The sequence below is a fragment of the Phyllostomus discolor genome, chromosome 4 (genome assembly GCF_004126475.2).
Source record: "Phyllostomus discolor isolate MPI-MPIP mPhyDis1 chromosome 4, mPhyDis1.pri.v3, whole genome shotgun sequence".
Lineage (NCBI taxonomy): Eukaryota > Metazoa > Chordata > Mammalia > Chiroptera > Phyllostomidae > Phyllostomus > Phyllostomus discolor.
Genome location: NC_040906.2, coordinates 28,031,025 through 28,147,549, shown reverse-complemented (window position 1 = coordinate 28,147,549; position 116,525 = coordinate 28,031,025). Strand labels below are relative to the sequence as shown.

General features: G+C 40.4%; 1 protein-coding gene and 1 non-coding gene across 3 annotated transcripts; one reads left to right on the top strand and one right to left on the bottom strand.

Moving 5' to 3' along the window:
• Positions 1-15,050: 15,050 nt before the first annotated feature.
• Positions 15,051-96,807, top strand: CDK15 (cyclin dependent kinase 15). 2 transcript variants are annotated; one of them, XM_028510631.2, is made up of 14 exons: positions 15,051-15,472; positions 16,188-16,337; positions 16,515-16,609; positions 23,172-23,251; positions 32,814-32,908; positions 33,643-33,705; positions 41,266-41,389; positions 42,973-43,093; positions 54,811-54,904; positions 61,654-61,717; positions 75,197-75,245; positions 81,584-81,723; positions 92,340-92,481; positions 94,903-96,807. In XM_028510631.2, exons 1-13 carry the CDS (start codon positions 15,350-15,352, stop codon positions 92,447-92,449), a joined length of 1,308 nt encoding a protein of 435 aa, XP_028366432.1. In that variant the 5' UTR covers positions 15,051-15,349; the 3' UTR covers positions 92,450-92,481; positions 94,903-96,807. The 2 variants fall into 2 exon arrangements, with proteins under 2 accessions (XP_028366432.1, XP_035878952.1); XM_036023059.1 differs by having other exon boundaries at positions 15,052-15,472; positions 16,512-16,609.
• LOC114495893 lies at positions 73,596-73,721 on the bottom strand. Its single transcript, XR_003684553.1, has one exon. It is a non-coding gene; the product is annotated as a U6atac minor spliceosomal RNA (small nuclear RNA).
• Positions 96,808-116,525: the final 19,718 nt, after the last annotated feature.

Genomic DNA, 116,525 nt, shown 5'->3' with positions numbered 1-116,525 from the left:
ATTACTTTCTAAGCAACTGATTAATGAGAATTCCATTTCCTGAACTTGAGAAGACTAAGGAAAAGTATCTTGGCATGATTCAAGAGGTCTGTTTTTGACATTGATTTTGTAATATGTCTTTGGCATCCAAGTTGAAGTATGCTAGGAAGAAGTCAGAGCTGGAGGTAGAGATTTGAGAGGCATTTGCACATAGGTGCCACTGAAAGGTAAAGAGAAGTAGATTAAATTATCTGGGAGGAAAGTGTAGATAGGTCTAGGACTGAGCACTGGGTTGCCCAAACTTAGAAGTTGAGCAGAGGAGGAGGAGCCAGGAAAGATGATTGCAGAGAATTCCCCACAGAGGTAGGAGGACAACTAAGAAAGTGTTCCCTTCACAGAAATCAAAGAGGCTTTCAAGAAGGGCGATGTGATAAATGGTGTTGAACGCAAATAAACAGTAAAGTAAGTTAAGGTCTGAGAAGTAGCATGTGGGTTTGATAAGATGGAATCTCTGGTGACTTGGCAGGGGCAGATTCAGTGGAGCAGTAAACACAGAGGCTTAATTGGGGTGAGTAAAGAGAGAATAATAGGTGAGGAAATAGAGACATCTTCAAAAAGTTTTGTTGCGAAGTGAAATGAAAAACAGGCAGTAGCTGGAAGGGGTGTGGTGTCAAGGTATAGAATAGATACCCCAAACCAAAGCCTTAAAAAAGCCAAATAGTTGACATGACAGCAAACTTAGATTTCCTATTTCCAAAGAATCCAACTGTACAGGGGGAAAAATAGTAATCCAACATGTCTTTCTACATATCATCATAGACCCAGTACTCTCAGGGCACAATCTGAGTTGAACCCACTTAAAAACACAAGCTCTTTTAGAATGGTGTGTATGACACTAATATGCAAACCTATATGTCTCTGTCTCTCTTGTTAGATTCTAAGCTCCCAAACGGCCTGTTTTTCATTTTCAGTTCTTTAAAGATTACTGCAGTGCTTTGTCCTTTAGCAATTGTTCAATAAAATTGTTTATTGAGAGCTAGCGGTTTAACGATTTGTTGAAATACAGCTACCCTGGCTGATGTTGGTTCTAGTTTGAGGCTTTCGATTGATTCTCCCACTTTCTTATTTTTTAAAATTTTTTAAACCCTCACCTGAAGATTTTTTAAAATTGATTTTAGAGGGAGAGAAACATCAATGTGAGAGAGAAACAGTGATCAGTTGCCTCCCATATGTGCCTCCATTGGGGATTGGACCTGCAGCATTTTGGTGTATGGGACAATGCTTCAACCACCAAACCACCAGGGCCCACTTTTTAGGATTTTATTTTATTTATTTGTAGAGAGAAAGAAAGGGGAGGAGAAAGAAAGGGAAACATAATTGAAGGAGAAAGAGAGGGAAACATCAATGTGCGGTCACCTCTGGTGTGCCCCCTGCTGGGGACCTGGCCACAACCCTGGCATGTGCCCTGACTGGGAATTGAACTGGTGACCCTTTGGTCTGCAATCCGGCACTCAATCCACTGAGTTACACCACTCAGGTCACTTTCCCATTCTTAAAAGTCAGGAGACAAGGATCCTCTGGTGCTCAAAGGCCAAAAGACTTGAAGCCAATGGTTTACCTGCCCTGGGACAATCCGTGAGTGAGTGTGTGAATGTGTATCTGTGTGCATGTGTGTGGAGGTGGGTTGTGCAGCCTCTGGAAGGTAATGATATTTGGGCTAATGCTAATAATATGGCAATATAACAGATTTTATATTATTTGCAAAATACTTCATACGTGTATTTTATTCTTAAAACAACACCATGAAAGGTATAATTATTCCTAAAATACCCACAAAGAAACTGAGACCCACTGACTTGTCCAAGTTATACCAACTACTCTTAGTGGCAGAGGGACTCATACCCAGGTCACCAAACCTAGATCTCCAAACTTTAAACTCTCACTCTCTCTCTCCCTGCCCGCACCCCACCTCCAACACACTTCAACTCCCATTGGACCAAGGTGGTGAATAGAGAGCTCACGACTAAGACAGAAAGTAGGTTCAAAACAGACATGATAGATGATAACAGAAAAGAAGTAAAAGAGTCAGTGAAGGCCAGTATTAGAAACTCAGAATAAGACTCACAGAGGGCAGTGTACAGGGATGTGCTCAAAGTGGGGTCACAATGAATAGGAAATACACACCGGTTGTAAGCTTTCATCCTCTAAATGTATGTGTATATGTGTGGGGAATGGGGGTGCCTTCACACACACGTGTAAATGCTATTATTTCCTTTAACAGCTATTTATTAAGAATCTGAAAGGAGTGTAAGATATAATTCATACTCTCAAAGAACGTACTTACTAACTTGTTAGGAAAACAGAGAAAATAGTAATTAGAATACACAGTCCAGACAACCAGGAGCTCAGCCTTTAAAGAGAAGGGGGTAGGAGTGGGGAGAATCAAAGAAGCAGGGAAAAGTTCGGAGCAAAGATGGAACCTCAGCCAGGACTTGTAGGAGGAATAGGTACAGCCAAGAGTAGAAGGTATCGGATGAGGAACACCTGGAGGTTGAGTCAGAATGTCAAGGAAGCTTTGTCACGCAGTGAGGCTACTGGGGTGGTTACAGACACATGTGGGCGGATGATTGGGGAATTGTGGTGGGCGGGGCAGAACGGAGTCAGGCTGTCAGAAGCCAGGCTCAGGAATTTGAAAAGTGTACCGCAGAATCATCTTCTGGCACTTCAAAGTAGATTTGTAGTCTGTGTGTCTCATTCTACCTAACCATTGAAATAGAGGCTGCGTCTGTGTCACACTTGTTATTGTTACTGAATTAGCTGGCATTGCTATCCTAAGTTAAAAAGGGTAGTTAAAAACAACTTAGACCTTTGTTTTAAAAAATGGATGCTGCGATTCTGAGCAGTTCATATTTTAGAAAGGGGGCACCCAACTCTTATTGACATCTGGGAGCACTTTTCTGTGTGGCTGGACTTCATGCAGGAGAAGATAATGGCCAAAAATGAGGAGCAAAGACCTGCTGATGATGTTCTGTGATTTGGGGGAATGATTTATATAGAAATGCTTCTACTCATCTCATACCAAAATAATCAGTGGGTTGAATGACTAGTCAACAGATGCAGATAAGCAAATGCTAACTTATTTTTAGAATGGAAGCACCAAGCTCTATGAGAGGTGTTGAGACATATGTTCATAAATCCTACATTATTAAGTAACCATCAGAGCAAGCATGTTTTAATAAAATGTAAATATCTATATTTAAATAATATGGTCATCTATATTGAGTTTTATATGATTTACACTACTAATGTTACAGTTCTCACTCTTGTTCTTCACTTGTCTCAGTTTTGTTGACAAAACTGTTCTGACATATCTCAGCATGCTGGTCTCAAGCCGGGCATTACAAGCATAAAGAGCCATAGGGCTAAAGAGTTTGGGCTACAGGACCTCTTTTTTTGTGTGTGTATTACAATGTTTAACATGTAAATTGTTGTAAAAATTTAAAGAAAGCATTTAGGCCCAACATATAAAAAATAGTGTCCCCAATATTCATTTGCAAGTGAGTTGTTTAAAACTTAGAACATGTTTTCCCATAGAAACAGTGAGGTAAATAACGTATTAGTTCCTGGATTAAACTACAAATGTTATGTGACCTACGATGTTCAAATAACGTGCATTTGAAATGAAAAATATAGGGGGAAATGAAAGCAATACTTTTGCAATACTTTATAATTTTAAAAAAAGACAAGGAAAAACCCTTGGCATTAAGTACTTTTTCACGGGTTCAGGTACTTGAAGGAAAGCAGGTTTAAGGGCCAAGGACGAGGAATTCTGATGAAAGCTGGGGAGCTCTGGAGCGCAGAGGGGAAGGCGCAGGTGAGTGGGACGCTGCAGGGGACGCAGCCACACTGGAGCCTGAGGCAACGAGAAACACGTGCGCCCTTGTTATGCGTACACGGATGGAGGTAGCCGCTCATATTTGGAATCAATCGGGAAAAGTTCATAAAAGCCTTACAATTTGGAAAACCCTCTCCGTATAAACCCGCGTTGCCAGTCTGTTCCTGATCATACACCACGGTCAACGCTCATAAACGCGCCCATGCGACCGAAGTGGGGTTGGAGGGGGGAGGAGGGAGGGGGGCCCGGGACCCCCCGCCCCCAGCCCTCCGCGGAACCTCTGGCTGTTTAGAAGCGACTGTTTCCTTGGCGCAGGGTCGATGCTGTATGTTGTTCATTGTGGGGTTTTGACATTAATTTGTATTTTAATTTTTAAAATTTTGATTTAAAATTACTGCAGTGACATTATTTATTATTTTGATTTGTCTTGGTTATCGAGGAGGGTGTGTGTGTGTCCCCCCTTCTGCCTTACCCCATTTCGGGCACTGGCGGGCAGTGGGGAAGGAAGCCGCACCGGAGGCCCCCAGGTTAAACTTTTTTTCTCATTTTTCTTTCTGTCCCTTCTTCCCTCTCTCTGTCTCTCCCTCTCGCTCCTCCTCTCCTTCCCCTTCCTGTCTTATTTATTTATTTATTTATTTAAGTTTACTTTTCTTATTTTGGGTCTCCAGCTCCATCAGTTTTCCTCGGCTATTACTGAAGTCTCTGCCTCGGCTAGGAGCCAGTTGGCTCGGAGCTGGGGAGGGCAAGGCAGTTCCGAGAGGAAGAGGCCTGAAGGATTTGCACGGATTTTGAAATACTTATTTTTTTTTTTAATGTGGGTAAACACTGTCAGTTTTAGAGACGTCTGGTTTGCCCAGCCCCAGTAACTGCTAGGCTTACGTATGTGATAAAGGCAGTTGGAAGGATAAGAAAAACTTGTGAAGTCACTGGGTGGGGCTAAGAAAAAAGATTTTTGTAAAAGGACGTGTGTCCACTTGAGTGATTGCCTGAGGCGTAATCACCTCGGCTAAGAGTGGCAAAGCCCAAAGAAAACGGAGGTGAATGGGTTGTGGGAGGAGTCTTCTCTTAAGGAAAAAGTTTGGAAGGAAGAAAAATTGGTTTGGCCAGTTCTCCGTTCCGGCCACCAAGCGGTGCTGTCGGCCCAAGGCTGGCTGAGTCTCCGGAACTGGGACGGGAGGGACTCCGGTGTCCTGGGACGGAGATGGGGAGAGGAAGTCTCAGAGGCCTGCCTCACAGTTTGTGGGTCTCAGAAATTTACAAGTCGGGTTTTGTAAGTTGTGATTATTTGTATTGGTATATCCACAGCATATGCATATTTTAAAGTAATAGTAACTTACAGGAGACGTTTTCAAACAGTACTAAAACTCGACTGCTTCTAGTACTGTGGAATGTGCTACATTTCAACATCAGGAAGGATGGGTTTCCAAGCTCTCACTTGATTGACAGAGCAAGAAACTTCAGGGCAATGTTAAGGAAGGTTATGGAGCATTCAGTGTATTTCACAGAAATTAACAATGACAAGTTGTACAAAGGTGTCATTATTGTTTAGTCAGCAGCCTGAGCATTTCTCTAGTGAACCAACCAATTGTTCTGATTGTACACTGACTGTGAGGGGCTGCTAGAAAGAGAGGCAAGGAGTTGGAAATGGCAGAAGAAAGGCATTCACCTCAGCTTCTACTTTCAGGGATGCATGTTTCCTGTCAGAGAGAAAGTTCTTTCATATGTGTTAAGATACCATTCTGAGTACCAAGAAATGAAATTCCCTTCCATGTGTAAGGGAACAGCATGCTGAGTTGAGGGACCCACTATGTGACAAGGAAAAGGGTGCTCAAAGCACCTGAGTGCTCACTGTGTGGAGACATGGTTAAGAGCATATATCCTAAAATTAATGCCAGGGGATTCAAATTCTGATACTTACTCTTAAGAAGCTTGGAACAATCCCCAGTTTTCTCATCTAAAATTGGGGTAATAAATAACCATGTCACAGAATTTAAATGAGAAAATACATGTGAAGTGCTTGTTTAGAACAGATCAAAAAAAATGGTAGCCATATTAGGTTGAACTGCTTAATAAAGAAAGGGAGGGCCAACAACAGGCATGGAAACTCTGATATAACTGATTATCTCCCAGATTTTTTTAAAGATTTTATTTATTTATTTTTAGAGAGAATAAACATAAAAAGAAGGGAAGGAGAGAGAGAGAGAGAGGGAGAGAAACATCAATGTGCAAGAGAAACATTGATCGGTTGCCTCCGGCATGCCCCTAACTGGGGACCTGGCTTACAACCCAGGCATGTGCCCTGACTGGGACTCAAACCGGCAACCATTCAGTCACAGGCCAGTGCTTAACCCACTGAGCCACACCAGCCAGGTCAGTCCTCAATTGTTAATTTGTACTAAGAAGGAAAGGAGTCAAGTAGATTTAAAGTATGGACTTTAATGCTGATCTGCCTTGGTTTGAAACGGCTTCTTTCTTGTGTGGCCTTGGGCAAATTATTTAATACTTCTGACTACAGAACTGTTATGAGTAAATGCAAGTAAATCATGTGTTCCCCTTATTATTGTCACTTTTTTTCCTACCTATAGCCAGAAGACTGCCACTAAATATGTAACAAGTTGTCTCACCATGGAACCTGATTATATTATATTTACAAATTAATTCTTTATTAAAAAGTTTAAACCAATCTTTAAAATATCATGCTGTTATGTTGAAAATGAAATATAAAACTGGTTCCTTCCATTTCAGTGGGCAAGAAATCCATCAGTTCAAGTCATATCTGAAATTTTCCCTGAATGCTTTCAGACTCAAATTAAACAAACAAGCAGTCATACGGATGAAAATAACAGAGAAAACATCTGGTCTGTAGAAGCATAACTTTATTTTTTTGCGTATACTGGCAATAGGGGGTCTTCTGTTTTCCCGGCACCTACAGATTCCCAAAGATTCCTATACTGTTTTACACAAAGGGCCATTTTTAGGTGTAGTGTTCAGTATAATTGCATTGTTTTACAAGCTAAGCTATTCTGTGACAGGAACACCTTGCAATTAGATTTCTTTACCTGCCTGTGAAATGTCTCTTTTAACCTGCCATTGCTTCCCAGTAGTTTTAGAATGTGGACACGCACATATGGAATCGCTCAGCATACTCGAGCGTTCCATCTGTAGTTCACAGTTTTGATCCACAACGGATTAAACTACTCTTTCTAAGTGAAGGCCAGGATGTGGGGAGAGCCTGAATGTGAGACAGAATCTAATATTACAGCCAGGAACACAGAATTTAAGGCTAGAAAACTAGGAACCGGGGCAGTTGGCATTTCTGAGCAGATATTCCCAAGGGCTCTAGAAATTGTCTCTTAAATCAATAGAACTTGTGAAATTTGGAAACATGACCATCTTGCTCCACATATTTTTTCAGTAACATTAGTTTGAATCTTAGTCTTTCTTGAAGGCAGTGGAAATGGAAGATAACATGAACTTACACTATTAACTTCATTGTGAATACTAAGTACAAGTAAACAAATACTATACTAATATGCAATAATAATATGATGTAAAGAAAGACCACAAATGTATCTAAAGTTGCAAAGGAGACCCAGACACCATGTGCTTGCAGTTCTGAGTACTGTCAGCAGACAGCACTCTCAGCATGTAAAGTTTTTAATAAAACAAAGTATTCCTAGAAGAAAGAGGGCATGTGATTTAAGAACTGTATTCTGTAGTTTTTATTTGGACCAACGGTGATGCCATAGGACTTCTGATTGATGAACCAGAATCATTTAACTATTACTGGTTCACCTGAAATATAGTAACTAATTTAAATCTAGTCCTAATAATTAATGAGAAATGAGACCAAACAGAGATTTTGAGCATTTTGTGCATATACAATTATCACTGTCCCCTCATTCAATAAAATTAGAAAACTGTAGTAGTCTTTGGAAGGCTTTATACTATTTTCTACTATTTGCTAGTTTAGTAATCTTGGGAAAGTTACATAAATTCTCTAAGACTCAGTACCCTCATAAGTGGAGATAAGTAAAGGTGCCTAGTCACTGTCATGGAGTTGGAGGATCAGCACGAAGTCTGACGCAGAGCAAGCTGTTACTGTTATTGCTACTACTGCTGAGACAGGCTGAGCCTCTGTTAAATGGATGGGAATGTTCTTCAGTTATTTTTATAAGCCTCTCCTAGATACGTTTAAATTTTCTCTTCAGGTACTCCCCAAAAAGCTCTGTCCTGTGCCTCCTCCAGTAGATACCAGCCAACTGTGGGAACCTGGAAAGTAAGAGCTGCCTCTGCACCTGCATGAAGAACCCAGCTCTGGATAAGCCAGATGCCAGCGACAGTTCAGGGGAGCCATGCTGTCGTTAGTCTGTGCTCCCTTGGTGCATCAAGCTCCCTCCCTTTCTCCTGTCTCTCCATCCTGTTTTCAGTAAACTTCTCCTTTTGAGTTTGTTTTGCCTCTTCTCCTGATTTCTACCTTGGGGAAGGGAGCTAAGAAACCCTTTGATAGTGATGCTACTATTGTACTTTTATCTAAAGCCTCATACACACACACCCCATTGGGAGCAGGCAGGAATGAATATGAGGAAATAAATAAATGATCAAAATGTATGGATTTCATATGAATGTGTTTTTAAGAATATTGTTTTATTCTACTTTCTCATTTAGAAAATTCTTTTTTTAAAATATATTTTATTGATTATGCTATTACAGTTGTCCCGTTTTACCATTTTCCCCCCTTCACTCCCCTCCACCTTGTACACCCTCTCCCACCCACATTCCCTTTAGTTCATGTCCATGTGTCGTAAGTTCTTTAGCTTCTACATTTCCCATACTATTCTTGCCCTGCCCCTGTCTATTTTCAACCTATAATCTATGCTACTTATTCTCTGTACCTTTTCCCCCTCTCTCCTCCTCCTACTCCCCTGTTGCTAACCCTCCATGTGATCTCCATTTCTGTGGTTCTGTTCCTGTTCTAGTTGTTTGCTTTGTTTCTTTTGGTTTTGCTTTAGGTGTGGTTGTTAATAGTTGTGAGTTTGCTGTCATTTTACTATACATGTTTTTTCTTTATCTTCTTTTCTTAGATAAGTCCCTTTAGCATTTCATAAAATTAGGGCTTGGTGATGATGAACTCCTTTAACTTGACCTTATCTGAGAAGCACTTTATCTGCCCTTCCATTCTAAATGAAAGCTTTGCTGGATAGAGTAATCTAGGATATAGGTCCTTGTCTTTCAGGACTTGGAATACTTCTTTCCAGCCCCTTCTTGCCTTCAAGGTCCCTTTTGAGAAATCAGCTGACAGTCTGATGGGAACTCCTTTGTAGGTTACTGTCCCCTTATCTCTTGCTGCTTCTAGGATTCTCTCCTTCACTTTTACCTTGGCTAATGTAATTATGATGTGCCTTGGTGTGTTTCTTCTTGGGTCCAACTTCTTTGGGGCTCTCTGAGCTTCCTGGATTTCCTGGAAGTCTATTTCCTTTGCCAGAATGGGGAAGTTCTCCTTATTATTTGTTCAAATACATTTTCAATCTGTTGCTCTACCTCTTCCCCTTCTGGTACCCCTATAATTCGGATGTTGGAACGTTTAAAGATGTCCTGGAGGTTCCTAAGCTTCTCCTCGTTTTTTTGAATTCTTATTTCTTCATTATTTCCTGTTTGGTTTCTTTTTTCTTCCTCCTGGTCCACTCTGTTGTTTTGAGTCCCAGTTTCCTTCTCATCACTGTTGGTTCTCCGTGCATCTTCCTTCATCTCTTTTATGGTAACTTGCATTTTTTCATCTAATTTGCACACAAAATCAACCAATTCTGTGAGCTCCCAGATCACCAGTGTTTTGAATGGTGCATCTGATAGGTTAGCTATTTCTTGGTGGCTCAAAAGGATGAGTTCTGGGGCACTGATTTGTTCTTCTATTTGAGCCATCGCTCTCTCTTTTTTTTCCGGTCTGGTCGCTCTTGTTACAGTGAGGGGCGGAGCCTTAGGTGTTCACTGGGGCTGGGCACCCCAGTCACTAGGTCGTGACGTTGTATGTGGGGGCGGGGGCAGGAGGGAACAATGGCGGCAGCCCCACTCTCCTGGGATCTCAGTCCCTTCCCTGGGATCCTGGGCTTTGCGCTCTGCCCTGGTCCACAATCACAACCTCACTGGGTCCGCCAGTTGCCGCTTGCGTACTCAGGGTCCACCCGCTGTGCACCCCAGATGGCTTACTCGCTCCTGGTTGCTTTAGGCGCCCATCTCTCCCTGAACTCCACACGCTGCAACCCATGCACTTGTCTCCACCCCTCTTATTGGTCTGGATGAACAGGTCTACTTCAACTTCTTGGCTGTCTGACTTCATTCAGATAAATTCTCTGTCAGTGCTGGTGTTATTCTGCTTCTAAATTGTTGTTCTAATCTTGGTTGTGCATGGAGGTACGGTGCATCCACCTATGCCTCCATCTTGCTGGAACTCCCCTCATTTAGAAGATTCTTATACACAAAAGTGAATCCGCATTAAGCCATCACTTAAACAATCATCATTTTACCAATTTTGATTATTTCCCCCAACATTATTTTTTCTGGAATATTTTTAAGTAAAGAAGTTATGTCATTCTACCTATAAATACTTTAGCATGCATCTTTAACTGTAGGATTGTTTTCAAACAATCACCATGTAAAATTAAAAATAAATTCTTTTTTATTTTAATAACACATTTTATTTAAGCCAGCACATCTAAAATATTATTGTTTCCAAAAATAAATTATTAAGATCATCTAATACCATAAGTAAGTTTTCATACTGGTCTCAGAAATGTTGTTCTGCAGTGGTTCCCAGAAGCTGGTGAGTTGGGGAAGTGGGGAAGTGCTGGCAAAGGTGTGCATATATGAGTTCAGATGTGCCCGGTGAGTACCTGCTAGAGATCTGATGCACAGGCTGGGTGACCATAGTTAGCAATGCTGTGATGCACACATGGTAGGGAAATGCTGTGATGCACACATGGTAGATCCTAATTGTTCTCTCACACACACACACAAAGTTAACTGTGTGAAGGGATAATTATGTTAATTAGCTTGATTGTGGTAAACATTTTGCAATGAACACATATATCAAAATGTCATCTTGTATACTTTAAGTATATACAATTTTTATTTTCTATAATACCTCAGTAAAGCTAGGGGGAAGATGTTGTTTTACAGTTGATTTGTTCAAATCAGGATTCAAACAAGGTCTACATGTTGTATTTGTCGCGTCTCTTAAGGCTTCTGAATTATCTTCTTTTTTTATGCCATTTATTTGTGAGAGAAATCAGGTTATTCATCCTTTCTGATTTGGCTCTTTGTTTCCTTGTAGCATTATACACACAAAAGTGAATAACCCTCTGTCCTCTGTGTTTCTTGTAATTTGGTTTAAGACCTAGATACTTGATTAGATTCAGATTAAATATTTTTTCTTCAGTCAGAAATACATCACAGGTGGTGCTGTGTTCTTTCTGTTGTACCACATCAGGAGGCACATCACTTCTCGATGTCCAAGATTTAGTGGAGCTAAGATTGATCAGTGGCACAGATGGTATCCACTTGACCCTTCATTGCAAAGTTCCTTATCAATCTTTCACCTAATGATTTCATTGTAGCATCCACTGATGATTGTTCCTTAGATTTATTATTGCACTAGGGATTGCATAGTAGTGAATTTCTACTTCTATCATTTCTTCTGCCTTTACTAGCTGAAAATCTTCTGTGAGGAAGAATTTTCTCCTCATTAACTATTTAATAACTCCAGAAAAATAATCTATATTAAAAAAGACTAAATAAATACATGATTCCCCCCTTTGTCAATATTCACAGTCATTGAGTTGCTGCACTAGAAACCTCCAAGTGACCATTTTTATTTATAACCACCATAAAGGTATGGATTTTACATATTTTGTGTGTTCAATACTTTACAGTCATTATTTTAAATATTCAAATTGTCCCATCTTAAGCAAAATGGGAGTCCCTTCAAGTTGGCTCCTGTGTTATTTTAACAGGACTCCCACATACTTAAGATGAGCCGAAGATGTCTTTCCTGATAACTTCTGAAATTTCATGCTCCGTATGTTCAGCCACTATTTCTCCACAGGCTTCTTGGTTGTTTTTAATAAAACATAGTATTTAGAGACCACAAATGGGCACTGGCATTGCTCACTGCTATTGGGTTGTCACTGTTTCTAGGTCTTTTAGGTTGATAGATTTTTTTAAAGGAAAACAGTTATAAGTTTATCCAATATTTCCTAATCAAATTTAAGACCATGTACTTTTTACTTGATTTCTTTGATTTAATATTTATGTCTATTTTCTCTTATGCTGAAAAGTTTAGTTTTAATGACATTAGCATAATTACTTGTTTAATCCTAAAATATACCAGTAAGAGTTTCAAAATAATAACAGTAATATTGCTACTATTAGTAAAACTACTGATTACACTTTATTTTTCCCTCATTTGCCACAAAATGTAACGTACAAAAGCATTTTGCTTTTTTCACTTAACAGTACATTTTGATTATCACTGCAAGTCATTTTTTTACATCTTCCTTTTATGGCTATACACTGGTGATGTACATGGATTATTTTTAATGTTTCTGACAAAAGCTTCAAATTACCTCTCATGTTATTACCTGTTGAGTGCTTGTGAAAAACTACATATTTTAGAAAGGTTAGACCATAATTCCTAATAATCGGCCTACCTTAAATAAAGGCAGGAATGCAAAGACTGGAAAAGTGCAAACTTTCAACTAAATATTGTATTTTGAATACACACCAATTAAGAAAGGAAAAAAGACTCCAAAAATGTAGGATGGGAGAAGCTAGCCTGAAATTATCAATAACTTATTAATGTTACTACTAATTTAAAAAAGCTGTTTGTCTTAACACAGATTTTCTGGAAACAGAGCCTCAAACAAAAGCTTATGAGACATCATCAAAATAAAAAGCTTCTGCATGGCTAAAGAAAACAGCATTAAAATAAAAAGAGAACCAACCATATGGAAAAACATATTTGCCAATGATACCTCAAACAAGGGTTTGATCTCCAAAATATATAAAGAACTTACACTACTCCACTCTAAGAAGATAAGCAACTCAGTTAAAAAATGGGCAAAGGACTTGAACAGGCACTTCTCCAAGGAGGACATACAGAGGATCCAGAGACACATGAAACAATGTTCAATATCGCTAGCTATCAGAGAGTTGGAAATTAAAACCACAATGAGATACCACTTTACACTGGTCAGAATGGCCATCATAAACAAAACAACAAACAAGTGTTGGAGAGGTTGTGGACAAAAGGAGTCCCTAGTGCACTGTTGGTAGGATTGTAGATTAGTGCAGCCACTATAGAAAACAGTATGGAATTTCCTCAGAAAACTAAAAATGGAACTGCCTTTTGACCCAACAATTCCACTGCTAGGATTATATCCTAAGAACTCTGAAACACCAATCCAAAAGAACCTATGCACCCCAATGTTCATAGCAGCACCATTTACAATGCCCAAGTGCTGGAAACAATGTAGGTGCCCATCAGTAAATGAATGGATCAGAAAAGTATCGTACATTTACATGATGGAATTCTATGCAGCAGAAAGAAAGAAGGAGCTCCTACCCTTTGCAACAGCATGGATGGAACTGGAGAGCATTATGCTAAGTGAAATAAGCCAGGCAGTGAAAGACAGATAACATGTGATCTCACCTTTAACAGGAACCTAATCAACAAAATGAACAAGCAAGCAAAATATGAGAAAAGACATTTAAACTGAGAACAGGCTGACAGTGACCAGAGGAGTGAGGGGAGGGGATTATAGGGGAAAATGGTGATAGGTTTGCAGGAACAATTATAAAGGACACATGGACAATAACAAATGGGAGTGGAAACAGGGGAGGGAGGTAGGGAGTGCTGGGGTGGTGGGAAGGGACAGGGGAAAGGCAGAAAACTGTACTTGAACAACAATAAAAAATGTTTTAAAAAAATTCACAGTATCCTTTTAGGAAAAAATCAGCACTTTTTATAAAATATAATCTAATTATAATAAATTCTAATGGAATTATTAAATATTTTGAGAAACTAGCTTTTCTCACTCTCTGTTGATTGTCAATCAAAAGTTTAATAGTCTAGCCCTGGCTGGCATAGCTCAGTGGATTGAGCGCAGGCTGCGAACCAAAGCATTGCAGGTTCGATTCCCAGTCAGGGCACATGCCTGGGTTGCAGGCCACTGGCCCCCAGCAACCACACATTGGTGTTTCTCTCTCTCTCTCCTTCTCCCTCCCTTCCCTCTCTAAAAATGAATAAATAAAAATCTTTAAAAAGAATGTTTAATAGTCTTTAACCAAATATTCTTTTTTGTATTAATGTAACTTACTTAAAAAAAAAACTACATGTCTCTAATTTGAGTGACTCTTTGAACTGTCCTCTTCTAGATCTTTTCTCTTGTGGCAATTTTGAAATAAGACTTTAATACATGCTTATAATTAAATTATCTGAAAGGCTTTTTAAACCATTGTGAAGTTCCTATAGGAAATATACACAAATATTATTGTAGTAATAGACATGACTCACTTTTTCCTTTTATGATAATGGTTGTGCTTGTGTATCCTGCATTGTCTCACTCAGATTGGTACATTATAGTGACAATATCCAACCTTAGGAGTCTATGAGAGTAAAAAGTTTTGTTTAAAGACTACAAAGTAGCTTAAGCTAGATCCTCAACACTGCATTCTATTAACATAGTAAACATTAATTACAGCTATGTGAAAGGAAGGAAGGGAGAGAGGAAAACAGAGAGGAAAGATGGATATATTTCATGCAAACTCCTCTTTCTCCACCACTGGGTAACTATCTACGTAGTAAGAACAACACAGGTGCTCACTAGCTAGTTTTTTAAAGTGATGAATGAATGTGCAAGCTCCTCTGGGAGTATTAGTTACACAACTGCTCGAAGGTGAAGCGATGGGGTAGGTATCTTTAGCTTTCTTCCTATTCTGTGGTTTCTCTGACTATTAAGAGTTGGCTAGGTTGCAGATATATTTTAAAGCAAAATTCTCTCACATGAAAGGCAGGGAGAAAATGCTTCTCAATGTGTCCACTTTAGCACTGGGGAAGCCTAATAAACGTCATTATTATTTATATGAATAAGCCATGTAAATTCATAAAAACTATGTATACCAATAAAACTAACTTGTGGCTGGAATATGAACCTAAACTGTGCCAAGTTTCATTCTACCCAGTACTAGCGTCCTGTTTTCAGTTACACGTACGAGTGCAGGCAGCCATCCTCCCAACGTATGCTTTCTTGTACCGATAAGGAAAAACTGCTGAAGTCATGAGGCTGACCCAGCAGAGCCCTCATGTGAGTCATACGAAAGCTCCAGCCTTACTGACCTCTGGCTAAAAGGGAGTGAACGAGGACAGGAGAGACAGAGAGGGAGAGGTTCAAGTGCGAGCTCTCTCCTTGAGCCTAGAAGATTATGGGTCAAGAGCTGTGTGCAAAGACTCTCCAGCCGGGATGCAGCTGCCATCGCTGTGGGGAGGGAGGCGATGCGCACAGCTGTCAGAGGAGCGCGCCTGTGACGATGGAGGCTGCGATCGAGGTATTTGTATCCCAGGAGCAGCATCTTTCTCTAGTGATAAGCGGAGGAGTTCAGAGGCTCCCTTTCTGTTGCAGGGTCTGATTTTTCTGTGGTAGGTCTAAACCAGTAAAAAGAAAATGCTATTAAAGTCACAGAGAATTTATGGCTATTGTTATCAAATTTGGGATTGTTATCTTTTTTTGTAGACCAAAAGGGAAAAATAATCCTATGCTTTGGGCTGCCTGAAACTCAACTGAAGTCACAAAAGTAGTTTTTCTATTGAAATCTCTCCAGTACTAAACTACAAAGCTGAACCTTAAAAAACAAGCTGCAGTATTGTATGCCATGGATTCAACATTTCAATAATTAGCTCATGGTTATTAGCAATGCCATACTAGAAAGTTATTCCCCTAAATGACAGATTAAGGGGACATGAAGAAAAAGTGTAAGTTAAACAGAGAAAAATTGGAAGCTATCCATCAAAGAAATTTAGGTTAACCTAAGTTTTAAAGACATATTTTTAGGTGAAGAAAGAATGTAGTGTTTCAACAATTGCTATCATTAAGATTTTTTTTTAAATGATCTACTTTCAGGAAAGGTGACTTTGGGGAGTGCAAAGCTTAGAAAACATTTGAAGATTAAAAAAAAGACAACAAAAGGAAAAATGGTTTATGGCAGCCACTAAGTCTTGACTTTGCATAAATTTTATTTCTGCACTTTCCTTTTTTTTCTCTAGCTAACAGACCTAAAAGAAGCATCTTGTTCCATGACTTCATTTCACCCCAGGGGACTTCAGGCAGTCCGTGCCCGGAAGTTCAAGAGTAAAAGGCCACGAAGTAACAGTGATTCTTTTCAGGAAGAGGATCTGAGGCAGGGCTTGCAGTGGGTGAGTGAGCAGCTGATGCTGATCAACAAGGATTTAATGTGTGCTTGTCTGGGGAGGCTGGCCCTGTTTCCAGGGCAATTACTAAGCAGAGTGTCCCAAGTACACTCTGGCAAATAATAAAACAGTCCTCTTTCTTCTTTTTCCAACCTCTCACCCCTACCTGTTCCCCTTAAGCAGAGGAAGAGCCTCCCTTTTGGGGCAGCCTCATCTTACTTGAACCTGGAGAAGCTGGGTGAAGGCTCTTATGCTACAGTTTACAAGGGGATTAGCAGGTAAGTGATGCATAGCTGGGAGAGCCTTTGGAGATGAGGATCCCATCCCCCCATTTGACATTGTAAAGCCAGGTGACACATAGCAGAAGTTCAGGACCTGTGCAGGACACCATGGTCAATAGGGAGAGATACGGTAATTTAAATAGCCTTGAAAGAAAAATAAACTTTTCCTGACCCAATTAAAATCAGCCCACTGAGATATCAGCTTTTCTTCTTTTTTATTCAATTCAAAATAGACTTCCTCAACTACTGCACCAAAGAACAATTACTGCTCTTTGCCTGATGGGAAGTGCAGTTGGTAAGATGTCTCTAAATAAGGTGTCGTTCATATCCTCCCCCTAAAACATGAGAAAGGTTTGCAATGGCAACCTTGAGTTTTCTCCCTCATTCTGCCTCTTTGCCTTCATAGAAGAAACTGAAGCTGATTTCTACAAAATAGGGTATGTGCAAAAAATGGTTAATTCTCAGTTTTCTACACTTATAAAATAGACAAAGTGGCTGAAGAATAAAAATACTGCTAATCCAAAAGCCAAGTGCCCATTTTGGCTAAAATAAACTTTGTTAAACATATGAAAGATCCATGAACTCCACTGCTTTTTAGTAAAAAAAAAAAAAAAAAAAAAGAGTTGGAGATCTGATTTCTTTATGTTACTTCAGGGTTGAAAATAATGGCTCAATAGTGGTTAAGGGTTAATTAAAAATTTTTAATATTCATACTACCAGGCAAAATATTTATCATTTATCTTAGTACTTGTGTTATAATTTCTACTTGTTAAAACAGGGTTTTAGGGGAAATGTTTTAAACACATTATGCAGAAACAGAATTTAATGTGTTTCCATGGACTATTGTAGGAACCGAGAATGTAAGATTTCCTTCAAAGGACTAAGCCTAGTAATAGGACAAAAAATACATTAGAAATACTTGTCCAAGTGCACAAACATATATGTAAATTATATTCACTGAAGTGAGGTTTATTTTAAAAAAAAGTAAAAATGTGACCACAAATATCCATTAATGAAGGACTGGCTAAATAATCAACATACAATGAAATAATATGCAGCCACCTAAAGTATAAGAGAGATCTCTACTAATATAAAAAGATGTCCAATATTTTAAGAAACAAAAACAAATTACAGAACAATATGTACTCTATGATCTCATTTAGAAAAAGACACCCAAATGTACTTACTATACATGTATAAATTGGTAGACTCATAGAGGAGTCTGGAAAAATCTCCAAGATATTGTTAAAAGTAGATACTTCTAGTGGTTGATACTGAGGTGAGGAAAGAAAGATCACTAAAACTTTTCACTTTATTCACAAAGCCACCCATTATATTTATTATTTAAAAACAAGTTTAAAAATATCATAGAGATAGATGCCAAGAAGACATTTGATAAATTCAGCATCAATTACTAGTTTTTACAACTCTGAGCAAAACAGGAATGGGATGATACTTTACCACTATGATATAGAAATTTTCAAATCAACAGCCCATACTTTTTTTGTTGTTTAATACCAGAGATATTGCCATTAAGTTTGAGACAGGGCAAGAATGCCCATACCTTTTATAGTAAAATATTATTGTTAATATTTTAGCTGACACAATGAGGGAAAAAGAATGTATATCGCTTTGTGGATTATAGAACTGTCTACCTAAAAACCCAAGATAATCATCTAAGAAACTATTAAAAGTAGTATGACAAACAGTAAGATCAACTACAAAATAAAAACACACTTCTCAAAAGTTGTCTTTATGTATTAACAATAACCATTCAAGAGAAAATATAGTAGGAGAAATTACTCTCACAATAGCAAAGACAAAAATCATTAGCATCAACACATGGGAAGGATTTATCCAAAGATTTATTATGGGACATAGAACACATGAAGAAAAAGCCAGAAGGGCATTTGTTTTTTTTATACAGGCACTCATTCAGTCTACTAATATTTTTAAGCTCCTACTGTGTGCCAGACACTATTTTAGCCAATAAGGATTCACCTGAAAATAAGACAAAAATATTTTCTATTATGGAGTATACATTCTGGTGGGATTGTGATAGGCAACAAATAAAGTAGTAAAATACTGAGTTTGTCAAAGAGTGAAAAGTGCTTTGAAAAAGTATAAAACAGGGAAGAGGGTAAGGGGGTGCCAGCATGGGGTGGTGGATGGGCATTTTAAATAGAGTGATGGGAAGGGAACACTTGAACAGAGACTCTGCCATGGGAGGTGTGAGCTGTACACATGTGTGGTGGAAGAGAGCTTCTGGCAGAGGGAACAGCATGTAAGAAATCCCTAAGGCAGGAGCAGGCCTGGCTCTGGAAGCAGATGAGGACAGGAAAGAGATGCACTTGTAGTGGGGGGATATATAGGGTCTTATAGATCATTCCAGAAACCCTTGTAAGAATAATTGGATTAGAACAAACATCTAATAGTGCAAAGATGTCAATGATTCTCTAATTTACAGTCTTAATGTATTGTAAATGTGTCCAAAATCTACAATAATTAAAATAGTGTAGCACAAGTATATAAGAAAAGACAGATTGGTCCTGGCCCAGTAGCTCAGTTGGTTAGAGCATCATCCCAAAACACTAAGGTTTCAGGTTCCATCCCTGGTCAGGCCACATACAAGAATCAAACCAATGAATGCATAAATAAGTGGAACAACAAATCTCTCTCTCTCTCAAGTCAATAAAATTTTAAAAATAAAAAAATAAAAGACAGATCAAAGAAATATGATTTTAACACATCCAGAACAGTCACAAATCCAAATATTAGCAAGATGTAATATATAATCATGGTGGCATGTCAGATCAGCAAGGAAAAGAGGACAGTCCAGTACATGGAGCTGGGACAATTGTTAACAACTTAGAAAAGGTAAAAATATGCAATATAAATTTTCTTTAATCCCAGGATTAAAGAATTAAATGGGGAAAAAAACAGGAACCAGAAGAATAGATAAGAGACCTTTGTGTGTGACCTTTGGGTTGGAAAAGGTCTGTCTCCACAGAACACTTAAGTCAAACCCTTAAGGGAAGATTGAAAGGGTCCGTGGTGCCCCATCTATCCAAGTATGTTCTAGGGAGCCTCAGTTTTGAGACACCTTAATAGAGGTTTCATTGAAACAATCACTGTTGTCAAATTAACAAAGGAACCCTAGAACAAAATTAAATGTGATCCTTCATTGTAGGTGCTCTTAGCATCAGAATTTCAAAACATGCTAAGGCACAAAAAAATTGGTGAAAAGGATATATAAAATATTTTAATTAAAAGGTGGGTGAATAGGCAAATCACAAAAGAAGAGGAAAGACCAATATATTTATGAAAATTCAGTTCCAAAAGTAAAGAAATAGAAATTAAAATGTGATGATCCTTTTTACTTATAAACAGGCCCCCAAAATGAAGGTAAAAGCATGCTTCAAAAACCAAATCCCACATTTACGGGGTGTGTCAAAGGGACACAGGAGCCAACTGAAAAAGTTCCCAAAGGACAAAGGTGGAAAAATTTGAGCCACAAGATAAACTACTTTGTGCTGCAGTGTTGGGTTATAACTCAAAGTATAAAAGAAATATTTATGAGTCCACATGGATATAAATAAATGGTTCAATAAATTAATAATTGGGAGAGAAGAGATACATCTCTCATGCAGAATTCCAAATAATTGTGTAGATAACCCACTCTCAAGGAGATGGAGCAGAACTCCCCACTCCTTAAGTGTGAGCTACCCATCGTGATGTTCTTCCGTAAGTGCAGTGTGGAGGGCGGATAACCACAGGGAGGACACCTGACAAACACACCCTCAGCCAGGTGATTAAGGCCAACATCAAAAGTCATAAATTATGATGATATGTACCCTTACCATGGTGTAATGGAAATGGTACTCTACTTCCTCAAAACCTGTAACCCCAGTGTAGTCATAAGGAAAATTCCAACAGAGAGGTATCTTATAATATTCTTGACCAGTACTCCTCAAAGGTCATCGGAACCAAGGAACGTCTGGAAAACTGTCATAGCCCAGAGGAGCCGAAAGAGATGTGACAACTAAATGTAATGTATCCTGGACAGGGAAAGGACATTAGGTAAAAACTAAAGAAATCCTGGCAATCATATTGCAATACATAAATGTATCAAATCAATACATTGCACACCTTTAACTTATACAACATTATATGCCAATGATATCTCAATTTAAGAAAAGACTAAGATAAATTGATTTCATAAGTTTACACATCTATTTTAAAAGAGATAAAAAGAAAAATAGTCATTGTAAGAAAACATTTTAAAATAAAACTGATAATTCATAAGTGCCATAAAAGTAAAAAGAAAAGGTAATAAATAATAGTAAATGGATTTTTAAAACTTAAAAACATCTATGACCTATCACTTTCATACAGAAATTGCACATGTGCATTCTGTCTTCCACATGCACCCAGTTTACAGTTGATCTGAGCAACACGGGTCCAATTATACAGGGATATTTTTCCTTGGATACTGTAAATGTATTTTCTCTTCCTTATGATTTTCTTAGTAACATTTGCTTTTCCCTAGCTTACTCTACTGTACAAATACATTACATAAGACATAAAACATACAAAATATGCGTTAATTGACTGTTTTATGTTATTGGTAAGTCTTCCATCAACAACAGGCTACTAGCAGTTAAGTTTTAGGGGAGTCAAAAGTTATATAAGGATTTTTGACTGTTTGGGGGAGACAGGGCAGGCATTGCTAATGCCTGCATTGTTCAAGGGTCAATTGTATTTAAAGTTACAAACATGGTATGCTTGCTGTTTTGTATTCTATTGTCTATTGTATTGTGAAATTTTTGTTTTTTTCTACATGTTTCTAGACTTAAGCCTCCGTTATGAATGCAAAATGCTTCTTGTTTTGAATTTTTTATTTTATTTATTTATTTGGTTTTAGAGAGGGGAAAGGAGACATAAAGAGAGGGAGAGAAACATCGATCAGTGGCCTCTTGCAGGTGCCCAGCCAGGGCTCAGGCAGTACCCTGACTAGGAATTGCTCAGCCCACTGAGCCATACCAGGCAGGGCTGTATGACAAATTTTTTAACTTTCATCTACTGTTGGACATTTCTGATGTTTCTATTTTTTCTATTATAACTAACAGTAGAGGATATTTTTGTCAGGAATTTTTTTAACTTTTATGAAATAATTTTATTGGGAAAAATGCATAGTTATGATAGTTTTATGTCTTTTCCTATATATTATACTACATTCTCCTCAAATTTTACCAATTTACAATGCAACCCACAATAAACAATATAATTGCACTGCAAAAATTAAAGAATTTATAATAAATTATGGGCTTTAATTAATAATAATGTATCGACATTGATTCATTAATTTAAAAAAAAGTACCAAACTATGTATGATGTTAACAATAGAAGAAACTGGTTGTGAGGTATATGGAAATTCCTGTACTATCTTCTCAATTTTTCCGTAAACCAAAATCTGTTCTAAAACATGAAATCTTAAACAAGAAAAAACAACTCTGCCCAGTGTTGACAAGGGAGTGTTGGAACGGCCACTTTCACAACCAGTTCATGGTGTGATCGCTCTGTGGCATAATTTGGAAACATGCTATTAAAACAATAAAAACACATGCGCAGCATACCATTTGACTTAGCAATTATACCACTACCCTAAGAAAATAATAGGGGCTGTGTGAGAAGATAGATCTACAGATACGATCATCACTGTATTTTTGTAAGTCAAAAAAGTTAAAATAATTTAAAAGTATTTGGAGTTGTCTAAACATATTTTAGCATATGTGATGAAACATCATGCCATTATTAAATATCACATAATACAAGAATGAATAAGACAAAAAGTTAAATGGAGGAAAAACAGTTTATTGATAAGGTGATATGATATGATCTGAATGAACCCCACTGTATTAAAAATAATGTATTTATACTCTCATTAAAATCTTCTCAGTTCTCTGGTGCTTAGCTTACTTATATCAGCAAACAAAGCAATAAATAAGTAGAGAGTAGGAGGAGATGAAGAGAGAGAGAAATAATGGTGGGATTGGGCAGATCATGTAGCACCTAGGAGGCCACAGATTTTGGCTTTTATTCAGAGTGACAGTGGTTTGTTTTGAGCAGAGAAGTGACTTGTTTTGACTTTCACTTTAGAAGGAGGCCCCGGGCTACTCTGTTGAGAGTAGACAGTAGGGTACCAGTGTGCAAGCAGGGAGACTGTTAGGAGGTCACTACAATAATTCAGATGAAAAATAAGGATGGCTCAGACAAGTACACAAAGGGAAGGAAGAGGAACAAGATAGATCAAAATATTAAGAGGATGGATTCAGTTGGGGGAGTTCTCTGATTTTTGTATTCTTCAAATTTTTAAGTAATGAACATGGATCACTTAGATAAAGAGAAAAAATGTTTTGGTATATATATCTATGACTTTTAAAACTTCATTTTGAAAAAATTCTAGATTCATATACTAGAATATATTTTGAAGGAAAATTTCTTTTTGTTAAACTGCTATGTACCATCCTAATGTGTGACCTTTCACCCATTCTTCTAGAATAAACAGGCAACTAGTGGCTTTAAAAGTCATCAGTATGAATGAGGAGGAAGGAGTCCCATTTACTGCGATCCGGGAAGGTAAGATCAGTAAAATGGACCCAACAGACCTGTTTTAATTCCCTGTTTTGGGGGAAAAAATGCATTGAGTCTATCCATTCAGCATCTAGCTTTTGATGTTTTTAGAAGTAATATTCTAATTGCAATTTTATTCTTTATACTGGTTTTCATATTTACACTATCATTTTACTACTTATTCTTGAGGGAATTCAGACTCAAAAGTATTATATTAGTTGACCAAGCCCATGAACTCAATGAGTATTTACTAAGGTACCTCTGTGTATTTGGTCCCACACTAACTGCAAAGGTTATATCTATGTAACCCCAGAAAAATCCATATAAAAGATAAAATAAATACTATAATCCCATAAATTATGACTAAACAACTTGCTTGAAAATAATAAATTGTTTAGATAGCATTTGAAAAACTCTTTGGGAAGGCACATGTTTTTAATGTTGTTCCTGCATTTTCTTCATGCCCCAGGCAGCACCACAGGTGGGTGAGGGTGGACTTGGGTTTGGATCTTAGATCTACCAATTACTAGTGGTGTGACTGTGAGTAGATTACCTATTTGAGACTCAGTTTATTGCAGAAAGAGGATAATGCTGGTGCCTATTTGAGTTGTAATGAGGATTAAATGAGAATATGCTTTAAAGCACTAATCAACACTAACTGGTGTGACTCAATTGGTTGAGCGTTGTCCTGCAAAGCAAAAGGTCACTGGTTTGTCACTGGTTTGATTCCCAGTCAGGGCACATGACTGGGTTACGGGCCAGTCCCTGTTTGGGATGCATGAGAGACAACCAATAGATGTTTCTCTCCTTCTCTTTCTCCCTCCTTTCCCCTCTCTCTAAAAATAAATAAATAAATAAAATCTTTATTTTAAAAAAGCACTATCACAAAATCCATTTTCAGAATTCAACAAATGCTGGCCATTATTATTCCATTTTTGTTCCTTTCCCTTAGCGATGACTTGTTCACCATCAAGAAGCCGCTATAGTGAAAATAAATCATTAAAAATTCCATTTAATAACCTTTTTACATGAGCCATTTGAGACAACGTGATAATAGGATTGTTATCCATTTCATCAAAAACCCAGAGAAATGGCTCTTCCTTGGCCTTACTTTCTCCCTGTTTAACCACGTCATTTTTTTTCCCTTCTTTCTGTGCACATCCCATATGCAAAGCCTACTGCTGGGTGTTGTGATGGATGAGAAGAAAAAGCCTGATCTTTGCTCTATATCATTTTCAGATGTACCAGAGCAGATGGTTCCAGTTACAACCAGTGTTATAATGGAGGTAAAAGAGACATAAACTAAGATGAGAACCAGTTAGCGTCAGTGTGGCTAATGGAGTCAGTAGATTTTGGACAGAGCTTGGAAGGAAGGGTTATGCAAACAGGCATGGAAAAAGCAATTCAGAAAATGAGTTTATAACTGAATTTGATGCCATTTTCAACAGTCTTTCAGAGCCCCTGGGAAATGTATTATTTTGAATTTAAGGAGAAGGGCCAAATGGCTATCAGGTTAGCTGGGGATTCAGCCTGGTAGGATCAGGTGCATTCTGGAGAAAAGCATGGTTTTAAGTGTTTAATATAATGGAGGTTGCATTTACTAATGCACTTATTGGTGGTCGTCATTAAAGATCGGCCAGATTTAAACAGAGATGTATATAGGTTAAGGAGTATTTCTGAATGTAATAAAAAGTCCCCAGTCCACCTCGTTCTTATGGTGTTTCCTTCATGCACTTGTCTATTGCTTCAGGTTTGCCTCACTCAGATTTTGCCCACAGCCAAGTTTTTTGGGTTGATACTTGACAAAACCTTTTTACTGGTTTTGCTAATAGATGGTTCTCAGCGGGGTTCAGAAAAGCTGGATCAGTATTGTTCTGTATGGTAAATGTTTCTTTTATTGCATATTTACCAGGACTTGGCTCTCCATCACAGGTGTTTGCAATTACAGTTAGTATTCAACTGTGGACTTTGTTGGTTTCCTTTATGGACTTACCTTACTGAATGCTTTGCTTTATAATATTAAAAACCACAAAAGGATTTTTGACACATTAGAGGTTGTTAGGCATCTAATTTCCAACGATGAATGTTTCTTTTTCCACCAGTGTAAAAGTGGGGAGCCCTTGTTAGAGCAGTCCTCTTCCCTCCAGAAGATGTGAGAGCTCGTTTGAAAACTTTGGCACTGTCCCACTTTTCCTGAAAGAACTTTAAGGATGTGAGACCAGGGAGACAGGAGGTTAAATGAGAAGGGCTGGAAAGCAAAATAAGAACAGCTGGAATTCATTAGTTAGAATCCAGGGTCACTAGCTAAAAAGGCAACTGAAAGCCACGTGCAGAAAAACTGAACAAGTAATGCAGACTTCTTTAAAAAGCCTTGAAGAAGGAATTACTTTTCCTGGACATTTTGGCTGAGCTATGATATATCAGCCACAAAGATTTATTGAGTAGGATGTTACTATATGTACAGTTTCTATATATGTAGAAGACATGTGGCAGCTTATTAATCTATTCATTTGGAATACTATTTGATCTTAACGTGTAATGTTATGAAATTAGCAAAAGTATGAACAGCACTAAGGGAAACATATCTTAATACCCATGCCAGATAATTTTCATGTTACCCCTTTCAAAATTCCCTTAACAATCTTTGAAAATAGATCATCATCTTCTTCTTGTTCTAATATATAGCCATAATTCAAACCAAATCTCTGGTTCAAAAATTTATGCACTCTATGCAGTCATTGTACAAATATTTATTGAGCACCTACTGTGTCCAGGTACTCTGCTGGCTACTAGATACATAGTAGTGCACACCACAGGCATGCCCTCTACCCTCATTCCTGTGTTAATTAAAAAGGTTAGCTACCTTCATAGCAACTTAGAAAATCTTTCATAACTAGCTCTACAATTATATTTTAAATGTTTATTTTTACAACTAGGAGAAAACACTTTCATTTGAATAAACTAGTATTTTAAATTTTTACATAAGAACATGTTCCTTAGTTATATTAAACTGTGTCTCAACATCTTAACAATGCACATTATTTTAAATTTCTTCCTATAACATTAGAAACTTTTGGGTTAAACCCAGGACATTCAGCCTGTTCGCAGCATTTGTTTAGGAAACAGCCATATAACTAACCTTTTCTGAGGACTCGGCATATGATATAACCTCCCCTGCACATACATTATCTTGTTTTAAAACCCTTACACCAACCCGAGGAGGCAAAGTGTGTTGGTTCTGCAGTAGAAAGGAAGGTATCCAAACCTCAGAGAAGTTAGTTAACTCACCTGAGTTCTCAGAACTAGAGATCAGAGTTGTTAGGTAGCAGAATCTAATCTCTTCTATTCAAAGTCTTGTCTATTTTATTGTGATAAATTAAGAACTCCTTAACTCAAACATATCTTCTTAGCAACAGTAAACATGAAAATATATTTTTATGATACATTTTGTATAAATGTTAAGCAAAATGCAGAAGAAACATTTTTAAAGAAAATAATATATAATATTGCATATTTGTCAATTCTGATTCTGTCATGGATTGTACAATGCCAGTAATTGCAGAGTTTAAATTAGAAACAGTTTTAGTTAAGACTCTTTTAAGAGCATTCTCTTGTAGAAAACATTACAAAGTAATTATTCCCAGTCCATATATGCGAAAATGGCTAAAAATAGACTAAGAAATTCCCTAAGGTCATACAGTGAGGTACAGAATACCAATTAGAACCGCTGACTCATTGATTACCACAAATAGATTGCAGAAGGCCAGGCTGACAAGAAGTTCTCCATTGGACACAATCAAATCGCATCATAGACACAGCATATCTATATGTGCATAGTTATATTTTTATAAAACAAAGTGATGCCAGGGTGATGCTATGTGATAAAATTATAATTCCAGAGGAATCAGATAATAACTACTTATCTAACATTTGCCTTAACATTTATCTTGATTTCTTTTCTTGGAATTCATAACTGAACTCACTGACTTGACTTGTGACACCCAAACCAGAGAAAATGTCCCATCAGGAACTTCAGACTCTTAATTCAATGCCCAGTGGGGGCTGGGGTAGGAATTGGCTCCATTGCTGACTTCTACATAAACTCATTACAACTATCTGGTCTTCATTAATTCACAAGCACTTAGTGAGCACCACATGCCCAGCCTGTGCTAGGTACCGGAGATGCAAAGACAGGGACAGGGACAGTCCATGCCTTCAAGAAGCTCAGAACCTAGAAAGAGCTTTGACTACCAGGCACTCACTATATGTGACTGTGCCCTAGAACTTTCAGAGCCAGCCTTGTTCTTTCTGGTCATCATCATTTTTTACCTTTCCTTTTACTAGGGGTGACCAACCCACGGCCTGTAGGCCACATGCATCCCGGGATGACTATGGGTGCAGCCCAACATAGAATCGTAAATTTACTCGAAACCTGTTTTTTGCTCATCAGTTTTTGTTCGTGTTTGTGTATTTAGTGTGTGGCCCAAGGCAACTCTTCTTCTAGTGTGGCCCAGAGACGCCAAAATGTTGGACGCCCCCAAGAACCTTTAGAATCTAAACTAAAGCAGAACAGAGTAGAGGAGCATCAAATTTTTATGACCCACTGCTCTTGCAAAGTATCAATTTTCATAAAATTTTACTGAACTACAAATACCAATGAAATTAATGAAAACAAGAAATTAAAATATTCTCAAATAATTGCAAGATGAAAATGACATTTTTCTAAATTAGAAAATATCTTTCATATATGAGAATCAAATTAAATGCCATGTAATGTGAAATCAGTTAGTCATATTAAACACCTTTTTGGGTATTTGAAATAAAGAGATATTTTGCATTTTTAAAATGAGCTTAATAACTTTAAGTCATGGGTCATTTTTCTTGATCTTTGGGATTATGTTGTTTTCTTCAAGTTTTGTCTTTGGCTTTTCTGGGTGTTCTCATGATCATACCAAGTTAATATACACAGAATTCTTACAACAATGCCTGGCATCGGGTAAATGCTCAATGAGTGCTACCTATCATCATCATCATTATCATCATCATCATTATAGAAGTATTTGGGAAGCACTCAAAGAAATTCCATTGTGGTTCCATTTGTCTGGAGCTTTAAAGACTCCCCAATTTATCTTTGTGTCTTTTCCTCGAAGAGAAATGAAAATTAGTAGACATCAAATATGTGAACTATAAAAGCAATAATTTTACAGGAATCAAAATGTTCTGATTTTAAGATCTTTCCCTTCTCAGTTGGCTTTGCATCCCTCAGCTGATTAGCCTTCAAAACACATCACATCCTGCTGTGAAGTTTATGAGGCAGACTTGAAATTAGTAGAAATATCTTTCCTTTCTGGGTTTGAGACCCACACAACTGAAGCCATAGGCATTTTTGATCCCTCTGGTGGATGGACCAAACAACATACCAACACCATGAGATAAACGCTTTAAACATCATCCACTTTTTCATGTAAATTCTCTATTATTCATCATCAAAAACCACAGTTTTCATGTAAGTATTTCAGTAGTTCCAGGGTGTCAAACAACAGCAGTTGTAGACATGACCATAACAAACACAACATTTATAATCTAATGAGGACAACTAAAAGAAACAGGAGATAATAGCATCTTCAGCAGAAATACCCTATACCAACCAATTAGAGGTATAGAAATGATATTAGGCAAGTAGTGCCCACTAATTTGATAGTAAATGCTCATAATAGAGCAGACATTGTTCTGGACACTGATGATATAGCAATAAGCAAAAGACAAAAGTGCCTGCTCTTAATGGAATTTATATTCTTAAGGGTGGAGACAGACAATAAACATATATATAATATGCCAGGGGTGATGAGTTGTGTGAAGACTGAAGCCGGGCACAGGAATAGGGATCACTGGGGTGGGAGGTGTCAGGGAAGCCAAGACTTTAAGCAGAGACTTAAAGAAATGGGGGAGGAAGCACGCAGAGGGCTTAGACAAGAGGGTTGCATGCAGAGGCAAAGGTAAGTGCTAAGACCCAGGGAGGAAATGTGTTCAAACGTGCCCAGGAAACAGGTAGAAGGCCAATATGACTAGAGCCAGCAAACAGAAATTATCAAGAAAACTGTCTGAAATAAAGATTATCCCCACTAATGTTAGCAGTGAGCCTTACCCTAAGTGAGTATTATTCTTTGAGCTTTTTAGCAAATGATAGTATTAAACCATTATAATTAACAAATCATGCCCCCATGGTTTTAAAAATAAGCATCAGGAGTTTCAGTAATATATTTAACTGAGAATAATTTTTGTATTAAAAATAAATCTAAACATCTTTACAATATCCTTAGTAATTTCAGCTTTATCCTTTTTTAAAAAAGATTTTATTTATTTATTTTTAGAAAGAGGGGTAGGGAGGGAAAAAGAGGGAAACATTAATGTGTGGTTGCCTCTCATGCATTCTCCACTGGGAACCTGGCCCGCAACCCAGGCATGTGCCCTGACTGGGAATCGAACCAGCGGCCCTTTGGTTCACAGGCTGGCACTCAATCCACTGAGCCATACCAGCCAGGGCCATATCCTTTTAAAATCTAATTTTGGCACATATTTTGTAATTGTGTGTGGAGAGGGGGCATAGAAAGAGAAAGAGAAAATGAACATAATTTACAAATAAAAATACACATAAAACTCGAGAATGTTTAACTGAAGTCAGAAGTCATTGTAAGTGTGGAAGGTATCGAGAACTCTAGCAGAAAGTGACATAAATAAGCTTAAAAAATTTAAGTTGCAATTGAATACAATAAATACAATATTATATTAGTTTCAAGTGTACAACACAGTGATTAGACATTTATATAACTTACAAAATGATCATCTGGATACATTTAGTACCCATATCTAACACTATACTCTAGTTATTGCAGTATTATTGACTGAGTTCCATTTACTGTGCTTTTCCTCCCTGTAACTGTTTTTATAACTGGCAATTTGCACACCTTCATCCCTTCTCCTTTTCACTCCACCATCCATCAAAATGTTCTCTGTATTATGAACTGGTATAAATAAAATTTTAAGATAATAATCTGGGAGTGGGGATTTAGTGAGGTTCAAGGTGAAAGGGAAGGGCAATTATTCTTTTTTCTTTTTTGGTTTTAATTTTATTTTTATTTTTAATTTTTTTATTGTTGTTCAATTATAGTTGTCCCCATTTTCCCCGCATTGCTCTCCCCTGCCCTGCCCACTCCTCTTCTCTTACATTCAATTCTACCCCCTCCCCCATTGTCCTTGTCCACAGGTCCTTTACACATGTTCCTTAACTTGACCCTTCCCCGAGACATGGAAATAAAGAACGATCTGACAGTGGCAAGTATTAATTCTAATTTGCAACTGTGTGATGCTTGACATTTGCCAGGGATCCACGCATGGAATCTGGTTCCATCCTTGTGCCAACCCTGTGAAATCAAGTCAGGAAAGGCATTATCTCTGTTTCATGAGGAGTGAACTGAGACTTGGGTTGAGATACTGCCTGGCGCTCACTTGGATAGAAAGTGACAGGGCCAGGATTCACATTAGGGCTTCTGGCTCCACAGTCAGCTCTCTGTTAAGACACTCAATAAATATATTTGATAAATTAAGTGATTACTCTTGGCTGAGGGCTGTACTAGGTGGTGTGGCAGCATCTGAAAGAGAGAGAAAGTCACTCCCTGTATTTACGTATAGCCTTCAGTTTGGGACTAGGGACACTAAACAGATGCCTGCGAAACTGTTTATTTCATTTTCAAAGCAATGCACTTGTAAGAGTGAAATAATAAATTTAGTTCATAAGGATTCAGAGAGCAAAAACTAAAGTTAGAGTATTATTAGTAGAGATAAGCAGGGTTAACAGGTGAAATAGGGCTCCTTAGGTGGTAAAAAGTTGCCAGCTCAAACTAAGGTGAATAAAGATGGAAATTCGCTGGCTCAGAGATCTGGTAACTGCAAACTAGCAGGGAGCAAATGATGTCTCTAGAATCCACTCCTGACTTTCTCTGCCGAGTTTTATTCCCAGGTATTGGTAATCTGGCCAAAGCAGTTCCTGGCTAAATCCAACAAGCTCAGCCCTCACTGTAGCGAAGAAAGCATTTCTATCCTGATGGCACCAGCAAAATAGGGTTCACCCAGGAGTGAATTTTGTGCCTGTCTCTGAACCAATCACTGCGGTGCAAAAATACTGTGCTCTGATTGGACAGGCCTGGGTCACATGCCCAATCCTGGGTAGGGGTGGGGTCAGCCGCATCAGAAAGAGCATTGACTGAGTAGCGATTGCTTCTCCAGAGGAAAATAGAGGTTCCCTCCACCCCAGAAGGGAGAAGGGCTGTCAGGAGAACAAAACAACAGAAGGTCATTACAATGGATAAGATTACTGAAGGAAGTAGTTTTGTTCTAAAATTTGAGGGGAGCATCTGAGTTTGTTTTTAATTTTACAGAACATCGATTTGAGTTTTAATTTTTCCTTTCCTTTAAGTCTTAAGGACACTATTTCTTTATACAGGGATGTCCTGAGTTGAGATTCATCATCCTCTTTTTGTTCCTTTTCTGTTCTCTACCCTTCTGGTCTTGTCATCTCCGGAACCCCCAAAGACAGCATTTTAAACCCCCTGTCAGCCACTTGCTAGCCTTTTGGGGGGCTTCTCCCCTTTAGGGCTGTTCTTACTGACCTAATAATAACCTGCTTTTGAAGATGCAAGAGACGGTCCTCCACCCTCTCTACTCTTCCTCCTCTGGGCTCCCAAGTTTGGCCCTGTCCTTTTTTCAGGTTTGCATTTTCTCCTTTCCACAGAGGTTGGCAATACGCCCTTTAAGAAATTCCCTCCAGGCCCTGGCTGGGTAGCTCAGTTGGTTAGAGCATCATTGTGATACACCAAGGTTTTGGTTTTGGTCCCTGGTCAGGGCACACACAAGAATCAACCAAGAATGCATAAATAAGTGGAACAACAAATACATGTTTCTCTCTTTCCCCTCCTCTCTCTCTCAAAAATATCAATAAATAAAATATTTTTTAAAAAATCCCCTTCACTCTTCATTATGTTTTAACAGTTTTTCATCCCATGCTCTTATCCCTGCCTTCTACCAACCCCATCCACCAGCCTTGCTGAGCTCCTGTGGGATTTCGAATTTTAGAAAATGGTCACATGTAGCAAAGTCCTGCTCTAGAAGGCAGAGCACTCCATTTCCTGCCCCCACCCCCATCCCTTGGCCTTTATCTCTCCAGGCCTCCTCTCCTGTAACTCTGAAGCAGAGATGATAAGATTCCCAGAGGAAAGCATTTGCAAAGTGCTCTGAGTGCTTTGATGAAATTGATTGGGTAAATGGAAACATATTTTTTTTTGCAACTGCTCTAACCTATTAAAAAAAATAAGGTATGCAAATGCAATGACTCACCATTTAACAAATAATGAAGTTCTTTGTAATTTTAAATATTATTTCACAAGAGATTTTCCAGCAATAAAAAACCATAATGCTTTATTTGAAATGTTTAAAAAGTAAATACTGCTTGATATCTTTAAAGCAGTGCTTTCATTATCAATGACTGAATTAACATTTTGTTTCATTTGTCTAGCCTCTCTTTTGAAGGGTTTGAAACATGCCAATATTGTGCTCCTGCATGACATAATCCACACCAAAGAGACACTGACATTCGTTTTTGAATACATGGTGAGTTGCCCCAGCATTGTACAAAGCATGAGGGGAAAGCCTGGTGCTTGTATAATGAATCTGTTAATATTTTATGGCATGATAAAATTTTCATTACAACGTGGAACGTGTCATGGAAATTTTCATTATTATGATTAACAGAGGCTATTGTTCTTATGCCCATTCTTTAATCTTGCTTCTTCACCCACTGTATCTGCTCTTTTGCCCCTCACCAGCAATAGTAAATAAGGATTTTGAGTTTGCCTCCTAAATAAAACTTTTACACTTTTTTGAAATCTATTTTTAATCACTGTCTGATCAGAACTCAACATTTTTTGATTGACATAAATCACAAGGTTTCTAAAAATTGTATACAAGTTTACTAAAGAATAACTCATTTTAGCATTTTTGAGAGGAAAAACTATTCAAATATTAACAGAAAGACATCAGTAGGTATGTGTACTTGACTTGCCTCCAAGAAGAGTGAAAAATCCCTCTGTCACCGTGTTTGGTGGCAGTCACTTAAGATGAGCATCTCTTTGTGCTGAGAAACAAGCTTCCTTCTAAGAGCAACCAGTTAGAAAGCCACAGTGTTTGACCTTAACAGCAGGGTCTCACAAAACCAGATTAAGTAGCTTTTGCACCTTCTTCTCAAAAATTCTGAACTTTGTAATGCCTCTGACAGTCAAATCTGTGCTCTGCTTTGGGCGCTGTCCGAGCACCACTAACATCAGTCTCTCCGCTGTTTCGTCCAGCACACAGACCTGGCCCAGTACATGTCTCAGCACCCAGGAGGGCTTCATCCTCACAATGTCCGGGTGAGTACTCTTCGGGTCAGGACCTCTGGTTTGCCCACAACAGGAGAATTTGGAAACAGACTGCTGGTGCAAAGCGATGTCCCAAGGTATGAAATAAGATGGCCATCACTGATATTCTAGAGAAAAGTTAAAAACAAAAAGTTGCCCCTCAAGAAATGGAGCAATGTTTAGCTGTTTTCTGGGCAGCCCAACCTTGTCAGTCATTGCCCTCATGCAGGTGTGTCTCCAGAAGCATAAGCCACTTAAAAAGGAAGCAGTGAAGGTAGGCCATCATAAAATAAATACCTTTTTCAGGGCAAAGTACTGTGTTATCTGACAAAGTTTGCATTGTATTTATAGTTCTCCACTAGAATTAGCAAACAAACTACTTTTGTTAGATCTTAATCAGTTACCCTTCTGCCTGTTCTGTCAGATCCTATTACCTATGAGACTAGCTTCCATTTTTCCAGTCATTAGAATAGAAAAAATAATAAATTCTTACCTAGCTGTAATTCTACATGTTATAAATTTTAGAAACCATTTGTCTTTTATACTTTTCATTCCCTAAGGTTTTATTGTCACTAATTAATTGACTGGCACTTAACCTAACCACATGAGATTTGTATATTATGTACTCATTCATTTAACTAATAATTTATGTATTCATTTATTCATTCAAGAAATATTTATTGAGTACTTAGTAAGTCCTTAGGTTTTACTAATGAACAAGTTGTATTTCTTATTTTAAGTGTGCTTAAAGCTTCATAAGATTCGTGGACTTAAATAGGAAGTGAGAAGCAAAGTGATAAGGCTATGGCCATATTAATAGGAATATTATGAGAACTCTTAATAAGGAACTCAATCTACTCTTGAAGACAAAGGGGAAAAGGCTTGAGGACAGAGGGGTTGAGGAGAGTGAAGAAATTTTAATAGCTATTGGAGAATGGTATAGGAAACTAACTAGGGAAACCAAGAAAGTCTAGTAGTGTGTAAAGATTCTAATGAGAATTAAAGTCATTAAATTATCTGCATGATCATGGGACTTTTTTTAATGGCAGCACATAGCAATTCAAATATAGGAGCAGAGAAAGTAGACAATTTGATTGACTCAAAGTTGGGGTTTTGCCAGATAAGTGGGAGGAAAAGACAGTCTGGCTAGAGAATTGAGGGGAATGTCGAGTGGTCAGAGTGATGGTTGGTGGCGTCTAAACTGAGGGGAGGAAGTGAAGATAGGCAGGTTCCTGATAGGTAAAAAGCAGAAGAGGCAACAATTAAACTAGAGGTGTTGATTAAATAGAAGAATGGTTGGAGGAAAAAAATTACCATGAGAAAGATTTTCAGGTTTATGTAATTGATATACCACGTACTGCACTAAATGCCAAGGAGGGAAAAAGAGAAGACAGAGTCCTGCTCTCAAGGCACTTATAGCTGAAAACAAGATAAAATAAATAAATGCCAGTACAGGACATTGGTGAATAATTCCAAGTACGAAATAAGACCTGGTGTTGTAGGTGTATAAATAAGTAAAATGTATTTTCTCATTTTAAGTGATTTCATTAAGCCAGAACTTTAAAAAATGCATGGCACTTTAAGAAGCAGAAATAGACCCTGGCTGAAATGGGTGTGGCTCAGTGGACTGAGTGCCTGCCTGCAAACCAAAGAGTCACTGGTTCAATTCCCAGTCAGGAACATGCCTGGATTTCAGGCCAGGTCCTCAGTAGGGGGCACATGACAGGCAACCACACATTGATGTTTCTCTCCCTTTCTTCCTCTTTTCCTGTCTCTTTAAAACTAAATAAATTAAATCTTTTTTTTTAAGCTAAAATAGGGGAAGATGTTAGAGAGAGAAGAACTGTTTCCACCAAAGGTACAGAGCAGGGAAATAGAGGACAAGTTTGAGGAAGAGGATCCCAGAGTTATGGGTCGTTAGGGTTAGGGGGCCAACAGTGGTGTTCGGTCTTCAGGTATGAAATCAATTTGGTAACTAGCACCCAACATTTAAAAAAATGAAATGGAATGTGTGAGAAGAGAAAAGAAAATATTTTTGCAACTTTTGTTCCAGTTGAAACTGTACTCACGTGTATGGATATGAATACTGGGTGCATATGTATTTCTTACTGTGGCTGCTGGCTGTGGGGCAGGGTGGGGAGGCTTTAAAAAACAATGGGTTGATGTAACTTTCTTGTTTTGCAGAGTTGCAGTCTAAGGTTTGAGAGGATAAACATTTTGCCCAAGGTTATGAACCAGCTTTTGCTAAATATGACTCTTGGTTAGGGTACTTTCCCATTCCTACCACATTGCATCTCTGGTCCTGTTGGCCTGACATATATTAATAGACTGTATTAGTGAAATAGGGTGCATGAGTCTGAGGAAACAGATTGGGTAGGTGGCTGAGAGCCTTACTTTCTGAGATGTGGAGTTTATTCCTTAGACATAGATTCATTAAAGGGGTTTGAGTTGAGAGAGAATGAGACGATCAAAAGGAAATTCATGTAACTGTGGCTTGCGGATTAAAGAGGGGGAACCGGAGTCAGGGATTCCAGCTGGGAGTTCACTGATGTGGTCTGGCCCGGTGCTTCCGAAACTTCAGTGAGCGGATGAATGACCTGGGGATCTGACTCAGTAAGTCTAGGGTGAAGCCTGAGCTTCTGCTTCTAACATGATCCCAGGTGATGTAGATGCTGCTAGTAGAGGACCAAACTTTGAGTATCGAGGATCTAGGTAAGAAGTAATAAAGGCCTAAATTATAGTAACGAAGGTAAGAACAGAAAGGGATGTGAAAACAGTAACAGTGAAGAGTTCATCAAGGACATGGTGACTAACTGGACATGAGGAGGGAAAGGCTGGGGCCAAACATGACTGATTTTGGGTCTGATTGACCAGGAGAATTATAGCTCTCTTAATAGAAATAGAAGAAGCTAGTTAGGAGAAGAGGAGGAGTCCTGTTTTAGACAGAATGAGCTCCTAGGGAAATGAGCAGCGGGCAGCTGAAGAGGAGATTGGTGTGCAGGGGCGACATATGAGCTGGAGATGTAGATTTGAGGGTAATGGGCACAAGGAGTTTGTGGGTAAAGACAAGAGAGTGGGTAACCAAAAGGGCAAATCCACAAAGGGAAATGAACTAATGATAGAACTTTTGCCTTTAGAGGCTGAGAAGAGGAACAGGATGGCCAGGGACCAAGGGAAGCAGCTTTTAAGAATGCAGACGATCCAGAAACATACATTTTCATGGAAGTCAAGGGAAGAGACAATTCCAAGGAGGGTATGGCTGAGGGTGTCACAAACACCAAGAATACATTTGAAACTTATATTTGACTGCAGGGACGATGTAGATATGTGAGGGGCACACACCAATAAACAGAGGGTTGTGTTTTGGGCATAGGGAGACAGAAAGGAAGGAGTTATCCAATCAAAGCAGATGGGAGTAGGTACGAGTTTCCCATAGTAGAGGCAGCAGTGAAAAAGCTGGGATGACAGAGAAGACATGGTCTATTCCAAGAACTGATGATAATTCAGTAAAGCTGGAGGTTTGGAATTCGCAGAGTTGGGGATGATTAGAGATGGGACTTGAGAGGGAAGTAGGAGTCGGTGCATGAAGGGCCCAGTTGTATCATGTTATTCAATCTGAGGAGCCCCATTAAACAGATTTTAAACAAGGAAGTGGTAACTTCGGATTTTTTTTTTTTTTTTTTTTGGTAAAGCTTACTCCGATGACTCTGTAGTGAATAGTTTGGGGAAAGGGCAATACGTTTTTGGGAAATGTTATAGTCCCTTGACCTCACTCTCTCCTTGTTTTTTTCCTACTCCCACCCCATCCTCCCATTTCCTCCTATTCCCTCCCTTTCCCTCCCATTCCCTAAATGCTGGTGTCTGTTAGGGTTCCTGCCTTGACCCTGAGGCTAATCAGGACAACAGTGGTGCAGATGTGAGGTGATAGTGGAGGAGAGTGGAGGTATATGTGATCAGTTCCTTAGCTAGAATTCACAACAGACAAAAGAGTCAGCAATAGTGCTCCTCACTTTGCATGTTTAGATGGATAATGGTGCTATTCATTGAGAATGAAAAAGAGAGGAGAAAGTGGATTTCAGAGGTAAGTAGTGAGGTAAGTTTTAGCCATTCTGAGTTTGAGATGATTATGGAATGTCCAAGTTTGAGGTGATTATGGAATGTTCAGACTACATGGATCTACAAGAAAGAGTCTAAGTTGGAGATAAAGATTTTGAAATCTTCAGAATACAGTTGTTAAGTGAATAGATAAGATGGCTAAGAGAGAGTATGTGGAGTGATAAGAGAAGAATGTCAGAATGGCACCCTAAGGAATTTCAATATATTAGAGATCAGAAGAGGATGGAGGTTCAGAGTGGATGGAACCTATAAAAAGAGCAGTCAGAGAAGCAGGAGAAAAATTAGAAGATTGTAGTACCAAGGGAGAGAGCTTCAGGAAAGAAAGTATAGTCAACAATGCCAAATGCTGCAAAGAGAAGGCATGAGAGCTATCCATTGGATTTCCATAGCAAAAGGCATTGATGACCATGGTAAAAAAAAAAATTATACATATATGAATGATGTGATCAAAACAGTTGCATATGATGACAAGACCCACTGCAGTATCATGGCGTGAGAGGCTGAAGCTGATTGGAGAAGCAGATCACTGGAACTGAGGAGGTCAGCTTACCTTGTTCATGTGGCTGCTGATGTCAAGGAAGCAACAGCTGTGATCCAGGAGCCCAAGTCTTTAGTGAATGATGGAGAGTGGTGGGGACTGGTGTGGATGAGAGTGAAAAGAGGAGTAGAAGAAGAGGTAGCTGGGTGGCAAGAAACAGGGGTTTTTGTTTAAGGGTGGAGAAGTAATGGTTTTGAGGTGGTATTAAGGAGTTGGGAGACAGCTGACCCCACCTCCCCATTATCAAATGTATGATGAGTAAGCTGCAGAAAAAACTAACATCCACCTCCCTATAGCATTATAGGGAAGCAGGGAAATCAAGGTCCCATTTAAGGGAAGGAGCCAGAAGGAAATTCACCAGAGGTTGAGTTGTAGAGGGTTTTTAAACCAGGACTGAGGAGTGAAGAGAGCAGTGAAAAAGTTCGGATGAGGAAGGAACCACGGATACTGGATTAAATAAGAGGAAGCCCAGAGCAATATAGACATGAGCTTATGGGAAGAAAAAAGAATAGTCAGAGAGGCTTATTTTTTGAGGAGTGACCACAGGAGATACAGTGAGACATGGGAATCAGAGTGAGGTTCACCAGTGTTGGATTTAACAAGCCCCAGGGATCCCTGGTGAGTGGAAGGACTCAAGCTTCCCTGCAGGAGTTGGCTGACTGTTCTGATTGTGTTTTGAGGGATTCCAGTCCAGATGGCAGTCGCCCAAAGGAATTACATTTTGTTCCCAAGAGTCTCATTGTGCTGTAAAGAGAACTAACCCCTGGGGTATGGGATGCCTCTCTGGAAAGAGTCACCCACAGATCTGGCTTGATGTGGACTGAAAAAAACACCATCAAATTGGGTCATATTATCGGTGAAGCTTTGGCAGTGTTGAAGGAAGAATCCAGGTTGTAAAGGATTAAAGAGTGAGTGGGTGGTGAGCTTAGTCAGCACACACTGAAGTTTTGAGAAGTGTGGCTGTGAAATACCATACCTTAACACCACAGTGCTTCACCGCTTGCAAATGCTTGCAGACAGACATATGTGGAGCCCAGGAGGAAAGAGACTGAGAGCGAGAAGGTGGGAGGCAGGCGTGACTAATTAGTGAGAACAGGCCATCCTTGGGACATGAAAGGCATTTCAGCCTGGCCCACTGAGGAGCTCGGTTTCTGACTCAGCTGCCGACTCCCTCTCTGCCTGTCATGTTTTAATTTTCTGTCTTTTCTCCGGCTTCTCGGGATGGTGTAGTGGAGTCAGGCAGCCCTGATTTTGACACCTGGCCCTGCCTTTTTCTAGACATATTTTTAAAGTTTCCTATTTTTTTTAATCTGTAAATTGAGGACAAGCCTATCTTCCTTGCAGCGTTATTTTGAGAATTATAAAAAGTGATAGGCATTCAGTAAATATTTTCTCTCTCTTCCTTCTCTCTTCCTCACTGATCACCATCTTTCAGTCTCCTGTTTTACTCTGTCCTGAGTCCTTGCCCACTGAACAACATATACTATGGCATCTTATCTTTCACCCGGAATTTCAGTCGGTTCTTTATATTGTCTTTTCCATGAACATTATAACCAATTAGAAGGTTTAAATGATGACACAAGAATTTTGCACTTTGGTAGCGCAGTGGTTTGATGAATGGAAAGAGTAAACAGTGTGTGTGTTTGAAGCCCCAAGGAGATAAAGCTTTGGGAACATTCATAGAACCAGGGAACATGTGAAGTAGAAGCCTCAAGAAACTTTCAGCATTCTTAAATGGCTTGTATAACTGATGTGTGGCCTGCATCAAACCTACACAGCCACAGCTATTCTATGGTAGGTGGACTCCCCAGGCTCCTGCTTCAGTCAGACCATGCTGCGCATTACCCTGGCTATGATGTCTCCAAGTCATTGGTCGATCAGGACAGAGATTAGCATCTCTGAAGTTCCTGGTTTCCAAGATGTGATGGAAAAAGTGGATTTATCCGCATAGCTCTGTATCTGGTACTTTGCCTGTGTCCCCAGGAATGCTGGGGCTGGTCCTTTCTTTTCTAAACTGCCAGAACATGTTCTCAGTTGGCATAGGCTTTTGTAAACACTAAAGTTGGTGTTTAAATTCTCAATTGCCAGTGGCACTGGAAAATAGCAAAAGACACTTGGAAAACTAAGCATTCTTTTTTTTTTTAACCTTAAACTTCTATAATGATGGGAACCTAAAAATGGCTGGTTTCTGTGCCTTGTTATAACATGCAACATTTTAAAATTTGGGCCCAGAATGTATTTTTCCTGCTGTTTCCCCTACCTTCTTTCTTCTCTCTTCTATTTATTCCTTGTTCTCTTTTGAATTTTTATCTAATTTATTTTGGTCTCTCTTCCCTCTTAATTTATATTTATTTCCCTTATTTTCAACTTTGAACCTAAGACTTTAAAAATAGGTTTACAAAGATAATGGTTCCTTTATTTCCTTTTACCATCTAAGGGTATATTTTCCAGTTTGGTCTCCTCATGTTGTGTTTTTAAAAGGGTTTCATATCAGAGAGCCTGGAAAAATTAAGCAGTTGTAAACCTTCGTATATCATTTCCAGGTCAACTTTGATCTCATATGCCAAGTTCATCAGTGGGGGAAAAATTAAATCTCTTACATCTAAATCAATAACTAGTGTTCCAAAGGAAACTTGCTTTAGATTTTTAAGGAAGGACAATTCCTTCAGTATCAAAGAAATGAGATGTCAGGGAAAGCCAGAATCTCTTTGTTTGGGACATGGGCTACTTACCTGACTTTCCTTGTCCTTTTTCCTCCTCTAAACATAAAATGTTCTCTCTCTCTCTGCCCCCCTCCGCCCACCCCTGACTCTCAAGAGACACTTTCACAATATTCTTACAGATGAGTGTTTTTGATTTAGTGGAGAAATCCACATAGTGGCTCAAATCTGTTTAGATAAGGTGTTCATTCCTTCCAGCTTTTCATGTTTCAACTTTTGCGGGGCCTGGCGTACATCCACCACCAACACGTTCTTCACAGGGACCTGAAACCTCAGAACTTACTCATCAGTCACCTGGGAGAGCTCAAACTGGCTGATTTTGGTAAGCTGCCCCGAGAGTCTTTTTCTGGGCTGTGAACAATGCTGCTTTTGTGTACGCATGTTTAAAGCATTGACGAGGCCTGGCCTTTGAAAAGTCGAGGCCCACAGAGTGTGATGCTTTGTGATGATATTAAACTACCACAGAGGAAGTGTGAGGCAAGACACAAGGAGAAAATGGTAGCTTTAGGATTCTATCAAATTCCAGTCTAATCAGACCTAAAAACTTTTGCACCCCTATTAGCCACTGCCATTTTTTATACAGAGACATCTGCAAGAGTGAACTGTGCTTGGTAGGTTTCTGTAAATCTAGGGGGATATACAAACTCCATCAGAGTAGATTGAGGATATCCCAGGACAGCAGGGTGAAGCTCCAGACAGACTCCTGCAATGCAGGCCCCAGGACGCTTGTTCCTGCTCAACTATGTGTCTAGACAGGTGTGACCGTAAGGCTTTTATTTTCATTGAAGCGATACAGATTTCTCCTGAGTGTTATTCTAGCTTTCCATTTTAGTGCTTCCCACAGTTTATAATCACACACACACGTACACACACATACACACACACACATAACACACCTGTGGGACAATTTTGACTCCTCCACTAGACTAGAGGCATTATGATGGCAACCTAGGTCCATGTTTGCTTATTGTTGTATCCCTAGTGCCTGGTACCATAGCAAGTACTCAATAAATATTTGTTGAAAAGCTGGTTCCGTGTGAGCTGAGGAACCATACTTCTGTTTGGCAGATGTCAAATAGTTGTACTCTAGCTGCAGTACTTTATTCTGAGATAGTAGCTTCCATCTGGGTAGAGAGGCATTTAACAGACTTTCATTTATCAACTACCCACAGCAGTGACTCATCAATGAATATTTTTCCAGCTATAGATCATGTGATTCTGTGAGATCAGTAGCTGACTAAGGAAGTACTCTGATTGCACAGAGGAATGCTTGAAACAGACTGGTCTGAAGTCCTACCAAACTAACTAATTTAGGTTAGCAATCCCCACCCTTTCTCTATCTGGGGACTCTGCACTACTAAAGTGGAGGCTGGCCGTGTTAGTTATGGACCGAGTTCTATTACTGTTACAGAGACCCGAAATCACAGAGGTGCAAATAGGCTAGAAGCTGAACTTACTCTCACATACCATCTGACCTAAGCAGTCAGAACTTGTAAGGAGGCCCCACCATCCCTAGGATATCACCCCAACTACATATTTCAAGATGACTGCCACCACCTTCTCATGACATCCTGGTGGAGGGAGAGAAGGAAGGAACGCTTATCCTGTCCATTAAGTGCATGATCTGGAAGTTCACACATCACTTCTGTTCATGTCACAGGCAAGAATTTAGCCAGGAAGGCTACATCTAGATGCAAAGGAGGCCAAAATTTGAGAAATTCACTTGATAAAAAAGTACACAAGGATCAAGATAGCTGAGTAGCTTTATTAAAAGCACCCAGAGTTTGTGTATTAGTATTAAAATATTGTTTACTCAGCCAGTTACACCCTCCTTGGTAGAATGTGTCACTGGGTCCTCCAGGAAATCCCAGGACGATGAGTTCTGTGCTTCTCCCCTTTGGTCAGGTCTTGCTCGGGCCAAGTCCATTCCCAGCCAGACATACTCTTCAGAAGTTGTGACCCTCTGGTACCGCCCTCCTGATGCCTTGCTGGGAGCCACTGAATACTCCTCTGAACTGGACATATGGTAAGAGCTAGTGCCAAAAAAATGAAGAAATATGTCATCCTACCCTTGAGAGTTACTTTATCCTTTGTATTACATGTGTAATAATAACTCTAATGACAATAACATTTGTCTACAGAAACATTAAGTACTTTCAAATACATAGCTCATGTGATTTTTTTCAAATCATCCTACAAGTTTTTACAGTTGAAGAAACTGAGGCTCAGAAAGGTCTTGCCCAAGGCGTCTTCTGAATCCTGTACTCTTTCTACCATGCCGCACCTCCTGTTTTTTTCTTCAGTCTTTTGTCTTTTCTCCTGGTCCTTAGAGAAACACACATACACTCCCAAACCACAGATATGCACACACACACTCACTCATCTGTGCATGCATGATCACACATGCCCAAATACAGTTCTGAACCTGGTGAAAAAGCATAAAGAGCAAGAATCAGGAGACCTGATTTTTATGCCAGTTCTACTCCTAATCAGTTTCTCTGGATTATGTTATCTTGAAAAAGTCACGTATCCTCTTTGTGTCTATGCTTCTCCATTTTGAAAGATTTTATTTATTTACTTTTTTTTTTTCAAGAGGGAGTAATGGAGGGAGGAAGAGAGGGAGAGAAACAGTAATGGGCGAGAGATACATGGATCAGTTGCACACACCCCTAACTGGGGACCTGGTCTGCAACCTAGGCATGAGCCCTGATGGGAAATCAAGATGGGAAATCAAACTGGCAACCTTTCAGTTTGCAGGCTGATGCTCACTCAATCCATTGAGCCACACCAGCTAAAGACTGTTTCCCCATTTTTTAAAATGAGGGTAACAAACTGTCCTATGAGAGGTTAGATGGACCTGCAGTACAAGTATAAGAACCAGATGGATGCTGTGGAGTAGAACCACATTGTCAGGGAGGCTCTCGGAGTAATGGGATACAGTGATAGTGTGGGATCTCAGGCAGTCCACATTCCTAGAGCAGCAGTGCTGTGTTTTCTAGACCCTATTCCTGAAACTGTGGCCCCCAGTTATCAGGGGGCCACGGTTAGATGTGTGGTGGCTGCAGCCACAGCCACCTCCTCAAAGGTAACAAAATCCGTGGACTTCTTTCAAGATCTTAAAAGGTCATATGTAAACAGAGGGCCCTGGGGTGTTTTTTTTTTCCAACCAACAATGGATTAAAGAAATTAAACAGTATCTTAAAGGGCTAAACTAGGCTTTGGATTTCTTAAAGAATTGAGAACGGTTGCAGAAATTGTCCTCCAGTGTATCTGGAGTCATTGATTTTCCAATACCTGGTGCCATTCCTGCAAGTATCGTCTGCTAGTCAAAACCCTCCCGGAACCTCAGCGCTCATTGTCACTTCAAAGGCCTTTGATGGGCTCTGCTTTCTCAGCGCTTAATGATCGCTTTCTAGTTGTGCTTCGCAGAGAGAGTGAAACTTCTACTTTTCACTTTGAAACTTTGTTTTATTATGGAACATTATTTAAAACATCCAAAAATATATATAACATATATTTACATACGTGTTTCTCAACAGGGTCAATTTTGCCTCTCAAAAATGTTTGGCAATCTCTGGAGGCATTTTTTTACTGTCACAGCTGGGTGGGTGGTACTACTGGTACCTAGTGGGCAGAGGTCAGGGGTGCTGCTAAACATCCTACAATACACAGTATAGTCCCCCGCAGCATAGGTGTATCCAGTCCACAATGTCAGCAGTGTGAAGACTGAGAAACTGATGTAGATTGGGAAGTGTAATGCAGTCAGCTCCATAAACCCTCTTTCCAATGGAGCAACTAGAACATAATACTGTCACTCCTGCTTGGGTCCTTTTCCCATCAACCTAATGCCCACAAGAGGGGCCTCTACTCTGAATTTTTTCTCTCATGTCATTCCCTTGCCCCTTTTAAAAATAATATTTTTACATTTTAAATGGATTCTAAAAAAGATTATTTTGTTTCACCTGCTTTTGAGTTTTTATAAAAATGGTGTTATATTGGTTTTAGTTTTCTGAGACTTTTTTTTACTTGATATGTTTCTAAGGTTCACTCATGTTGATCTGTGTAGTTACACTTTATTTCCTGTTGATGAATATTTCATTTAGTTTGTTTATTGTCTTGCTTGTTTTTGCTATTATGAATATACTTGGCATTTACATTTAAGGATTTCTCAAGGGTACTTAGGAATATATCTGCTGTGTCACAGCATGTGATGTTTAACTTCACAAAGTAGTGCCAAGTTGTTTTCCAACAGTGGTTGTAATAATTTATACACCAACAGTGTATTGTTATAGTTCCTTATCCACATCTGCACCAACTTTATAATAGCAGACTTCTTAGTTTTTGCTAATCAAGTGGGTAGAATAGTATGATGTTATGATCTAAAATTTCTAATTATTACTAATGAGGTTGCACATCACCTGGGGATTATTTGCCGTTTGTGTTTTCTCTTCTATGAAATACCTGTTTGTCTTTATTTATTTTCTTTTGGTCTCTCTGTCTGTCTCTGACTGTCTATCTCTCCCTTTCTCTCATCCTTTCCTTCCCTTTCCTTCTTTATTGATTTATAGGAGTTCTTATATTCTGGAATCTTTTATCAGTTGTGTGTGTTGTCAGTGAGCCTCCCCCAGTTTGTGGCTTATGTTTTCACATCTTTACACTTTATTAACATAAGTTCTTAATTTTAATATTGCTGAGTATGCCAATCTTTTCTATTATGATTAGCCCTTTTGCTTTTTATTTATAAAATGTTTCCCTTCCTGAGGTCAGAATGATACTGTCCCATGCATTGTTTTAATAGTTGTAATGATTTTCCCTTTCGCTTTAACTCTTGAAACATTGGGAATTGACTTTTGCGTATGCTAACGAATTGTCTGATGCCAGTTTCTTCAGCTATCTGCTCTGCCAAATCTCTCGCATATCAAATTTCCATAAATGCATCGGTCTGTTTCTGTGCCCTCTATTCTTTCCCACTGGGGTCAGTTTATCTGTTCCTGTACCAATGTCACACTGTAGTTCCTATAGCTTTATAGTAATACTTCAGATTTGGTAAGACAAGTTTCCCCACTTCTTCTTCCAGAGTGTCTTGGCTATTTTTCCCCTCTGATTTTTCATATAAATTTTAGATTCAGTGTTTCAAGTTTCACGAAAAATCAAGTTTCATAAAAAATGAGATTTTCACTGGAGTTTCATTCCAATCATAGAATACTATGAAAATAACGAACATCTTTGTAATATTGTCTTCCAGTGTTTAAACATGGTATATCCCTTGCCCTGACTGATATGGCTGAATTGGTTGGGCGTCATCCCACTAAGTGAAAAGTTGATGGTGAGATTTCTGGGTCGCAGGTTCGGTCCCCGGTCAGGGTGTGAATGGGAGGCAGAAGCAACCAGCAGATGCTTCTCTCCCTCTTTCTCCCTCCCTTCCCCTCTCTCTAAAAATAAATAAATAAAATCTTTTTTTACAAAAAACATGGTATAGCTCTTCATCTGTTTAGTTCTTTAATGTCTTTTAGTAAAGTTTTATAATTTTCTCTCTAAGATCTTACATTACTGGAGCAAAGATCGTTGTTGTAAATCTATTTCTGTTGTTTATTGTTTCTTTTAGTTCTTGCATATGATATCTTTTTTCCATGCATGTTTAGTTGTTTTGAGAGTGATATGCTAGTTTTCCTTAAAATTTCATCTGTGGGATTTTTTTGAGACCTTGAATGACATGGGTTCTCTCAGGGAGATTTGTATTTGATTCTGCTAGGTGCATTTTTTTAATAAAGTACTTTATTTTTGTGTCCTACATACATGTCTGTCTGCCACCCAGATCTTAATTTCTTAATATTCCCTACTAAAGAGAACTAGAACTTTTTGTAGAAATGGTCAATTATAAGTTTAAGGCAGAAGAAAGTACAAGATAGGTCAAGGACATCTTATTGGGTGGGAAAATTTTTTAACAAACTGATTAAAAAATGATAGAAATATGTCAAAAGGACATGGGAAGCAGCTTGAAGAGATTTCCACTAGCCAGAGCTGGTAAAATTTAAGCATCAACATCAATGATTAGAGTAATGGATTATAACCCACTGGAAAAAATAGAATACATAAGTCTACATTAAAGATAGCCAGGTGGTAGACAGAAAGGAAGCTCCTCCTTTCCATAGAATGCCAACTAATAACTGGAGAAGAAATGATGGAGTTTGAAAATCACTATTTGTAATATTATAATAGTACTTGATTCAAATAAGCATCATCAATGCTAAACTAAAGGAGAAGTTTGATGGGGAATAAGATACTTACATAATCTCAAACTACCTCTCCACAAATTGCTTATTAACTACAAAGGAAAAAATAGTAACTCTGTAGTAGAGAAACATGGTAGGTGCCACCTTAACCAAGTAATTAGAGATTATATTATCAATATGAGACTAACTGATACTCTATACCTCATGATATGATGCACCGAGAAGGATATAATATCACCCAGATTTTCCTGAAAAAAAAAAAGGCAGCATAACCTGAGACCATAAGGAAACATCAGATAATCTCAATTGGAGAGACATTCTGCAACATAGCTGGCCTGTACTCTTTAAAAGGTGAAGGAGAGGAAAAAATTTTCTCTATCCCCATATGTTCTGTGGATGGGCCTGCAAAGCAAACTGATGGAAAATCAGATTAACAGGAGAAAGGCACACAGATTAGATTTGATGTTTAAAGTATTACATGGCATGGAGGAGGTGGCCTCCTAACAAGAAGAGAAAAACCCCAAAGAAGCAGTTAGGCTTGGAGGCTTTTATACCACTCTGACAAAGGACAGTACATTGTCAAGAAGTAACAAGGCAGAGGAAAAAGGTGTCTGAATTTTTCAGGGGCCATAGAATGTGGAAAGGTAAATCTGTGGGGACCCTACTAGTAGATAAGGGTTACTTAGCAGGTTTTTCAGTGTAGATTTTTCTTGGTGCCATCTCTCTCTCTGGTGATAAGGTGGTGCTCCCCTGCTGGTGTGGAAAGGGTGGGAGGATGAGGGGACATCTTCACAAGGGAATTTATGCCCTGCTTTCAGGCAAATAGAGGAAGGCAGAGAGCTCATCCTGTGTTTGCCTTTTCTCAATTGCCTTTAACATAAAATAATCCTTATACCAGAGTGGTATATTTCGGGGTGGTATTTTCTGTTCCTGCAAGGTCAAAGTTTTGAAAGGCAGTGAAACTGTTCCAGATGAAAGGAGACTAAAGAGACATACCAGCTAAACACAATGCACGGTCCTAGATTGGATCCTGCAGGAAATGGAGCTGAAGAATAACACTATTGGAACAAAAGGTGAAATTGCAATATGGATTGTAGAATAGGTAGGGGTATCGGATCAATGTTGAATTTTCTGATTTTGATCATTGCACCATTGTCATATAAGAGAGTGCTTTTGTTCTTAGAAAATAAACACAAAAGTCTTTAGGGATGAAGAGTCAGGTATCTGCAACTTACTCTCCACTGCTTCAGAAAAAATAGAGGTAAATGCATAGGTAGGTATGTAGGTAGGTAGATGAAAGAAAGAAAGAAAATGATATGCAATATCACTGATATGCAGTGATATGCAATGAAAGCAGTACAATGTTGACAATTGGTGAATCTATTTGAAGGGTACTATTCTTGTACTTTTAGGCTTGAAATTATTTAAACAATTAGAAGATAGCAAAAAATTGAGAAAAAACTGGTATTTCACCAAAGATGGTGTAAGAAGTGCTGGCCTAGTACAGGGTCAGTGTTTGTAGTTATTTAATGTGTGTTCAGGAAGAATGTTTATTCCCAAATTGTTGGGTTCAGGCTTTTACAATATGTTCAAAATTCAAGGTTATTAATTATGTTATTCAAATCTTTATATCATTTTTATCTGTTTAGCTTAGTGAAAGGTGTTGAAATTGTTGGTAGTTTTTGTCTGTCTTAAGATAAACTCTCATTGTTGAAAGGAAAGATAGTCTCACTGGGGATGTCATTCTGTATTGACAGTTATTTTCTCTCAGCGCTTTGAAGATAGCATTTCACTGTTTAGTCTTCTATTGTTGTTCTTGTAAATTTTCTTTTAGCCTAATTGTAGCAAAGTTTGCTTTTAGCCTTATTGTCTTTCTTTTGCAAGTGATCTCTCATTTTCTTCAGATGTTTTCCTTTGCCTTTGTTATTATGCAGTTGTCAATATAAGCTGTCTAATGTGGATTTCTTTTCTAGTTACCCTGCTTGGTATATATTTGTGCTTCTTCCAATTATGAATCCATGTGTTTCATCAGTTTTTTCTCTTTCTGAGTGTTGCCTCATTCCCTTCTCACTTTCTGGAGCACCAGTGCAAGACTGTTAGACTGCGTCTGTCTCTTATCCTCTCTTTCATAGTTTTCATCTACTCAACTTTGTGCACTGCATTCTGGGTATTTTTTCCTGAGACTCTGACTGGGTCACTTGGCCCAGTTCTGTAAGTCTTTCCTAAACTAGGTATCCCTTATCTTGTTACTGCAACTAGAAGGATCTATATTATTCCATTGATAAGTGTTTTATTAATTTAATCATGAATAATGATGACAAAACAAAATTCAACTTTAAAATTAGTGTCATTACTCTTATTCATTTCACTATTATTGTTGTTTGCCCAGTAAGACTTAAAAGTAATGTAGAAATACAGCAGTAGCCATCTTCCATTGAATTTACTGTATTTGTGCACTCTCTACATCATTGTTAGACATTGGGTGTTTACATTGGGATACCCCTTCATCCACTTTTTTCCCTTTTCACAGCAATAAGAGGAAAAGTGAGCAGGGAGATTTCCAATTGACAAAGGAAGAAAATTAAAAACTCCTATTCTGCTAGGCCATTCAACTCCATAAGGTTCAAACTGAATGCCTTTAAGGAGGCAGATGATGGTGGTGAGCACTAGACCTCTGTCTTAAAGAAACTAATTGTAACACAGTAGTGCAAAAGCTTCTTATTCACCATGAGCCCTGGTAGCAGCAGGGTCAGTGGGAGGCCCAGAGCAAATGGCTAGATTTTGGAAAATGAACAAGTAGGACATATTGGTTATTCCCCAGTATCTATTTTTTCCTGTCTCTGCTACCTTATCAAACTTTAAAAGATCCCATTAGCAATTTCAGTGAGAAAAACTCAAAGTTTTAGGATGATCATGTTGTTTTGTTTTTGTTTTTATTTTTTACATTGCGTTAAGATTTATATAACACAAAACTTACCATTTTAAATGTACAATTCAATGGCATTAACTACATTCACACTATTGTTCAACCATCTCCACTGCCCGTCTCCAGAACTTATCATTATCCCAAACTGGAGCTCTGTACCCATTAACCAGTACTGCCTATTACTCCCTCCCCTCAGTCCCTGGTACCCACCAATCTACTTTATGTCTCTACAAATTTGACTTTCTAGGTACCTCATGTAAATGGAATCAAGCAGTGTTTGTCATTCTATATTTAATTTATTTCATTTACTGTAATGTTTTTGAGGTTCATCCATGTTGTGGTAAACTGGGTTTTAAAGAAGGATTTATTTTGCTACACCAAGTGCTCTATTCAAAACTTACTTCAGGCAGCTGCTGGTTTTAGGATCACAGAAAGTTATGCCTGGGAGACTGCAGATTTCACCCTGCAAACTTCCAAATGTAAAGAGTGGCCTGGTGAAAAGCAAATGGAAATGCCACATCACTGCTATATACAGCATTATATTGTTCTGAATGAATTACAATAGTGAAAAATGAAATACTGATTTATTTCTCCTAACAACATTTTTATATATGCTCCTTGCACCTCCCAAGACCCAAAACTCCTGAGATGGTTTATTTCCCCAGAGACTGCCTACGAAATTTGAGGAATCTTTTTTTCTCTCTTATGGAAGAATTTGTTCATGCTCAGACTAGGGAAAAGGCTAGGAAGAGAGCCAGAAAAAGCAGAAAACACGTTAGCTGTTTTCTCTGACTTAACTGAAGAACCCCAGTTAGAGCAATAAAATGGCCCGTGCCTCCCTCCTTTCTGTAAGGATTCACTGTTTGAGGCCATTGGGTCCTTTTTTCCCTTGCGTGTGAAGTTCCCCTTCATCTACATGGGCTGCCTCAAGGGTATCTCCACAGAGCAGAAATCCTCTCAGAAGCTTAAAGATATGAAGGGTAAGAAGAGCCATAGGAATAAAGATTTAAGAACAAAACAGGAATAAAAGGAAATAGGAGCTGGTTCGCTATACGGACTTCAATGTTCAGAATATTTAAAATGTTTGCTTAAGGCTAGTCTGGGGTGGGCAAAATAGGTGATAGCCCCATAACTTGTTTAAGAAGCAAATAAAAAATATAAAAATGACATGACTTGTTTACAAAGCAAATAAAAAATAGAACAGTTCTGAAGAAAAAGTGAAAAAAATAGGAAGATGAATTGTGTCATTTTTAAAGAGCAATGCTTTTTCCTAGAAAATATCTTTTGCCTTTCAAACTTGAAGTACACAGACTGACTTTCTTACCAATGCATTGATCTTTATGGTGCTTAAGATATTCCAGGTACTAAAATATAATTGATTTATGAATTTTGTTTGTCTTGTAAGTGTTCTAAATGCATGCATGTATGCATAGACAGTGCACACGCACTATCTATATGTAAGCTTAGACTCTAGATTTGTTTGATGGGAAAGGTTTTGACCTGCTCTTAAGTGAAACTTAAAAAAAGACTCCAGAGAATGCCTATATGATACCAACCATGTAAATGAAAATGAAGAATTTTAAACAAATACTAGTATTTTATTCTGTAACACAAACATCTTGTATTACATTATAGTACCTGCATAATGGCCTTAATGTTCAGCCTTCTCCAGTATATTTTACATAATTTTTTACACTGTCCTGCTGGAGTAGAAGATAAAGGACACTAAGAAATTGGGTAACAAAAGGACTTCCTTCTTGTTTCCCTGCAGCCACTATTATGAAAAGACACAGAAGGCAACAAGTGTTTTATGCTTGTATAAGCAACGAAACATTTTTGAAGGGAGGGGAAAAAGTGGACTATGGTTTTGAACCTGGTTTAAAATGCCCAGGCCTCCTGGTGGTTTGTGGGACCCTGAGGTTTCTGGAAGGTGTCAGGGTACTGGGTAGAGAATTGGTTCAAGCTTTTAAACCTCAGGACATTTCTATCTTATGTCAGTTAAAAAACAAGTGCCTATGTGTTTAATGTATAAACATACATACATATGTGTATATATATTTTTTACTTCAAAATGAAATGGTTTGAGACCTTTGAAGTACATACAAAGAAAGCGTGCAGGGCGGTGGGCAGAGACGTGTTGATGATATTTGCCAGCTCAGGTTCCGAGTTGGTTTGTCTCACAGGCGACCATTGCCAGCAGCCAGGATGATTTCTAACCCTCTGACAGCTTTTCCTTGCTTTTATTCTTTTCTATATATTGTTTATTTTATACATTTTATGTTTGCTGCTTTAAAGACAAGAAGTAAAAAGAATATGGATATTTAAAGACAAGCTAATGAAAATGTTTAAAATAACAATAATTCTAAGAATTTACCTCAAGATACTACTCGCCAGATTTTTAAGTTACATTTGTCTGATCAAGATTCTTTTTTTTTTTTTTTAAGATTTTATTTATTTATTTTTAGAGAGGGGAGAGAGGGAGAAAGAGAGAGAGAGAGAGAAACATCAATGTGCAGTTGCTGGGGGCTGTGGCCTGCAACCCAGGCATGTGCCCTGGCTGGGAATCGAACCTGTGATGCTTTGGTTCACAGCCCGTGCTCAATCCACTGAGCTATGCCAGCCAGGGCGTGATCAAGATTCTTGTATCACATATTAAGATGTCTCCTGTAATGTTTTCAAGGTTCATCCATGTTGTGGTAAACTGGGTTTTAAAGGAGGATTTATTTTGCTACAGCAAATCAGTAAAAAGTAAATATGGTGACAATTATATACAAAGTGACTTTTCAAAAAATTGGAGATAAAAATAATCTGTTGTTAGAGAGGGGGAAATATGCTCACAAAACTCAATCTGGTAGTGTATGTGTGTGTGTACACACACACATATGTATATATGTGTGTATGTGTATATATACATATATATGGTGTGTATATATATAATTCATATATGTATAATTCTAAGAATAAGCCAGTTCATTATTTTAAATGCAAACCAAATATTAGCTCATGAAAACAGCTTTTGTCTCTTTAGATATAATGAAATACAATTAAATTTCAATTTTTTAAATATATGTATATATATTCTATCTCTATACCAGATGCAAGATAAAAATTAAACTTATTTATCAAGATATCTGCTTTCTCCTACACAATCAATTTAAAGTAATCTAAATAGCATGCCTTTAAAGTCATCTGGAAAAAGTAAAAGTTTATCATATGGGATAAATACATACGAATAATATTAAAGACCATATTTAACATGAATTTTTAATAATGTGATGATTTATAATAAAATTTTCTACTTATGTATTCTTCTATATCATGCCGCACAAAACATGTCAAGATGGTTACAGAAGTTTGCAAATTTATGTGTTAGTGAAAGGGACTTGGGCGAAAGTTTTGGAGCATGGGGATAATCAGTGTAGTCTGTTGCCTGAATCATTTTATCTCTCAGAAGATTTATAAGAATGAAAATGTGCATTATCGGCAAAATAAATCTTACTTCTTACTGTTTCTCAAGAATTACCCTCTTATTTGACTACATAGGAAGGAAAACATATGTCACCTTATTTAATATATTTTAAGATGCACATTCTTGGCACATCTTACACCAGGATACAATTCACAATCAGTAGCATCTTACAACACCCAACAGCCAAGCTGCAGTTACTGTTGCAAGTGTGTGAACATCGAACAGGCCCGCATGAAAACTTGCAGAATGAGTCTCAGTGACTTGGAAGAGTCTTGCAGACAGAAGAACTTTTTTTTCCCTTCTTTTTCTTTTCTTTTTTAACCTCAGGAACCAAACAGTTGTGGAAAGGGAGTGAATCAGACATGTTTAGCAACATTCTTTAATCAGGAGTCAAAAGCAGGCTAACTCTGGGTAACTGCAAGGTCAGCTTAGGAGCCCAGCACCCATGACTCTTTGGTCTTTAATGGATTATTTTAAGACAAGCTGTGTCATCAAGCTCCTGATCTAGAGGACGATATTGTGGATAAACACAGACATCAAAGAGTCTGAGTCAAATGCTGAATGTGAAAAAGTTTCAGGAGCACTTAAATCAATTTCTTTCACTTATTGTTCCAGTTTTTGCATGTGTAAATATGACATATGATAAAATAATCTGTCTAATTAAATGTATAACAGCCATTTCAATAAGAATTAAAGAAACATTCTGAGCATGTCATAGTTTTACCTGCAGGTTTTTTGTTTCTTAATAGCACAGACAATAGTGGTGCCTCTTACAATCATGGCATCTTAGATTCAGGGAGAGTATCCAGTTCATAGGTTTAGTACTTTCCCCTCCTCTCATAAAATGGATAGCTAATGAGCTTGAATGAGCTAAAATGTTTGCTATCTATATTGTGTTCCTAAATGCTGGTTGCATTCCATTGTAACAAAAAGGTGCAGGCTGTTCTTATTTTTGGTTGACAAAGGGACTTTTTTTTTTTGCCCAAGACTTTTAATAGCATGTGGCCTCTATTTAACTGTCCCCAAAATATTTTGGGGGAGGAGAAATGCTAGTAATTGTTTTCCAGGTATGGTTTCTTTGAAACTGTCAGGTTGACTCTTATTTCTTTTGCTAGGGGTGCAGGCTGCATCTTTATTGAAATGTTCCAGGGTCAACCTTTGTTTCCTGGGGTTTCCAATGTCTTTGAACAGCTGGAGAAGATCTGGGAGGTAAGAGAAGAATTTCTCTTAGGAAGAAGAAATACCTGCATTTCAAACTTTAAATCAAATTTGCCTTTGAGACAAACGAAGCAGTCCATCTGCTTTGAGGTATTAAGCTATGTATTAAGGTTGTGGAGACTATGGTATTTGCCACAGGTATAATGAGCACCTTGGGAATGAGTGGTCAGGAACCCCTCTGTCATCCTGTAGCATTCCATGAATCCACCTGTTCCCTGTTATTATTGTCTCAGTCTCCCGGCAGTTTCTGCCATTACTGCTTAAGCACATTTCTGTCTTGCTGCCCCCAGCTCTAATTCTACTATATTTTTGGCCCTGGATCTTTGTCAACTGATGACAAAAAAGTAAATTTTCATAGAATTTCAATAAGAACAAAGGCTTTACCATGTTAGTGTGAGAGAAATACAGTATTTATTATGTTCCTCCAAAACCAAATTCCTAAGATGTCAAGGTGCTTTGTGTGTGGTTCCATTTTTAAAATTTTATTTTTCAATTACAGTTAACATTCCATATTGTTTTGTATTAGTTTCAGGTGTATAGCATAGTGGTTAGACAATTGTATGCTTTAAAGACTTCATTTATTTATTTATTTTTAGAGAGAGGGGAGGTGGGGGAGAAGGAGAAGGAGAAAAATATCAGTGTATCGATTGGTTGTTCCTCAATGTTTCCTAAGGAGTTTTCCTTACCTTTATGTGTGTATTAATGGGGTGGAGAGGAGCAAGGAGGGAAAATTGGGACAATTATAATAGGATAATCAATAAAGTCTATTTAAAAAAAAGGAATAAGAAAACTGAATCAGCTGTGCTTTCCAGTGCTCATTCTAGGAGTAGAGTGAAGTATAAGTAAATATATGTGAAACAAATGTAAGTTGTGTGTGTGTGTGTGTGTGTGTGTGTATATATATATATATATATATATATATATATAATGAAAGGATATATATGTAGATAACTAGTATAAATTATAATATTGAAATAAGATATATTTGTTGGGGCATTTGAAAGTTGTGTATATTGACATCTGGCCAAGATGGAGGCGTAGGTAGAAACACTTCGCTTCCTTGCACAACCAAAAGAAGGATAACAACATATTTAAAAACAAAAAACAACCAAAAATGCTGGAAAATTAAACTGCATGGAAGTCTGATAACCAAGGAGTTAAAGAAGAAGAAACCTTCATCCAGACAGCGCCACAATCCAGCAAATTGGGTTGCCCCACCCTGACAAATACCTAAGGCTCTACCCCTTCCAACATAACAGGTGTGCCAAGACAAAGAAATATAGTCCAAATGAAAGAACAGATCAGAACTCCAGAAAAAGAGCTAAGCTACAAGGAAATTGACAACCTATCAGATGCAGAATTCAAAACACTGGTAAATCTCACGGAAACGATTGAGTTTAGTTGCAAAATGAAGGAAGAAATGAAGGCTATACAAAGTGAAATAAAAGAAAATATATAAGGAACCAACAGTGAAGGCAAGGATACCTGGACTCAAATCAATGATTTAGAACAAAAGGAAGAAATAAACATTGAACTGTAATAGAATGAAGAAACAAAAACTCAAAAAAAAAAAATAAGAGGAGAGGCTGAGGAACCTCTAGGACAACTTCAAATGTTCCAACACCCAAAGGGTGCCAGAAGGAAAAGTAGAAGAACAAGAAATTGAAAATTTATTTGAACAAATAATGAAGGAAAACTACCCCAATCTGGTGAAGGAACTATAAATGCAAGTCCAGGAAGCTCAGAGAGTCCCAAAGAACTTGGATTCAAGAAGAAACACACCAAGACACATCATCATTAAGTTACCCAAGATTAAAGATAAGGAGAGAATCTTAAAAGCAGCAAGAGAGAAGGAGACAGTTACCTACAAAGGAGGTCCCATAAAACTATCAGCTGATTTCCCAAAGGAAACCTTGCAGGCAAGAAGGGGCTGGAAAGAAGTATTCAAAGTCATGAAAGTCAAGGACCTACATCTGAGATGACTCTATCCAGCAAAACTATCATTTAGAATGGAAGGGCAGATAAAGTGCTTCCCAGATAAAGTCAAGTTAAAGGAGTTTGTCATCATCAAGCCCTTATTATGTGAAATGTTAAAGGGACTTATCTAAGAAAAAGATGATCAAAAATATGAACAGTGAAATGACAACAAACTTACAACTATCAACAACTGAACCTAAAAAATAAAACCAAAAACTAAGCAAACAACTAGAACAGGAATAGAATAACAGAAAAGGAGATCACATGGAGGGTTATCAGTGGAGAGAGGGGGCGGAGAATGGAGGAGGGAAGGTACATGGAATTAGAAGCATAACTGGTAGGCACAAAACAGACAGGGGGAGGGTAAGAATAGTATAGGAAATGGAGAAACCAAAGACCTTATATGTACAACCCATGGACATGAACTAAGGGGTGAGGGGGAATGGTGGAAGGTGGGGGCCTACAGGGCAGAGGGGAAGAAAGGGGAGAAAAATTGGGAAAACTGTAATAGCATAATCAATAAAATGTACTTTTAAAAACGTTATGTATAAACTGATTTTTATATTATATACTATTTTTAAATAATCATGTTCTTAAAAACATTTAGCACAGCACTTAGAAATCATAGAACAGAAAGAATGGGCTCAAGACCTGATGGCTCTCTAGTTAAGTGGTTCACATTTCCAGGACTAGCCTTGCTGATTGATGCTGGCCATCTGAAGATGTTTTAGGTAATTCATTAAGTGAAAGAATTTGAACTTGAATCTGGACATAAAGTACCAAAACATGAGTGATGCAGCAAAAACAAACATGTCTTAACAAATCAGTCTAATAGTTCTTGCCCAGAAAGCCATGTTCATTTCTACATTGTCTTTATCACACTGCAATCAATCAAAGGGACTTTATTTTGACATTTATGACAACTCATTACAAATTTAAAACAAGTAAACATATTAAAAATAACACTGGCCTGCAGTCAGAAGACATGAATTCTGAACCCAGCTCTAGCTTCATGTTATGAGGGAAAGCAATTCACATAACTGACCTACATGGGTCTCCAGTGTCTTAATTGTTACAGATGCTCCTCAGTTTATGATAGGTTACCTCCTGATAAACCCATTGTAAATTGAAAATATCAAAAGTCAAACCATACTAAGTCAGGGACTACCTGTATTTGGTTTTCTGACTCCATGACATTGTGACTTTTTGAAGAAAGTGTAAAGAAAAACACACAAAAAACAAAATGTAAAGAAAATATTATAGCTCCCAGCATTTAAGATCATAATATTCTATTAATGTGATTCCCCCTCTCCCCCAGGTAGTTTTTTTCTCAAGTTTGTCAATTGAGACGTCTCAAGTCTTGAGACTGCCTAGTTCATTGTTGACTTTTGATCTGTACTGGTCAAGGATATAGTTCCATATGGCTTAGCCATCCTTTTGCAGAAACCAGGAGGTCGGATTCATTACATCTCATTTCCCCCTTGGTCCTGTTGAAGGAAGACCATAGTTTTGTTATCGTACCTGTACTTTCACACTCTGAGGACAAAGTGGAAAGTCACCACACTCAGCAGTATGTTGTCCTTAATACCACTCCATCTGAAACGGGTTAGAAAATTAGACATTACATATAGTTCCTGAATTTGTGTTTTGCTAAACGTGGCCTACACAAATGAAAATAGGAAATCTACTTCCAGTCTATGATACTGGATATAGGGATGGCTTCTTTGAAAGCAATGTGTCCATTCTAAACCTCCCCACTTCTAAACACACCTTTCCTCTGCATTTATCCTGAGATCTCATTCTTAGGAATAAAGATATAACTAGAAGTCCTGAATTTTTCTTTTACTCTCTTTCTGAAATGTGTGTATGTGTGTGTTCACATCTGAGTAGCTGTCACAGCTTTCTGAAATCTAATTCATTCAATAAGTGTTTTTTAACAAATAATCCCAGCTGTGGTTCTAAAATCAGAGTAAAACAAACTATGCAGACCTTGAATCCATTAATCAAAATGCCTTCAGTTTCCATTCCAACACAGGCAGAACACAGCCCCTGCAGCCCACTGTGTTTTCAAATATAGCACTCACTGGCTGCCTTTTTAAGAGCCTTTAGGGAGGGCATAAATCAACAATTTTTGGTTTTCAGTTTCCCAGACAGTGAGGTAGAGATTTAGTAATTTTCTAAAGGGAAAACGAATTCAATAACTTTCAAATAGAAACTCAGCATCAGATTTCCAAATAAAGGATATTGAATTTTGTTTGAACTTTTTAAACCTCAAGTTTAAAGCCTTTAGCGTAATATTTAAAAATCATTGGTATCCATTCTGTTGATTTAATTAAACATAATGCAAAATAACCAACAAATTCTGGTAACTTGTGCCTTAGAAAAATATGGATGTGATCATTATTTATTTCTCTATTGCTTTCTTCTCCTTGTTATCTTTGCTTTCTTATCATTGTACTTTGCCACTCAACAGAAGACATATGGGTGCATGTAAGTCACACCCACTTGTTTACATGCACATCTGTGCAAATACATAAGATGGTAGGTTTAAAGAGTGGAATTAGCTACCCATCCTCTGGCCCATTTCTACAAAAGAAGAATTAGTCCATTTAGTTTTTCAAAATGGATTCTAGGGTTCTTAGTGTTCTTCAGGCTCAGGGTGGTTGATAGGAAAAGCCATCATTTAAAATCATACAAGCTTTTAACAAGACTTTCAGTTAGTTTGGGGAATAAATCAAAGAAAGAAGATTTTACTGTGTGGCATGATTTTTTAAAATCATTATTATATGAGGGAGAGTAGCACTTCAGTGTCTTTTGTTTGAGGACGAGCTTAAAAGGCACCACAAAATATACCTTTCAGCCAGAGTCCTAGTCAACACGCTGGTGGGTACTGAGATTCTGTGTTTCTCATGGATTCGCATAAGTCAGTTTTTGGCCAGTTGACTTCCTGCCATGACACTTGGACTGCTGTTTTACAAGTGGATTCTCTAGACTCTTTGTACATGAGATGCTTCTAAGAAGAATTCTATTGTAGTGGTATAATAAGAGGTACTAGTATTTTACTAATATTTTATAAAAACAATGTTATTCTAGCCCTGGCTAGGTTGTTCAATTGGTTGGAGCATTGTCCCATACACCAAGAGTCTGTGGGTTCAAGCCCAGTCAGAACACATACCTAGGTTTTAGGTTTATGGTTGGGGCCGCATATGGGACTCAACCAACTGATGTCTCTCACATCGATGTTTCTCTCTCTCTCCCCCTTCCTTTCTCTCTAAAATCAATAAACAAAACCAATGTTATTCTAGCTCCCAGATATAACCGACATTGGGCTTTTATAATTATCTTAAAAGAATGGAAAGATGATACCTACAAGGGAACACACAGAAACAGTACCATCCAAAATCTGAAATGTATTGACTTTGTACTCCAAAGACTTCTATTTTCCTATTAATTCAAAACCACAGCTTCAATTTGGCAATCCAGAGTATAAATAAGATCTTATTTAGTGATGTTGTTACTATTACTGTCCACCAGTTAAAAACCAAATACCACATTCCAAGCTGCTGGGCCACAGAAAAAACAAGTAGGTACGATGAATTTGGTAGAAAGGACTAGAGTTAGTTTTGGGATCATTTTTAGCCAACATTCCACTGCCTAAAAATCTGTAATCTGAACCCTTTTTAATTTCAGCACATTGCAGAACAGCTGAATGCCCATGCTAAGACATAATTTAAGCTGTCAAGTGCCTCCTGTTTCTTTTGTGTGTATATATATATATATATATATATATATACACACATGCACACACACACATACATGTACACACATACACACAAAGAACAAGATACGTACACACACACATAAGCAACAGGAGAGAGAGATATATATTATATATGGCCTTATCATCACTAGTAACTCTCAACATAGCATCCTAATGTATGTTAGTCATGCAATAGATATTAAATTATGAGAATATGACTTTAAGCAAGGTTGTATAATTTGCCTCACAACAACAAGTGAGTTAGTGAAGATACGGGCTGAGGAGCTATATTAGGATTCTCCAGAGAAACAAAACCAATAGGATATATAGATATATTTAAGAGGAAATTTATTGTGGAAATTGGATCATATGATTGTGGAGACTGGGATATGCCATTTGCAAACTGGAGAAGAAGAAAAGCCAGTGGTGTGATCCAGTCTGAGGCCAGAGGCCTGAGAGCTGAGGGAGCTGCTGGTGGTAAATCCCAGGATCTGAAGACCCGCAGACCAGAAGCACTGATGTCTGAGGGCAGGAGAAGATAGACATCCCAACTCAAGAAGAGAGAATTAGCCCTTCCTCTGCCATTTTGTTTTATTTAGGCCCTCGGTGGATTGGATGATGCTTGTCCATGGTGCTAGCCTCCACAATGGTGAGGACGGATCTCTCTACTTAGTCTACTGATTCAAATGCTAATCTCTTCCCAAAACACCCTCACAGACATACCCAGAAATAATATTTTACCAGCTGTCTTGGCATCCCTCAGCCCAGTCAAGTTGACACATAAAATTAACCATTGTAGAATCATAGGAATATACTAGTTTTGCCCATGAAAACTACGAATATGGGAACACAAAAGTTTCTTTCCTGTATGTATCAGCTGGTATAACATGATCTACATCTAATCCTTCCCTGTTCCTCCTTGATCTTTCCTTCATGTCTGTATACCTACTCCATCTACCTCATCACCCCCTCATTTTTCTCTGTCTTTTTTGGCTATGTACAGGTACTGGGAGTTCCTACGGAGGATACCTGGCCTGGAATTTCCAAACTACCTAACTACAATCCAGGTAATATTTGGTTTGAACTTCTGAATGCTCTAAGAATTAGCAGTGTGAGAGATTTAGCTACACAGTGTGTTCTTTTGTTGTTAACTCAACAGCAAAGATAGGTCTAGACAAAATTTTAGGTCTTCTATTCCTTGACTAATCTTTAATGAGGAGGACACTGAAACAGTAGTTGAGTTTAGACTAGTTCTCAACCTCTATAAAACACAAGTAGCAAACTGAACAAGAATTTGATATGACTATTACTGTGGATTCCACACTCATTCCAAACACAGAATAGCTCAAGAAAACAACTCAAAAGATAGTCACTTGCCAGCCCATGACTGTCATTGATTTATTTGGAAAGACAACAGAGGGGAAGTAGAGGTTAGGCCCAGGACAGGCCAGGTAAGATGTCTCTAGATTATACAAGCGTTCACCCAGTTGGTCATTTTCTGTCCCCTTTTGTCCTCCAAGACTGGCTCCCAGGGTGGATTTGGAAGTTTTGGAAATGCTGCCCATAGAAGTCTTTGAGATATTGTCTCAAGGCCATGGCAGAGGTGACAGAGTAGCCAGTCTTCACAAAAGGATGCTGAGACAGAAGGGAGGAGACACGCAGAGATGAAGGGATGTGTCAGATGCTAGAGGAGCAAGAATGGCTTAAGGGAGAGTTAGATATGCACAGATAAGGACAAGATTAAGACGAATACAGCCCAAGTCACCTTTTCTAGTCTTTATATTCTTACATTGTCCCATTATTAAAAATCTTCCCCCCCCTCCAAATTGTTGTTACCAACACTGGTATGACATTATCCTGCAAGGGCTTCATGAGAGCAAGAAATTGTACGGAGATTAAAAAGTGATTAAAGAAAAAAACAAAAGACATAGGAGACTAGAGATTTTTTTTCTTCTGTAACATCTAATACTTTTGCTCAAACAGCTATATATAGGGATCAGGTATCTTGAACTAACCATGATTATGGAAACTTTATAGCAAGCTAAAGACAAACCGTAAAGTCATTTCAGTTTTTGTGAATGATCATATGCATTGGCAAATGGCTTTAGGGTCATTTACAAATAGTTTGCCGTTTCTAAATTTTGCTAGTTTAGTACCTGAGAAAAATGCTGCTATCTGGCCACAGGGCTTCCCTTTGGTCTGAGATAGAAAAAAGAACAGGCTTCTTGTGGAGACCTTGATCCAGTCTGCAATAGGTCCTATCTCCTGTTGCCATGGTTTCTAGGAGAGCCTGGCTTTCATCTTCTCCCACCATACCCACACCTCTCCTTACCCTGCCTATACTCTCTTCTCCATGTGAGAATGGGAGCCCTCAGGCTTCTAACGTGGATGCAAGCATGTTATATCATTTAGGGTCACTGGTGGGTTGTAGAAAACAATTTGGATACTCTTAACACAAAACTGCCATGGTGAACATATGTTGATCCCCCAAACTTAAAACATTTGTGTCTTGGGTTGGTCCAGGCAATAAACAATTTCTTAGTACAGAATGCCTTGATGAGGACAATAATGATAGAAACTTGGCCAAAATGGTCCCCTGTTGGAGTCTGTACTAAATAAGGTAACTGGGTTCCAATAAAACAGTGGGAAATACACTATACTTTTTCATTGTGCTATCGTCAAAGTAATGTGAAATTTTTTATTTATAAAGAGAAATTCTCCAGGTACACCATCAATAGGGTTTGTACTTTGCATTGTTTTCCTAGTAAGCATTCAATTTAATTCAAATGAATCAAATTTTAAGCACCTACTATCTTTTCTCTAAGATAAGTCCAGCTTATCTTGGGCCTGGGGTCAGTGCTATTGGTAACTCAATCATAAGGACCATGTTTTTAAAGGTCCATCTGCCTCTGTGTTCCAGGAACATCCCCTATGTGAATCAAGAAGTCTCTTTGAGCCATTTTCCTCACCCACCCCCATCCCTGGGCTGCTGCTGCTACCCTTGAACTCCAATGATTGAGGGAACAGAAGAGGGGATGGGAGCCAGAAAAATGTCACAAGAGCAGAACTGTGAACACCACTCTGGATGAGATTTCCATTCTTTCCCTTTTCATTCTAAGTAGTAGTAAGAACCCCAAACTTTGAATTCAGCCGGTAGAGCAATTTTGAGGGAGCCAAAGAGCTTAGAACTTGGGAGAATCATCCAGTGTCCATCTGTGCCCACTCTGCCATTCCCAGGCCTTGTCTGGGCTATGTCTGGGAAGACAACACCGTCTCTCTTTGTCCAGGTTAAAACAAAACAAAACCAGACCCTGCTGGAAAGATTCGTCTGGTGAGCAGGGCTGGGGGTGGTTTTAGCCATCAATTCTGACTGTTGTGCCTGATTAAACCTGGGCAATGTAAGAGAAGTGTATAATTTTAGAGACTGGTTTCTTTCTTTCTTTCTTTCTTTCTCTCTTTCTTTCTTTCTTTCTTTCTTTCTTTCTTTCTTTCTTTCTTTCCTTCCTCCCTCCCTCCCTCCCTTCCTCCCTTCCTTCCTTCTTCCCTTCCTTCCTTCTTTCCTTCCTTCTATCTCTTTAGCCCCCTCCCGCCCCCCCAATTTTAAGCAAGCTGGCTGGGAAGCCTGTGTCCTCTACTTCAAAGGGCCAGTTGTCTTATTTTGATGTGGGCAGATTAAGAAGTAGGCTTTGAAAAGTAGGCTTTTTTTGCTTTTTCTTTCTTTCTTTCCTTTTTTTTTTTTAATCTTTTCTCCTGGGATAGCTTTCAGAGCAATATATCCAAGTGTCAGTGAGGGGGTTCTGACGAGCACGGATTCCCAGACTCTCAGCAGGATCATTCTCTAACAGAAATATAAAAGTGAAATATTAAAAACCCTGGAACGTGAACTCCATCTGCAGAGTAGCCAGTGTCTTGCCTGCTTTCACCATGGGAAAAAAAGATCTTAAAAAAAGAGGGAGGAGAAAAAAAAAGTCCTTTGAGTAAGAGGTTTACAGGTTTAGTAGAGCATAGTAACATCCCCTCAAAGAAGTGGGTGTTGCTCTGTGACCCCCCAAAATGCTCCTCCTTTGACTCAGCCGCCAGAACACTCACCCTCCCCTGGCAACACACCCCCTTTTCACATGCTAACTGAGGTGCCTGTGATTGGCTGAACAATAAGCTGGTCACACTTGCTAAAGGACTGCCATCTTTCACACAATTAGCCAAGACACATTAATCAAACTGGCGGGGAGCTGGGGCTGTGCGGGCCTCCTGCAGTGGGGGAGGGGAGCAGTTTTGGTGATCCTTAATAAGAGTCCACAGGAAGCAATAATAAAGGACAGCATGCTAGAGGGGATTCTATCCAGAAAGTCAGAAAAGGTGAAAGCTCCCTATCTGTGAGGCCAGAGGATCCCAGAAGCTTAGAGCAAGCCAGACACTGGTCTTGGCTAAAATCTGCTGATACGAGACAGTAGCGTGAATTTAAAAGTTGGACCCCCATAGACATTTTTACAAAGTTCCCTTGCCTCTTAGATTTTCCCCTGCCCCCAGGAAAATGCACTCAGGGGTTCCTTCCCTTTTGAGCTTCAAGCACTCGGGTCCAAATGGAACCAACAGGAGTAAAGCATATATGAAAGGTAGAGAACAATTTTGAGTCAATTAAGATAAGGTAGTAAATGGCAAGGTGTTGGTTCTAAACTCAGTATTTGAAGGACCTTAAAAACAGTTAATATTGAGAGAAAAAAGTAGGTTGACATTTGTGCATTCAATGGCAATCTCTTCTGGCTTTGCTTTTCCAAATTTCCTCTAAATTTTCCAATGGCAATCTAGAGCTAATAAGATCATACCTTAGAGACGGGTTTGCTACAGAATCATGTAAGGCTTTTAAAAGACTCAACTAAATATTTAGACATTTCTCAGCTAAAGTAAACAGAGGGCTTATTCCTCTGGAGGTTGTCCAGTCACCATCTCATTAGATGCAAAGATCCTGTGATAAAGAAAAACTTTTTTTTCTGCCCACACGATTGCAGCCCAGTTGTGGTTTTTAATGTGTCATTGATTGTTTCATCCAACTTCTTTTGCTCCACTCAAAGGGTCTGTCGTGGCTCTGTTTGCTTCCTTAAACACGGGTTTTGAAAGCACTCATGCTGTGTGAGCTCAAATCCTAGCATTAATGTACTGCTGGGTTCATTTCACCACACTCAAAAGCGCTGAGTTTAAATCCCTCTCAATTCCATTTGAGGCACCAGAAGACTTTATCCTTCTCCACTAATGGTTCCAAGTTTACATCTAGATACTGGGGTCAAGGACAGGAGAGGATTTAGAAATAACAGTGCATGACATTAGTCAATGCATTTGCCAAATTGGCAATTAGTTCCTGATGTGCGTGCAAAGCATCTTATTCCTGACTCTTTGATGCTCGTTCCTATTGAGAAGGGAATAGAGTCCACAGAGGCCTTCAAACTTTTAAAGAAATATCTGCTGAAAATCATGCCTGATTTGTGACAAGAGCTCAGCTGCAGGGAAGCATCCGGGATTATCCTGGTTCTTTCAGCCCCAGGAAGGAACACTGAACATGGTAAGATTTTCCACTGGAGGAACTTAATGGAAATCAAAAGGCAGGAAAGCGGTACTAAAAACCCTGCAGAGGCCCAGACTCACATGGACTATGAACCATAGACAAATGGATCTTGCTCATGCCTGGTGGTTTTCAGTATGCCTGCTTTTTCAACTGTTGGCCACCAGGTGGAAGCAAGAAATAACAGGGACAGGAATATTCTAACAGGAATGCTGACATCAGACAGCATTTCACTGGAGCAATCTAGCCTTTCTCCAGGAATGTTTTATTTTGACCTGAAACGCAGAGTAAGAGCTTCACTTCAACTGATACCACTGTGGAACAGATGATTATTAAAATCCAAAATGATCCTTGTCCCTACTGGAATGGGAAAGAGCTACCGTGCTTTGGACGCAGAGGGTTCTGCGCATGTCTTTGTTGCGAATGGCATCAGTGCCCCTCAGTCACATGAGCTACTAGCCAAGGGAGTTTTTTCAGTGGGATAAACTAAGGGGAAGGACGCTGATAAGAGAGGCTTTAACTATGAGCATGAACTCTTGCATGGACCAGCAAGCCCAAGCTTCACCTTGTACTCCCTGGGGGCATTTGTGGAAGTTACTTATTTCCCAGTTCCCTAATCTGAAAAATGGGAACAATCCAATCCTTGAAAAAGCGTTCCCTATGTGCCAAGCAAAGGACATACATAATTGCTAATTCTTACTTCTGCCTACCAGGGTCGGTGTGGGCGGGGAGGGGAGGATGGGGAGTACCATGATTTTACACCAAGGACTGAGGCTATCTCCCAGGTCCACACAGAGGCACTTCCTACATTGGCAATGGGTCAATTCACAGCCAGATCTTGTTTTTGTTTTGTTAACCAAGCTGTGTCCCTGTGTCTCATGTTGTAGTGCGGTTCTGAGAAATAAGTGAAATTATTAACCTGCATCTGCCATGGTACCTAACTTTTGTTTTTAGATATACTTGACATATAGCATTGTATTTGTTTCAGGCATACAACATAATGATTTGTGTTATTGTGAAATGATCACCACACTAAGTCTGGTTAACACGAGTCACCGCACAGGGTGCCTAACTTTTAGTGGGTGCTCAACAGAAGTTGGTTGTCATTCTGTTTTTCACTCAGGGTGGAAGTTCATTGAGCTGCTCAGTGACTTGCTAAGGTTCAGATTCTTGGCTTCCTTCTAGATGCCAGGCACACCTCCTAGCTCCAGAAATGAAGTTTGCTTTCTCTTGCTTGGGCCTAAACATTGCTTGAATTCACACACCCTCAGAGCTGACCTGCAGTTTTCAAACTCTTACCTAAGTCAGTGTGAGGGCCTGTGAAAGCAGTTCCTGCTAGTGAAGGCTCCATTCTGCTCCCCCCGCCCCTCCCCCCACCCCTGCACTGTTGCGAGAGGCCTGTGCACTCTACGGCTGCAGGCCTCTTCCCTGGGAGGACCCTTGTTATCTACATGCTACGTAATGGGTCTCCAGTAAGGGCTGCTAAAGCACAGATAGAATTAGTGTTATCCTGGCTGATTTCACCCCCCACAAAAATGGCGCAGTGGAAAGAGGGCTGAAGTTTTCTACAGAGCAAACCTGACACCTTTCAGTGTTTTTAATATTTTGTATGTGTCCCCTAACTGGCACATAATAATCACTAATTATCTGTTAAGTGAAATAATCAGTGACTAGAAGTCAGAGAACCTGGGTTCTAGTTCCAACTGTGCCCTCAAGGACTCTAAAAATCCTGTTTTGCCCATTTTGCCAAGAAAGCACACGTAAAGTTATTATTCACATTATTACTGAGTAATAATAACTGCTACTATTGAGCATTAATGATGAGTTAGACACTTTACATATATTATTCTACCTTGATTTACAACAGGCCTGTCATTTGGGGCCTGTGTTCTCACCCCAACTTTACAGACAAGAGAGCTGAGGCTCAGGGGGCATGTGTCCTGCCAGAATACACGGACCTGTGGGGCTCCAAGGCAGTATTCCACAGGACCTGCCAACCATCAGAGCGCAAATATAATGATTTGGTAGCAAAACAATGACCTACACTGGGGACCAGCTAAGAACACTTTACCAAACATTTCTGAATGATTATGTCCTTCCACGCAGACTCAATTTTAGAATCTGTGAGCTTGGCAACATGTTTCTGGAATGTACTGTGAGTGGAGTCCCTAACTTGAGACTCCAGCAGCCACCCCCCAGCTCCACTCCTTGCTCCAGCTAATGAAGCCACTGGCATTCACCGAACCCATGAACCCTGACTGGGCTCATTACTGTTGTACCCTGGAGCGCTGCCGAAAGCTCCCGGGGGGTTGCTATTAACATCTTTATTAACCCGTCCCCCAGATCAGTCAGGGAAATCCATTTAGATACACAGCCCCCTTTGATCTTCATTAATAGTTTCTTCTAGTTTCTACATTTATTTTTAGTTTTCTCATCTTTAATTTATTTGGTGGCAATTAGTAGTTCTTATTGAGGGGGACTAGATGATCTTTAAGTAGTTAAGATTAGGAAAAATTGCAAATGAGTGAAAGCAAGTTAAAAAATTTTTTTTCAAGTAAAACCCTCCTATGTTTCTTCCTAGTTCAAGAAAAGGAGCCTTAAGATTCCAGATATCATAAAAGTGGCTCAAACTGGAGGCTCCTTCCCCACCTCCATGGCCAGAGCCTCGTGTCACTGATCTCTGTAAGACACAGAGCAGGACACACACGTGGGCTTTCTTAAGATACTTTTGCATTTTAAGAATAGGGTTTAGTAAATTTATTTCACTTTTATTTTTTACCTAAACATCAATTTTTCATTCATTCGACAAATATTTATTGAATGCTAGGTGTTGAGACTGGGAGATTAAAGACTAAATAAGACATAGATACTTGCCTTCAAGGCATACAGTCTGGAAGGGGAACAATGAATAATACAAGGTAGAAAGTATTAATACCCCTGGGGATCTCTAGGAACACTAGAAAAAAGGCACCCTTGGTTTGCCTGGGGAATTTTAGGGATCGTTTGAGAGAAAGAGGTATGAGCTGGGTCTCAAAGATGATTAAGTGGGCTTTTTCCAGGTGAACAAGAGGAAAAGAACATTGTAGACAAAGGCACTTGATACAGAGGAGTAGGAAGGCAGGTATGTTTGGTAATATACCAAGCAGGTCAATTGCTCAGGAAAGCTAAAATGTTGGTTTTGTGGTAGGACATTGCTGGAATTCACCTGTATGGGTAGACAGGGACCAGATGCGGAAGGGCTCTGTAATCATCCCAAGGATTTGAACTTGACTAGTAAACAAAGAGAGGCATCGGATGATTGTTGGCAGGGAAGTGATATGGCAGGACTTAAATTTTAGAAGAATTGCTTAGAAGATTATATGTAGAATTAAATTGGACAGAAGCACTGTGACAATGCTCTTCAGGGGTGTCCAACCCACAGCCCATGGGCTGCATGCAGCCCAGGATGGCTGGGAATACGGACCAACATGAAATCGTAAATTTACCTGAAACCTTTTTTTTTTTTTTTTTGCTCATCTGTTTTCATTAGTGTTTGTGTATTTAATGGGTGGCCCAAGACAACTCTTCTCCCAATGTGACCCAGAGATGCCAAAAGGTTGGACATCCCTGCTAGATTCTAGAAGACAAATAGGAAGTCTCAACCAGAGCCATGGCAATGGATAAAGAATGGAAGGGACAAATCAATAAAGCATCTAGGAGGTGGAGTGAAAGGAAAGTTGTAACTGATTGGGTTTAAGCTATAAGGGGAAATGCATCTACAGTGGGTGGAAGAATGGCAGCGCCTTCCTCTGGCACAGGTAATAAAAGGGGGAAGAAACAGGTTTGTGGAGAAGGTAATGAGTATAAGGTTTGGGCATTTTGAGATTAGGTTAGTTCTGGGGCCACCAAATGGAGATACCTGGAAAGCAATTAGAAATAAAAGCCTGTGATTACAAGAGTCCAATCTAGAAATGCAAAAGCGGAAGTCGTCTGCTTAAAGTGTTATTGAAAGCCCTGGGTATGAATTCGATTGCCCAGGGGAGAGTGTGTAGAGAAAGAAGACTGTGTTGGAACCCTGGGGGACCAGTACTAAGGATCAGGCAAAGGAGAAAGGGGTCTCTGGAAGCTGAGAAGGAGCATCCAGAGGGGCTGCAGAACACCAGATGATGATAATGATGATGATGATGATGATGATATACCACTAAAATCATATGGCTGTAATCTCTTTGAGGGAAGATCAAATTCAAATCATGTCTGTGTATTCCCAGTGCTGAGGACAATGCCTCTCTGTGGTGGGCCTTAAACATTCGTTGAGACTCCTATGAAATGGCAAATATTGTCAAATGGTGCATTATTAAATACCATCAGCAACGAGTGGCCGAGCTATAGCTCAGACACCATCTGTGGCTGTGGACAGACATTAAACATGGAAAGGTCCTGGGCGAAGAGGAGAGACTCCTGGCTTTGTCATCCCCTCCACCCACAGCAAGCAAGGCCTGGCTTCCCCTTCCTCTACCAAGATCATTACCTTAGGGGTTGGCTTCAGAGCATGAGATATTTCCTTAAAATTCACAGAAAGTTTTGATGCAGGGTTAGAAAAGTGATAAACCACACATGTGTGTGGGAGTGCCAGGCTCAAATGCCAAGGAACACCCTCAGTGAGAACATTGCCTTTTGGCATCCTGGTGATGCCCAAACAGGAGTCTAAAGCCTGCTAATCCAAAGCATCGGAAGAGCCAAATTTAGACTCTTTGAGCCAAAGACTAAGGAAGCTTCCAGGCCAGGCACCTAAGGAAGAGGGAAGCAAGCAGCCGGGAGGGTGTGAATGTGTGTATTTGGGGTCGGGGGCAGGCGGAGACAGAAGAGCTACAGATTTTTGTGGTGTGGTTTTAAAGTTACTGCTTGAGATAGTGAAATAAGGCTAACAACATTATCAACTATTTAAATATACGGTATCTCAAGAATGCATTGTATTTGGGAAATTCCAGAGGTGTAGCCCAGTAGACAGCACTTATAAGATAACCTTAGGGTGATTGTGACAAGACTATAGTAACTAGAAAATGTTTTACCTTGAGGTAAGACTCAGAATAGTCCTGGTGATATTTTATCAACCAACCAACAAATCTCTGTTAACTAAGGTTACTGTTCTTGAAATGAGTTTTCTTAAATATTTATGAAAAAAATGCATCATTTGACTATGGTAGCAACAGTTCTGCCATCATTTTAGTTTTACTCTATTTAGTAGAGAAATTTAGTAGAGAAATGTTCAGCTTTTAAAATTTCTTTTTGTAGCTTACTTTGCTTTTCCTACCTCAAATTCCAGTTGAACTCCAAATCGAACTCTTTTAAAGAGAACTGCAGGAGAAAAATCTGGTCTCAAGGTTTACCATCAGCTTTGGTGGGAAGGGAAATAAGCTGCCTACAGACTCATGATTTTTAGAGACTACTGAAGCCAGAGAAACAGACTCCTCTTGAAATGGTCCTGTGTAAAATGTGTGTCTGTTTGTGGATCATTCTCTCATTGATCACTTGTAGCTTAACTACTGGCAGAAAAATCAATGGGAGAGAGACAAGGTCATTCAGCATCAGGTTATCTGCATAGGAGTGGGACAGGAGGCCCCGAACGGGCTTTGGGCTTTGGCTGGGCTTCCTAACAGCAACCTGAATGACTCTGGACACATTAATCCCTCTATCTCAGCTCATGCAACCACAAAATAGATGTGGGAAGAGAGTCAGGCACAGTCTTTGCAAGACGTGGAACCTCAAGTTCAATGTTATTACATTGTCTCCTGGCGCAACTCCTAACTGGTCATCCTTTACTGGTAGAATTTATGCAAACTGACTTTTCCCTTATCAGGCTGCTTCTTTCCCATCCTTGAAAAATACCTCATATGAGTCAGACTCTGTGTTCTACAATTTTTATATACATTGATTAATTGAATTCTCCCAACAAGCTCACTGAGAAGTGTGTGGGAGTCACTGGTGAGGGGTCAACCCTGCCCTCCTTGCTACACCAGCCTCCTCTGCCTCACTTAGCGCCACACTGGAAACATCTGGAGACCATTAAAGACAATAATAACACCACCACAGTGGACTAATGCTGGATCCTCCCCAGGACTGGCGAGTCAGACTCTCCTGAGCGATGGCTGCTAATGTACAGCTTGGCTGGAGAAGCACTCTTAGACCACGCTAGCTCTCTCAAATGAGAGGTAAAGACAAGAAGGAAAAAAAAAAAAGCTATGAATAAGACTGACATTTATTGAGCCCCTACTAAACATCAAGTGTGTAATCTCTAATCCTCCCATACAAGTGGGAAAATTATTCCCATTTTATGGATTTGAAAACTTTGGAGTTACTTAGAAATACCTGAGAGGAGAGAGAAAAGCGTGGTAGGTACATCACACAAGAGAAAAGACAGAAAGAACAGAGGCAACACATCAGGAATTACTTGTATTACACTCATGATCCTATTTCTTACAGTGACCCTATGCAGTAGGGACTAGAATTGTCCCCCTTCTGCAGATGGGAAAACTGAGGTCCTATGAGGCTAAGCAGCACCCTCAGGCTACACAGCTGATAAGTGGCACAGTGTGGATTCGAAACCTGGGTCCAGGGTCTTAACCACACACGGTTTACATCACCCATCACTTTTCAGAGGAAGAATAAGAAGAAGAGAAGCAAACAGGATATATTTTGTTTAGTGCTCTGGGGAAGGTACTTTATATTCATTATCTCAATGAATCAGTGAATTCAGTGAATCACTTCATCATTTGAAGGGAATGTGACCTCCAACCTGAGTTAAGGAAACAGGCTGGCCATGGTTAAAGCTTCTTGCCTAAGGTTTCAGTGAAACTGAAGCAGCAGTTTCAAACCCTCGGTTCAGTGTTCAAACCCTAATTCAATTTATTCCAAACACATGTTCCACAAGGACAACGCCAAAGTTAGGAATAGTGTTAAATACTAACGGCCAAGCAACACACAGAGCTCCAAGTAGGGAAAAACAGAGCATGGGAGAGGGCTGAAATGGATTTCATTATGCTGGCTGGAAATTGAGATGTGACTGAACGAGGAAACATTTTAGTTTGGTTTGGTCAGGGAAGGACTGCAAATAGGCAGCAGAAAGTGATTTGGAAACTAAACATTTGAAACGCCAGCTATTCTTCTCTTCACTGGTTATTTGAGTTTACGCACAATCATCTGAACACAGGCCTTTACCTACAAGGGCTTCCCTTAGTGCCCCCGGGACCATCAAACGCCAGCAGAGGGGTCCGCATGATTGCATCTGACCTTGAAAACTCAGCTTTGATCACTTTCTTTAACCACTCCTTTTATTCTACTACTGTTATCACTATAATTCCATTTAAAAAAAATTATTGTTGTTTAGTTACAGTTGTGCTGCCTTTCCCCCATCACAAAAACAGTGGTCAGAGGCCGCGAAGTAGGTGGCCAGGCCAGAACTGTGTGCGTGTGGTTAGGCCAGAGGGCCCCTTCCATCCTTGTCAAGGGGGGTGCTAACCTTCTCTCCTTTCATATACTATAATTCCATTTTTAATTGAAATTACTTTTGAAGTTTCAAAATAATATGTGATTTTTATTGAAAAATAAATTTAGAAATGTAGAAGTGACAAAGAAACATAGAGGTTTCCCCGTAAGAAGGGGAAAGCCCTGTGTAACCACTGTCAGAATCTGGTGAGCAGTCTCCTGGGTCGTATTCTGTACATTCATGTAGATGAATTTGTCAGCATTAGCAAATCAGTTTTTGCCCAAATACAATTAAATTCTTTGTGGGGTAAACAGTCTTAATATATTCCATTACTGAGGAACTGGAGTAAGAGATCTTTTAAAACCAAAACAATTACACTTCAGGCCCAAGAAAAGTATAAGGCGAAAACATCCATTTACATGAGAGCTGACGTACACTTTTCTCACTGGAGCGGGAAACAGAGGGCTTTGATGAGGAGCATCAGCTTATATCCCCTGTCGCTTCTCCTATGGCCCTGAGATGGAGGAAGCATTCAAGTAGCATTTCCTGAATGAATGGGAATTGTTTCCTTTATGGTGGTTTTATTTTGGGCTAGTGTCAATACCAAGAATAGTAGAAACACATGTAACCACATGTAAATGTTATAACCAGTGCTCCAAACATAATTACAAATTTTATTGTCATCCATTTTGGATCATTCAAGCCAGGATTCACTTCTAATTTTACTGCAAGTGACATAGGAAATTTCCCTGTTACTTTTTACCACTTGTGTGACTTTGCCCCATCATCTGTCATATGATTTTTCATGAGGCAAATGAATTATAAGCTCTGAGAGAGTGGAGAGATTTCTTTTCATTTCTTTTGTATTCTCCAAGCACTCAGTATACTGCTCTGCACACAGCAAATGCTAAATAAATGTTTGTTGACTTTTCCTGAACATAGTGACTATATTAGTTTGCTAGGGCCACCAGAACTAAATACCACAAACTGGATGGCTTCAACCACAGAGGTTTACTGTCTCACAGTTCTGGAGGCTGGATCTGAAGCTGAGGTGTTGGCAGAACTGGTTCCTCCTGAGGGCTCTAAGGGAAGGGTCTGTCCCAGGCCCGTCTTGTAGATGGCTGGCTTCTTGTGTCTCTTCACATCATCTTCCCTTGTACATGTCTGTCCCTGTCCCCCTTCTTATGAGGACATCAGTCATATTGGATTAAGGCCCACCTTCATGACCTCATCTTAACTAATTATATCTGCAATGACCCTCTTCCCATATAAGGTCAAATCCTGAGCAGTTAGGACTTCAACACGTGAATTTGGGGGAAGAGAGACACGATCCAATGCGTGGTAGTGACCTTACCCAGACTCATCAAATATTCATAGTGAAAAGAGGTCTTAAACGTCGTTTACTTTGCCTACCTGATACCTGAATTCTCTCTTACTCAAAGCCAAGAAGAACATTTAGGATTTGAATATTGTTGGAAACAGGATTTTAGGGTGGTTTTGTTTTTTAACATGCCTGTATGTGCTTTTCAGAATGGTTCCCACTGTCTAAACCTCAAAGCCTTCAGCGTGTCTGGAACAGGTAAGCACCACCTTGAAAGCCTATCTTTCAGCAGGGTTTAAGGGACCATTTCCCTGGACTTCAGGCCACGGAGCACCTCAGTCTGCAGGCCCCCAGGAGATACCTCTGGGAGAGCCAGCCTCCTGTGAGTCTGTTAGTTTTTCTCTATGGACCATTTTACATTCACTAAGATTAGTCATTAAAATTGTTTTGTGCCCCTCAACCATGCCCAGGTTCCTGAGAATGAGGGAGTGTTGTTCTGCAAGAAAACCTAGTGGGTTTATTATTCTCTGACACAGAGAAACCAAATAGCATCATTGAGTGGCTATTGGAAGGGGGTGGGGGGAGCTTGATTCGGGAGGTCATGCTTTCCCAGGCCCTCTCTACGCAGTCTCGCTCAGACCAGGGCAGACTTTTATTACCAGCTTTCAACAAATCCCTAGTTTCTTTTGCAAAGTAAAACAGATAATAGAGACATTCCCGGAATAGTTAGCTAACTAAGCCGTGCCAGGCAACCTCAGGGCTAAGAAGAACTCAGTGTTTTCGGACAATGACCAATTACAATAACCAGTATTATTTGATCTGAGAGTAATTAGCCGAGGCTCTGTTCTTTTTGCTTCAGTGAAGAGGCAAAAAGGGCAGTGAGGAAAACATCAGAGACAGGGGAAACGAGCTCAAATGTCAAAGAAAAACACAGTCTTGCAGGTGGGGAGAAGGGGAAGAAATCCCAACTGAACATTCGAATGTTGTTCTTCCCTGCAAATGTGGTAGAGTTTAGCTCAGCCTCATGTTGTTTGATTTCTCCAGACTTAGTGTTCATGTGCTTCAGAAAGCCTCCACGTGGAGTGCCTATCAGCACAGAGTAGAATACAGAACTACGGGTTACCGAAGGATCTCTTATTGGGAGGCACCCTCCCCTGTCCCCATCAGGGTGTCTGCGCCCTCCATACTTATTTTCAAATGCACTGTACCAGGGAACTGCTGTTTATCATTTCTTTTTAAATGTGCAAACTTTCTCTTCCCTGCATAGTCAGGTAACTCCGAGCCGGACATATTTGTGTTTTAGCACTGTCCTGTGGCTTCCTTCCATTTCACGGTCGGCTTACCATTGAACTACAAACCTGCAAACAACCTGAATACCCTGTGCAGCTGCTGCTGGCACTGTTGCATGACAGGAGAAAGTGCCGCCAGCCTTTGGCTATTGTCCTACCAGCCCTTCATTCTAGGGCTGAGCGGGACTTAAATTAGCTGAACATCCCTTTGACTTTTCTGACCAAGTGCAACACCCAGCACCTCTGCCCATTGCTGGGCTCCCAGCAATACCTTTGTCTTAGTTCGGACTTCTGGCTTCTCTTTGCTCAGATCCTCAGAGCAATGAGTAATGTCTAGAGCTGTGTGGTCTAGTACAGTAGCCACTAGCCACATGTGGCTATTTAAATTTAAATTCATTAAAATTAAAATTCAAGTTGCTCCATCACTCTAGTGAAACTTCAAGGGCTCAATGGCCACATGTAAGTAGTGGCTACACTATTGAATAGGGTGGAAATAAAACATTGTTATCATTACGGAAAGCTCTATTGGATAACACTGGCCTAGGTTATCACCCAACACAATTCCTGGCTCTGGCAAGGTCACTGGCATTGAAAAGGGTCTAGTGTTAGGTGGGATGTCTGCCATGCTGCCTATGTTATTTCGTGTATTCCTCACAAATTTCATTCCTACTTTAAAGAGGAAGAAACCGAGGCTCCAAGAAGTCACTTGGCCAAGGTCGTCAAGCTAAGAGATAGAGCCAGGATTCACCCAGTACCCAGGGCTCTGTGGCTTTGCCAGTTGAGTCAGGTCACAAGTGTGATGAGTGAAGAGCAGCCAAGGTGTCACTGGCTTCTCTACGGGATTGTAGCCGAGGTGCATCAGATCTGTGCAGGGCTATGCATGCCCCCAGGGCCTGGGGTGTGCCTGGGGTTTGGTGGTGACCCGATTGAAATGGGCCTAGCAAGTGCACACGCACATGATAGACAGATTAGGGTGTCACAGCTTCTTGGGTGTTGTTTCTCCCTGGTGTCGGATACATTTCTTACTGGGGGGGGGGTCCTAAATTGACAGCATTAAAGAAGTACCCACTCTCCTGAAACAACAAACAAAAAGGTCATTCTTGGGGAAAAAAAATGAAGATATTTGAATAAAGCCTGCAGTTTAGTAAATAGTATTGTACCAATAATAATTATTGGTTTTGATCATTTTACTGTGGTTAGGCAAGATGTTAACATTAGGGGAAGCTGGTAAAACATACAGGACCACTCTCTGCATTATGCCCGCAATCTTCTGTAAACCTAAAATTACTTCAAAATAAAAACAAATTGAAAAATAAAAGCGCCTACTCTATCCCTGCCTTTTTTCTCTTCCTGTGGCTCCAGGGGAAAACAACAAAGAGCCCGGCTGAACTCAGTGGCCAGCCTTGTGCAGCAAACAGACAAAGCCCCTCCACTGTCAAGGTTGATACCAGGCAGCAGGGGCAGTGGGAGATTTTTATACTCAGAGACCAGTTGTGCTGTTGCCTCAGGTTCCTGAGAACCACCGGATTTTAGATGTGTGGAGTGATGAGCTGGTTGGTGGTGCTTTGCACCACCCCAAAGCCTGATTTTTCTTTTTCTCCCAGTTTGTGTTGCTATTCTGGACTTCAAAAATTAAATGTGCATGTCCTCTCACCCAGCACATCTTTTAGGATCAATTTACAATTTTAATCTTTCTTTACTACAACTCTTATAAGCAATGGGGCCTGTGGCAATTCAGGTTAGCTGGAATGAGTTTGTTTTCCTTGCATACAGAGACAGGGACTCTCCTGGGATGCTGGTAGAAATAGAAAATGATGTTCTTAATAAAAAATTTTTAACATGTTGTATATTCTTCAACCTGGGAATTTCAGTTCTCAGAATGTGTACTAAGAAAATCATCACACGGGTACACAAGAAGTTCTCTTTGAGGATATTTGTCACAACATGATTTTAATAGTAGCCCCTCACACTCGAACAAAAAAGAGAAACAACTTCAATAAGTGCCCGGCCATGTAGGTTATGGCATGTCTGCATAATGGAATGCTATGCAGCCACTAAAATCATGTCCTAGGAAGCTATTCCAAGTCCTGGAAAGGTGATCGAGACAGGTGGAAAAAATTGGTTATAACAACATGTAGAGTATGATCCTATTTTTAGGTAAAACAAGAAAAAACAGCATAAAAATAAAGGGCTAAAGAAGAAAAAAATGAACATGAAAGCAATGGCGATTATCTTTGAGTAAAGGGAGTTATCTAAGAGTGAAAGAGGGGTTTTAATTTTTTCTCTGCATTTTCTAAGAGTTCCTCAATAAGTGGAACAATGGAACACTTCTCACTTTTTGAAATGTTACTAGAAGGAGGGTTTCACCGGAGGACTCTTTGTCTCTATTAACAGACTCTCATTAAGTGGGTGGGTGGATTCTCTTAACCCTGCAAGATACTTCAGGCATGTTTGGTAGTCAACATCACAAGCCTAACAAATAATATTTATTAACATTCAGCCTATATGGAAAGGTGCTGGTAGGCCAGTTAACATTTGTGGTGTTCACTTTCCATGCCAACGCTCATGTCCAAAGTAGAGGTTGTAACCAGTGAATCATTCATTGTTCTAGTAGGAATTGGAGTGGGTCTCAAACTGTACAAGTGAGGCAATAAAGGTAGTCCATAGTAAGCAAGACTAGAGATGGCAGAAAGAAGCAAAATGAGACAAACGTGGAGAAAAAAATTATCATTTGTGCCCAACGAAGCAACATTTGTATCCCTGGGGCTCCTTTTTCAGCTCCCAAGTACAAGTGCAATGTGCCGAGAGCAAGAGACCATTAGGATGCTTGTCCAGCTTGAAAGGCCCCACTGTGAGCTGCTAGCAAAGGCTTGTATTCAAGGAGGGCGCAGATTTGGCTTACACAGGGAAGACCAACATGAAGCTGGCTCTTAGAAGGAAAAGACTTCATTTGTATGCTTTGCCCTGATCACTGCCTCTGCTAGCGAAGGAGCAGGAGAAGTGGGTGGTGGCAGTCATAGTTTGGAGGCCATAGGGCTGACACAAATCCTGGCACCACTAGAAGCCTTGTGGGAAGAGTGGGGAGAGGACTAGTTAATTAGAAGAGGAAAGTCCTAAAAAGGAAGTCCTTATATTACTACTCTCTTTTCAATGTTCTGATAAAAGTGGCCTGTCCTTCCTATGTGTCCCTGCTATCCCCGTGAGCTTTTCCTGGCTTCACCAGCCATCCAACATAAATACAATCTAAATAAAAACAGCATGCATGCTATGCTAACACCAGTTCAAAACAGATCCCGTTGTCTTCCTTATCCAATCAGATTGCAGCTCCTCAGCCTCTTCTACAGAGGATTTCTGTAACAATTCAATTATGAGCCAATGGATGGGAGTGTGCAGAGAGAACAAATCACCGATTAGGGTGGAGGTGGATGCTGATAGATGCATCACTCTGTCCTCACCACAACCACGTATCCACCCACCCACCCCTGGAAATTCACAGAGTGAGTTCAGATCCCAAGTTTGGCATATGTGCCACTTCACTACCCTATAGCAAGAGCGAACCAATGACACTTTCTTCACAAAGTTTTCCCTGAATCTCCTTCCAGAGTATTACCAGGCCCTAGTGATTTGTACCAGCTTCCCCACTCCAAACCCCATGTTGTTAGCCCTGAAAACCTATGCGGGGCAGGGCACCCACGCCCACCAGCCCCTCTCCAGGCCCTAGCTACTAAACAGGCCTCCATCCCAGATTTCCTTGTCTCCTGACTGGCCTGGAAATTTGCAAGGACTGGGGATTTGCAAAATTTTTTCTTTAAATCTATAAAGCAATTAATTCCGAGGCTGAGGGTAAAGTTACCTATTTGTAGAAACAGTTTTATGTCCTGGGAATGAGATACCTGAAAGTTTCTTATGTAAATCCTATGCAAAAATTAGGCAAATTACCACTCTGAGCCAGGACTTCCAGCCTCACTACATCATAGAAGGGGAAGGGTATCAGTTCCTTGTTGCTTCAGATTGGTATGTATATTTGACATTAAATCAGCCCATCTATTTCTGTTTAATTGGGGATTTGCATGGCCATGCAATTTAATTCTGAATGTCAAGCATCAGTCCTGTGGTTAATTGCCTCCTGGGACCTGCAGTTTTCCGTCTTGTGGTTTTCCACTTGTAAACCCTTCTGTGGGCTCCAGAGATGGGTGTGTGCACTTAAACAATTGACGCTAGATTAGCAAAGACTTTCAAACATTGTAAGTACATAGGAAATGTGAAGACCCACAAGGCCTGGAGGATTAGCCCCTGCAACCCTCTCTAGCTTCGTATCTGGCCCCTCTCCCACTCTTTGTCTAGGCCAGCCAACTGGCCTTTCTTCCTGTAAACTCACTCTTCTCCCTCCCACCCCAGGGTCTGTATGAGCACCACAGATCTCTGCCTACGTTGCCTACCCCAATTCCTCAGCTCTCAGCTCAAATGTGGCTTCCTCAGGGAAGCCTTTCCCCGACTAGCTCCCCCTACTATCAATCAGATATCTGGGCCTTTTTCTTCACAGTTGTACTTATACACTTATAGGATAAGTTGACATGTGTCCGAACCCTCTACTAGACCAAGCTGCCAGAAGGCAGAGTCTCGCCTGTATCTCTCAGAGCCAGTCACCTCCTAACACATAGTAGTTGCTCAACTGATGGATTTAATGTATCTCCAGATTTATAATTCAACATGAGGATCTGTCCTTACTGTCATTTGGGTACCTAATTATCTCTCTTCCTATGCTCCATCTCAAGGAGAGTCAAGAGAACATCTTCACTAATAACCCTAGGAATTGAGCTTCAGAAACACTATACATAAGGGTGTTTTCCACCCAAGCTTTAACCTCCAAAATTGCCTCTCTCCCTCTTCCCCTTCCAGGAGTCAATGCTTGCTGCCCCTGGAGCATATTTCCAACCTGGCTTTTCTGCTTGGTAGAGGCTGCTGTGTTCCTCCAAGGAGAACCCTTAATTATACATTTCTGCTTCTATAATTATAATTCTGGGTCCTTTATCTATACATGGTGCCAGAGACACTATGGAGGCTGGGAGTGGGGGTAGGCATTGAATGATAGAATACTGAGCTTTTTCCCCTTCTTAGTAACTGGACAGGTAAGAGTTTCACTGTGGAGGTTATTTTTCCACTTGCTATCAACTTGACTAATCCCAGGAAAATCTATTTGAAACATTCTTCCAGCCATTTCCTTTTCTTTCCTTTTCTTCTTTCCCCTTTTATTTATCAGAAGGGAGGCCTCTGGAGAAACGCTCTTCTTCTCTTCCATTTTTTCAGGTTGGGAAGAATTCCTGAAGCTGAAGACCTGGCCTCGTTAATGCTGAAAGGCTTTCCCAGAGACCGCGTCTCCGCCCAGGAAGCCCTGGTTCATGATTATTTCAGCTCCCTGCCATCTCAGTTGCACCAGCTTCCTGATGGTCAGTGAGGGAGTGAGTGTGTGTATGTGTGTGTGTGTGTGTGTATACACATGGTCTTAGAGTCTAAGTGTTTCCTCTGAGCACTGGCAAATCATAGAATTTACAACCAAATGTGAGCTTGGAGGCCAATTTGCCCAGGAAAAGCAAGGTGGGACGCAATCTTGCTTGAGTGTTCATGAGATTCTCTAACACTCAAAAGCACTGGTGGATTCAGGTGACACAGGCCTCTTTGTCATGATCAAACCACTTCCCATTTACACACTTACACTTAGAAACTGGATGAGAGGAAGGTTGCCTCTGAGCTTACTTTCACTAGCATCTGCCAGGAAAAGCTAAACCAAAGCTTCTAACAACCCCCTTCTCTCTTTCCGTGGAGGGTAAGATGATAGGTGACACGGATATGTCAGAGAGGAGAGCCAGGCCTGTCTGGATTGGTAATCTGATGCTGCCACGGGAAGTACTGGGGCGGGGCGCTGCGGGGAGGGGAGCACCCTCCCAGGCCAGACGCCCACGGGAAACACAAGTTACCCTGAAATCAGCTTAGCTGCCTGGGCCTGAAGTCATCCTCCAAATCTGAAATCTGCCGAGGGATCATGTGGCTGGAGCTCTCCTCATGTTTCTCAGAATGTGGCCAGGAAGGGCTATGCGGAGGATGTGGGCAGTGTGGTCATGGCCCGGGCTGTTGTGGGGGACTATCCTTAGGTGGGGTTTCTTTGAAAACACCCACCATCCAACTGAAAACAGTTTTTAGAAGTCCTAAGCTAGAAAGAAGAAAGCTAACAAGAAAGGCCTATGGACTTGGACTGGGAAGGAGGTACTAGAACGGGATGGGGAGCTGCTGTGCAAGATCCTGGGACATACGGCCTGGCCAGAGTCTCGGGGGTTTGCAAATGCAGCACCACGTTGTATTGAGGACATTGTCCCGCAGTGGTTCAAAGCTCTTAGTTTGTGATTTCTCAAGGTATTTTATTATTAAAGTGAGTCCTTTAGGATCTCCAGAAATAACGAGAATCATACAACTGGGGTTAATGTGTCTTACTTAACCCTGTGAAAAGAGTCAGTCATCAGTATTTATTAGGTTGCCATTGAGTGTCAAGAACATATTAAGTGCTATAAAAATTGAGGAAAAAAAAGAGGCTTGTCCTTGACCTCAAGGATCCCACGGTGTGGGAGGAAAAGAGGGTGAGGAAGAGGAAACAGGGCACCCTCGTACACATATTAGCACAAATCATATCTAAACAGCTCCAGTCGGTGCATAATCAGCTGCAGATGTTCAGAGAATGTGTGTGTGCTGAAGGCAGTTCTTTGGAGGAACCAGAATAAGTCAAGTGAGATGGATTAGACTGGAGGTGAATCTGGAGTGGAATTTGAAAGGAGGGAAGGGACATGGTTTGGCATGTGGGTGGAATAAAAAGCATTCCAGGAGACCTATAATTCTTACTGGTACCCTCCTGGTTCCTCTCCCCTCACTTCATCCCCTCCCCCCCCCACCACCACTCCCATCCCATTCCCTCTTCCCATGCTGAGCCCCTAGATCTCTCTTTGTTAGCTTTCTCCTCTCAGGCTTAGGACTTCCAACTACCACTTCAGGCAAGTATACAAGCTTGGGTGTACTCTCTCTCTCTTCTCTCTCTCTCTCTCTCTCTCATGCTCTCATACTCTCCTCTCTCCACTTAAAGAAACTTCTCCCATTGGCCCTCCTCCAGGATCTATTATTCCACATACAGAGTACTGCTGGGATCTTCAAAGTTTTCTGGGCATCAGCTTTTGCCTGATGAAGGGTAATTAGGAAGAAATAATCGCTGTCCAAACTGATGTGTTGTTAGAAATTGGAGTTTTGGGTTTTCCTGGCCGTCTGAAACAAAGCCACCAACAGAGGGGCTCTGCTTGCGTGTGTGCGCACACATGCAGGTGTAAGAGAGAGACCGATCTGTATTCCTTCTCTGTTCGCCCAGCCACAGAACCCAAATCTACTTTGACACTTTTAGAAAAATGAAAAGATGGAATCTTGCAGGAGGCTGCCTGTGCTGGGGGAGACGAAGAACGCTCACAGCAGGAGGGAAGTTGACTTTTCTTTATACATATAGGGGTTTTTCCATGCAGAGTTTAAATTATGCCTGATAAAAGGAGTTTCATGGATGTTTCAGGTCTTTCAAATTCTCCTGGCTTCCTCCCAATTAAATGAGGTTTGTCAAAGCCACGGGGCTCTGCTGCTGCTGCCTGGGCCGACAAGCACTTCCTGCAGCGACATCTCAAATCCCCGAGGGAGAAGATGAAAGGGCCAGTGCCAAGAGACAGGGGAAGGGGGGGCGGGATTGGGGGTTCATGTGTGTATGTGTGTGTGCATGTGGGAGGGGGTGCAGAAATAGGTTTAGAGACAGACCAACAGATGGGACTTGGGACAAAGTAGACAGGGAAAGCAAATCCATCAGGAAAATTGGAAAGAAATATAGAGGAAGAGAGAGAAGCAGCTGGGGCCAGTTTGTGCACCTTGACAGCAGTGGCCCTCACCAAGGGCACATCCACTAGAGCAGGGGTGTCAAACGCATTTTCACTGGGGGCCACATCAGCCTCGAGGTTGCCTTCAAAGGGCCGAAGGTTTATTTTAGGACTGTATAAATGTAACTACTCCTCAACAGTTAAGGGAGAGCTTGGTGCTGCCACCGGGTAGAAACAAGGTGCTGGGCCAGATAAAACAAGGTGGAGGGCTGGATTTGGCCCTCGGGCCTTGTGTTTGCCACCTGTGCTCTAGAGGATGCATCCCCTTGGCCTGGCAGCGCCAGTGTACTTTTTTATTGCCCATGGTAATGAGCCTTTATTAAGAGCCTCCTTTGCAGACGGGGAACACCAACCAGTTATCGTAGTTCCCAACCAGTAGAGACACAGAAGCTATATCCTCATCCCTGGTGGGTTGCCCCAGGCATAAGAATTGTGCAAAAATAAGACATGCTCTTGTGAGGAGTTTGTAAAGAGAGTTTCCCTGCCATAATTATGCAAGAAATTTTGCTCTCTGGTGACAATTCAGTATGGAATGATTTAGAGGTTTATATTTATATCATTTTATTATTCTGGTTGCAGGATAACAAAGTTGTCACTTTAAAATATATTCTGTTTCCCCTTTGATCTGGGAGATGATGCCAACTCTTACTGTCTGCCCTCTGAAGAAGACAGTTTAAGCATGAAACCTGTGGGTGGGAAATATGTGAAAAGTGGAAGGACAGCCTAATACTCAGTGGAGGAGTGACATAGATATTCTCCCCCAAATGCAAGAATTGCTCGCACCCATCCATGTCCATTTTCGCAAAGCCTGAGAAGTCCTGAGCAACCCTTTCTCCAGGTCGTGACAGTAAGCTCATGACCAGTGGAAATCAGAGGGTTACTTGCCATGAAAATCCAGGAATTCCAGGATTAGTTCCCCTTTGGAGAGAACTCTGAAGTGGAGAAGCGTGAATATTAGAATGGCAAGCGTGTGGGAACTTCTGCCCAGCGCTGACGTTTTCCCTTATTGGCTCCTGAACACCTGAAGAAACATTTGCTGAAGGAAAAATTATGGGGAGTCTCTCTCAAAACACACCAACACCAAGCTAATTGCTTTTGCAGATGGCCAGGGAGACGCTCTTCTCACACAGCCGTCAGCCGATGGCCACACTTGTGGTCCTCGAGCCTGAGCCAGCAGAGCAGGACGTCAGCTGGGGCAGCAAAGACCTAAAATTAGGCCCTTGGCAACTCCCTAATCTTAGCTGCAGTTTCGGCTTCTTCGTTTAATTCCCTCTGCCCTCAGCTTGAACTTGGGCTCTGGGAAAGGAACACTGTTTAATGATTTGGGGGTGGGGGGAGTAGAAAATCATTAAGCTGCCCCTTGTAGAAACTGGCCCCACTCCGTTCTTGCAAGGGGGCCTTCCAAATGTCACCCTTGGAGAGTTAAGACTGATTTTGGAAACCTGCCATTTTGAACCACAGACACTGATCCACAAGAGTATTTTTTTTAATCTAGGGCAGTAAACGCCACGTGATTTAAGAGTCTGGTCCTTAAGCCCCGGTCCTTGATCCTCAGGACATCAAAGGCTCTCTCTCTCTCCCGTCAGTGGGTCCCATTTTGCTTTCCAAATCCCAGACGGCGTATCTCCCATTCTTTCTTCGGCTAAATCCCCCTTCTCCTTTAAAACGTGTTTCCGCATCTTGGGGGAGAAAAGTCCTAAAACTTAAAGACCACAATTGTTTCACAAGTAATTTTGCAAAATCAATTTACCAGAGTCCTTCTTGTCATACTTGTTGGGGTGGAAAAAGGCATGGCATTTACCTCAACCCTCCATCCCACCACCCTACTATCTGTACTCTGGTAGGTCTTCAGCAGGCTTACTCATGGTTCCCAGTAAAATCTGAGTAATTTTTTGTTTTGAAAACAAAAAAAAATGGGCTTTCTTTTAATATCTCTTTAATATTCAATATGTTCGAAGATCCCTTGGTATCACTTTCCCAAGCTCATTTCTCTAGGCTGAACTTCTTTGACCTCCCGCCACCCCCAGATATAGGTTCTGTTTCTCTCCTTCATCAGCGTAGGGCTCAGCATAGACTCAGTTTCCTAACACAGTGGGAGAATTATGTTCCAGTTCATTCATCGGAGATTTATGGAGCATGTATTAGGTGTGATACTGAGGGATGCAAAAATGAATTAGTCATGGACCCTGTCCTCAAAGAGCTTACAGCCCTTAAGGAAATGAGACAACTACCTCAACAGCTGCAGATCAAGTGTGAAGTGCTCTGGCTGCTCAAAGGAGGTGAGATTAACTCCAGCTGTGGGGATCAAGGACCACTTTGTGAGTGGAGTGTGAAGGATGGTGGGGTCTGGATGCTTGGGGAGGAAGAATACCCAGGGAGAAGAGTGGCATCCTCCTCATATTAGCATCTAACATTGTTCTGAAGGTGTCTTTTACAAAAACAATAGTGTCACAGTTCTGATTTACATTTCATCCTGATTTTTACTCCTTATCAATAATGTAAACACTCTTGCAATAATTTAAACACTCTTGAACATGTATTAGTGAAATTTAGTCTAGCTTCTGTGTATGCTTATGATAGCAAACCATTCTATTTATTGTTTTATTGTCTTATCTATTCAACAGTCAATATTTTGTCATTTTAGAAGCCAGGTTTCAGGGGTTAGGCACAGTGGGGAAGAGAGGTGGTGGATTCTGAGCCAGCTCTCTCAACTCTGTTCTGCTTCTAGGACAGACCGCCCTCCCTACCTTTTAAATTCTTCATTAACCAGTACTTAAGAAGTAAGTTAGGAAGTGTCCTCCATTACACACCTCACAGTTGTCCCCAGCCCATTCCCATACCTTAGGGGAGATGCTGGTTTGAGACATAGCTTAAAGCTGTTGCATAGAGCTGTGTTGCTAGGAAAAGTCTGGGTCAACCAAGTCCCTCAGCCCCACCAAGCCCTTAAATTGGTTAAATTTGTTAGCATGAAAGAATCTCCAAGCAAAGATAAACTCTTCAGGAAAGAGTTAGAGACCTTTGAGTGGGAAGGGTCTTAGAGACTTGTTATTCCATATCCTCATTACATAGGTGAATCCCAGATACCCAGGAAAGAATAATAGTGGTTGCCATTCATTGGACATTCATATACTTTACCTAAATTCTTTTTTTAAAGATTTTATTTATTTATTTTTAGACAGAGGGGAAGGGAAGGAGAAAGATAGGGAGAAAAACCTCAATGCATGGTTGCCTCTTGAGAGCCCCCTACTGGGGATCTGGCCTGTAACCCAGGTATGTGCCCTGACTGGGAATTGAACCAGCAACCCTTTGATTTGCAGGCCCATGCTCACTCCACTGATCTACACCAGTCAGGGCCTACATAAAATTCTTATTTAATCTATACACTACCTGGCAAGGCTAGAGTTATTATCCTTACTTACCTGTTAGAAAATTGAGTCTGAGAGAGGCTAAGTAAATAGCTCAAAGTTACACAGCCAGTAAGTGGGAGAGCCATGATTTAATTTCAGACTCCCAAGCCACTCATTACTCACTGCTGCTCACTGAAGATCACATGGGAACTTAGTAACAAAGTGAAGATGGGAACCAAGATTTTGATTCCCACTCCCATGACCTCTGCCCTGTCTCACACACTACCTATGTTTATTTTAAAGCCTTCCCAGGAAGGATTCCACATGACCCCAGGTAATATCTCACTATTCAGAGGGCTCCATTTTATGTTTGATCGAGACCCCTGACCTGTTGTCTTAGTTTCTGTTCTTCTCTTCTTTAACACACAGTCCCCCTTGGGTTTTCCCATTTCTTAATCCATGGCAGCTTATTTTTTGTTTCACTATCATTCATTCAATTTTATAAGAAAGATATCAGGAATCCAATGGAAAATTGGTCAAAGGCATAAAATAGCAATTTCTTGCAAAGGAGAGAAAAGAGCATATTAACATATGGAATAAATAGCCTTACTAGTGAATAAATAAATACAAATAGTTGTTAAATCAGTTATTTTTTCTCTCTAACTTAATGACTCCCAGTGTTTGTGAGGTTGGGGTAAAATGATTCTCTGTTGCTGGTGGTGTCAGTTGGAGAAATCTTTGCAAAGTGTTATGGGATATATATCAGGGGCCATACAAATGCTCACAGCCTTCAACCCTCTACTTCAGTTCTTGGAAATTATACAAAGAAACAATTGAACAGAAATAAACCTAGATGCATAACATGTTCATTACAGTGTTGTCTATAATTTTTTTAAAATTACAAAATAAAAAGAAAAAATAAGAGGGGGTATAGCTCAGGGGTAGAGCATTTGACTGCAGATCAAAATAGAAAAGAAACAATCTAAATATTCAACACTGGAGAACCATTTGAGCAAATGTTGGCATACCAACTCAGCACACAATACTGTGTAATCATTTCAAATAATTCACAGGAGTCTGTGGTACCATGGAAGTGTTCGTGCTATGACATGAGCTAAAAGGAAGCAGGGTACAAAATTCCATATTACGATGCACCTGTGAAATGTATTGTGCATATCAACAAAATTGAAAGGATTGTGGATACTTTTTTTCCTTTTTCAAAGTTTTTCTTTCAATACTGATGTTGCATTGCCTCTATTGTTTAAAATAATGAAGTATGACAAATGGTACAGGGAGTCAGAGGTCTGGACTGAGAGGTAAAGGACCCAAGTTGTCTTCTTTTTTCCCTCATGTAAGATGCATTGTTGACCTTCATAAACCTCAAGTTCTCAACCTGCACAATGTGTTAACGCTAGTTTCCTTTATCCCAGATTGACAGAATGTTTATTTTATAAAGCTTTTAATGCACTACATGTAACAGTTCATATAAATTTGGTCCTGGGGGAATGAGGGGTGGAAAGAAGAGGAAAAGATAAATAGGCACTAATTAATTTTAAAAGGAAAGATCATCTGCTTTAATTGGAAATGTGTATGTGCTGTGCTCCTAGTCAGAGTTTTAAGTGCACATCTTGTTAGTTAGCAACTTCAATTTAAAGTGCTGTGTGATCCTTTGGGCTTTGAAGATATGAAACTTATATGCATACACATGAGCTAAAATTACCATGTACTCATGAGGCTGTGTGCACTCTGAATAATTAAATTCACTAAGCAACTCCAGCTGATGGATTGCTGATGTGTAAGAGTAGTGCCAAAAGCACGTGACAAGAGAAATTGTAAGACCTTTTGAAATGATGGTTCAGTTTCCAAGCTTTCTTTTTAACCTGTGCTTTCTCTTTTAGCCATTGCAAACAAGTAAAAGAGATTTGATTATCTTGTTTCCTGTGAAAGGTTACTTAGCTCCTCAGTCCCATTAAGTCACTTTCTGCACTCCAGTGCACTGTGCCTTCACCGGGTTCTCAGCCCAAGAAGAGTAAATGGAGACACCAGGATCAGATTTCTAAAGGAAGGAAAGTTAAAGCAAAGTTTGAAAGGGTGACAGCCAACAGCCAGGAGCTTAGGAACTCAATTAGACTGAAAGACAACTATCTCATTATCTCGTTCTGAAATGATCTAAATACATAAGAATCTAAAAGTTTTAAATAAACTTGTCCTACTGACTGTCTAGATGACTGAATATCCCTTCTCAAAAAATTTTTAAACACCCACTTTCGTATTTATTTATTCTAAGCGCGAAGCAGCTGTGATAATTATGCTGTCAGATTCAGTAAGCTAATGAGGAGTCAGCCGAATGGAAGGTTTTGCATTTGTGAGATTGCTGCACGAGAACTGCTCTGATGCTTTCTTCCTTCTTTCTTTTCCTCTCTTTTCTTCTTTCTTTTATTTCCTTTCTCTCCCTCTCCCCCTCATGAATTGGGAAGGAGAATCGAGCAGTCCAGGGCCAAACTGGTTGGAATCCCTTTGGTTAACTGGTTGCTTTCCCAGCACTGTTCTGTCAGATAACATCTCTCTCTGTCTCTCTGTTTCTGTCTCTCTCTCTCTTTCTCTCCATACTTTTTCCATCTCTCCCTTACCCCTTCATCTTCCCCTCACTCCATCTCTTTTCCCCTTCTCTCTCCTCCCTGTTTCCTTGCTTTTGAGGGGCTGCTGCATTTGAGGGGCAAGGAAGCCTGAGGGATATCTTCATGCCACTGTCCCCAAGGCAGAAGGACACTGCTCCCTGAAGGAAGTCTCCAAGATGGTTTGGACTTGAGTTGTTATGAGAGTAATCTATGAAGCTTCTGCACTGTTTATTTTAGCTGTTGGAAGGTTTATGCTATGGCGTGAGCTAAAAGGAAAGTAGAATATAAAATTGCATATTATAATGTACCTCTAAAAATGTATTATGCAAATCAACAAAACTTGATGTCTCCCCTTTCCAACCTAGAGGATATGTACTTCCAAGCTCAAGGAGTCAGGGCCACAGATTACTCAGTGTCTAAATCTAGGCTGAGCAAGGCAGAGCTCACATTGCAAGATGATTTCTTCCCTTCAGGTGTGAGCAGCTTCCAGCAAACCATATTATTAAGGCATCTGAGGCTTTTGGTGCACCAAATCTAGAAGCTTCTCTTTTTGTAAATTGTGCAATATTTAAAGCACCCTAAGTTTGTGCTCTCTGTGAGCGTGGCAGAGCAATGCCCAAGTGGAAAGATGTCCTAAGCAGGTGTTGGATATGCTTTGTGACAATGTGGCTGTTGCCTCTTGCTGTTTTTCTCAGATGATGGCTATGCTGATGCTGTAACAACTACTACTACCAGCTAAAATGTATCATGTATCACGAACCCCCCAATATGTTTTGTATGTATCTTCTTCAAGCTTAGCACAGTCTGCCAGGAAGTTTTATTATCCCCATTTTTGCAGATAAGCCCCTTAAAATGTTATCTTTTGGAGGTCCTGGCTCATACTTTAGCACAGGAAGCACCCAAGAACAACACTTAACAAACACAGGCATTTATAACAATATAAACTGCCAGCACTCTGAACTAACCAAATGCATGAAGCAGAGGACAAATGTAATATGCATATATATTACAAAATATATATTAACTTTTTTTAATTTACAAAAGTTGCACTTAGAATCTACTTAAATAGATTTCCTAATGCATCTAATGTAACAGGATTTGAAACTTTCCTAAACACGCCTAGCCCAGTGTGGTGCTCATTGCCTATCATCACTGGCACAGATGTTCAGACTCCTCGGCTTGGGAACTCCCTTCACCATCTGGTCCTAACCCATTTTCCCAACGTTATCTTTTAGTGTGCCTTGCTCTAGCCATGCACAATTACTTGCAATTCTCTATTTTTTAAAATTTTTAAATTGATTTTGAGAGAGAGAGATTTGTTATTCCCTTTATCTATGCATTCATTGGTCGATTCTTGTATATGCCCTGACTGGCGTTCAAACACACAACACTGGTATATTGGAATGAAGCTCTACCAAAGATATCCAAACTTTTGGCATCTCTGGGTCACACTGGAAGAAGAAGAGTTGTCTTGGGCCACACATTAAATGCATTGTGACACATAATCACAAAAAAATCTCATAATGTTTTAAGTACATTTACAATGTTGTGTTGGGCTGCACTCATGGCCATCCTGGGCCACATGCGGCCCGCAGGCAGCATGTTGGACACCCCTGCAACTGAGCTTCCTGGCCGGGGTCTCACTTGGAATTCTCTCACACACTTTCCTTTCTCCATGCCTTTGCTCATACCGATTCCTCAGCCGGGAATGTCCTTCCTACGAGTCCTTGACTATGGCCATAGCCATCCTTTAAGGCTCAAAGCGTCCTTGTCCATGCTTTTCCTGTGCTCCTCAATAGACTCAGGAGAGGGGCTGTCATGCACCTCACTTTTGATCTTTGTTAGTGTGTGTGTCTCCCTATTTTGTTCCCGATTTTACGGTCTGTAACACCTAGCATACTGCCTCACCCAGCTGCTCATTTGGTAAATATGCACTGAACTGTACTGAATAGGAGCCACTTGACAAATGTGAGTAGATTCAGTAAAGCAAGTTATCCATGAGTAAGTATAAGTTATTGGTGGGTAAGTGTGGCTCATGTTTTGGCATCTCTTCAGGTGACAAATATTAAAAAGACAAAAAGTATACTGTGAAATCCCAGGAAATAATATGTTGGTGGTTTTCTCTCTCTCTCTTTTTTTTTTTTCCATATAGAGGAGTCTTTGTTTACAGTTTCAGGAGTGAGACTAAAGCCAGAAATGTATGACCTTTTGGCTTCCTACCGGAAAGGTCACCACCCAGCCCAGTTCAGCAAATGCTGGTGAAAAGAAAGGGTGACATCACCATCTCCCTCCAGGTAAGCAGTTTCAACAGAGAGGCTCCTTACGGACAGAACTGAAAAGTGATTGAGGCCAGCAGGCTGCCAAGCACCTCTGTTCTGCGTCTGGCCCTTCATTCCCACTCTAGGGACAGGCCGCCTAACCTCTTCAGGCTGTGAAAAGAGGGTGACAACATGCATCACCTGTCTGTCCCACTCCCAGAGGAGTGGTAAGACTCCTAAGACAAAATGTGAAGGCCTTTGCGAGGCCTTCAGCTGACATGTAGAATAAAAGACTACAACTGTCTTACTGTATTTCCTTAGCTACAAAGTTTCCTCTGCCAGCCAATAGGCAAAAATCAGAGGTCAGGGTGACCAGCTGTCCCCATTTGCTTGACACTGAGGGTTGTCTTGGGAATGTGGGATGTTTAGTGCTAAAACTGCTGCAGTTCCAGGTAAACCAGATGTTTGGTCACTGTGGTGATGCAAATTCCCACCTGACCTGCCTCCAGGTGTCATAAAAGACCTGGTTCAGAAGCTGACCCTGCCCAGGAGATGGTTTTAGAGGCCTATGAGAATCAAGTCATCACTGCCACAGGCTTCTTAGGCTGTATCTTCTGCACTCAGGCTGAGTTCTAGAAAACCAAAGGGGACTGATGGACAGGCAGGAGCTGCCCACCAGTCACACTCTCACAGACACAGCTATTCTCAGGAGTCTCCTCAACCAACCACAGGTAGCACAGCCTCCCCAAGTAATCTTGAGGAGGAAGAGCTGTTGTGAAGGATTTCTCCAAAGCTATCCTAAAGGCAGCTCTGCTGGTAGGCACGGGAAACCAGGTTGGACAACTCCAAAAGCTACCATAGTGCAGACATCCCTGGATGTTACTAGAGCACTTCTCACACTGGGCCTTCCATGGTGGGCAGAGGGGAAGTAATCTCAATAGGGAGACCAAGGTGGGACCCACGCATGGAGCCAGCCAGCCAACTTTTTAGGTGACCCTGGCTGTATCCCAAGCCACAAACATCAGACTATGACTTGGCCACCTATTAGGCAACCACAGCTTGGCTGTGCTTCCTAACAGAACTTTTGGGGCCCAGATGGTCCCCACTGGCATACTCCCTACCCCTCCCCCACACTCCAGCCTTGTTCACAGGGCAGGGTTCAGCTCTTTGCCCCTTTGTTATGGCCCTCTCTTTGGCTGTTGATATTTAAAGACATGTACACATCAAGGAGTCTCTTTTCTGGATCTTCTAAGATCATTGTATTTAGAAATTTGGAAATTATAACTCAGAATTATAGCTATTTCATAGAGTATTTTATGAAATACCTAAGTTTGTATTTTGACAATATACGTACAATTGGAATTACAACAGGCAATATAGTAATGTAGAATTCCCCAAGCAAAATATTTTCTAGAGCAGAGATTTTACTGTGCAATCATGCCATTTTTAAAACCCACTAGTTAGGAGAAGAGAATTACTTTAGCTACATTCTATAAAGTGAAGGATTTGTGCTTCATAAAATTATCAAAGCCTTTGATGGAAATGGTTTCAGATGGCAGTGCTACATGAAGCATTATTATCACTTCTACTCTTGTTATGTTGTTGTATTTAGCAACCAGACCTGGCCTCTCTAATCAATAGTGACTTTTCATGAAGAATTGTTACCTGTAGATGTGAATTGGTCACAAAAGAAAATCAGTTATTGGTGACTGTGCCAGCAATTGAAGTAGGGAGGAGGCAGATTTAGCCTCTACTAGAGTAATCTCATGATGTCCCTAGGCCCTCGGTACTAATAATGCAAAGAGATAAAACCCGTAGGAGATGAACCACAAAAGGGGCAAACTAGAGCAATTAAACCGTTTAATAAATGGCTTGGGATCGGCAAAATCTGGAAGTGCCAGAGCTGGAGAGACTGCAAGTGTGGTAATCAGTGGACACTTGGGGCCTGTAAATCTTTCCCACTAAATGGAATTAATGTTAAAATATTCACTTTTCAGGAGATTTAAAATGTAAATTGGGACATTAGGATGTGTAACTGCCAGCAGCGCCTCAACATTAACTCTTAAAAGATCCTCAAAATGTCAGTTTCAGGTATGGTAAAAGCGCGTACTGATGTCTACGGTGGAGAAATAGAGGGACACTATAATTTCCTGGGTGCAGACCACGTGCCAGGCACTTTGCACATATTACTTCAAAGCTTGGTGTGTTTTGAACAGAGTGTGATGTGGTACAACTGCATTTCGTAGATCCAGAGATAGATTTTGATTATTTTAAAAGTTTACTTAGTTCTTACCACCAGGGCAAGATGCTGCCTCTGTTCTAATTTATTTTTCCTTTTTCTATCAGTAGATATGATTCTACCAATAACTTTGCCATAATGTTAAACAGGTTTTTCTTACTGAGTCTGTATGATGTCATTTATTATTTTGATTTTGTTTATTCTTCATTTACATCTAGGGCAACATTACTGCTGTTTCAGTTTTAATTTGCTTCAGCTTACTGAGAAGCTTCGAAGTTAACTACACACTGGACCAGGGGTTTTATACCGTCACCTGTGATCTGGAGTATTTTTCAGTGTTCTAAATATTATGTCCAAAGCAACCTTACATAATACTTGAAGAAAAAGCAATGGAAGATTATTGCTATTGTCATTTGACCAGAATTTCACAGTGATTGGCTCAAAAATTAGACATCGATGGAAATTGTCTGAGAAGAAGACTTCTGAATAATTCCATCCATGTCATTATTTGGTAGATCCCTGGGCAGGAAGGACGACGGGACAGATGGGAGACTGACAACGGAAGGAATCTGTGAGCAGAGCTTGTGCTTACAGAAGCCTGTCACTCCTGTGTTCACTTACAATCTCTCCCAACAAAAGGACTTCTGTGGCAAGGAGACGATTAGTCTAAAGTTTAAAACAGTCTCCAGAGAAGATAGTTTCTTGGATAAAGTTGTCAACAAAAGGACTTGCTTAAGATTCTTTGTTATGGTTTCCTGGGGGCGCTTCTTCCTTCATTAACCTGCTATCAGAACACATTACCACCCCACCCCAGCCAGGTTTTAGGAGTTTGGATTGAGCTACTGGTTAGAATTAAATTTCAGGCTATCTCCTTTTACTGAATCCTAATCGTCTGTGATGACGGCAAAAGTGATGAGGAATCTAAGCTCTGATTTGATGGGAGAGATACTGAGTGGAAAGATAGGAGCAAAGAGTTCCAAAGGCGTAATTCAAGCCCCGTTGCACCATCAGACACACAGGCATGTGCGCGTGCACATAACCCTCAAAAAAATGAGAGATTCGTCTCAGCTAACACATGTATCATTTTTCTACAATGATTCCTTCTGAAAGAAGCCAAGGAAACTCAAATTACTTTGTCAAAGGATCATCTACTCAGGAAATGTAGTAGCCTAGAAACCAAAGAACTTTATATATGTTTTAGAAGAACAAGGAGGAACTAATTAAGAGAGAATTAAAAAATAGTGCCTATCCACCCAAAATCTGAGACGGAAGAAGGGAAAATGTATATAAATAGTCCAAAGAAATTGACCTTACTGAGCGCTTGATTTTGCTAAGGCATTTGACAAAGCCTGTGCAGATATACCTGAAATACAAAACTGTGAGCTGGGTGGTGGGGCAGGTATATGAGCTCCAAGAACAGTTATTTCAACCCACAGAAAGGCCGATAGTGGCATGGTACAAGGTTCAGTCCTGAGTTCCATTCTGGTTGAATATTTTAATCACTTGGATAAAATTAGAGAAAGTACACAATTTACTCATACAACTCACTGAAGTAAGTACCATTATTATTAATTTATCACTTCCATTTTAGAAAGGAGGAGCTGAGGCTCAGAGAAGTGAAATAACTCCTCCATGGTAGTGCACCAGAATTAAGGTACAAAGCTCAGGGCTGGCTGTCTCTGGTATCGATGATCTTTTCAGTAATCACACACTTTACCAAATCTATAGAATATATAATTCCTGAAGAGGCAGCTGGTACTTAGTATTGGATCATGATTCAAAAGACTGAGACCTTGCTAAAAGCTAATGTGTACCAACACACACCTGTTGGAACGGCCAGATTCCAGAACATCGACAACACCAAATGTGGCTGAAGGTGCGGAACAATAGGACCTCTCACGCATGCTGGTGGCAATGCAGAATACTGCGGCTACTTTGGAAGACAGTTTGGCGGTTTCATCCAAAACTAAACATACTCTTACCATATGATCCAGCAGTGGCACTCCTTGGTGTTTACCAAAATGAGTTGAAAATATGTCCACAGAAAAACCTACACACTAATGTTTATAGCAGCTCTATTCATAATAGCTCAAACTTGGAAACAACCAAGAAGTCCTTCAGTAGGTGAATGGATAAATAAACTGTGGTACATCCAGACAATGGAATAGTATTCAGTGCTAAAAAGAAATGAGCTATCAAGCCATGAAAAGACATGGAAGAAACTTAGATGTATATCGTTAAATAAAAGGAGGCAATCTGAAAAGGCTACAAACTATATGATGCCAACTATATGATATTCTGGAAAAGGCAAAATTATGGAGACACTAAAAAGAACAGTGGTCAACAGGGGTTAGGAAGGAGGGAATGATGAACAGCACAAGAGGATTTTCAGGGCAGTGTAACTATGTATGATACTATAATGGTGGATACATGTCATTATAGATTTGTTCAAACCCATAGAATGTACAACACCAGGAATGAATCTTAATGTACTTTATGAACTTTGGGTGGTAATGATGTGTCAATGCAGGTTCATCAACTGTAACAAATGTACATTCTGGTGGGGATGTTGATAATGGGGGAGGCTTTGTGTATGTGGGGGCAAGGGGCATATGGAAAATCTCTGTAACTTCTGCTGAATATTTCTCTGAACCTAAAATTGCTCTAAAAAATAAAGTGTTAAAAAAAGCAAGTAAGTAACTAATTTACAACTAGCCAGTACAACCTTTATTCCAATCAAATTTCATCTGATTTAATGTCTTACACTTAAGGTTTAAAATGTCAACAAGTTAAGTAAGCCTGTGACTTAGTGGAAATTGAAACTTTTCAGGACAATATAAATTAATAGCACATTTGACTGTCTACAAAGGATAATGCTAATACTTTTAAGTGATTTAAAAGAAGCAATAAGATAGTTTTTCCAGAGAGGGGAAGTAGATTACTTTCTACTAATGAGATCACATTGAAATTATTAAGTTTAACTCTATCCATCACACTTTAAAAGAAACACCATAGTGAAGTAACAATTTCTTGTGCACCTGTTAGTTTACAGATCCTCCTAAGACTAAGAGGTATGTGAGGGTTATTCCCTGCCTTGCAGAGAAGAACACACAATCAAATTTAAATAATTAGGGTCTGATGCTCAGACTCTCTTTTTGTACCCCTAGGCCCAACCCTGTACTTTATGCTACAAGAAGGGCTACTAGGAGAAGAGAGGGCCTTGGGGACCAAGGCCCAGGGAAGAAAAGCCCAATAGAGAACACCCAAGGGACAGAGAAAATCTTTCTAGAGGGTTGAGGGTTGGCCCTCTACCTGGTGGCTGCCGAGCCAGGACAAATACATAGAAAGCTCAGAGATACTACTTTTGATACAGCAGGAAAAGGTCTTGAAAAATTTCACCTGTCCACCAGTGGAATGATATCCCTAACATTAGCAGCCTTCCTCCATACCCAGAGGATGAGGAAGGCTGTAGAGGGTTCCTTATATTGGAGATTAGATTAGCTAATCGATAAGGTCCCCTCAAATTTCAACATTGTCTAATAATGACTTTTGAACAGATATTAACAAACTATACTTGGAATTATACTAAGATCCTCTTGTTAAAAGAATGGGTAGATTTGTTTTATTGTAAAAAAAGGGTTTTTTAAAAAGTCGGAATTGTCAAAATTATCTTCTTTAATTATAATAGAAGATAAATTATGCCTTTGCTTTCTTCTTTTTCTTTAATTTATAAATTTGCTTATTTAAAAAACTTAATAAAAATTATATATAAAAACACCAAAACATCATTCCAATCTTCCTTCCTTGACTTTGTAAAAGGAGCTTTCCTAGTGTTTGTGCATACATATGATTTTCCTTCCGTGCTTTTGTTGACTCCTTTGTATGACATACACCTGACTTTTAAAAACATAATTTAATTTTGTTCAAATTTGATATTTTAGTTACTTTGGTGATTCTTACTCACCTAATATTTGTCTCCCAGGTGCCATAATTGGATTGCACTTCCTGGCCTTCTGGTGGGTGGGTAGGGCTATATGATTAGTGCTGGTCACGAATTGTGAGTGGAAGTGGTATGTGTCCCTTCTTGGCCAGGCATTCACTTGATTGCCTGTGCAGGACCCTCCAGATCATTTTACTATTAACCCCTGTTAGAATGACTCAGCACCATTCAAGATGGTCCCAGAATGGAGAGATGTAGAGCAGAGTCCCCAGAGGACATATGATGGGTGGGTAGGTATTGGGAAAAAGAGATGTAATTTTAGTGCTTTAAGCCACTAATATTTGGGGGTTGTTACTGCAGGATAACCTAGCCTACCCTGATTAGCACCAGGGCAAGTAAAATATATGCTTGCACTATCCAACATGGTAGCTACTGATTACATGTACATATTTGCATTTAATAAAGGTAAACATTCCACTTCCCTGTCCCAGTAACCACATTTCAAGGGCTCAATAATTACCTGTGGCTAGAGGCTACTATTAAATGCACGATGCAGACATACAGCATTTTCATCATTGAAGGAAGTTCTGTTAAACAGTGTTGGCATGAATGCTAGGATTTTTATGAGCATTGGTAATACCTTCTACCATTTCTTGATATTTTAAGTGTGCATCTAATACCACTTGGAGTTATTTTCAAAAAGCTTCTAAAATGAAACCACTGAGAATGTCCAGTGGAGGTTACCTTCTGGAAGAAAATAAATCACTCAGAGCCATTACATTTCTTAGAACCAAAGGTCTTTTCATTGACACAGAAGATTAACACCTTTTTGTTACTCTTAACACCTTTCATAAATGAATTCCCAGATTAGTTTTATTTTAGTCTGTCCTGTCTGAAGCTATCCACATTTTCTACTCCTAACTCTTTTCTATGCCTAAGTAAGTTAATGGCACCTGGTATAAGATCTTAGGTGCTCAGTAACGAATTCACCCAAGTTTATTATCGTGCTTGTGAAATTGCGTTTCTATTGTGAGGACTATCAGTGGATATTACAATAAAATCTTGTGGGAGCCCAAAACTAACCCAAAATATAAACTAAACCTCCCCATCTAGTCACTAATTCATTCAACAAACATCTAGAAATACAAAAATGAACAGTTCCCCTAGGGTTCATATGGTCTAATGCAGAGTTAGATGGAAATAAATACAAGAGCCAATGACAACATATCAGTATGCCCTATCGCAGAGGAGATGACAGTTAAGCCTTATCTTGAAATGAGAGTTTCCCCAGCAGCAACTGAGGGGGTGAAAAGATAGTCCTATGTGAGGAAAATATAGAAGGGACAACATATATTTGGCCAGAAGGAACTGAAAACCCCAATTCAATGGCTTAGTCCATAGGGATATTATTTCACATAAGAAGTCCAGAGGCAGTAGTTGGTTCCAGGATTGATTCATTTGATGGGTCAACATCATTGACAATGCAGGTTCTTTCCATGTTTCTTTACTGCATCTTCAGTGTCCTTTTGCCTTAATTCTCAGGCTGGTTCCCATCATGGTCACAAACAAGGTGCTGCCACAGTTGCAGACACCGCATGCAGAAATGGCAGTGACCAGCTGAAGGAGAGGATATCTTCTCCTGTGTGCTTCTTTTTCAAAGACAGCCCCATTCTCTTTACATCTCCCCATTCAGACTGTCACACTCTACTCCTAAAATGCTAGCAAGGGGAATGAGATGACTGCTTTAGAATCGTCAGTATTTACTCCTAATATAAACCTAGAATCGCTTCTCCTGAAGTTCATATTCCTGAATAATCAGTTTTCTTCTAACTGAGGAAGAAATGGAGAATAACAACCAATAGAATCTGCCACAGCCACTAACCCCGACTGAGGGTTCTCGAGGTGCAGGGAGCAGTAGGGGACAGGGCTGAAGAATGGCTGCAAGGTTTCCCATCTGGCGGCCTGGCTGACGGGTTAGGTCATTCAGAGTCAGGTAATTTGTTTGGGAAAGAAGGTTATGAGCTTATTTCTAGACACCTTGAGTTTGCCATGTACATCAGACGATTGGAACTGCTGGTCTGGGGCCAGGAAATAAGGACTGACTATATGTGGGCATCACCTACATAGCGATGTCCTTGAAGTCCCAAAGATGTGATTACCCAAGAGAACACATACAAAGAGAAAAAAACACTGTGTCGAATAAAGAAGAATCAGCAAAGGAGAGAAAGCATTCGTGGCTAAAAACTGGTTGGGGGAATGTGGGGTAGAGCACAAAATTAGAATTGTTCTGTGTTAAGAATAGTGTTCTAAGACTGGGTGACCAATGGAGGAAAGCATTGGGAGGATGTGAACTAAGGCAGGCCGTGGATTTTGGTGGTGACTGGTTACTGGTAACCTATAAGGGAACAGTTTCTGTGGAATGGTACTCATAGAAAACTACAATGGTCCGAAGAGAGAGTAAATGGTAAGAAACATACAAAAGGGTGGAAAAGATGGAGTGCTGCCTGGAGGATGAAGAAGGCTCCCATTTTGGTTAGCACAGGAGAGATCTATGCATTTCTATGGGCTGAAGAAAAAAAGAAACAAAGAAGTTGGAAGAATCGAAGGGTAGTCTAAACACACAAGGCATGCATGATCTTGGGCTTTTACCTGGCTCTTCCTCTCCCCAGAGCCCTTTCTTCTAAATATCCATACAGAAAACTCCCTTGCCTGCTTCAAGCCTTTGCTCCACTGCGGCGTGTCAGGGAAGCCTCCCTTAGCCACACTATTCAACAGCCACACCAATTCAATCCTGCTGCACACCAATCCCTTTTACCCAGCTCAATTTTCCTAAAGCTTGTTATCAGTGGATTTTTATGCTTTATAACTTATGGTTTATTTGTGAGGGTTTTTATTGCCCTTGCCCTTTCTAAAATGTAAGCTTAATGAGGACAGGAAACTTTGTTTTATTCACTGAATTATCTCAAGCACCTTGAACAGTCTTTTGCACATAGTAGGTCCTCAATAACTGTCTTGTGAGTGAATGAACTCCTCAACTATGTTTTCAGCTGCAGCTCAGCACTCCTTTACTCCCTTGAACTGTTCTGGGTTTGTTTAGCTGGCTATTGTTGTTTTCACGTATTGTAGTTCTGCAATTTATTGTTTATTTTCTATTGCTCCCTCTAGAAACTAAGCCCCACAGGAACAAGGACAATGCAGGTTCTGTTCACTGATGCATCCCAAGCATCTAGAATTGTTCATGACACATAGTCAGTGTCCATTAAATATTTATGGAATAATGAATGAATGAGTGAATCAATGAAGAGTCAGAGATTGGAGGAAATGAGATTAAGGGCCTATATTTACCTGAGAGAGGATAAGATATAGATACCCTTTGAGACAGGAAAAAAGAAAAGTACAGGGGTAAAGACTTTGAAAAATTTCGAAGACTGCTCAGCCACTGAACAGTGTGCAGAGTGAAGAGCCAGACCGCTTCTGTACAGATCCGGCTCTGCACTGGTTAGCTGTACGGCCTTGAGCAAGTTACTTTACTTCTCTGCTTTCACTGCCTCCTTTGTAAAATGGGGGTGATGATAGTATCTATCTCAGAGTTGCTTATGAGGATTAGATGAATTAATACATGTAACATATTTTAAACAGTGCCTGGCATGTCATAAGCACTATAAAAATTAGCTAATAGTAGTGGTGGTGTTGGTGGTGGTGGTAGTGGTACTGGTAGTGATGGTAAAAGTGGTGGTGGAGATGGTGGCAGTGGTAGCAATGGTAGTGGTAGTAGTGATGGTGAGTGTGATGACACTGCCGGTAATCATGGCGGTAGGAGAGCTGGTCATAGTAAAGTGCAAGAAAAAGAAAACAAGGGAAGAAATGGTGCCAAAGCCGTGGGGTCCTAGCTAGCAAGGCAAGGCAGGAGTCCAGGGGACAATAAGAAACCAAGTTAGAGAGTAAAGGAGTTAGACTGGGGTTTGGAATGAAGTGGTAGGGAACAGGTGACACTACCTGGTTCTGGTTCTGGTTCTGGTTCTGTTTGTGACCATGGTGCAGCACAGTGAGCCTGGCTACTTACAGTTGCAGGCACTTTTATAACAAACCTGGGTTTTATTCACTCACTTCCTGCTCTAATAAACATTCTAAAATGAAGACTAGTGTTTTAAAACACAGATATTTTTCTCTCCAGACAAATTTTGATTCCTGTAAATCTGAATGAAATATAATAACATCATTGATGTTTTGGTTTTCTCTGAGATTATTTGTCTTTTAGTTTTATAAGTGTTTTGTCATTTATTGTATTTTAATAATGTTGGAGGAAAGACCTAGAGGATTTGAGGTGGGATACACAAAAAAACAAGCTAACAGCACTAACAGAGCCACTACAATGACCACAATGGCCACACAGCTTTGGAAAAGACAATTCCCCAAAAGTGAGGCTGGGGAAGGCAGATAAAAGACCGAAGTTGGGTCATGTGACAGGTGTCACTTGAGTAACTACTGGGGCCGGAGATAAAAGCCCACTCCTTTGGGTCACATGACACACCTTCATTACTCTCCCAGCAGGGGGTTAGAGAGTCTGGATGCCATTTTTACTTATTTATTTATTTGTTTTTTCCCCCCTTATTCTGTGATAATGAGAAAATGTTTAAACTCCCATCTCTGTGTTTAAACATTTCTCCCTGCTGACAGCAGCAGGGTACCCCTTGATCAACTGTCAGATTGGATAGTGCAATTTTTCTGGGAAGTAAACAGCATGTTAGCTGGTTGGAAATAATTTTCTGTTTATTGGTAGCTGTTAGCCTAGGAGTGATGGAGCCCCGTGACAGCAGTTGTCAAGTGCAGAATGAGAACCGAGCTGGAAATACCTTTAAGACACAGCTCTGACAATAAGGCCTGACTGTTTTTTGATGGGAACATACTCTAAAAAAGTTAAATTAAAATGGGCAAAAAAAACTTTTCCAGTGTTTCCAGCCCCTGGAGATCCTTCTGGCAAAAATGACAGAGAATCAAAGGCAAACTCATAGAATGCTGGGGTTGGAAGTGCCCTTGGCAGTCACCAAATCCATCCCCTCTTGTTCACCCCTAGGAAACTGAGGCTGGGCCAAATACGTTGGACTCATCTCACAAATAAAAGGCAAACATAATAACTTTCAATTATGAAATAAAGAAATACAAAGAAATAAAGGTTGTAATTGCTTTTCAAATTCATGTATGAAGATACATGGAAAAAACTTGTGGAGGTAGTATAACATTTGACCTATGTGTACCTAATAACTGGGTTTAATGGTTTATGTATGATGTGATTCTTTTTTGTGTGTAGTGACTAAAAAGATGTCATTGTCTTCTTTTATTGATTAGTCATGTTGTTATCGGGAAAAAATGGCTCCAGTAGAAGTAATATATAGTCATGAGCTATGTATATAGTCATCAGTCCTTATCTGTCTTAAACTAGAATAAGCTTGAGGTTCTGATTTGTCCCCAAATTTCCCTCAGTTCTTCTTGATAACTAGAAAAGAATTTCCCACTGCCAACTGGCTGCCCTGCCCTGGATATTTCTAACAACTGTATCAAGCGCCCCATGTCTGAACATTCTCTCCCCCATGTCACAAACAAAACACAAAGGGTCTCTTCACCCCCATTTAGGTCCATAGCACCACCATCTACGCAGTTGACTGGGCCCCCCCCTGACCTCTGAATCTGTTTTCTCCTCTCCATCTCCACTGCCAGGCAACAGACCTGTGGTTCACAAAGTGGCTCGCACCAGCAACACAGACATCCACTAAAAATGGTTAGAGGTGCAAATCCACGGTCCTCAGCCTGGACCCACTGACCAGAAGCTGAGAGCTGAAGTCTGAGGTCCACCTCCCTGGCAGTGTTCTCCTGGCCTTACCCAGTGTCCCCCCGTTGCTGGCCTCCCAGCCACCGATTCTTTTTCTCTGGAGAATTCTCTATACCAGTGGTTCTCAATCTTGGCTGCACACTGGAATCACCTGGAAAGTTTTCTTTTTAAATACCTACATCTGGGTCCCACTCCTGGGAACTCCTGGTTCATTGATCTGGTGTGAGCATTAGGCATCCGGATCCTTGAAAGCTCCCCATGTTATTCTGACATGCAGCCAGGGCTGATAATTACGGCTCCACACTGAAGCCAGTACTCTCTTGTTAAAACAAAGCAGATGATGTCACTCTCCCCCCCCAGAAAAGTCTTCATTGGCCATAGGATAATTCTTAATGGACTCTTCAATGTGGCCCCTGCTGACCTCTCGCACTAGCTTCGTCATCCTTGAATCTCACTAGCTTTCCCTACACTCAGCCACACAGAATTTCTCGTCACTGACCCAAAGTGATATTCTGTTCATATCCCTAGACTTTTGCATTTTCTGTTCCATCTGCTTGGAATGTCCTTCTTCTTCCTTTTGCCTGGTGAATTCCTATTTTTCCTTCAAGACTTAGTTCAAAGGTCACCTTCCCTGACTGCCTTGTCCCAGAGTTAGTTGCCCTCTGCTCTGGGTTCCCAGAGCACTCTGTTACTATTTCATTGCAATTATCAGTGACGCTTCTTTCTCCATCACTACAACTGACTGCATCAGGACCAGGTCAGAAGCATGCCTAGCTTTTTCATTTTATTCCCAATGTCTAGTGTACATTGGACATTGAGAAGATGCTCAATAAATGTCAGTTGAGTGAATGAAAACATAATCAACTATCACTGCCCTTTTCTTGAGATCAAATATTGGTGCAATTCTGCTTTTCTGTCTAGAATCAGCAAAGCTCATTAGCCCATATTATATATATGACAAGGAGTCAACTAGACCTACGTTTTGTCACTTGCTGGCCTTCTTTTTTAATCTTTAAGATAGCATCAACAATATCTTTGTAGAGTACACAGATTCATTATATAACACCCAGCAGCATGTTTAACACAGGGTAGGAATTAAATAAAGTTTTTAGCATCATAATAAGTAAAACTAACTGAAAACAAACCAACAAACAAAGCAGCCCATCTGTTCTCACATCTCCCCTCAGAGTATGAGCTCTCGACAGGCAGAAAGTCTTCTTTATCCCTGTAGCTGGGGACCCAGTGGCATTCATTAATGAATTCAGTCCCTCAGTCAACAACATTTACTAAGCTAATGAATGCAAGGAATAGTATTTGGGTTAGGATGATGGTTTGCTATTGGGGGAAGCAGAGAGAGACTCACACATTTGCCCATCTCACAAAACAGAGAATTACAATCTTGGCAGCTGGAAGGGATCTTAGAGATCATCTTTAAAGCTTCTTATTCACACATGAGCAAATAGAGATAACCAACCAGGAAAGCCATTTTAATTTCAACAGTGAATAAAGAATTTCTGGGTTAAAAATTGCTGCTGACCAAGTAGGAATTCCAGTCCCTGTCAGTCAAAGTCAGTCCTAACAGTGACTTGTTGAGTGAACAATATATAGGACAACACCTGATTTGTCATGTGGTGAGAAACAGGGGGGTTGACAAGGCATTTAGGGGAGGAAATATCATTGGCGGCACCTTTGAGTATTATCAGTTCCAGATTACATAGTTCCTCTCTTGGAAAAAGATAACACCTTTTACCCAATATGCATTTACATTCATGTAACTGTGTCCTGTCAAAGGACAGGTAGGCAGCACAATGTGGGTCATTTAACAGGTGTTATTTAAGTAACAACAAAGTAGATAAAAGCATTTAGCAGGTACAATCACATAAGTAAGTTTTTTTTCTTTTTTTTATGATTTTTTAATTTTATTTTAATCATTGTTCAAGTACAGTTTTCTCCTTTTTACTCCCAGTCCAGCCCACCCACCCAACCCTCCGCAGTAAGTTTCTTTTTCAAATTAATCACCTCAGTAGATGTGCCTGCTCCCCGCCCCCCAGCCCAGATCTGAGTCATTCCCAAGAGGTCCGAAAGCGGTTTTGAGCTGGAGTGACTGGACTTAGAAGTCAGGAAGGCTGCTCGGGTTGTGCAAAGTGACAGCCAGGAGCGTTGGTCACAGGTGTGCAGGAGGAGAGTCCAGGAGGCTTGTTGCACCAAATGCTCAGCACCACTTGCCAGCGCCCTGTTCTCCAGGAAGCATCTCTGCTCAGGATTCTCCCTGGGAGACACCACACCGGCCCCTAACCCTTGTGTGCAAGCCTGAATGTAAACTTTAGGCCTTGTGTTAGTTTTCTTGGGCTGCCATAACAAAATGCCACAGACCTGGTGGCTTCAACCACAGAAATTTATTTTCTCACAGTTCTGTAGGCTGGAAGTCCAAGATCAAGGTGCCAGAGGGTTGGTTTCTTTTGAGGCCTGTCCTTAGTTTGCAGATGACAGTTTCTCACTGTGTCCTCACGTGGTCATCCCTCAGGCTGTGTCCTAATGTCCTCTCCTTATGAGGACACCAGTCATATTGGATTAGGGCCCTATATGAACTCATTTTACCTTAATTAGCACTTTAAAGACTCAGTCTCCAAATATAGCCACATTCTGAGGTATTGGGGGTTAGAATCTTGACATATGAATTTTGAGGGAATGCAATTCAGCCCATAGCAGATGTCTTAGCTGCACGACTGGATGCTTACTTCTTTCACACAGATAAAAGATAATGAATGAATGAATGAATGCTCTAGACCAGCCAGACACTAAGCAGCAAACAGTGTTAGGTTTTCCTCTGGCCACTTGGGGTTTTTCTTAATGTCACTGTGTAAGAAGGCACTATGTGAGGGGAATGGGGGAGGGGGGGAGGAGTCCCAGGCAGAAGTAGGGGTCAGCAGGCAACCCCCAGCCCCAGATAACAAGCTGCTCTCCAGGAACACGTGTTAGGAAAAGTGCTTGATCAGAGAGTCAACTTGTGGGCTGAGTAGGAACACTAAGTGGTTTTGTCTGTCACCTCCTCCACCCCCTCTGGAATTCAGCCATAATCTGATGGAAACACTTTGCCCACTTTCAGGAGAATTTTCCACTATCAGCGAGGCTGTTTTTCATACTTAGGCTATCACCAGAGGCTTTCAGAGCAGCGATACTGCGCTCCCCTAGAGGCATGTATATCTCAAGGGCAGGGGGCCGTGGGGCCAAAAGTCACTCTGTGCAGAATGTTCTATTAATTGAGGTCTTCATTCACATTTTTAACTGCAGCCCAGGTTCCTGAGCAGCACTGACTCGGCACGAGATGCTGCCCTTAAGCCTCTCGTCGTCAGTCCCACATTACAGCAGGGAAACTGGAGGCGCCACAGGACAACGAGTGGGTGAGCTGGGTTTCAAACCCAAATCCAGCACGTATGGCTCCGAAGTCCATGCTCAAACCCCTACTCAGACCGTCCTCATGTCACTGTGATGAGGACCAACAGGCCTTCATAACCAGCTGTGTGAGAAAGGGTTAAAGGTGTCAATTTAGGAGTCAGAGGGCCCTAAATTCAACAGGTTACAATCCTGACTCCACAGCTTTGTAGCTGGATGATGTGGGGCAAGTTATTTAGCCTCATTAGGTCTCAATTTCCCCACCTGTAAAAAAATGGGTCTAATAATAGAACCTACCTCTAAGGACCCACTGAGGGTGTTCAATAAACGATAGTTACTAGTATTATCATGCCATCACAAATTCAATTGAACTTGCACCCACGTGGCGTTGCATAGGTGTGTGTGTGCCTGTTTGTATACAATGTGTTGATGAAGAAAAACAATAGCCACTATTTATTAAGCACCTACTATGTGTCATGCAGTAAACTAGGTGCTTTATAGGCATGACCTTATGTTTTACATATGTGACTTTATTTCTCATAGCCATCCTCTGAGGTAGTTGATATTATAGTCCTATTCAGATGAAGAAAATGAAGTTCAGAGAGGTTACATGACTCACCTGAGGTCACACAACTGAAAAATGATGGAGCTGAACTTTGGTTCCAACACCAACTCCAGATCCTGTGCTTCTAACTACTAAAATATAAGGACTCTCTGAAGTCATAAACTTAAAAAAAAAATTCTAGAATCTGCTACCTTCAACTACCGGTATGTAATCTTTTAAAGAAATTGCTTTGAAAGTTGCCAACTTATCCCAACAATGCGGCCATTGTTCTTACTCTGGCCCTCAGAACCATCCGCAGCCCTCACGAGCAAACCAGTCTCATTGAATTATATCAGCCTCATCTTCTAATCTAAAATGGTGTTACTTAACTCGGTTATTCATTGCACTCCCTAGACTTTGATCTAAATGAATTTTGGCTGTTGTCAAAAATCAAATCCACCTTTAAAGAATAAATATTTGCCCCATCAAGATCCTCCAAAGAATGCATTTAAGTGTCTAAAAAGAAACGATCCAGGGTGTTTTCAACAGTACCTTTGGAATAAGTGATTCATCTTCCAAGGAGACTGCTTTGAAGGGGAGACTCATGTGGGATGCATAAGCTCTGGTATGTTTATTTAAAACATACCTTTAAATTTCCTTATATATATTCACAAGTAACTTGCCTGGGAGCCCCAGACACTCCACTCTGCTAAGACAGGGGAAATTGATCAGGTCACCGAGCCCTTTTCAACTGTGTCTTGTCTGGACTTTTAAACATTTATTACGTGGATTATAAACATAAACAAAAAGGTTCATTGAGGAAAGGGACACCCTCCCCCGACACCTAAACAGAGACACATACACCTTGAACCTGCTCTCTGTTCTGCAGTGCAGAGCCCTAAACCAGAAATGGCAGTTAGTAGCTAGAGAAAGAGTCCCGGGCTCTGAAGAGACAAATGAGAGTATTGGGTACAGCTTTTTGGAGAGGAAGTCAGCAAATTCTCTCATTCACAGAGCTATCCTGAACTTAAATGCCTCCCAATTGCTAGAAACCCAATGTTATATCTGATCCCAGCCAGGGGATAAATTTAGACAAAAATTCTCTATTTGATTCTTCTATGGCCTGCCATTTGATAATTAATTTAATGTCAGGCACATGGGACCATCTTTCCATAACCTTTCTCAATCTCTGACACTTGATGAGCCAGGCTGGCTAAATCAGCCCAAAGACATTCTAACTGGACTTAGTCATTACATTGGACCCTACTTCAAACCCTCCTTTCAAATTTTCTCAAAGCACAGCCCTTCAACTTCTTGCAGTAGTATCACTCTGGTTCCATTAAGCTCTTGTCCCTTTTAGTTTTGTCTACACTGCGGCCCAGTTCCTCCCAACACAACCCCCCTCCACCATACTGTGCTTCCCAGATGTTCACAACCCTGAAATATCCCAGATGACAAAATGTACACACACTGTAATTGTCCAAGTCAGTCCATCTTCACTGACTTTGGCCTGGCTCCCATTTGTCTTATCAGGTAAGTAGTAAAACTTTGATTAGAATGGTAGGCAGGATAATGGCCCTTCAAAGATGTCTGTCCACATGCTAAGCCAGGAAACTGTAACTGTGTTATGCAACATGACAAAGAAAAATTAAAATTGCAGATGGAGTCAGTGTTGCTAATCAGCTGACCTTAAAACAGGGAGTTTGTTCTGGACTATCTGGGTAGACCTTCTGCTATTGCAACACCCTTAAAAGTGTAAGAAAGAGGCCAAAGAGGAGGTCAGAGTGACGCAACACAAAACTGGACCCATGGTTGCTGGCTCGAAGATGGAGAAAGAAAGCCGTGAATCGAACAGCGTGGGCAGCTTCAATAACCAAGGAAGGGCAAGGCTACGGGCTCTGCCCTAGAGCCTCAAGACTGGAAGGCAGGCCTGCTGAGGCTGACTTTGCCTAGTGACACCCATTTCAGACCGATGAACAATGGAATCAAAGATAAAATACGATTCACTAAATTTTCTTTTGCTTACCACTTTTGAAAGAAATAGCCATATCTCAAGAAAAGTTGAAACCAACAATTTGCTTTTAAGCCAAATTTTACATTAGGTCTCAGTCTCTTGAAATAGACTCTGACAAGTGAAGTCAGGGGTGGGGCACAGGTTTATGGGGAACAGGTCTGGGGACATGCACTGGTAAGAGGCGAGGACCCCGCTGAGTGAGACGCTGGCCCCCAGTGCAGCTGCATCTGAAGCCTCAGTTGATTCTACAGGCAGCTGTGGAGCCAGGACAGCCCTTCACAGTTGTCCCAAATAGAGGCTATGGACTGAACTTTCGAGTCCACATCATCCATTCTAGGAGGGAGCATAACCTTGGTCCAGGCATTTCCTGGTGACAGAGGGCAATGTCCGGCTAAAAACACACTGTAAGTCAGCAGCAGCTGATGTTCCCAGCTGCTAGGGACCAGGTGGGTTAGCCGGGAGGAGAATCTGAGCAGGTACTCCAGTATTCACACACTGCAAGCAACCAATATTTCTGGGGTATGTCCTGAGATTGATCTATATTCCATCTCATGTTGCTATGGCAGAGAAGAGCTGTTATTGTTTTGTGTTTCCTATGTAACAGATACTACTCTACTTATGGACTTTACATTCATTATCCCTAGTCCTAGCAGAAAAACTACTAGTAGTTCCATTATACAGATGAGAACACCAAGGTTCAGAAAGCTCAGACTAGTGAAGCAAATGTGCCAGGCCAGCCAAGTGGCAGAGCTGGGTTTCAACATCAAAGCCATTTAAACCAGCCCAGTTTATCCACTGTGCACCACAGAGCACAGGGATCTCATCCTCGGGAAGCAAATTAACATGTACAAACACCCACTCAGACTGCACCATCTTTGGCCCCCAAAGAAAGATAAGATTATATTTGGTAAACTTTGCTTCCTAAATAGGAAAAGGGGCCAGAGACAAGTTGATAAGATATTAAACAAGAGTTGAAATGAAAAGAAAAAAACAAAACAAAAACTTCTGCTGGCCTGAAAGTTGAGCAGATCAAGGTTTGTATTACACATTGTAAATCAAAGTTAATTACGCTTTTGCTCCATGTTGTACATAGTGAATTGGGTTGTAATTTTTACATCTGCATCAGTGTTCACTTTCCAAATGGAAGCTCCAAGGGGAAAAGCATTTTTTCCTTTCCTTGGTCTACCTTTCCTCGTGCGGCCCTAGTACCACGTCAACACAGGGTGGCACACCATAAATACCCTTTGTTGATTTGCTTCCCTGGCTGTCATGGCCCAGACCCTGTGTAATGGCCTATAATGTAATATCACTCGCTGTAGCACTTTCCCTGCGGGATGGGTTTAGAAAATATGATGTTCTGAAAAACGCTGTAAGACCTCTCTTCTTTAATAAGGATCCTGGTGTCCCGTGATGGATGCTATAAAATTACGGACCAGCTGGGGTGTTCGATAGCCGTGTGGGCCCATTAACAGTGTCTGGTTCTGTGAAAACCTACTTCATATCCTGGAAAGGAGAAGGCAGTCACCAGAGTGCAAAAGCGAAAGCATTCGTTATAAATAACACGAGGTGACCCTGGAATAAACACAGCTGTGCCCTCGTGGTGTCTTGTCAGTGGTGCTCCCTCTGTGGATTAAAGAAACCCATGTTTTATGGGGCTGTCCCTTATTCTGTATATATTCCACAGAAGGCCCCTTTTCCCTTGGACCTCACTCGCTGCATATAAGGTTTCAGGTCCTGGAAATGTAGGAAGCAGAGACGCTTCACTAAAACACATATCCTTGCATGTTGTGATATCTTCAAATGGGGACGAGGGTTGGTTTCCATTTGTTCCTAAATGATTTGCACAACCTTTCTGGCTCTGCACAATTTCTAGCTGCCCTTCCATTTTCTTGCAGACTCTTCTCACACACCCATCCCACGGCACCCTCCCCTACAATTCAGGCTGGTGGGCCGAGCATGAGACTGTCTAGGAAGGTTGGGGCCTGTCTCTGTCATCTACTAGCTGTGGGTCTTGAAGTTATTCCTTCAACTCCCAGAGTCTATGTTTCTCATCCTTAAATTGGAAGGATGAGCTTTGCTTCCTGGAATTGTGCTAAATGAGATCAGTAGTACCCAAATTTGGAGGCAGATTGGGAAGGGAATAGCAACACAGAGTAAGATTCATTAAGCTGCCAGGGAAAAATGAGAATATATGTAAATATCACTACATTGACTTAATATTATATTTTGTATTAATAAATATAAATAGTTCTTAAATATATCAATTTAAATTCATGCAAGGGTCATATCTATATTACGTGTGTGTGTGTGTGTGTGTGTGTGTGTGTACATAAAACCCTCAGGTAGTTTTGCCTGTATACAGTGAGAACAGCAGTACTCACATGATTTATAATGACACGGGCATAGCTACCATAGCTGCCATCAGGGGTGGTGACCAAGGGCATGTGGTGGTTTTCTCACAAGGTTTCCATTCCTTCTGCAACCACTTCCTCCTCATTGGTCAGAATCAGATGCAGAGAAGCTGTACCTTTCGTTCTCTTCTTTATGAAGATATTTCCTGCTAACTGAAATGATCAAGAATTTTCCTCAACATTGAGGAGGATTATCCTGAATCAGAGGGAAGAGACAGCCCTAAGTAGGTGGGTGGTATGTCTCTATTCCACACAATTGGATTTCTGTAGAAGAAGCTATAATTGGCATGAAACCAAACTCTTGAAGGTTCCGTTTGCACATGAACTTAGTTGTTTCTCCTCCATTCCAAAAGAAAAACAAACACACACACAACCTACTAAAATAATGCAGTTTTACTGTCACAAGCTCAGGGCCACTGAGTGTTTATCCATTCACTTATGTTTCGAGGGCCCACTATGTGTCAGGCATGTTGCTAGGCCCTGGGAAGTAATAACTGTCTATGACATCACCCCTCCCCCAAGGTGCTTACAGCGGCATGGGGCAGATGGACAAGTCAACAAAGCATGTGTCAAGTGATGAAATTTGGGCAGAGTTCTGGGCACAAGTAACCTGCCTGGGATCGAAAGAAGGCTTCCCGGAGGTTTCAGCTTCCTAAGGATTGAGTAGAATTTTGCCAGATAAGGAAGAGTAGAGTGGCTAGAGTGGCTAGGCATTAAGGTCAGAGAGAAGCTTATCTGTGAAGGCATGGAGGTATGAAGTAGCTGTGCTAGGATGACTAGATAGGTAACAGGGGGTGGAGGGTGGGAGTGCACCATTCTGAGTGACTACAGAACAGAAGGTGTTAGGGGAAGTGGCCAGAGATGATCTAGTAAGTTAAGTAGGGGCAACTCATCGAGAGTTGCATATGTTCTGACTTTATCTTATAAGCGAAGGAAAGGGATCAAAGGCTTATAAGTAGGAGGCAGGCATGATCATGCAGTGGGGCACCCCACTGAGGATCAAACACATATTTTCCCCTTTTTGCATCAAGTTAAAGGTATTGGGGATGGACTGGGACAAATTAGTCAAATCTTAAAAATCAAATCAGTACTGTTGAATGTAAACTGTGATTGAAAAATTTTTTAAAAATCAGATCAGTGTTTAGTTGTGTTAATCATCAGATCACAGGACACTTTGGAGGGGTCCGAGAGGAAACAGTGCCACTTGCTTGGCTCTTGGCTGGCTTTCAGTCACTTCCCCCACCACCCACAAGCAAAGTGGACCCTTCTGGTGCCGACTCCCAGGTGGGTGGGTTTGTGTTTGTTCTAGGACCCTGTGGGTCTCTCCAAGAACTCCCCCATGAGTCTGGGAGTTTCTCCTGCTGCCACCTGAACCCCCACAGGTATTTTCAGTCAGAGATTTTGAGGCTTTCCTGCGTTGGAACCCTGGGTTGTGTTCACTCCCCTGTTGTTGTTCTCAGTTTATCTGCATGTGAATGTGGGACCGCCTAGTCTGCAGGCCACCGCCTTGCCCACCCAGGTTCTCCAGCCACCACCTTGCCGTGCATCCTCTCCACTCCAGCTGCCCGTCTCCACCCCTCCCACCAGTCTGAATGAATGTTTTTTCTTTAACTCCTTGGTTGTTGGACTTCCATACAGTTCAATTTTCTGGCAGTTTGGGTTTTTTTCTGTTTTTCAATTTGTTGTCCTTCTTTTGGTTGTGTGAGGAGGCAAAGAGCATCTACCTACGCCTCCATCTTGGCCGGAAGTCCTCATGTCCTGGTTTTTGTGTGGACCTATGTTTTTATTTCTCTTGGGTGTATGCCTAGGTGTACAAAGCTGGGTCATATGGTATCTCTATATTTAACATTTGAAGAATTGCCAGACTGTTTTCCAAAGCAGTGGCACTATTTCATATTCCTATCAGTAATGTATGAGAGGAACCCCTTCATTGTAATGCCAAATTCTCATGAACCCCCACAGGAACTCCCCTTTGGATGAAGGAGTGGCCCTGGCCCTGCATCCTGAGGGAAGAGAAGGAGGCAGCGGCTGCCGTGGCTGCCTGTGCGTTCAGCCCCGCTTGGAACTTGTTTTAGAGAATCCAGGCCACCCCCTTTGTTTCAGGCAACTTTAACCTCTGGGATGGTTGGAATGGAATGCTTATTTTTCAGTTTCATAGGAGTGTTCTGAGGAGGGAAATTCTTTGTGATTCTTGGAATGGACTAGCACAATTTCATGGAGTCTGTGGTGGTGGTTGCCACAATAAAACAAATAGCTGTAATACTTAAAATTGCCGAATGTTAGTCTTGGAAGGGACAGTGAAGAGACCATCTAGTGCAGGCAGGGTAAAGAAGCCGCAGCTCAGAAGGCAGTCTGATCGAGTGTAGGTGCATGGGCTTCTGCAGCTCGGCCCAGGCTCAGGAAAAGGGCTGGGATTAATCAGCAACGTCTGCCCTGGTGACAGGAGGGCATCAATGGTGGCACACAGGCTACCTCTTTGTTCCCCCTGATCGAAGCCAGCCATAATACAGCTGAGGCTGCAGCCAAGGTCACACAGCTGGTTAATGACAAAGTTGGGACAAGAATCAGTTCGAGACGTTTTCCTCTGTCCCACACTACCCCCAGTTCTGAAAAGCGCTTCATAAAGGGACCAGTTTAAGGACAGGACTGGAGTTACCAAGTCAGCAGGTCATTTTCTCTCCTGATATGCTCAGCCAGTCCTCATCAATGCCTGTGGGAATTACTCCATCAGGGTAACTAGTTAATGATTATAAAGGTTTGGTAAATGCTAACTAATAAAGAGGGGCCATTCCCACCTCCTGAACCCCCATATCTCCAGCACTCATGTGGAACACCCTTTGAAGTCTATAAACTTGATGCATTTGTACACAGGGAGTGTTAAGGTGGATGGGTTTGGACCAAATAAAAGAAGTTAAGCCCCTCTGATTTGAAAGGTAATGACTATATGTGTACTTTCCACTTGAACAAAGAGAGAAGAAACTCCATAGTCAAACCCAATTTTCCCAGAAACAGTAAGGACCCAGATCATTCTCTGGGACAAAATGAATATTCTTCAGGGGAGAAATGAATACTGACTATAAAAACTAACCACTTAAAAGTCCTCAAATCTATTTGAATGGCATTAGAATGCAAAATACACCTGACTTTCTCCTTTTCCACTTTATTAATGAATTAAATTACATACCAAAAAAAACCTTAGAGACCTTTTGTGATGAATTCCTTTCCCTTCTTTTTAAATGTTAGTGTATAAAAATAGGAATCATACAAAAACAATCTCCCTCTTTCTTCTGTCCCATTTTCTTTCTTCTCCCTTCTTTTTCTTTTTTTCCTTCCCATCATCACTTGAGCACGTGCTCTGTGTCCCGCATTGTGCCAGGACTCCGGTGGCAGAGCCACAGTCCCTGTGACTGAGGAGCACACAGCCCAGCCAGGGCTGTGCTTGTTCCCTACACAGGGGACAGCCACAAACTGGACCACAACCTGAGGAGGAGCTGTGGTCCAAGCAGGGAAAGGTCAGGGAACTTCCAACAGAAGGAGAAGTTAGGGAAGGCTCTGGAAGGGACAGGTAGGTGGTCAATGGGCAGAGAAGCAGAAGAAAGGCCTTCCAAGGTCAGGATACAGTCTCTGAGAGCCTCCAGAACTACACAAAGTTGAAGATGCTGAAGCAGAAGGTGCTACGGAGGAGGGACTTCTCTTTCTAGGCTCCTGGGGT

Excerpts from the sequence above, each read along its gene's own strand:
- CDK15 (XM_036023059.1), top strand. The coding sequence starts at position 15,350 with ATGGGTCAAGAGCTGTGTGCAAAGACTCTCCAGCCGGGATGCAGCTGC. Across the intron at positions 41,390-42,972 it reads GCTCAAACTGGCTGATTTTG|GTCTTGCTCGGGCCAAGTCC; the intron begins GTAAGCTGCCCC and ends CCCTTTGGTCAG. Across the intron at positions 75,246-81,583 it reads CTTCAGCGTGTCTGGAACAG|GTTGGGAAGAATTCCTGAAG; the intron begins GTAAGCACCACC and ends CCATTTTTTCAG.